A 121,896-nucleotide genomic window follows, 5' to 3' on the forward strand; every position below is an offset into this window, starting at 1 on the left:
AGATTCTCATTACGGCTGTCCAGTAAATTTTTATATACGGAGTCAATCTATTCTAAAAGCACAATGCTAAGAATACGGATGAATTCTGCGCATGTGCGTGAACTCGACTATTAAAATTTCGAATAAATATAGAATTTTTTTGAAATTAAATTCTATTTTTGACGTATATGACTTGGAATAATTCATATTAACTGTAGGAATAATAAAAAATAACTGACAAAAAAATTTAAGAAAAAAAATTAGAAATATATAAAAACATTTGTCGGCTTCGAGCATCGAACTGAAGACCAGCAAAACTAAGTGCCACACTCTACCGATCTAGCCACCAAGTCTCGTAACCCGAGCGCTTCTGAAAGGTCTAAGATTCTCATTACGGCTGTCCAGTAAATTTTTATATACGGAGTCAATCTATTCTAAAAGCACAATGCTAAGAATACGGATGAATTCTGCGCATGTGCGTGAACTCGACTATTAAAATTTCGAATAAATATAGAATTGTTTTGAAATTAAATTCTATTTTTGACGTATATGACTTGGAATAATTCATTTTATCTGTACGAATGATAAAAAAAACTGACTAAAATTAATTTTTTAAAAAAAGAAAAATATATAAAAACATTTGTCGGCCTCGAACTGAAGAACTGCAAAACTAAGTGCCACACTCTGCCGATCTAGCCACTAAGTCTCGTAACCCGAGCGCTTCTGAAAGGTCTAAGATTCTCATTACGGCTGTCCAGTAAATTTTTATATACGGAGTCAATCTATTCTAAAAGCACAATGCTAAGAATACGGATGAATTCTGCGCATGTGCGTGAACTCGACTATTAAAATTTCGAATAAATATAGAATTTTTTTGAAATTAAATTCTATTTTTGACGTATATGACTTGGAATAATTCATTTTAACTGTAGGAATGTTAAAAAAACTGACTAAAATAAATTTTTTAAAAAATGAAAAATATATAAAAACATTTGTCGGCCTCGAACTGAAGACCTGCAAAACTAAGTGCCACACTCTGCCGATCTAGCCACCAAGTCTCGTAACCCGTGCGCTTCTGAAATGTCTAAGATTCTCATTACGGCTGTACAGTAAATTTTTATATACGGAGTCAATCTATTCTAAAAGCACAATGTTAAGAATACGGATGAATTCTGCGCATGTGCGTGAACTCGACTATTAAAATTTCGAATAAATATAGAATTTTTTTGAAATTAAATTCTATTTTTGACGTATATGACTTCGAATAATTCATTTTAACTGTAGGAATGATAAAAAAACTGACTAAAATAAATTTTAAAAAAAATGAAAAATATATAAAAACATTTGTCGGCCTCGAACTGAAGACCTGCAAAACTAAGTACCACACTCTGCCGATCTAGCCACCAAGACTCGTAACCCGAGCGCTTCTGAAAGGTCTAAGATTCTCATTACGGCTGTCCAGTAAATTTTTATATACGGAGTCAATCTATTCTAAAAGCACAATGCTAAGAATACGGATGAATTCTGCGCATGTGCGTGCACTCGACTATTAAAATTTCGAATAAATATAGAATTTTTTTGAAATTAAATTCTATTTTTGACGTATATGACTTCGAATAATTCATTTTAACTGTAGGAATGATAAAAAAAACTGACTAAAATAAATTTTTTAAAAAATGAAAAATATATAAAAACATTTCTCGGCCTCGAACTGAAGACCTGCAAAACTAAGTGCCACACTCTGCCGATCTAGCCACCAAGTCTCGTAACCCGAGCGCTTCTGAAAGGTCTAAGATTCTCATTACGGCTGTCCCGTAAATTTTTATATACGGAGTCAATCTATTCTAAAAGCCCAATGCTAAGAATACGGATGAATTCTGCGCATGTGCTTGAACTCGACTATTAAAATTTCGAATAAATATAGAATTTTTTTGAAATTAAATTCTATTTTTGACGTATATAACTTCGAATAATTCATTTTAACTGTAGGAATGATAAAAAAAACTGACTAAAATAAATTTTTTAAAAAATGAAAAATATATAAAAACATTTGTCGGCCTCGAACTGAAGACCTGCAAAACTAAGTGCCACACTCTGCCGATCTAGCCACCAAGTCTCGTAACCCGAGCGCTTCTGAAAGGTCTAAGATTCTCATTATGGCTGTCCAGTAAATTTTTATATACAGAGTCAATCTATTCTAAAAGCACAATGCTAAGAATACGGATGAATTCTGCGCATGTGCGTGAACTCGACTATTAAAATTTCGAATAAATATAGAATTTTTTTGAAATTAAATTCTATTTTTGACGTATATGACTTGGAATAATTCATATTAACTGTAGGAATAATAAAAAATAACTGACAAAAAAATTTAAGAAAAAAAATTAGAAATATATAAAAACATTTGTCGGCTTCGAGCATCGAACTGAAGACCAGCAAAACTAAGTGCCACACTCTGCCGATCTAGCCACTAAGTCTCGTAACCCGAGCGCTTCTGAAAGGTCTAAGATTCTCATTACGCCTGTCCAGTAAATTTTTATATACGGAGTCAATCTATTCTAAAAGCACAATGCTAAGAATACGGATGAATTCTGCGCATGTGCGTGAACTTGACTATTAAAATTTCGAATAAATATAGAATTTTTTTGAAATTAAATTCTATTTTTGACGTATATGACTTGGAATAATTCATTTTAACTGTAGGAATGATAAAAAAAACTGACTAAAATTAATTTTTTAAAAAATGAAAAATATATAAAAAAATTTGTCGGCCTCGAACTAAAGACCTGCAAAACTAAGTGCCACACTCTGCCGATCTAGCCACCAAGTCTCGTACCCCGAGCGCTTCTAAAAGGTCTAAGATTCTCATTATGGCTGTACAGTAAATTTTTATATACGGAGTCAATCTATTCTAAAAGCACAATGCTAAGAATACGGATGAATTCTGCGCATGTGCGTGAACTCGACTATTAAAATTTCGAATAAATATAGAATTTTTTTGAAATGAAATTCTATTTTTGACGTATATGACTTGGAATAATTCATTTTAACTGTAGGAATGATAAAAAAAACTGACTAAAATAAATTTTTTAAAAAATGAAAAATATATAAAAACATTTGTCGGCCTCGAACTGAAGACCTGCAAAACTAAGTGCCACACTCTGCCGATCTAGCCACCAAGTCTCGTAACCCGAGCGCTTCTGAAAGGTCTAAGATTCTCATTACGGCTGTCCAGTAAATTTTTATATACGGAGTCAATCTATTCTAAAAGCACAATGCTAAGAATACGGATGAATTCTGCGCATGTGCTTGAACTCGACTATTAAAATTTCGAATAAATATAGAATTCTTTTGAAATTAAATTCTATTTTTGACGTATATGACTTGGAATAATTCATATTAACTGCAGGAATAATAAAAAATAACTGACAAAAAAATTTAAGAAAAAAAATTAGAAATATATAAAAACATTTGTCGGCTTCGAGCATCGAACTGAAGACCAGCAAAACTAAGTGCCACACTCTACCGATCTAGCCACCAAGTCTCGTAACCCGAGCGCTTCTGAAAGGTCTAAGATTCTCATTACGGCTGTCCAGTAAATTTTTATATACGGAGTCAATCTATTCTAAAAGCACAATGCTAAGAATACGGATGAATTCTGCGCATGTGCGTGAACTCGACTATTAAAATTTCGAATAAATATAGAATTTTTTTGAAATTAAATTCTATTTTTGACGTATATGACTTGGAATAATTCATTTTAACTGTAGGAATGATAAAAAAAACTGACTAAAATTAATTTTTTAAAAAATGAAAAATATATAAAAAAATTTGTCGGCCTCGAACTGAAGACCTGCAAAACTAAGTGCCACACTCTGCCGATCTAGCCACCAAGTCTCGTAACCCGAGCGCTTCTAAAAGGTCTAAGATTCTCATTATGGCTGTACAGTAAATTTTTATATACGGAGTCAATCTATTCTAAAAGCACAATGCTAAGAATACGGATGAATTCTGCGCATGTGCGTGAACTCGACTATTAAAATTTCGAATAAATATAGAATTTTTTTGAAATTAAATTCTATTTTTGACGTATATGACTTCGAATAATTCATTTTAACTGTAGGATAGATAAAAAAACTGACTAAAATAAATTTTTTAAAAAATGAAAAATATATAAAAACATTTGTTGGCCTCGAACTGAAGACCTGCAAAACTAAGTGCCACACTCTGCCGATCTAGCCACCAAGTCGAGCGCTTCTGAAAGGTCTAAGATTCTCATTACGGCTGTCCAGTAAATTTTTATATACGGAGTCAATTTATTCTAAAAGCACAATGCTAAGAATACGGATGAATTCTGCGCATGTGCGTGAACTCGACTATTAAAATTTCGAATAAATATAGAATTTTTTTGAAATTAAATTCTATTTTTGACGTATATGACTTGGAATAATTCATTTTAACTGTAGGAATGATAAAAAAAACTGACTAAAATAAATTTTTTAAAAAATGAAAAATATATAAAAGCATTTGTCGGCCTCGAACTGAAGACCTGCAAAACTAAGTGCCACACTCTGCCGATCTAGCCACCAAGTCTCGTAACCCGGACGCTTCTGAAAGGTCTAAGATTCTCATTACGGCTGTCCAGTAAATTTTTATATACGGAGTCAATCTATTCTAAAAGCACAATGCTAAGAATACGGATGAATTCTGCGCATGTGCTTGAACTCGACTATTAAAATTTCGAATAAATATAGAATTCTTTTCAAATTAAATTCTATTTTTGACGTATATGACTTCGAATAATTCATTTTAACTGTAGGAATGATAAAAAAAACTGACTAAAATAAATTTTTTAAAAAATGAAAAATATATAAAAACATTTGTCGGCCTCGAACTGAAGACCTGCAAAACTAAGTGCCACACTCTGAAGATCTAGCCACCAAATCTCGTTACCCGAGCGCTTCTGAAAGGTCTAAGATTCTCATTACGGCTGTCCAGTAAATTTTTATATACGGTGTCAATCTATTCTAAAAGCACAATGCTAAGAATACGGATGAATTCTGCGCATGTGCGTGAACTCGACTATTAAAATTTCGAATAAATATAGAATTTTTTTGAAATTAAATTCTATTTTTGACGTATATGACTTGGAATAATTCATATTAACTGTAGGAATAATAAAAAAAACTGACAAAAAAATTTAACAAAAAAAATTAGAAATATATAAAAACATTTGTCGGCTTGGAGCATCGAACTGAAGACCAGCAAAACTAAGTGCCACACTCTGCCGATCAAGCCACCAAGTCTCGTAACCCGAGCGCTTCTGAAAGGTCTACGATTCTCATTACGGCGGTCCAGTAAATTTTTATATACGGAGTCAATCTATTCTAAAAGCACAATGCTAAGAATACAGATGAATTCTGCGCATGTGCGTGAACTCGACTATTAAAATTTCGAATAAATATAGAATTTTTTTTGAAATTAAATTCTATTTTTGACGTATATGACTTGGAATAATTCATTTTAACTGTAGGAATGATAAAAAAAACTGACTAAAATTAATTTGTTAAAAAATGAAAAACATATAAAAACATTTGTCGGCCTCGAACTGAAGACCTGCAAAACTAAGTGCCACACTCTGCCGATCTAGCCACCAAGTCTCGTTACCCGAGCGCTTCTGAAAGGTCTAAGATTCTCATTACGGCTGTCCAGTAAATTTTTATATACGGAGTCAATCTATTCTAAAAGCACAATGCTAAGAATACGGATGAATTCTGCGCATGTGCGTGAACTCGACTATTAAAATTTCGAATAAATATAGAATTTTTTTGAAATTAAATTCTATTTTTGACGTATATGACTTGGAATAATTCATATTAACTGTAGGAATAATAAAAAAAACTGACAAAAAAAATTTAACAAAAAAAAATTAGAAATATATAAAAACATTTGTCGGCTTGGAGCATCGAACTGAAGACCAGCAAAACTAAGTGCCACACTCTGCCGATCAAGCCACCAAGTCTCGTAACCCGAGCGCTTCTGAAAGGTCTACGATTCTCATTACGGCTGTCCATTAAATTTTTATATACGGAGTCAATCTATTCTAAAAGCACAATGCTAAGAATACAGATGAATTCTGCGCATGTGCGTGAACTCGAATATTAAAATTTCGAATAAATATAGAATTTTTTGAAATTAAATTCTATTTTTGACGTATATGACTTGGAATAATTCATTTTAACTGTAGGAATGATAAAAAAAACTGGCTAAAATTAATTTTTTAAAAAAATGAAAAATATATAAAAACATTTGTCGGCCTCGAACTGAAGACCTGCAAAACTAAGTGCCACACTCTGCCGATCTAGCCACCAAGTTTCGTAACCCGAGCGCTTCTGAAAGGTCTAAGATTCTCATTACGGCTGTACAGTAAATTTTTATATACGGAGTCAATCTATTCTAAAAGCACAATGCTAAGAATACGGATGAATTCTGCGCATGTGCGTGAACTCGACTATTAAAATTTCGAATAAATATAGAATTTTTTTGAAATTAAATTCTATTTTTGACGTATATGACTTGGAATAATTCATTTTAACTGTAGGAATGATAAAAAAAACTGACTAAAATTAATTTTTTTAAAAATAAAAAATATATAAAAAAATTTGTCGGCCTCGAACTGAAGACCTGCAAAACTAAGTGCCCCATTCTGCCGATCTAGCCACCAAGTCTCGTAACCCGAGCGCTTCTGAAAGGTCTAAGATTCTCATTACGGCTGTACAGTAAATTTTTATATACGGAGTCAATCTATTCTAAAAGCACAATGCTAAGAATACGGATGAATTCTGCGCATGTGCGTGAACTAGACTATTAAAATTTCGAATAAATATAGAATTTTTTTGAAATTAAATTCTATTTTTGACGTATATGACTTCGAATAATTCATTTTAACTGTAGGAATGATAAAAAAAAACTGACTAAAATAAATTTTTTTAAAAATGAAAAATATATAAAAACATTTGTCGGCCTCGAACTGAAGACCTGCAAAACTAAGTGCCACACTCTGCCGATCTAGCCATCAAGTCTCGTTACCCGACCGCTTCTGAAAGGTCTAAGATTCTCATTACGGCTGTCCAGTAAATTTTTATATACGGAGTCAATCTATTCTAAAAGCACAATGCTAAGAATACGGATGAATTCTGCGCATGTGCGTGAACTCGACTATTAAAATTTCGAATAAATATAGAATTTTTTTGAAATTAACTTCTATTTTTGACGTATATGACTTCGAATAATTCATTTTAACTGTAGGAATGATAAAAAAAACTGACTAAAATAAATTTTTTAAAAAATGAAAAATATATAAAAACATTTGTCGGCCTCGAACTGAAGACCTGCAAAACTAAGTGCCACACTCTGCCGATCTAGCCACCAAGTTTCGTAACCCGAGCGCTTCTGAAAGGTCTAAGATTCTCATTACGGCTGTACAGTAAATTTTTATATACGGAGTCAATCTATTCTAAAAGCACAATGCTAAGAATACGGATGAATTCTGCGCATGTGCGTGAACTCGACTATTAAAATTTCGAATAAATATAGAATTTTTTTGAAATTAAATTCTATTTTTGACGTATATGACTTGGAATAATTCATATTAACTGTAGGAATAATAAAAAAAAACTGACAAAAAAAATTTAACAAAACAAAATTAGAAATATATAAAAACATTTGTCGGCTTGGAGCATCGAACTGAAGACCAGCAAAACTAAGTGCCACACTCTGCCGATCAAGCCACCAAGTCTCGTAACCCGAGCGCTTCTGAAAGGTCTAAGATTCTAATTACGGCTGTCCAGTAAATTTTTATATACGGAGTCAATCTATTCTAAAAGCACAATGCTAAGAATACAGATGAATTCTGCGCATGTGCGTGAACTCGAATATTAAAATTTCGAATAAATATAGAATTTTTTTGAAATTAAATTCTATTTTTGACGTATATGACTTGGAATAATTCATTTTAACTGTAGGAATGATAAAAAAAAGTGACTAAAATTAATTTTTTAAAAAATGAAAAATATATAAAAAAATTTGTCGGCCTCGAACTGAAGACCTGCAAAACTAAGTGCCACATTCTGCCGATCTAGCCACCAAGTCTCGTAACCCGAGCGCTTCTGAAAGGTCTAAGATTCTCATTACGGCTGTACAGTAAATTTTTATATACGGAGTCATTCTATTCTAAAAGCACAATGCTAAGAATACGGATGAATTCTGCGCATGTGCGTGAACTAGACTATTAAAATTTCGAATAAATATAGAATTTTTTTGAAATTAAATTCTATTTTTGACGTATATGACTTCGAATAATTCATTTTAACTGTAGGAATAATAAAAAAAACTGACTAAAATAAATTTTTTTAAAAATGAAAAATATATAAAAACATTTGTCGGCCTCGAACTGAAGACCTGCAAAACTAAGTGCCACACTCTGCCGATCTAGCCACCAAGTCTCGTTACAAGAGCGCTTCTGAAAGGTCTAAGATTCTCATTACGGCTGTCCAGTAAATTTTTATATACGGAGTCAATCTATTCTAAAAGCACAATGCTAAGAATACGGATGAATTCTGCGCATGTGCGTGAACTCGACTATTAAAATTTCGAATAAATATAGAATTTTTTTGAAATTAAATTCTATTTTTGACGTATATGACTTGGAATAATTCATATTAACTGTAGGAATAAAAAAAATAACTGACAAAAAAAAATTTAAGAAAAAAAATTAGAAATATATAAAAACATTTGTCGGTTTCGAGCATCGAACTGAAGACCAGCAAAAGTAAGTGCCACACTCTACCGATCTAGCCACCAAGTCTCGTAACCCGAGCGCTTCTGAAAGGTCTAAGATTCTCATTACGGCCTTCCGGTAAATTTTTATATACGGAGTCAATCTATTCTAAAAGCACAATGCTAAGAATACGGATGAATTCTGCGCATGTGCGTGAACTCGACTATTAAAATTTCGAATAAATATAGAATTTTTTTGAAATTAAATTCTATTTTTGACGTATATGACTTGGAATAATTCATATTAACTGTAGGAATAATAAAAAAAAACTGACAAAAAAAATTTAACAAAAAAAAATTAGAAATATATAAAAACATTTGTCGGCTTGGAGCATCGAACTGAAGACCAGCAAAACTAAGTGCCACACTCTGCCGATCAAGCCACCAAGTCTCGTAACCCGAGCGCTTCTGAAAGGTCTAAGATTCTAATTACGGCTGTCCAGTAAATTTTTATATACGGAGTCAATCTATTCTAAAAGCACAATGCTAAGAATACAGATGAATTCTGCGCATGTGCGTGAACTCGAATATTAAAATTTCGAATAAATATAGAATTTTTTTGAAATTAAATTCTATTTTTGACGTATATGACTTGGAATAATTCATTTTAACTGTAGGAATGATAAAAAAAAGTGACTAAAATTAATTTTTTAAAAAATGAAAAATATATAAAAAAATTTGTCGGCCTCGAACTGAAGACCTGCAAAACTAAGTGCCACATTCTGCCGATCTAGCCACCAAGTCTCGTAACCCGAGCGCTTCTGAAAGGTCTAAGATTCTCATTACGGCTGTACAGTAAATTTTTATATACGGAGTCATTCTATTCTAAAAGCACAATGCTAAGAATACGGATGAATTCTGCGCATGTGCGTGAACTAGACTATTAAAATTTCGAATAAATATAGAATTTTTTTGAAATTAAATTCTATTTTTGACGTATATGACTTCGAATAATTCATTTTAACTGTAGGAATAATAAAAAAAACTGACTAAAATAAATTTTTTTAAAAATGAAAAATATATAAAAACATTTGTCGGCCTCGAACTGAAGACCTGCAAAACTAAGTGCCACACTCTGCCGATCTAGCCACCAAGTCTCGTTACCCGAGCGCTTCTGAAAGGTCTAAGATTCTCATTACGGCTGTCCAGTAAATTTTTATATACGGAGTCAATCTATTCTAAAAGCACAATGCTAAGAATACGGATGAATTCTGCGCATGTGCGTGAACTCGACTATTAAAATTTCGAATAAATATAGAATTTTTTTGAAATTAAATTCTATTTTTGACGTATATGACTTGGAATAATTCATATTAACTGTAGGAATAAAAAAAAATAACTGACAAAAAAAAATTTAAGAAAAAAAATTAGAAATATATAAAAACATTTGTCGGTTTCGAGCATCGAACTGAAGACCAGCAAAAGTAAGTGCCACACTCTACCGATCTAGCCACCAAGTCTCGTAACCCGAGCGCTTCTGAAAGGTCTAAGATTCTCATTACGGCCTTCCAGTAAATTTTTATATACGGAGTCAATCTATTCTAAAAGCACAATGCTAAGAATACGGATGAATTCTGCGCATGTGCGTGAACTCGACTATTAAAATTTCGAATAAATATAGAATTTTTTTGAAATTAAATTCTATTTTTGACGTATATGACTTGGAATAATTCATATTAACTGTAGGAATAATAAAAAAAACTGACAAAAAAAATTTAACAAAAAAAAATTAGAAATATATAAAAACATTTGTCGGCTTGGAGCATCGAACTGAAGACCAGCAAAACTAAGTGCCACACTCTGCCGATCAAGCCACCAAGTCTCGTAACCCGAGCGCTTCTGAAAGGTCTAAGATTCTAATTACGGCTGTCCAGTAAATTTTTATATACGGAGTCAATCTATTCTAAAAGCACAATGCTAAGAATACAGATGAATTCTGCGCATGTGCGTGAACTCGAATATTAAAATTTCGAATAAATATAGAATTTTTTTGAAATTAAATTCTATTTTTGACGTATATGACTTGGAATAATTCATTTTAACTGTAGGAATGATAAAAAAAAGTGACTAAAATTAATTTTTTAAAAAATGAAAAATATATAAAAAAATTTGTCGGCCTCGAACTGAAGACCTGCAAAACTAAGTGCAACATTCTGCCGATCTAGCCACCAAGTCTCGTAACCCGAGCGCTTCTGAAAGGTCTAAGATTCTCATTACGGCTGTACAGTAAATTTTTATATACGGAGTCAATCTATTCTAAAAGCACAATGCTAAGAATACGGATGAATTCTGCGCATGTGCGTGAACTCGACTATTAAAATTTCGAATAAATATAGAATTTTTTTGAAATTAAATTCTATTTTTGACGTATATGACTTCGAATAATTCATTTTAACTGTAGGAATAATAAAAAAAACTGACTAAAATAAATTTTTTAAAAAATGAAAAATATATAAAAAACATTTGTCGGCCTCGAACTGAAGACCTGCAAAACTAAGTGCCACACTCTGCCGATCTAGCCACCAATTCTCGTAACCCGAGCGCTTCTGAAAGGTCTAAGACTCTCATTAGAGCTGTCCAGTAAATTTTTATATACGGAGTCAATCTATTCTAAAAGCACAATGCTAAGAATACGGATGAATTCTGCGCATGTGCGTGAACTCGACTATTAAAATTTCGAATAAATATAGAATTTTTTTGAAATTAAATTCTATTTTTGACTTATATGACTTGGAATAATTCATATTAACTGTAGGAATAATAAAAAAAAACTGACAAAAAAATTTAACAAAAAAAAATTAGAAATATATAAAAACATTTGTCGGCTTGGAGCATCGAACTGAAGACCAGCAAAACTAAGTGCCACACTCTGCCGATCAAGCCACCAAGTCTCGTAGCCCGTGCGCTTCTGAAAGGTCTACGATTCTCATTACGGCTGTCCAGTAAATTTTTATATACGGAGTCAATCTATTCTAAAAGCACAATGCTAAGAATACGGATGAATTCTGCGCATGTGCGTGAACTCGACTATTAGAATTTCGAATAAATATAGAATTTTTTTTGAAATTAAATTCTATTTTTGACGTATATGACTTGGAATAATTCATTTTAACTGTAGGAATGATAAAAAAAACTGACTAAAATTAATTTGTTAAAAAATGAAAAATATATAAAAACATTTGTCGGCCTCGAACTGAAGACCTGCAAAACTAAGTGCCACACTCTGCCGATCCAGCCACCAAGTCTCGTTAGCCGAGCGCTTCTGAAAGGTCTAAGATTCTCATTACGGCTGTCCAGTAAATTTTTATATACGGAGTCAATCTATTCTAAAAGCACAATGCTAAGAATACGGATGAATTCTGCGCATGTGCGTGAACTCGACTATTAAAATTTCGAATAAATATAGAATTTTTTTGAAATTAAATTCTATTTTTGACGTATATGACTTGGAATAATTCATATTAACTGTAGGAATAAAAAAAATAACTGACAAAAAAAAATTTAAGAAAAAAAATTAGAAATATATAAAAACATTTGTCGGTTTCGAGCATCGAACTGAAGACCAGCAAAAGTAAGTGCCACACTCTACCGATCTAGCCACCAAGTCTCGTAACCCGAGCGCTTCTGAAAGGTCTAAGATTCTCATTACGGCCTTCCGGTAAATTTTTATATACGGAGTCAATCTATTCTAAAAGCACAATGCTAAGAATACGGATGAATTCTGCGCATGTGCGTGAACTCGACTATTAAAATTTCGAATAAATATAGAATTTTTTTGAAATTAAATTCTATTTTTGACGTATATGACTTGGAATAATTCATATTAACTGTAGGAATAATAAAAAAAAACTGACAAAAAAAATTTAACAAAAAAAAATTAGAAATATATAAAAACATTTGTCGGCTTGGAGCATCGAACTGAAGACCAGCAAAACTAAGTGCCACACTCTGCCGATCAAGCCACCAAGTCTCGTAACCCGAGCGCTTCTGAAAGGTCTAAGATTCTAATTACGGCTGTCCAGTAAATTTTTATATACGGAGTCAATCTATTCTAAAAGCACAATGCTAAGAATACAGATGAATTCTGCGCATGTGCGTGAACTCGAATATTAAAATTTCGAATAAATATAGAATTTTTTTGAAATTAAATTCTATTTTTGACGTATATGACTTGGAATAATTCATTTTAACTGTAGGAATGATAAAAAAAAGTGACTAAAATTAATTTTTTAAAAAATGAAAAATATATAAAAAAATTTGTCGGCCTCGAACTGAAGACCTGCAAAACTAAGTGCCACATTCTGCCGATCTAGCCACCAAGTCTCGTAACCCGAGCGCTTCTGAAAGGTCTAAGATTCTCATTACGGCTGTACAGTAAATTTTTATATACGGAGTCATTCTATTCTAAAAGCACAATGCTAAGAATACGGATGAATTCTGCGCATGTGCGTGAACTAGACTATTAAAATTTCGAATAAATATAGAATTTTTTTGAAATTAAATTCTATTTTTGACGTATATGACTTCGAATAATTCATTTTAACTGTAGGAATAATAAAAAAAACTGACTAAAATAAATTTTTTTAAAAATGAAAAATATATAAAAACATTTGTCGGCCTCGAACTGAAGACCTGCAAAACTAAGTGCCACACTCTGCCGATCTAGCCACCAAGTCTCGTTACCCGAGCGCTTCTGAAAGGTCTAAGATTCTCATTACGGCTGTCCAGTAAATTTTTATATACGGAGTCAATCTATTCTAAAAGCACAATGCTAAGAATACGGATGAATTCTGCGCATGTGCGTGAACTCGACTATTAAAATTTCGAATAAATATAGAATTTTTTTGAAATTAAATTCTATTTTTGACGTATATGACTTGGAATAATTCATATTAACTGTAGGAATAAAAAAAAATAACTGACAAAAAAAAATTTAAGAAAAAAAATTAGAAATATATAAAAACATTTGTCGGTTTCGAGCATCGAACTGAAGACCAGCAAAAGTAAGTGCCACACTCTACCGATCTAGCCACCAAGTCTCGTAACCCGAGCGCTTCTGAAAGGTCTAAGATTCTCATTACGGCCTTCCAGTAAATTTTTATATACGGAGTCAATCTATTCTAAAAGCACAATGCTAAGAATACGGATGAATTCTGCGCATGTGCGTGAACTCGACTATTAAAATTTCGAATAAATATAGAATTTTTTTGAAATTAAATTCTATTTTTGACGTATATGACTTGGAATAATTCATATTAACTGTAGGAATAATAAAAAAAACTGACAAAAAAAATTTAACAAAAAAAAATTAGAAATATATAAAAACATTTGTCGGCTTGGAGCATCGAACTGAAGACCAGCAAAACTAAGTGCCACACTCTGCCGATCAAGCCACCAAGTCTCGTAACCCGAGCGCTTCTGAAAGGTCTAAGATTCTAATTACGGCTGTCCAGTAAATTTTTATATACGGAGTCAATCTATTCTAAAAGCACAATGCTAAGAATACAGATGAATTCTGCGCATGTGCGTGAACTCGAATATTAAAATTTCGAATAAATATAGAATTTTTTTGAAATTAAATTCTATTTTTGACGTATATGACTTGGAATAATTCATTTTAACTGTAGGAATGATAAAAAAAAGTGACTAAAATTAATTTTTTAAAAAATGAAAAATATATAAAAAAATTTGTCGGCCTCGAACTGAAGACCTGCAAAACTAAGTGCAACATTCTGCCGATCTAGCCACCAAGTCTCGTAACCCGAGCGCTTCTGAAAGGTCTAAGATTCTCATTACGGCTGTACAGTAAATTTTTATATACGGAGTCAATCTATTCTAAAAGCACAATGCTAAGAATACGGATGAATTCTGCGCATGTGCGTGAACTCGACTATTAAAATTTCGAATAAATATAGAATTTTTTTGAAATTAAATTCTATTTTTGACGTATATGACTTCGAATAATTCATTTTAACTGTAGGAATAATAAAAAAAACTGACTAAAATAAATTTTTTAAAAAATGAAAAATATATAAAAAACATTTGTCGGCCTCGAACTGAAGACCTGCAAAACTAAGTGCCACACTCTGCCGATCTAGCCACCAATTCTCGTAACCCGAGCGCTTCTGAAAGGTCTAAGACTCTCATTAGAGCTGTCCAGTAAATTTTTATATACGGAGTCAATCTATTCTAAAAGCACAATGCTAAGAATACGGATGAATTCTGCGCATGTGCGTGAACTCGACTATTAAAATTTCGAATAAATATAGAATTTTTTTGAAATTAAATTCTATTTTTGACTTATATGACTTGGAATAATTCATATTAACTGTAGGAATAATAAAAAAAAACTGACAAAAAAATTTAACAAAAAAAAATTAGAAATATATAAAAACATTTGTCGGCTTGGAGCATCGAACTGAAGACCAGCAAAACTAAGTGCCACACTCTGCCGATCAAGCCACCAAGTCTCGTAGCCCGTGCGCTTCTGAAAGGTCTACGATTCTCATTACGGCTGTCCAGTAAATTTTTATATACGGAGTCAATCTATTCTAAAAGCACAATGCTAAGAATACGGATGAATTCTGCGCATGTGCGTGAACTCGACTATTAGAATTTCGAATAAATATAGAATTTTTTTTGAAATTAAATTCTATTTTTGACGTATATGACTTGGAATAATTCATTTTAACTGTAGGAATGATAAAAAAAACTGACTAAAATTAATTTGTTAAAAAATGAAAAATATATAAAAACATTTGTCGGCCTCGAACTGAAGACCTGCAAAACTAAGTGCCACACTCTGCCGATCCAGCCACCAAGTCTCGTTAGCCGAGCGCTTCTGAAAGGTCTAAGATTCTCATTACGGCTGTCCAGTAAATTTTTATATACGGAGTCAATCTATTCTAAAAGCACAATGCTAAGAATACGGATGAATTCTGCGCATGTGCGTGAACTCGACTATTAAAATTTCGAATAAATATAGAATTTTTTTGAAATTAAATTCTATTTTTGACGTATATGACTTGGAATAATTCATATTAACTGTAGGAATAAAAAAAATAACTGACAAAAAAAAATTTAAGAAAAAAAATTAGAAATATATAAAAACATTTGTCGGTTTCGAGCATCGAACTGAAGACCAGCAAAACTAAGTGCCACACTCTGCCGATCAAGCCACCAAGTCTCGTAACCCGAGCGCTTCTGAAAGGTCTAAGATTCTAATTACGGCTGTCCAGTAAATTTTTATATACGGAGTCAATCTATTCTAAAAGCACAATGCTAAGAATACAGATGAATTCTGCGCATGTGCGTGAACTCGAATATTAAAATTTCGAATAAATATAGAATTTTTTGAAATTAAATTCTATTTTTGACGTATATGACTTGGAATAATTCATTTTAACTGTAGGAATGATAAAAAAAAGTGACTAAAATTAATTTTTTAAAAAATGAAAAATATATAAAAAAATTTGTCGGCCTCGAACTGAAGACCTGCAAAACTAAGTGCAACATTCTGCCGATCTAGCCACCAAGTCTCGTAACCCGAGCGCTTCTGAAAGGTCTAAGATTCTCATTACGGCTGTACAGTAAATTTTTATATACGGAGTCAATCTATTCTAAAAGCACAATGCTAAGAATACGGATGAATTCTGCGCATGTGCGTGAACTCGACTATTAAAATTTCGAATAAATATAGAATTTTTTTGAAATTAAATTCTATTTTTGACGTATATGACTTCGAATAATTCATTTTAACTGTAGGAATGATAAAAGAAACTGACTAAAATAAATTTTTTAAAAAATGAAAAATATATAAAAACATTTGTCGGCCTCGAACTGAAGACCTGCAAAACTAAGTGCCACACTCTGCCGATCTAGCCACCAATTCTCGTAACCCGAGCGCTTCTGAAAGGTCTAAGACTCTCATTAGAGCTGTCCAGTAAATTTTTATATACGGAGTCAATCTATTCTAAAAGCACAATGCTAAGAATACGGATGAATTCTGCGCATGTGCGTGAACTCGACTATTAAAATTTCGAATAAATATAGAATTTTTTTGAAATTAAATTCTATTTTTGACTTATATGACTTGGAATAATTCATATTAACTGTAGGAATAATAAAAAAAAACTGACAAAAAATTTAACAAAAAAAAATTAGAAATATATAAAAACATTTGTCGGCTTGGAGCATCGAACTGAAGACCAGCAAAACTAAGTGCCACACTCTGCCGATCAAGCCACCAAGTCTCGTAGCCCGTGCGCTTCTGAAAGGTCTACGATTCTCATTACGGCTGTCCAGTAAATTTTTATATACGGAGTCAATCTATTCTAAAAGCACAATGCTAAGAATACGGATGAATTCTGCGCATGTGCGTGAACTCGACTATTAAAATTTCGAATAAATATAGAATTTTTTTTGAAATTAAATTCTATTTTTGACGTATATGACTTGGAATAATTCATTTTAACTGTAGGAATGATAAAAAAAACTGACTAAAATTAATTTGTTAAAAAATGAAAAATATATAAAAACATTTGTCGGCCTCGAACTGAAGACCTGCAAAACTAAGTGCCACACTCTGCCGATCCAGCCACCAAGTCTCGTTAGCCGAGCGCTTCTGAAAGGTCTAAGATTCTCATTACGGCTGTCCAGTAAATTTTTATATACGGAGTCAATCTATTCTAAAAGCACAATGCTAAGAATACGGATGAATTCTGCGCATGTGCGTGAACTCGACTATTAAAATTTCGAATAAATATAGAATTTTTTTGAAATTAAATTCTATTTTTGACGTATATGACTTGGAATAATTCATTTTAACTGTAGGAATGATAAAAAAAACTGACTAAAATTAATTTTTTAAAAAATGAAAAATATATAAAAAAATTTGTCGGCCTCGAACTGAAGACCTGCAAAACTAAGTGCCACATTCTGCCGATCTAGCCACCAAGTCTCGTAACCCGAGCGCTTCTGAAAGGTCTAAGATTCTCATTACGGCTGTACAGTAAATTTTTATATACGGAGTCAATCTATTCTAAAAGCACAATGCTAAGAATACGGATGAATTCTGCGCATGTGCGTGAACTAGACTATTAAAATTTCGAATAAATATAGAATTTTTTAGAAATTAAATTCTATTTTTGACGTATATGACTTCGAATAATTCATTTTAACTGTAGGAATGATAAAAAAAACTGACTAAAATAAAATTTTTTAAAAATGAAAAATATATAAAAACATTTGTCGGCCTCGAACTGAAGACCTGCAAAACTAAGTGCCACACTCTGCCGATCTAGCCACCAAGTCTCGTTACCCGAGCGCTTCTGAAAGGTCTAAGATTCTCATTACGGCTGTCCAGTAAATTTTTATATACGGAGTCAATCTATTCTAAAAGCACAATGCTAAGAATACGGATGAATTCTGCGCATGTGCGTGAACTCGACTATTAAAATTTCGAATAAATATAGAATTTTTTTGAAATTAAATTCTATTTTTGACGTATATGACTTGGAATAATTCATATTAACTGTAGGAATAATAAAAAATAACTGACAAAAAAAATTTAAGAAAAAAAATTAGAAATATATAAAAACATTTGTCGGCTTCGAGCATCGAACTGAAGACCAGCAAAACTAAGTTCCACACTCTACCTATCTAGCCACCAAGTCTCGTAACCCGAGCTCTTCTGAAAGGTCTAAGATTCTCATTACGGCTTTCCAGTAAATTTTTATATACGGAGTCAATCTATTCTAAAAGCACAATGCTAAGAATACGGATGAATTCTGCGCATGTGCGTGAACTCGACTATTAAAATTTCGAATAAATATAGAATTTTTTTGAAATTAAATTCTATTTTTGACGTATATGACTTGGAATAATTCATATTAACTGTAGGAATAAAAAAAATAACTGACAAAAAAAAATTTAAGAAAAAAAATTAGAAATATATAAAAACATTTGTCGGTTTCGAGCATCGAACTGAAGACCAGCAAAACTAAGTGCCACACTCTGCCGATCAAGCCACCAAGTCTCGTAACCCGAGCGCTTCTGAAAGGTCTAAGATTCTCATTACGGCTGTACAGTAAATTTTTATATACGGAGTCAATCTATTCTAAAAGCACAATGCTAAGAATACAGATGAATTCTGCGCATGTGCGTGAACTCGAATATTAAAATTTCGAATAAATATAGAATTTTTTGAAATTAAATTCTATTTTTGACGTATATGACATGGAATAATTCATTTTAACTGTAGGAATGATAAAAAAAACTGGCTAAAATTAATTTTTTAAAAAAATGAAAAATACATAAAAACATTTGTCGGCCTCGAACTGAAGACCTGCAAAACTAAGTGCCACACTCTGCCGATCTAGCCACCAAGTTTCGTAACCCGAGCGCTTCTGAAAGGTCTAAGATTCTCATTACGGCTGTACAGTAAATTTTTATATACGGAGTCAATCTATTCTAAAAGCACAATGCTAAGAATACGGATGAATTCTGCGCATGTGCGTGAACTCGACTATTACAATTTCGAATAAATATAGAATTTTTTTGAAATTAAATTCTATTTTTGACGTATATGACTTGGAATAATTCATTTTAACTGTAGGAATGATAAAAAAAACTGACTAAAATTAATTTTTTAAAAAATGAAAAATATATAAAAAAATTTGTCGGCCTCGAACTGAAGACCTGCAAAACTAAGTGCCACATTCTGCCGATCTAGCCACCAAGTCTCGTAACCCGAGCGCTTCTGAAAGGTCTAAGATTCTCATTACGGCTGTACAGTAAATTTTTATATACGGAGTCAATCTATTCTAAAAGCACAATGCTAAGAATACGGATGAATTCTGCGCATGTGCGTGAACTAGACTATTAAAATTTCGAATAAATATAGAATTTTTTTGAAATTAAATTCTATTTTTGACGTATATGACTTCGAATAATTCATTTTAACTGTAGGAATGATAAAAAAAACTCACTAAAATAAATTTTTTTAAAAATGAAAAATATATAAAAACATTTGTCGGCCTCGAACTGAAGACCTGCAAAACTAAGTGCCACACTCTGCCGATCTAGCCACCAAGTCTCGTTACCCGAGCGCTTCTGAAAGGTCTAAGATTCTCATTACGGCTGTCCAGTAAATTTTTATATACGGAGTCAATCTATTCTAAAAGCACAATGCTAAGAATACGGATGAATTCTGCGCATGTGCGTGAACTCGACTATTAAAATTTCGAATAAATATAGAATTTTTTTGAAATTAAATTCTATTTTTGACGTATATGACTTGGAATAATTCATATTAACTGTAGGAATAATAAAAAATAACTGACAAAAAAAAATTTAAGAAAAAAAAATTAGAAATTTATAAAAACATTTGTCGGCTTCGAGCATCGAACTGAAGACCAGCAAAACTAAGTGCCACACTCTACCTATCTAGCCACCAAGTCTCGTAACCCGAGCGCTTCTGAAAGGTCTAAGATTCTCATTACGGCTTTCCAGTAAATTTTTATATACGGAGTCAATCTATTCTAAAAGCACAATGCTAAGAATACGGATGAATTCTGCGCATGTGCGTGAACTCGACTATTAAAATTTCGAATAAATATAGAATTTTTTTGAAATTAAATTCTATTTTTGACGTATATGACTTGGAATAATTCATATTAACTGTAGGAATAAAAAAAATAACTGACAAAAAAAATTTAAGAAAAAAAATTAGAAATATATAAAAACATTTGTCGGTTTCGAGCATCGAACTGAAGACCAGCAAAACTAAGTGCCACACTCTGCCGATCAAGCCACCAAGTCTCGTAACCCGAGCGCTTCTGAAAGGTCTAAGATTCTAATTACGGCTGTCCAGTAAATTTTTATATACGGAGTCAATCTATTCTAAAAGCACAATGCTAAGAATACAGATGAATTCTGCGCATGTGCGTGAACTCGAATATTAAAATTTCGAATAAATATAGAATTTTTTGAAATTAAATTCTATTTTTGACGTATATGACATGGAATAATTCATTTTAACTGTAGGAATGATAAAAAAAACTGGCTAAAATTAATTTTTTAAAAAAATGAAAAATACATAAAAACATTTGTCGGACTCGAACTGAAGACCTGCAAAACTAAGTGCCACACTCTGCCGATCTAGCCACCAAGTTTCGTAACCCGAGCGCTTCTGAAAGGTCTAAGATTCTCATTACGGCTGTACAGTAAATTTTTATATACGGAGTCAATCTATTCTAAAAGCACAATGCTAAGAATACGGATGAATTCTGCGCATGTGCGTGAACTCGACTATTAAAATTTCGAATAAATATAGAATTTTTTTGAAATTAAATTCTATTTTTGACGTATATGACTTGGAATAATTCATTTTAACTGTAGGAATGATAAAAAAAACTGACTAAAATTAATTTTTTAAAAAATGAAAAATATATAAAAAAATTTGTCGGCCTCGAACTGAAGACCTGCAAAACTAAGTGCCACATTCTGCCGATCTAGCCACCAAGTCTCGTAACCCGAGCGCTTCTGAAAGGTCTAAGATTCTCATTACGGCTGTACAGTAAATTTTTATATACGGAGTCAATCTATTCTAAAAGCACAATGCTAAGAATACGGATGAATTCTGCGCATGTGCGTGAACTAGACTATTAAAATTTCGAATAAATATAGAATTTTTTTGAAATTAAATTCTATTTTTGACGTATATGACTTCGAATAATTCATTTTAACTGTAGGAATGATAAAAAAAACTGACTAAAATAAATTTTTTTAAAAATGAAAAATATATAAAAACATTTGTCGGCCTCGAACTGAAGACCTGCAAAACTAAGTGCCACACTCTGCCGATCTAGCCACCAAGTCTCGTTACCCGAGCGCTTCTGAAAGGTCTAAGATTCTCATTACGGCTGTCCAGTAAATTTTTATATACGGAGTCAATCTATTCTAAAAGCACAATGCTAAGAATACGGATGAATTCTGCGCATGTGCGTGAACTCGACTATTAAAATTTCGAATAAATATAGAATTTTTTTGAAATTAAATTCTATTTTTGACGTATATGACTTGGAATAATTCATATTAACTGTAGGAATAATAAAAAATAACTGACAAAAAAAAATTTAAGAAAAAAAATTAGAAATATATAAAAACATTTGTCGGCTTCGAGCATCGAACTGAAGACCAGCAAAACTAAGTGCCACACTCTACCTATCTAGCCACCAAGTCTCGTAACCCGAGCTCTTCTGAAAGGTCTAAGATTCTCATTACGGCTTTCCAGTAAATTTTTATATACGGAGTCAATCTATTCTAAAAGCACAATGCTAAGAATACGGATGAATTCTGCGCATGTGCGTGAACTCGACTATTAAAATTTCGAATAAATATAGAATTTTTTTGAAATTAAATTCTATTTTTGACGTATATGACTTGGAATAATTCATATTAACTGTAGGAATAAAAAAAATAACTGACAAAAAAAAATTTAAGAAAAAAAATTAGAAATATATAAAAACATTTGTCGGTTTCGAGCATCGAACTGAAGACCAGCAAAACTAAGTGCCACACTCTGCCGATCAAGCCACCAAGTCTCGTAACCCGAGCGCTTCTGAAAGGTCTAAGATTCTAATTACGGCTGTCCAGTAAATTTTTATATACGGAGTCAATCTATTCTAAAAGCACAATGCTAAGAATACAGATGAATTCTGCGCATGTGCGTGAACTCGAATATTAAAATTTCGAATAAATATAGAATTTTTTGAAATTAAATTCTATTTTTGACGTATATGACATGGAATAATTCATTTTAACTGTAGGAATGATAAAAAAAACTGGCTAAAATTAATTTTTTAAAAAAATGAAAAATACATAAAAAAATTTGTCGGCCTCGAACTGAAGACCTGCAAAACTAAGTGCCACATTCTGCCGATCTAGCCACCAAGTTTCGTAACCCGAGCGCTTCTGAAAGGTCTAAGATTCTCATTACGGCTGTACAGTAAATTTTTATATACGGAGTCAATCTATTCTAAAAGCACAATGCTAAGAATACGGATGAATTCTGCGCATGTGCGTGAACTAGACTATTAAAATTTCGAATAAATATAGAATTTTTTTGAAATTAAATTCTATTTTTGACGTATATGACTTCGAATAATTCATTTTAACTGTAGGAATGATAAAAAAAACTGACTAAAATAAATTTTTTTAAAAATGAAAAATATATAAAAACATTTGTCGGCCTCGAACTGAAGACCTGCAAAACTAAGTGCCACACTCTGCCGATCTAGCCACCAAGTCTCGTTACCCGAGCGCTTCTGAAAGGTCTAAGATTCTCATTACGGCTGTCCAGTAAATTTTTATATACGGAGTCAATCTATTCTAAAAGCACAATGCTAAGAATACGGATGAATTCTGCGCATGTGCGTGAACTCGACTATTAAAATTTCGAATAAATATAGAATTTTTTTGAAATTAAATTCTATTTTTGACGTATATGACTTCGAATAATTCATTTTAACTGTAGGAATGATAAAAAAAACTGACTAAAATAAATTTTTTTAAAAATGAAAAATATATAAAAACATTTGTCGGCCTCGAACTGAAGACCTGCAAAACTAAGTGCCACACTCTGCCGATCTAGCCACCAAGTCTCGTTACCCGAGCGCTTCTGAAAGGTCTAAGATTCTCATTACGGCTGTCCAGTAAATTTTTATATACGGAGTCAATCTATTCTAAAAGCACAATGCTAAGAATACGGATGAATTCTGCGCATGTGCGTGAACTCGACTATTAAAATTTCGAATAAATATAGAATTTTTTTGAAATTAAATTCTATTTTTGACGTATATGACTTGGAATAATTCATATTAACTGTAGGAATAATAAAAAATAACTGACAAAAAAAAATTTAAGAAAAAAAATTAGAAATATATAAAAACATTTGTCGGCTTCGAGCATCGAACTGAAGACCAGCAAAACTAAGTGCCACACTCTACCTATCTAGCCACCAAGTCTCGTAACCCGAGCTCTTCTGAAAGGTCTAAGATTCTCATTACGGCTTTCCAGTAAATTTTTATATACGGAGTCAATCTATTCTAAAAGCACAATGCTAGGAATACGGATGAATTCTGCGCATGTGCGTGAACTCGACTATTAAAATTTCGAATAAATATAGAATTTTTTTGAAATTAAATTCTATTTTTGACGTATATGACTTGGAATAATTCATATTAACTGTAGGAATAAAAAAAATAACTGACAAAAAAAAATTTAAGAAAAAAAATTAGAAATATATAAAAACATTTGTCGGTTTCGAGCATCGAACTGAAGACCAGCAAAACTAAGTGCCACACTCTGCCGATCAAGCCACCAAGTCTCGTAACCCGAGCGCTTCTGAAAGGTCTAAGATTCTAATTACGGCTGTCCAGTAAATTTTTATATACGGAGTCAATCTATTCTAAAAGCACAATGCTAAGAATACAGATGAATTCTGCGCATGTGCGTGAACTCGAATATTAAAATTTCGAATAAATATAGAATTTTTTGAAATTAAATTCTATTTTTGACGTATATGACATGGAATAATTCATTTTAACTGTAGGAATGATAAAAAAAACTGGCTAAAATTAATTTTTTAAAAAAATGAAAAATACATAAAAACATTTGTCGGCCTCGAACTGAAGACCTGCAAAACTAAGTGCCACACTCTGCCGATCTAGCCACCAAGTTTCGTAACCCGAGCGCTTCTGAAAGGTCTAAGATTCTCATTACGGCTGTCCAGTAAATTTTTATATACGGAGTCAATCTATTCTAAAAGCACAATGCTAAGAATACGGATGAATTCTGCGCATGTGCGTGAACTCGACTATTAAAATTTCGAATAAATATAGAATTTTTTTGAAATTAAATTCTATTTTTGACGTATATGACTTGGAATAATTCATTTTAACTGTAGGAATGATAAAAAAAACTGACTAAAATTAATTTTGTAAAAAATGAAAAATATATAAAAAAATTTGTCGGCCTCGAACTGAAGACCTGCAAAACTAAGTGCCACATTCTGCCAATCTAGCCACCAAGTCTCGTAACCCGAGCGCTTCTGAAAGGTCTAAGATTCTCATTACGGCTGTACAGTAAATTTTTATATACGGAGTCAATCTATTCTAAAAGCACAATGCTAAGAATACGGATGAATTCTGCGCATGTGCGTGAACTAGACTATTAAAATTTCGAATAAATATAGAATTTTTTTGAAATTAAATTCTATTTTTGACGTATATGACTTCGAATAATTCATTTTAACTGTAGGAATGATAAAAAAAACTGACTAAAATAAATTTTTTTAAAAATGAAAAATATATAAAAACATTTGTCGGCCTCAAACTGAAGACCTGCAAAACTAAGTGCCACACTCTGCCGATCTAGCCACCAAGTCTCGTTACCCGAGCGCTTCTGAAAGGTCTAAGATTCTCATTACGGCTGTCCAGTAAATTTTTATATACGGAGTCAATCTATTCTAAAAGCACAATGCTAAGAATACGGATGAATTCTGCGCATGTGCTTGAACTCGACTATTAAAATTTCGAATAAATATAGAATTTTTTTGAAATTAAATTCTATTTTTGACGTATATGACTTGGAATAATTCATATTAACTGTAGGAATAATAAAAAATAACTGACAAAAAAAAATTTAAGAAAAAAAATTAGAAATATATAAAAACATTTGTCGGCTTCGAGCATCGAACTGAAGACCAGCAAAACTAAGTGCCACACTCTACCTATCTAGCCACCAAGTCTCGTAACCCGAGCGCTTCTGAAAGGTCTAAGATTCTCATTACGGCTTTCCAGTAAATTTTTATATACGGAGTCAATCTATTCTAAAAGCACAATGCTAAGAATACGGATGAATTCTGCGCATGTGCGTGAACTCGACTATTAAAATTTCGAATAAATATAGAATTTTTTTGAAATTAAATTCTATTTTTGACGTATATGACTTGGAATAATTCATATTAACTGTAGGAATAATAAAAAAAAACTGACAAAAAAAATTTAACAAAAAAAAAAAATTAGAAATATATAAAAACTTTTGTCGGCTTGGAGCATCGAACTGAAGACCAGCAAAACTAAGTGCCACACTCTGCCGATCAAGCCACCAAGTCTCGTAACCCGAGCGCTTCTGAAAGGTCTAAGATTCTAATTACGGCTGTCCAGTAAATTTTTATATACGGAGTCAATCTATTCTAAAAGCACAATGCTAAGAATACAGATGAATTCTGCGCATGTGCGTGAACTCGAATATTAAAATTTCGAATAAATATAGAATTTTTTTGAAATTAAATTCTATTTTTGACGTATATGACTTGGAATAATTCATTTTAACTGTAGGAATGATAAAAAAAAGTGACTAAAATTAATTTTTAAAAAAATGAAAAATATATAAAAAAATTTGTCGGCCTCGAACTGAAGACCTGCAAAACTAAGTGCCACATTCTGCCGATCTAGCCACCAAGTCTCGTAACCCGAGCGCTTCTGAAAGGTCTAAGATTCTCATTACGGCTGTACAGTAAATTTTTATATACGGAGTCAATCTATTCTAAAAGCACAATGCTAAGAATACGGATGAATTCTGCGCATGTGCGTGAACTAGACTATTAAAATTTCGAATAAATATAGAATTTTTTTGAAATTAAATTCTATTTTTGACGTATATGACTTCGAATAATTCATTTTAACTATAGGAATGATAAAAAAAAACTGACTAAAATAAATTTTTTAAAAAATGAAAAATATATAAAAACATTTGTCGGCCTCGAACTGAAGACCTGCAAAACTAAGTGCCACACTCTGCCGATCTAGCCACCAAGTCTCGTAACCCGAGCGCTTCTGAAAGGTCTAAGATTCTCATTAGAGCTGTCCAGTAAATTTTTATATACGGAGTCAATCTATTCTAAAAGCACAATGCTAAGAATACGGATGAATTCTGCGCATGTGCGTGAACTCGACTATTAAAATTTCGAATAAATATAGAATTTTTTTGAAATTAAATTCTATTTTTGACTTATATGACTTGGAATAATTCATATTAACTGTAGGAATAATAAAAAAAAAACTGACAAAAAAAATTTAAGAAAAAAAAATTAGAAATATATAAAAACATTTGTCGGCTTGGAGCATCGAACTGAAGACCAGCAAAACTAAGTGCCACACTCTGCCGATCAAGCCACCAAGTCTCGTAGCCCGAGCGCTTCTGAAAGGTCTACGATTCTGATTACGGCTGTCCAGTAAATTTTTATATACGGAGTCAATCTATTCTAAAAGCACAATGCTAAGAATACAGATGAATTCTGCGCATGTGCGTGAACTCGACTATTAAAATTTCGAATAAATATAGAATTTTTTTTGAAATTAAATTCTATTTTTGACGTATATGACTTGGAATAATTCATTTTAACTGTAGGAATGATAAAAAAAACTGACTAAAATTAATTTGTTAAAAAATGAAAAATATATAAAAACATTTGTCGGCCTCGAACTGAAGACCTGCAAAACTAAGTGCCACACTCTGTCGATCTAGCCACCAAGTCTCGTTAGCCGAGCGCTTCTGAAAGGTCTAAGATTCTCATTACGGCTGTCCAGTAAATTTTTATATACGGAGTCAATCTATTCTAAAAGCACAATGCTAAGAATACGGATGAATTCTGCGCATGTGCGTGAACTCGACTATTAAAATTTCGAATAAATATAGAATTTTTTTGAAATTAAATTCTATTTTTGACGTATATGACTTGGAATAATTCATATTAACTGTAGGAATAAAAAAAATAACTGACAAAAAAAAATTTAAGAAAAAAAATTAGAAATATATAAAAACATTTGTCGGTTTCGAGCATCGATCTGAAGACCAGCAAAACTAAGTGCCATGCTCTACCGATCAAGCCACCAAGTCTCGTAACCCGAGCGCTTCTGAAAGGTCTAAGATTCTAATTACGGCTGTCTAGTAAATTTTTATATACGGAGTCAATCTATTCTAAAAGCACAATGCTAAGAATACAGATGAATTCTGCGCATGTGCGTGAACTCGAATATTAAAATTTCGAATAAATATAGAATTTTTTGAAATTAAATTCTATTTTTGACGTATATGACATGGAATAATTCATTTTAACTGTAGGAATGATAAAAAAAACTGGCTAAAATTAATTTTTTAAAAAAATGAAAAATACATAAAAACATTTGTCGGCCTCGAACTGAAGACCTGCAAAACTAAGTGCCACACTCTGCCGATCTAGCCACCAAGTTTCGTAACCCGAGCGCTTCTGAAAGGTCTAAGATTCTCATTACGGCTGTACAGTAAATTTTTATATACGGAGTCAATCTATTCTAAAAGCACAATGCTAAGAATACGGATGAATTCTGCGCATGTGCGTGAACTCGAATATTAAAATTTCGAATAAATATAGAATTTTTTTGAAATTAAATTCTATTTTTGACGTATATGACTTGGAATAATTCATTTTAACTGTAGGAATGATAAAAAAAACTGACTAAAATTAATTTTTTAAAAAATGAAAAATATATAAAAAAATTTGTCGGCCTCGAACTGAAGACCTGCAAAACTAAGTGCCACATTCTGCCGATCTAGCCACCAAGTCTCGTAACCCGAGCGCTTCTGAAAGGTCTAAGATTCTCATTACGGCTGTACAGTAAATTTTTATATACGGAGTCAATCTATTCTAAAAGCACAATGCTTAGAATACGGATGAATTCTGCGCATGTGCGTGAACTAGACTATTAAAATTTCGAATAAATATAGAATTTTTTTGAAATTAAATTCTATTTTTGACGTATATGACTTCGAATAATTCATTTTAACTGTAGGAATGATAAAAAAAACTGACTAAAATAAATTTTTTTAAAAATGAAAAATATATAAAAACAGTAGTCGGCCTCGAACTGAAGACCTGCAAAACTAAGTGCCACACTCTGCCGATCTAGCCACCAAGTCTCGTTACCCGAGCGCTTCTGAAAGGTCTAAGATTCTCATTACGGCTGTCCAGTAAATTTTTATATACGGAGTCAATCTATTCTAAAAGCACAATGCTAAGAATACGGATGAATTCTGCGCATGTGCGTGAACTCGACTATTAAAATTTCGAATAAATATAGAATTTTTTTGAAATAAAATTCTATTTTTGACGTATATGACTTGGAATAATTCATATTAACTGTAGGAATAATAAAAAATAACTGACAAAAAAAAATTTAAGAAAAAAAAATTAGAAATATATAAAAACATTTGTCGGCTTCGAGCATCGAACTGAAGACCAGCAAAACTAAGTGCCACACTCTACCTATCTAGCCACCAAGTCTCGTAACCCGAGCGCTTCTGAAAGGTCTAAGATTCTCATTACGGCTTTCCAGTAAATTTTTATATACGGAGTCAATCTATTCTAAAAGCACAATGCTAAGAATACGGATGAATTCTGCGCATGTGCGTGAACTCGACTATTAAAATTTCGAATAAATATAGAATTTTTTTGAAATTAAATTCTATTTTTGACGTATATGACTTGGAATAATTCCTATTAACTGTAGGAATAATAAAAAAAAAACTGACAAAAAAAATTTAACAAAAAAAAATTAGAAATATATAAAAACATTTGTCGGCTTGGAGCATCGAACTGAAGACCAGCAAAACTAAGTGCCACACTCTGCCGATCAAGCCACCAAGCCTCGTAACCCGAGCGCTTCTGAAAGGTCTAAGATTCTCATTACGGCTGTACAGTAAATTTTTATATACGGAGTCAATCTATTCTAAAAGCACAATGCTAAGAATACAGATGAATTCTGCGCATGTGCGTGAACTCGAATATTAAAATTTCGAATAAATATAGAATTTTTTTGAAATTAAATTCTATTTTTGACGTATATGACTTGGAATAATTCATTTTAACTGTAGGAATGATAAAAAAAACTGACTAAAATTAATTTTTTAAAAAAATGAAAAATATATAAATACATTTGTCGGCCTCGAACTGAAGACCTGCAAAACTAAGTGCCACACTCTGCCGATCTAGCCACCAAGTCTCGTAACCCGAGCGCTTCTGAAAGGTCTAAGATTCTCATTACGGCTGTCCAGTAAATTTTTATATACGGAGTCAATCTATTCTAAAAGCAAAATGCTAAGAATACGGATGAATTCTGCGCATGTGCTTGAACTCGACTATTAAAATTTCGAATAAATATAGAATTTTTTTGAAATTAAATTCTATTTTTGACGTATATGACTTGGAATAATTCATTTTAACTGTAGGAATGATAAAAAAAACTGACTAAAATTAATTTTTAAAAAAAATGAAAAATATATAAATACATTTGTCGGCCTCGAACTGAAGACCTGCAAAACTAAGTGCCACACTCTGCCGATCTAGCCACCAAGTCTCGTAACCCGAGCGCTTCTGAAAGGTCTAAGATTCTCATTACGGCTGTCCAGTAAATTTTTATATACGGAGTCAATCTATTCTAAAAGCAAAATGCTAAGAATACGGATGAATTCTGCGCATGTGCTTGAACTCGACTATTAAAATTTCGAATAAATATAGAATTTTTTTGAAATTAAATTCTATTTTTGACGTATATGACTTGGAATAATTCATATTAACTGTAGGAATAATAAAAAATAACTGACAAAAAAAATTTAAGAAAAAAAATTAGAAATATATAAAAACATTTGTCGGCTTCGAGCATCGAACTGAAGACCAGCAAAACTAAGTGCCACACTCTACCTATCTAGCCACCAAGTCTCGTAACCCGAGCGCTTCTGAAAGGTCTAAGATTCTCATTACGGCTTTCCAGTAAATTTTTATATACGGAGTCAATCTATTCTAAAAGCACAATGCTAAGAATACGGATGAATTCTGCGCATGTGCGTGAACTCGACTATTCAAATTTCGAATAAATATAGAATTTTTTTGAAATTAAATTCTATTTTTGACGTATATGACTTGGAATAATTCATTTTAACTGTAGGAATGATAAAAAAAACTGACTAAAATTAATTTTTTAAAAAATGAAAAATATATAAAAACATTTGTCGGCCTCGAACTGAAGACCTGCAAAACTAAGTGCCACACTCTGCCGATCTAGCCACCAAGTCTCTTAACCCGAGCGCTTCTGAAAGGTCTAAGATTCTCATTACGGCTGTCCAGTAAATTTTTATATACGGAGTCAATCTATTCTAAAAGCACAATGCTAAGAATACGGATGAATTCTGCGCATGCGCGTGAACTCGACTATTAAAATTTCGAATAAATATAGAATTTTTTTGAAATTAAATTCTATTTTTGACGTATATGACTTGGAATAATTCATATTAACTGTAGGAATAATAAAAAAAAAACTGACAAAAAAAATTTAACAAAAAAAAATTAGAAATATATAAAAACATTTGTCGGCTTGGAGCATCGAACTGAAGACCAGCAAAACTAAGTGCCACACTCTGCCGATCACGCCACCAAGTCTCGTAACCCGAGCGCTTCTGAAAGGTCTAAGATTCTCATTACGGCTGTCTAGTAAATTTTTATATACGGAGTCAATCTACTCTAAAAGCACAATGCTAAGAATACATATGAATTCTGCGCATGTGCGTGAACTCGAATATTAAAATTTCGAATAAATATAGAATTTTTTTGAAATTAAATTCTATTTTTGACGTATATGACTTCGAATAATTCATTTTAACTGTAGGAATAATAAAAAAAACTGACTAAAATTAATTTTTAAAAAAAATGAAAAATATATAAATACATTTGTCGGCCTCGAACTGAAGACCTGCAAAACTAAGTGCCACACTCTGCCGATCTAGCCACCAAGTCTCGTAACCCGAGCACTTCTGAAAGGTCTAAGATTCTCATTACGGCTGTCCAGTAAATTTTTATATACGGAGTCAATCTATTCTAAAAGCACAATGCTAAGAATACAGATGAATTCTGCGCATGTGCGTGAACTCGACTATTAAAATTTCGAATAAATATAGAATTTTTTTGAAATTAAATTCTATTTTTGACGTATATGACTTGGAATAATTCATTTTAACTGTAGGAATGATAAAAAAAACTGACTAAAATTAATTTTTTAAAAAATGAAAAATATATAAAAACATTTGTCGGCCTCGAACTGAAGACCTGCAAAACTAAGTGCCACATTCTGCCGATCTAGCCACCAAGTCTCGTAACCCGAGCGCTTCTGAAAGGTCTAAGATTCTCATTACGGCTGTACAGTAAATTTTTATATACGGAGTCAATCTATTCTAAAAGCACAATGCTAAGAATACGGATGAATTCTGCGCATGTGCGTGAACTAGAGTATTAAAATTTCGAATAAATATAGAATTTTTTTGAAATTAAATTCTATTTTTGACGTATATGACTTCGAATAATTCATTTTAACTGTAGGAATGATAAAAAAAACTGACTAAAATAAATTTTTTTAAAAATGAAAAATATATAAAAACATTTGTCGGCCTCGAACTGAAGACCTGCAAAACTAAGTGCCACACTCTGCCGATCTAGCCACCAAGTCTCGTAACCCGAGCGCTTCTGAAAGGTCTAAGATTCTCATTACGGCTGTCCAGTAAATTTTTATATACGGAGTCAATCTATTCTAAAAGCAAAATGCTAAGAATACGGATGAATTCTGCGCATGTGCTTGAACTCGACTATTAAAATTTCGAATAAATATAGAATTTTTTTGAAATTAAATTCTATTTTTGACGTATATGACTTGGAATAATTCATTTTAACTGTAGGAATGATAAAAAAAACTGACTAAAATTAATTTTTAAAAAAATGAAAAATATATAAAAACATTTGTCGGCCTCGAACTGAAGACCTGCAAAACTAAGTGCCACACTCTGCCGATCTAGCCACCAAGTCTCTTAACCCGAGCGCTTCTGAAAGGTCTAAGATTCTAATTACGGCTGTCCAGTAAATTTTTATATACGGAGTCAATCTATTCTAAAAGCACAATGCTAAGAATACGGATGAATTCTGCGCATGCGCGTGAACTCGACTATTAAAATTTCGAATAAATATAGAATTTTTTTGAAATTAAATTCTATTTTTGACGTATATGACTTGGAATAATTCATATTAACTGTAGGAATAATAAAAAAAAAACTGACAAAAAAAATTTAACAAAAAAAAATTAGAAATATATAAAAACATTTGTCGGCTTGGAGCATCGAACTGAAGACCAGCAAAACTAAGTGCCACACTCTGCCGATCAAGCCACCAAGTCTCGTAACCCGAGCGCTTCTGAAAGGTCTAAGATTCTCATTACGGCTGTCCAGTAAATTTTTATATACGGAGTCAATCTATTCTAAAAGCACAATGCTAAGAATACAGATGAATTCTGCGCATGTGCGTGAACTCGACTATTAAAATTTCGAATAAATATAGAATTTTTTTGAAATTAAATTCTATTTTTGACGTATATGACTTGGAATAATTCATTTTAACTGTAGGAATGATAAAAAAAACTGACTAAAATTAATTTTTTAAAAAATGAAAAATATATAAAAACATTTGTCGGCCTCGAACTGAAGACCTGCAAAACTAAGTGCCACATTCTGCCGATCTAGCCACCAAGTCTCGTAACCCGAGCGCTTCTGAAAGGTCTAAGATTCTCATTACGGCTGTACAGTAAATTTTTATATACGGAGTCAATCTATTCTAAAAGCACAATGCTAAGAATACGGATGAATTCTGCGCATGTGCTGCAAAACTAAGTGCCACACTCTGCCGATCTAGCCACCAAGTCTCGTAACCCGAGCGCTTCTGAAAGGTCTAAGATTCTCATTACGGCTGTCCAGTAAATTTTTATATACGGAGTCAATCTGGTCTAAAAGCACAATGCTAAGAATACGGATGAATTCTGCGCATGTGCGTGAACTCGACTATTAAAATTTCGAATAAATATAGAATTTTTTTGAAATTAAATTCTATTTTTGACGTATATGACTTCGAATAATTCATTTTAACTGTAGGAATGATAAAAAAAACTGACTAAAATAAATTTTTTTAAAAATGAAAAATATATAAAAACATTTGTCGGCCTCGAACTGAAGACCTGCAAAACTAAGTGCCACACTCTGCCGATCTAGCCACCAAGTCTCGTAACCTGAGCGCTTCTGAAAGGTCTAAGATTCTCATTACGACTGTCCAGTAAATTTTTATATACGGAGTCAATTTATTCTAAAAGCACAATGCTAAGAATACGGATGAATTCTGCGCATGTGCGTGAACTCGACTATTAAAATTTAGAATAAATATAGAATTTTTTTTGAAATTAAATTCTATTTTTGACGTATATGACTTGGAATAATTCATTTTAACTGTAGGAATGATAAAAAAACTGACTAAAATAAATTTTTTAAAAAATGAAAAATATATAAAAACATTTGTCGGCCTCGAACTGAAGACCTGCAAAACTAAGTGCCACACTCTGCCGATCTAGCCACCAAGTCTCGTAACCCGAGCGCTTCTGAAAGGTCTAAGATTCTCATTACGGCTGCCCAGTAAATTTTTATATACGGAGTCAATCTATTCTAAAAGCACAATGCTAAGAATACGGATGAATTCTGCGCATGTGCGTGAACTCGACTATTAAAATTTCAAATAAATATAGAATTTTTTTGAAATTAAATTCTATTTTTGACGTATATGACTTGGAATAATTCATATTAACTGTAGGAATAATAAAAAAAAACTGACAAAAAAAATTTAAGAAAAAAAATTAGAAATATATAAAAATATTTGTCGGCTTCGAGCATCGAACTGAAGACCAGCAAAAGCAAGTGCCACACTCTGCCGATCTAGCCACCAAGTCTCGTAACCCGAGCGCTTCTGAAAATTCTAAGATTCTCATTACGGCTGTCCAGTAAATTTTTATAGACGGAGTCAATCTATTCTAAAAGCACAATGCTAAGAATACGGATGAATTCTGCGCATGTGCGTGAACTCGACTATTAAAATTTAGAATAAATATAGAATTTTTTTTGAAATTAAATTCTATTTTTGACGTATATGACTTGGAATAATTCATTTTAACTGTAGGAATGATAAAAAAACTGACTAAAATAAATTTTTTAAAAAATGAAAAATATATAAAAACATTTGTCGGCCTCGAACTGAAGACCTGCAAAACTAAGTGCCACACTCTGCCGATCTAGCCACCAAGTCTCGTAACCCGAGCGCTTCTGAAAGGTCTAAGATTCTCATTACGGCTGTCCAGTAAATTTTTATATACGGAGTCAATCTATTCTAAAAGCACAATGCTAAGAATACGGATGAATTCTGCGCATGTGCGTGAACTCGACTATTAAAATTTCAAATAAATATAGAATTTTTTTGAAATTAAATTCTATTTTTGACGTATATGACTTGGAATAATTCATATTAACTGTAGGAATAATAAAAAAAAACTGACAAAAAAAATTTAAGAAAAAAAAATTAGAAATATATAAAAATATTTGTCGGCTTCGAGCATCGAACTGAAGACCAGCAAAAGTAAGTGCCACACTCTGCCGATCTAGCCACCAAGTCTCGTAACCCGAGCGCTTCTGAAAATTCTAAGATTCTCATTACGGCTGTCCAGTAAATTTTTATAGACGGAGTCAATCAATTCTAAAAGCACAATGCTAAGAATACGGATGAATTCTGCGCATGTGCGTGAACTCGACTATTAAAATTTCGAATAAATATAGAATTTTTTTGAAATTAAATTCTATTTTTGACGTATATGACTTCGAATAATTCATTTTAACTGTAGGAATGATAAAAAAAACTGACTAAAATAAATTTTTTTAAAAATGAAAAATATATAAAAACATTTGTCGGCCTCGAACTGAAGACCTGCAAAACTAAGTGCCACACTCTGCCGATCTAGCCACCAAGTCTCGTAACCTGAGCGCTTCTGAAAGGTCTAAGATTCTCATTACGACTGTCCAGTAAATTTTTATATACGGAGTCAATTTATTCTAAAAGCACAATGCTAAGAATACGGATGAATTCTGCGCATGTGCGTGAACTCGACTATTAAAATTTAGAATAAATATAGAATTTTTTTTGAAATTAAATTCTATTTTTGACGTATATGACTTGGAATAATTCATTTTAACTGTAGGAATGATAAAAAAACTGACTAAAATAAATTTTTTAAAAAATGAAAAATATATAAAAACATTTGTCGGCCTCGAACTGAAGACCTGCAAAACTAAGTGCCACACTCTGCCGATCTAGCCACCAAGTCTCGTAACCCGAGCGCTTCTGAAAGGTCTAAGATTCTCATTACGGCTGCCCAGTAAATTTTTATATACGGAGTCAATCTATTCTAAAAGCACAATGCTAAGAATACGGATGAATTCTGCGCATGTGCGTGAACTCGACTATTAAAATTTCAAATAAATATAGAATTTTTTTGAAATTAAATTCTATTTTTGACGTATATGACTTGGAATAATTCATATTAACTGTAGGAATAATAAAAAAAAACTGACAAAAAAAATTTAAGAAAAAAAATTAGAAATATATAAAAATATTTGTCGGCTTCGAGCATCGAACTGAAGACCAGCAAAAGTAAGTGCCACACTCTGCCGATCTAGCCACCAAGTCTCGTAACCCGAGCGCTTCTGAAAATTCTAAGATTCTCATTACGGCTGTCCAGTAAATTTTTATAGACGGAGTCAATCTATTCTAAAAGCACAATGCTAAGAATACGGATGAATTCTGCGCATGTGCGTGAACTCGACTATTAAAATTTAGAATAAATATAGAATTTTTTTTGAAATTAAATTCTATTTTTGACGTATATGACTTGGAATAATTCATTTTAACTGTAGGAATGATAAAAAAACTGACTAAAATAAATTTTTTAAAAAATGAAAAATATATAAAAACATTTGTCGGCCTCGAACTGAAGACCTGCAAAACTAAGTGCCACACTCTGCCGATCTAGCCACCAAGTCTCGTAACCCGAGCGCTTCTGAAAGGTCTAAGATTCTCATTACGGCTGTCCAGTAAATTTTTATATACGGAGTCAATCTATTCTAAAAGCACAATGCTAAGAATACGGATGAATTCTGCGCATGTGCGTGAACTCGACTATTAAAATTTCAAATAAATATAGAATTTTTTTGAAATTAAATTCTGTTTTTGACGTATATGACTTGGAATAATTCATATTAACTGTAGGAATAATAAAAAAAAACTGACAAAAAAAATTTAAGAAAAAAAAATTAGAAATATATAAAAATATTTGTCGGCTTCGAGCATCGAACTGAAGACCAGCAAAAGTAAGTGCCACACTCTGCCGATCTAGCCACCAAGTCTCGTAACCCGAGCGCTTCTGAAAATTCTAAGATTCTCATTACGGCTGTCCAGTAAATTTTTATAGACGGAGTCAATCAATTCTAAAAGCACAATGCTAAGAATACGGATGAATTCTGCGCATGTGCGTGAACTCGACTATTAAAATTTCGAATAAATATAGAATTTTTTTGAAATTAAATTCTATTTTTGACGTATATGACTTCGAATAATTCATTTTAACTGTAGGAATAATAAAAAAAAACTGACTAAAAAATTTTTTTAAAAAATGAAAAATTAATAAAAACATTTGTCGGCCTCGAACTGAAGACCTGCAAAACTAAGTGCCACACTCTGCCGATCTAGCCACCAAGTCTCGTAACCCAAGCGCTTCTGAAAGGTCTAAGATTCTCATTACGGCTGTCCAGTAAATTTTTATATACGGAGTCAATCTGGTCTAAAAGCACAATGCTAAGAATACGGATGAATTCTGCGCATGTGCGTGAACTCGACTATTAAAATTTCGAATAAATATAGAATTTTTTTGAAATTAAATTCTATTTTTGACGTATATGACTTCGAATAATTCATTTTAACTGTAGGAATGATAAAAAAAACTGACTAAAATTAATTTTTTAAAAAATGAAAAATATATAAAAACATTTGTCGTCCTCGAACTGAAGACCTGCAAAACTAAGTGCCACACTCTGCCGATCTAGCCACCAAGTCTCGTAACCCGAGCGCTTCTGAAAGGTCTAAGATTCTCATTACGGCTGTCCAGTAAATTTTTATATACGGAGTCAATCTGGTCTAAAAGCACAATGCTAAGAATACGGATGAATTCTGCGCATGTGCGTGAACTCGACTATTAAAATTTCGAATAAATATAGAATTTTTTTGAAATTAAATTCTATTTTTGACGTATATGACTTCGAATAATTCATTTTAACTGTAGGAATGATAAAAAAAACTGACTAAAATTAATTTTTTAAAAAATGAAAAATATATAAAAACATTTGTCGTCCTCGAACTGAAGACCTGCAAAACTAAGTGCCACACTCTGCCGATCTAGCCACCAAGTCTCGTAACCCGAGCGCTTCTAAAAGGTCTAAGATTCTCATTACGGCTGTCCAGTAAATTTTTATAGACGGAGTCAATCTATTCTAAAAGCACAATGCTAAGAATACGGATGAATTCTGCGCATGTGCGTGAACTCGACTATTAAAATTTCGAATAAATATAGAATTTTTTTGAAATTAAATTCTATTTTTGACGTATATGACTTCGAATAATTCATTTTAACTGTAGGAATGATAAAAAAAACTGACTAAAATTAATTTTTTAAAAAATGAAAAATATATAAAAACATTTGTCGTCCTCGAACTGAAGACCTGCAAAACTAAGTGCCACACTCTGCCGATCTAGCCACCAAGTCTCGTAACCCGAGCGCTTCTAAAAGGTCTAAGATTCTCACTACGGCTGTCCAGTAAATTTTTATATACGGAGTCAATCTATTCTAAAAGCACAATGCTAAGAATGCGGATGAATTCTGCGCATGTGCGTGAACTCGACTATTAAAATTTCGAATAAATATAGAATTTTTTTGAAATTAAATTCTATTTTTGACGTATATGACTTCGAATAATTCATTTTAACTGTAGGAATGATAAAAAAAACTGACTAAAATAAATTTTTTAAAAAATGAAAAATATATAAAAACATTTGTCGGCCTCGAACTGAAGACCTGCAAAACTAAGTGCCACACTCTGCCGATCTAGCCACCAAGTCTCGTAACCCGAGCGCTTCTGAAAGGTCTAAGATTCTCATTACGGCTTTCCAGTAAATTTTTATATACGGAGTCAATCTATTCTAAAAGCACAATGCTAAGAATACGGATGAATTCTGCGCATGTGCGTGAACTCGACTATTAAAATTTCAAATAAATATAGAATTTTTTTGAAATTAAATTCTATTTTTGACGTATATGACTTGGAATAATTCATATTAACTGTAGGAATAATAAAAAAAAACTGACAAAAAAAATTTAAGAAAAAAAATTAGAAATATATAAAAATATTTGTCGGCTTCGAGCATCGAACTGAAGACCAGCAAAAGTAAGTGCCACACTCTGCCGATCTAGCCACCAAGTCTCGTAACCCGAGCGCTTCTGAAAATTCTAAGATTCTCATTACGGCTGTCCAGTAAATTTTTATAGACGGAGTCAATCAATTCTAAAAGCACAATGCTAAGAATACGGATGAATTCTGCGCATGTGCGTGAACTCGACTATTAAAATTTCGAATAAATATAGAATTTTTTTGAAATTAAATTCTATTTTTGACGTATATGACTTCGAATAATTCATTTTAACTGTAGGAATAATAAAAAAAAACTGACTAAAAAATTTTTTTAAAAAATGAAAAATTAATAAAAACATTTGTCGGCCTCGAACTGAAGACCTGCAAAACTAAGTGCCACACTCTGCCGATCTAGCCACCAAGTCTCGTAACCCGAGCGCTTCTGAAAATTCTAAGATTCTCATTACGGCTGTCCAGTAAATTTTTATAGACGGAGTCAATCAATTCTAAAAGCACAATGCTAAGAATACGGATGAATTCTGCGCATGTGCGTGAACTCGACTATTAAAATTTCGAATAAATATAGAATTTTTTTGAAATTAAATTCTATTTTTGACGTATATGACTTCGAATAATTCATTTTAACTGTAGGAATGATAAAAAAAAACTGACTAAAAAATTTTTTTTAAAAATGAAAAATTAATAAAAACATTTGTCGGCCTCGAACTGAAGACCTGCAAAACTAAGTGCCACACTCTGCCGATCTAGCCACCAAGTCTCGTAACCCGAGCGCTTCTGAAAGGTCTAAGATTCTCATTACGGCTGTCCAGTAAATTTTTATATACGGAGTCAATCTGGTCTAAAAGCACAATGCTAAGAATACGGATGAATTCTGCGCATGTGCGTGAACTCGACTATTAAAATTTCGAATAAATATAGAATTTTTTTGAAATTAAATTCTATTTTTGACGTATATGACTTCGAATAATTCATTTTAACTGTAGGAATGATAAAAAAAACTGACTAAAATAATTTTTTTAAAAAATGAAAAATATATAAAAACATTTGTCGGCCTCGACCTGAAGACCTGCAAAACTAAGTGCCACACTCTGCCGATCTAGCCACCAAGTCTTGTAACCCGAGCGCTTCTGAAAGGTCTAAGATTCTCATTACGGCTGTCTAGTAAATTTTTATATACGGAGTCAATCTATTCTAAAAGCACAATGCTAAGAATACGGATGAATTCTGCGCATGTGCGTGAACTCGACTATTAAAATTTCGAATAAATATAGAATTTTTTTGAAATTAAATTCTATTTTTGACGTATATGACTTCGAATAATTCATTTTAACTGTAGGAATGATAAAAAAAACTGACTAAAATTAATTTTTTAAAAAATGAAAAATATATAAAAACATTTGTCGTCCTCGAACTGAAGACCTGCAAAACTAAGTGCCACACTCTGCCGATCTAGCCACCAAGTCTCGTAACCCGAGCACTTCTGAAAGGTCTAAGATTCTCATTACGGCTGTCCAGTAAATTTTTATATACGGAGTCAATCTATTCTAAAAGCACAATGCTAAGAATGCGGATGAATTCTGCGCATGTGCGTGAACTCGACTATTAAAATTTCGAATAAATATAGAATTTTTTTGAAATTAAATTCTATTTTTGACGTATATGACTTCGAATAATTCATTTTAACTGTAGGAATGATAAAAAAAACTGACTAAAATAAATTTTTTAAAAAATGAAAAATATATAAAAACATTTGTCGGCCTCGAACTGAAGACCTCCAAAACTCAGTGCCACACTCTGCCGATCAAGCCACCAAGTCTCGTAACCCGAGCGCTTCTGAAAGGTCTAAGATTCTCATTACGGCTGTCCAGTAAATTTTTATATACGGAGTCAATCTAGTCTAAAAGCACAATGCTAAGAATACGGATGAATTCTGCGCATGTGCGTGAACTCGACTATTAAAATTTCGAATAAATATAGAATTTTTTTGAAATTAAATTCTATTTTTGACGTATATGACTTCGAATAATTCATTTTAACTGTAGGAATGATAAAAAAAACTGACTAAAATAAATTTTTTAAAAAATGAAAAATATATAAAAACATTTGTCGGCCTGGAACTGAAGACCTGCAAAACTAAGTGCCACACTCTGCCGATCTAGCCACCAAGTCTCGTAACCCGAGCGCTTCTGAAAGGTCTAAGGTTCTCATTACGGCTGTTCAGTAAATTTTTATATACGGAGTCAATCTATTCTAAAAGCACAATGTTAAGAATACGAATGAATTCTGCGCATGTGCGTGAACTCGACTATTAAAATTTCGAATAAATATCGAATTTTTTTGAAATTAAATTCTATTTTTGACGTATATGACTTGGAATAATTCATTTTAACTGTAGGAATAATAAAAAAAACTGACTAAAATAAATTTTATAAAAAATGAAAAATATATAAAAACATTTGTCGGCCTCGACCTGAAGACCTGCAAAACTAAGTGCCACACTCTGCCGATCTAGCCACCAAGTCTCGTAACCCGAGCGCTTCTGAAAGGTCTAAGATTCTCATTACGGCTGTTCAGTAAATTTTTATATACGGAGTCAATCTATTCTAAAAGCACAATGCTAAGAATACGGATGAATTCTGCGCACGTGCGTGAACTCGACTATTAAAATTTCGAATAAATATAGAATTTTTTTGAAATTAAATTCTATTTTTGACGTATATGACTTCGAATAATTCATTTTAACTGTAGGAATGATAAAAAAAACTGACTAAAATTAATTTTTTAAAAAATGAAAAATATATAAAAACATTTGTCGGCCTCGAACTGAAGACCTGCAAAACTAATTGCCACACTCTGCCGATCTAGCCACCAAGTCTCGTAACCCGAGCGCTTCTGAAAGGTCTAAGGTTCTCATTACGGCTGTCCAGTAAATTTTTATATACGGAGTCAATCTATTCTAAAAGCACAATGCTAAGAATACGGATGAATTCTGCGCATGTGCGTGAACTCGATTATTAAAATTTCGAATAAATATAGAATTTTTTTGAAATTAAATTCTATTTTTGAAGTATATGACTTGGAATAATTCATTTTAACTGTAGGAATGACAAAAAAAATCTCACTTAAATAAATTTTTTAAAAAATGAAAAATATATAAGAACAATTGTTGGCTTCCAGCCTTGAACTGAAGACCTGCAAAACTAAGTGCCACACTCTGCCGATTCAGCCACCAATTCTCGTAATGGGATCGCTTCTGAAAGGTCTAAGATTCTCATTACGGCTGTCCAGTAAAATTTTATATACGGTGTCAATCTGGTCTAAAAACACAATGCTAAGAATACGGATGAATTCTGCGCATGTGCGTGAACTCGACTATTAAAATTTCGAATAAATATAGAATTTTTTTGAAAGTAAATTCTATTTTTGAAATATATGACTTGGAATAATTCAGTTTAACTGTAGGAATGACAAAAAAAAAACTGACAAAAATAAATTTTTTTAAAAAAATAAAAAATATATAAAAACATTTGTCGGCTTAGAGCCTCGAACTGAAGACCTGCAAAACTAAGTGCCACACTCTGCCGATCCAGCCATTAAGTATCGTAACACGAGCGCTTCTGAAAGGTCTAAGATTCTCATTACGTTTCCAGTAAAATTTTATATACGGTGTCAATCTTTTCTAAAAGCACAATGCTAAGAATACGGATAAATTCTGCGCATGTGCGTAAACTAGACTAATAATATTTCTAATAAATATAGAAATTTTTTGAAATTATATTCTATTTTTGACGTATATGAATTGGAATAATTCATATTAACTGTAGGAATAATAAAAAAAAACTGACAAAAATAAATTTAACAAAAAAATGAAAAATATATAAAACATTTGTCGGCTTCGAGCCTCGAACTGAAGACTAGCAAAACTAAGTGCCACACTCTGCCGATCCAGCCACCAAGTCTCGTAAGCCGAGCGCTTCTGAAAGGTCTAAGATTCTCATTACGACTGTCCAGTAAATTTATATATACGGTGTTAATCTGGTCTAAAAGCACAATGCTAAGAATACGGATGAATTCTGCGCATGTGAGTGAACTCGACTATTAATATTTCGAATAAATATAGAAATTTTTTGAAATTAAATTCTATTTTTGACGTATATGACTTGGAATAATTCATATTAACTGTAGGAATTATAAAAAAAACTGACAAAAATAAATTTAACAAAAAAATGAAAACATTTGTTTGCTTCGAGCCTCGAACTGAAGACCAGCAAAACTAAGTGCCACACTCTGACGATCCAGCTACGAATCCTCTTAGCCCGCGCGCTTCTGAAAGGGCTAAGATTCTCATTACGGCTGTCCATTAAAATTTTATATACGGTGTCAATCTGGTCTAAAAGCACAATGCTAAGAATACGGATGAATTCTGCGCATGTGCGTGAACTCGACTATTAATATTTCGAATAAATATAGACATTTTTTGTGATTAAATTCTATTTTTGACGTATATGACTTGGAATAATTCATTATAACTGTAGGGATGACGTAAAAAACTGAAAAAAAATTTTTTTTTTTTTTAAATAGAAAATACATAAAAACATTTGACTCCTTCGAGCCTCCAACTGAAGACCTGCAAAACTAAATGCCACACTCTGCCGATCCAGCCAGCAAGTCCCAAAGCCAGTGCGCTTCTGAAAGGTCTAAGATTCTCATTACGGCTGTCTAGTAAAATTTTATATACGGTGTCAATCTGGTCTAAAAGCACAATGCTAAGATTACGGATGAATTCTGCGCATGTGCGTGAACTCGACTATTAATATTTTCCTACATCATCAAAGTCTTTGAAGAATTCCATACAATCTATATTATTTTCAATACATATCTGAGAAGTTTCACTCAAGCATTAAACAAAAAATAACAGAAAGAAATTACGAAATTTGTAACAGATTGCTATATTAAAAGTTTACAAAAATGGAATACATACATCGTCATCACATTCATTCATCGGCATTTCCTCATTTTCAAACAACACCTGATAATAAAATTTGTATTAAATACAGAAGTAAATAGATTTCAAAAATAACAAAGTATTTTCTCTGACTATTTAGAAAACACCTTTATTCCAAGCCTCGGAGTAGGAGAAAAACAGCTCAACTCTGCCGTCTACCTACCGAAATCCCCACTTTCTTTCCTATTTTTTTGATAAATCGTCCCCCTGAGGCCGTTGTTTTGGATATTTTGATGTCGATCAATATCAATATCATAGCTCGTTGTCCTGCCGATATTTTCCGATACCTACGCTCGTTGTCCTGTCTCTTTTAATGTTGTTATAACCCGAAATACCCACTTGTTTTGCTATTTTTTCAATAAATTGTCCCCTCTGCGCCCGTTGTTCTGGATATTTTTATGTCGATAAATATCGATATCCTAGCTCGGTGTCCTGCCGATATTATCCGATACCCGCTCTCATTGGCCTGGCTCTTTTGCTGTTGTTACAAACCGAAATCCCCACTCGTTGTCCAGGATTTTTGATAAATCGCCCCGCACGCTCGTTTATTTCGATATTTTGATTTCGATAAATATCATTATCCTGGCTGGTTCACCTGCCGATATTATCCGATATTCGGGGTAGTTGTTCTGGCTTTTTTGTTGTTATTATAAACCGAAATCCCAACGTGGTTCCCTGGGTTTTTTATAAATCATCCCCTGCGTCCGTTGTTCTGGATATTTTGATGTCGATAAATATCGATATCCTGGCTCGTTGTCCTGCCAATATTATCCGATACCCGCTCTCGCTGTCCTGGCTCTTTTGTTGTTGTTATAACCCGAAATCCCCACTTGGTTTCTTGGTTTTTTTGATAAAACGCCACCTTGCGCCCGTTGTTCTGTATATTTTGATGTCGATAAATATCGATATCCTGGCTCATTGTCCTGACGATATTATCTGATACCCACGCTGGTTTTCCTGGCTCTTTTGTTGTTGTTATAATCCGAAATCTCCACTTGGTTTCCTATTTTTTCGATAAATTTCCCCTCTGCGCCCGTTGTTCTGTATATTTTAATGTCGATAAATATCGATATCCTGGCTCGTTGTCCTGCCGATATTATCGGATACCCGCACTCTTTGTCCTGGCCCTTTTATCGCTGTTATAACCCGATATCCCCGCTCGTTGTCCTGGATTTAATCCAAGCAATCGAAAAATTTGAAAAAAGCTTAAACGTGTTTTAATATTTTAAAGAATATGTGATGGATGATGCATTTAAAGGAATAAAAACTGATACATTTTCTTTGAAAAGCCAGAAATCAATTAAAAAATTCTTAAATTCAAACAAGAAAATTTAAATTGATAAAATGTCATTTATTTTAATCTAGCTGTCTTTGGCGAGTATAAATGATCTCTAAAATTTTCAACTAAATATTTCATGTAACGTGGACTCTTAATAAATTTTTCTGCAAAATATTTTTAAGCTCCTGATTTTGATAGTTATATAATTTAGTCATATTATTATGTAAGCCTTAAACAGTTCTCTCCATTGTACAACTTATCTCTCTCTTTAATTTTCTGTCTGTGCCCATAAAATTTCATCTTTAAATTAGAGTGGAAATGTTAAACTGCAATTAATATAAAAACATTTTTCACTTAACCTAACTACGTCTTTTTTTAACATGAAAATTGAAAGCAAAGTCGTTTGGCATTGAAGTTGTATGTGCACTGCAGAATAATTTTCGTAATTTATATAATATCTTAAAGAATTATTCAACAAAAATTTCTCAAAATTCAAAGAAAAAATGTTTTTATTGTAAAATTCTGTTTTTAGTTTTAATTTCAAAATATTAAAATGATGTAAATAAAAATATTTTATTTTATTTCAGTCAATAAATGCACTTATGAAAAAATTATGAATTTAAAATTTTACACAGTCCTTTTATCTTAAGGGGTCATATTCTGCGAAATACTCTTGACACTTCAACTTTTAAATAAATAAATAAACGTTTCTATCTTCTGCAATCAAATCTGAAAGAAATTTATAAAATTTTTATATATAAATTTTAGAACAATCAGCATTTTCATAATCATTGGCCAATCACTGTCGAAAGATTGGCAAAAGATAAGCGTATCTTCTTTGAGACGGTCTATGAAGTGGTTTAAAATAGCAAGTTTTTATAAAAGAGTGATATTCAAATTTCATAAATTAGTTTTACTGATTCCTTCTGATATATAGAAATAATGGTAGTGAATTGTATATTTATGTGCCAATAGAGCTTTAATTATAGCAACTGATATGAAAGTATCTAAAGAATCGGCTAAGGAGTTAAAATCGAGATGCAAATTGACAGTTAAATCCTTATAACATTTTTTGTTATTTGAATAAAATTTTGAGAAAAAGGACGAAGATAAAACGCACACCTAAGAGGTTTTGCTTAAATTTTATAAATATATATCTAGCTTTTATTTTAATGCTGTAATTATTAACAGACGGGGACGGGGACTTTAATAAGAACCAAAAAGAAGAAAGATTGTCTAAGTATTTAAGAAAGTCAAGGGCAAAATTATCTTGCTGGGTTTGTTTAATTAAAATCTCCAATGATAAAAATATTGATCTGAGTATGTGCATACCAAAGTATGGAAATAGCTATTTTATGTATTTCATTCTATGTAGATTTATACCGTATTATCCTGCGATGCTTCTTTGTTATCTTATTATCCAAGATTTCAAAGTTTTCATCGAATGAATATTTCATTTAACAAAAATAATTATTGGGGCTGATATTTGTGTTGAGTTATTAAGAATATATTAGTTATATATTACGTGTATTTTCATAAATAAAGAACCCTAAAATATTTTTTGAAAAATTTTTAATTGAAAGTTTTGAAATATATATTTTTTTATTTCAGATACCTTGAGGGATTTTAGTGAAATAGTAAAAGCATATAGACATTTAGTATGATTTAGAAAATTAATTACAATTGCAGAATATTTGGAAAAGTCTATTTTATGCCGATGCTGTAGTTCAACTCTTATTTGAAAATTCTGGAATATGTGAAAATATAGTTGTGTCAATTCACAATTAAACTCTTGCCTACTCAATTATACAAAACGCACTCGGAAATTGTTGAAAAGAAATTGAAATTGATTTGTTGAAAAGAAATAGTAATTTCTTTGAAAAGGAGATTTTTTGGGTGGTGTCAGGCATGCTGTTCCTAAAGTTTCAATCTTTAGAAAATTGAGAATTCGATTGAAATTCCTAAATTCAGTAAATGACAAATTCTGGATTTTTTCTGAAATTCAATTACAATTATGCTGACTGGAATACTTTCTAAAAGATGGGGGAAACTATTGAAGAACATTTCGCGATCTGACTTCTAATACTGGCATTGAGCTGTTAGTTGTTTTTAAATGCATTTCAGAAAAAAAAAAAAAAAAAAAAAAACTATTCAAAATTTTTTGAACCGATCACTTTTTGTACAATGCTATAATATATAGAGAGAAATATGAGATATTTTTTCATGCTTTGGCGTATATAAAATTACCTATGACAAAATGGATAACAATTTATTTTTTTATTATATTTTTTTGACAAACGTTGCTTTTTTCCCTCAGAGCAGTAATTTTAGTTTCTAATTATTAGTAAAATAGAGGATTTGAACCTAAACTAAAAGCTAATTTGAAATAACAGAAAGGTATGAGTATCCTGGAAATCATTTTAGCTTTGTCACGAACAATATACGTTTCTTGCATTCATTCGGAAAATAATAGGCAAAATTTTATACATGTTTTATGATGCGATAAAGCCTAGTATAATTACATGAAGTTGCTTAAAATCTAAAAACAAAAGATTTAATATTGCAGCGATAAAATTAATGAACTATTCGCAAAGAAAGCATTGTTTCTGAAAGTTCCTTTCTAATTTCTTACGACACTACAGAATGAATTTTGTAGTATTTTCTCACAAAACTTGCTTAAGTTTATATAGATTAGAAAAAGAGAAAAATTGAGATAATTTTACTTCTAAATGTAAAGAATAAATATCATAATGACGAAAAGTCATGAAATTTTCAGTATATTGCAAGCAAAATTATTACATTCGAATTCGTAATTGCCTCATCATAAAATTGTTTATACAAAAAGTAAAAGTCATTTTACATTTCTGAATCCGAAATATCTTAGCATTCCAACTTTTAATATTGCATCTTTTAGCAAGTAACTCATAAAATGCACCTTCTAGTTCCGTTTTTATTTACGATAGCCTTCCGAAAATCAATAAATAAATCACATGGTAAAAAACTAAAACTGGTCTTTTTAGTAGGAAAAGTAAGATATTTTCAGATTGGAATTTACTTTTGATATGATCTAGTATCAAATCCTCTGTCTTATCCAAAAAGATAATACAATAAAAATAGACAAAAATGGAATTTCAGTAAAATATTTAAGAATAAAAATTATTTTCAGACATTTTTCTTGAATAGAATGAAGATGGGATCGAATGAAATCGGGAAAAATATTTTCTTCTGAATTTTGTATAAACAATAATATTATTCGAAGGCAACTTTCGAAAGAAAAATTCAGAACTGCGAACTCATGGCTATAAAACACCGAGTATTTAGCATTAATGTAACTTTATAAATGCATGCTGTATTTAGTAAAAATACGATAAATATTTTAAAAAATTTAAGAAAGAAATATCTAATGAAATTGTGAAAAATTCCACAAAGAAATCAACACAATTTTAACAAACAGTTTTGAACTGCTAGCAATTTTTTTTAAATTCCTCTGTAACGTCAAAAAATTGGTCTAGTCGCAAAAGAAGTATATTATGTACCACTGCTTCTTTTTGAAGGAATGAACAATGATTTCTGATTAGGTTATTTAGTTTTAATCTCGAGCTGTTAAATTTGATAAGTGTCTCTAAATGAAAACACTCAGAATTAAAATTTCGTCTCAAATACAACGTGTATTTGCTAAAAGCAAAATTCTCCAGTATATAAAATGAGGAAATGTTTATATGATTACGAATTTTGAATAGTCTTTAGTCCTTCTCATAATAAAACTTAAATAAAGCTCTGAAATAATCGTATTTTCTATTAATTTTAGCTTTTAGTTAAATTTATAGAGAAAAAAAACTTTAGTCAATCGGAGTTTCTTTTTGTTAAATTTTAATTAAACAGTTTTTGTTCAATTTTTTTTTTTTTTTTTTTTTGCATTTTAAATTTTAATTAGACAAAATCTTGATTTTGGCACATACTTTAAATTGTCGTATTACAAATAATAGCTATTTCCATAAATTAAAACTGAATCATTTAAAATGTCATGGATAATCTCTGTAAACTGTTCATGGAATGTGAAAGCATTTTAAGTGCCTGATTTATTTTTATACGGTTTCATTTAATTTAACTTGCTTCATGCTTCTGAAAGACAGAGCATTGTATTTATTCTTTTATCCGCTTCCTTATGTGCTAGATAAATAAAATTTCGCGAGCTTTTGTTTTGACAATAAAAATATGCTATGTTTGCAATTTCAGAACTTAATTATCTGTTAAAATTTAATATTTTAATCAATTGTGTTCCTCTGAGACTCGCATTTCTAGTGTCTGGATTGAGAAAAATTGATATTGTTAATTATTGAAAAAAAATAATAAAAAAATTTAACAGAAAATAATTTTTTAAAAAAAAAGCCGTGAATAGAAGAGAGTTTTCAAATTTTTATTTTCACAAAACTAAATTTGTCGACTGAATCGAAGTGACTTCACTCTGGAAGGTCTTATCCATTTCCAACTTAGCCGGGGAATCATTATTTAGAAGAAGCTGCAGACAATGCAAAAAGAAAAGACTTACTTTTTCTCTCATTGTCCATTGTTAAACTTGAATAAGTAGGTTTCATTATTTCATTTTATTCCATATGAAATAGTAACTTAAATTTCAGATGTAAATAATGAAATAACTACATCAAATGCATTATCAAACAAAGCTACTGATATTGTCCATGTGTCAAAATTAAGAACCTATTACCTAACAGAAAAATTAAAATTTAGTCATGAAAAATAATTAAAAAAAAACTTATTTCCCATGTTTCTTCCACATAACCCCAATTTAGGTTGGCTCATTGTCTCCGCTCGTAAGAATAAGTATTTTTTTTCCCTACGTGATGATGATGATGATGAAGCTGTGATAGGCGCCATTACAACATAAAGTCAAATACGGCAGTATTATTGAGATGTGAGTATAGGGTCAGCCTCACAATAAATTTCTATCTTTTTCTATTTTTATCCCGGATATTTTGTTCTCATCTTTGGAAACAAATATTCCTGCATGAGAATAGAAAGAGAATAAGAATAAATTCCCCTTCTTGATATCCTAATTTTAGATCATTAAGTTTCACCCACTATTAGAAATTGGTGGACAAAGTTGGACTATTCACCACTAATTGGCTAACTAGTGTGTTAAAGTTTTTTTTTCTTTCAAAATTACACATTTTTATGCCATTTGTTTGAATATTAATGTTTATAATAAGAGTATTTGAATCTCGTATTTATTATTTTCAGATTCAAGTGTTACTACAATCAGATCCATGTTAATATTTCATTATTATATAATTTCAATTTACTTTCCATTATTTTACACCGAATTTGATAAATCTGGTGAGCCTTCTACTATTAAAGGACACTGTGTGCAAGCATTCTTTAGAGACATTCCTCACCAGATAGAGGCAATCTTACAAACTGAGAGACAATAGACTGAGTTTCTGCAAAAAATCATTTTATTATTCCACATTTTAATATTATTATTTTTGGTGTTGTTGAATATTTACCTAATATTTTTACAGATATCATTTTATTATTTTTTTTTTGTATTTTATATAATCTTGTTCAAAAGGATTTCTGTATTAATGTAAAGATAAGGGAAACTTAGGTATCACTTTCAATATGCCTTTAAATTTTCATTTATTACTTGAACACCACTATAAGGTATGGCTGTGTGTCGAAAGGCCCCGACACACTTCCACGTCTTGCGGTGAGGGGAAACTGTAATGATATCTTAAAATTTAACTTAAACTTAATTAATTTCCTAATTTTTAGCTCAATGTAGGCCATATTAACTTCATTCTAAAATGTTCTCTTATTTCCTGATCCCATTCCATTTTTTCTATTTAATTAATGTAACAGAAGCTTTGTAAAATTGATAAATAGACTAAAGACCGACACGTTCCCACACTCCAAATGAAAGGATAAAATAATGCTGATAAAAAATTACACTGAAAGATCCCTGTGTTTCCCTTGCTTGTGATTGACATGTGTTAGAAATCCCTATTAAAATCTCACAGTACATATTCACAGGGAAAGAATTTTCATGAGCTTTCCCTAATTTTCGCTCTGCGTTGTGTGTGCGCTCGTCGCTTCTACTTGTACATAATGCGTGACTCTGCGGGATGAAACAAAACGACGTTAAAAAATCGAAAGTCTCTTGTCTTTTCACTGTCTTCGAAACTGCCTTCTGATTCAAAAATCATATTATATATATATATATACACACACAGTTATGTGAGTTTTTTTTCCTAAAGATCTTGTTGAGTGGAAAAGAAAAACTTCCTAATTGACCAAATTTGTCTAGAGGACTGGAGTAAAAATTTAAAAAGTGTAACTTTTTGAAAATTAATGGCAAATTTTTTTTATTTAATTTCATAATTTTGAAGCAGAATCGTGGCTGAAGACCGAGAGACTTTCCAATTTTTAAAGTTCGCTTTTATTGCATCCCTTGAGGCATAATTTATGTACAAGAAGCGCGGAAAAAACACATCCGCCCACAGCGCGGCACAAGAAACATATAAAACAGGACGAAAATATTTCCCCCCGTTCAGCAACGGATTGGAAGCCGGCATCCTGGCATAGGGGTAGCGCGTCTTCCTCTTGATCTGGGCGTCCTGGGTTCTAGTCCCGGTTTCGGCATGGTTGTTCTTCCGTTGTTCTATGTGTGAGATGTGGGAATGTGCCCTCCTGTAAAAAGGAGTTGTGCAAGCGAATGAGTGATGCGTGAGTAGCAAAGTCGTACTCTTGGCACTAGTTGGAGCTACTAAACAAACAAGAGACGCTCCCCCACCGGCTTAAATCGCTGTCTTCGCAACAGCGGGCTTGTCCATGGCAAGTGCCATAACAAACAACAACAACGGATTGTAAAACCCTCCGCGTTTTTGAGCATGCGTTAGGATGGGTTTAATTCTTCAAAATTGTGGTGAAAGGAAACATGAAAGGAGGAGATGTTTACATTTACTAGTATGTAATAGGAAAAATCCAAGGTCAAAGGGAATACCGGAAATTTTTTTTAATATATATCTTGAAATCTAATTATATCTTTCATGTGTTTTCATTTTATAAACGAATCAATGAAAGTATCCAGAAAATTACTTTTTATTTAATAAAACTTTTTTCGTTGCATATTAAGTTAATATACCTCATCCTCATTTATTACATGTGCTGTAGATTTATTCATTGTATTTTTTACTGTGAGTTAAGTTGGATTATATAATTGTGACTACAATGGATGAAAATATACATAGCATTTATGTTTATGAGTGTTTAATTTTCTATAAGGAAAATATTTATGTCTGATTGTATAATAAGCAATTTTTCAAACTGATACATTCATCTAAGTAAAATTCAGTATTTATTTCTTATGGCAGTGTTTAAGCTATTAGTTTTACAATATTTAAATATTTTTATCAAATTATGCAGCTTATATTGACATTTTTACTAACTAAAATAGTGCATTATTGATATAAATAAAGTTGCATTCCAGATAGAAATAACGGTTTTTTTTTTGTTTTTCATATGCAAATCTTTAAATAGTTGTCCAAAAACATTTTAATATGCAGCAGGGCACTGAAGAGCTCATTATAAATCACACTAATTTTATTAATATACTTATTTGACTGGTGTAATCTGCCCTGATATCATCTTGTTTTGCTAAAATTTTTTAAATAATTTAGTTAAAAACATGATATTTTTATTAAAATATTGGGTTCCATATAATCTAAATTACAATGAAAAAAAATAATTTCATTACTATTCTTTGTAATCAGATCATGATTACTTATTGCTCCTAGGAATATGATGACTGAAACTATTATCTGGCTCAGAATTTTTAATTATAGAGATATGTTTTGAACTTTAGTATTAAATATCACAATATGAGATATTTAATACTCATGATGAAATAGGGTATATGCATTTGTTATACATTATTTTTTTTTCTACTTCTTTTTAAAGCTAAAAGGGTGGTAAATTCAGCAGAGCTCAGTTATTGCAATATGAATGCGTTGTCATTATTATTCACCAAAGATACTTATTTTTAAAGCTTCTCTATAATGTTATCTAACAGTGATTAGAAATCAAAAAATAAATTTTCACATTTATAGGTAACATTTTTTAAAGATAAATTCTTATTTGTGCTAATCTATATGAAATAAAATATTTATTGGTCAAAGAAAATGGTATAGGTAAACATATAGGAAAATAAATTTGATAGTTTTAAATTAATAGCATGGAATTTTCTTAAATTAAAATAAGTCCTTAATGTAACAACTACTTTGTTTTGTAGCATTATTTTAAAATCATTCCCATTGTTGTTGAAGTGCTCAAAATAAATTTTTAAAATATTCTAATTAATTTGTTGGATGAACTAAGAAAATTGCTGTGTTTTAATAACTGCATTATGTAACAAATTGCAGTGAAGAAATCTTGAGTATGAATAGGTACAAACATTATTGTTTGATAATTCTATGAAAAACAGTATATATTTTTTTAAGTAGTTGAAGTTCAGTGTTAACATATCAAAAATAATCTTACCTTATTTTGATTTGAAATACCAAAGATTAAAAAGAGAATTCTACATTTTTGATAATAGTTGAACTGATGCAATTAAAATACATTTAATGTTCTAGACAGTTTCAAATATCAAAATTAGTTCCTGGATGATGAATGAAGAAATTTTTTTTTATTTTTGATTAGTTCAAATTATCAGTTTTAATATAAAAGTATATAGTGATAAATGTATGCAATGATATATGTGTATCTTGCTTTAGTTACATTCATATATTATATTGGATAAGTTAAGTTTCATAATTTGAAATAAATATAAAATTTCTTTTTTAAATAATGTTGCATTACTGCAGATTACGAACTATTTATTTGTATTAATTCTTGATGTTTAAAATCCATAAATCAAGTATTTATTTCCAGTAAATATATTATCAATTTTTTAAAAGTATACACTACCCCAATGATTATTATTTTATTCTTAATCAAATTTTCAAAACTAATATATCCTTAAATTAACAATTAAACTCCAAACATTTTGTTATTTTAGAAAAATCTTTGATTATTCATTGTACTTTAACAGTTTCCAGTTTATTGTTTTAAATGCATATATTCTGGTAAATATATATTATCAAGTTCATTATTCTGATAATTATTTTAATATGTTTAATAAGCTAAGTTTATTATAATGAGTCTGTTTCAGAAATAGATTACCATATGATCTTTGTAATTATATTTATTTGGAAAATACTATCCAAATTTTGTACTATTTATTTGGAAAACTATCCAAAATACATATATGAGCTAATAAGCAAATCAATATTATTTCTGAAGTTTTAACCACAAAACAATATTCAAACTAGCATCTGAAAACTGAAAGTCAAAAAGTCTGCATATTTATCCTTATTGACCATTCAAATAATCTTATTGTGCCATTGAATTTTAAACATAAACTACATAGTGAAATGGACTAACATAGAACTTTTCCTCTGTCTTAAACATCGAAAATTAGTTTTTCTTCACATATTTGTCTAGGAGACATAGGAAGTTGTTCAAAAAAGATGTTCCATAAATTGAACTAAATGAGTGATGATGATGTTGTGTCTGCATTACAGTGGAAAAGGGGTTGCAGTAGCTCCTGAAGGTAAAGACCCCTGAGTACCCGAGGGCAGAAGCTCATATGAAGATGCCACTTACACAACCCTTTTTTATGGGGTGGGGGGCTCTTTCACACACCTCACAGATAGAATACAAGGGGGAAAATCACCATGTCCGAACTAGTGACACCAAGATCATGGGGAAGACATGCTACTTTTAGGACAGGACGCCAGCATCTAAATGAGTTTATGCATTATTTCATTTGATAACTTTACTATTGGTTCTAAACTGTATATTATTTCTTCAACTTAACATAAACAAAGTTAAAAATTATTTGCAAATGACACTGCTACAAATAAGGAAAATTTCTATTATCTTGCCATCTCATTTAAATTCAAGAATATTTTATTTTGAATCCTGATAGCAATTTCTTTAATAATTTGAAAAAAACTTTAATTAAAAACATTAGAAACAATACATAATATATAAATATTTTTATATACATATATGAAATTTATGTTTCATCTTAAAATAAGAATTAAACACTCACTTACTCTTTATAAATTCCTTTTATTTTGTTTTTTGCAAAAGTAACAAGATTTTACTTTTTTACTCTGCAAAAAATATTTACATCTATCGTTTATGTATCTACTATATATCCCCGGTAATATGAACTAATTTATCTGTATAAATTCAACTTTTTACAGATAGATGTATTGATTTATGGAGTTACTTATTACATATTCAGAAATATTTTCCTTTGATAACTTCAAATCTTCTTAAATATAAATAATAAGCATATTTTCCCAACTGAAGCAACAATTAAAAATTCTAGTTAATTCCCATAATAAAGATATTTAATATATGAAAATATAGTGTGTAAACTTAGAAATAGAGAAAAATGCTTTTCCGAAATATCTATGTAGCACCAAAGTATGAAATAAAAAATCCCTGCAATTTTATATGAATTTGTAATAAAAAGTACATAATAAAGCTGATACAAAAATTGTTTTCCCATAAAATGACCTATATTATCTGTTTAAACACTAATCACCAAGATGCACAATGATGTAACATGAATATTTAATTTAAAGAACTTATTCATGTTATAAAAATTATAATTAGAGGTAGCCATCTCTAAAATCTAAATCATTTTAAAATCTTTCTCTAATATGAATTACTATTTGAGATATAGAAAATCTTTGGATTTAAATGTAAGGGTTTTATGATGAATCTCTTTTCTCGTATAGTCAACTCAGGTACATGGATTTAAGATAACAGATTTCGATGGTTTGTAATTATTGATCACTCTGGATAGAAAAATAAGTTCTTCCAACTCTTGCCAATTGCTCGAAGAGTATTTCCTTCATTCCTTAGTCTTAAGACGATTTTCCTTTCTTTCGGAGTAATCTCTTTTCCTTTAGAATCCATTTTAAGTTCAAACACAATAGGTAGCAAAAAAAAAAAAAAAAAAATGCAGCCGATATTTTATATTATACAAGTTCACGGAGGGTAAAAAATGAAGACAAGATAACAAATATCCTTTTAATTTGTGTTTGTATGCAAACTTTTAGTGTAATTTTAAATTATTATTATTACTACTTTAAAACAATGTATATTTCTGAAATTGTTACTGATATTTTATGATTGTCCAAGATGTAAGTTAAATCAACATTAAATTAATATTGTCACTATAATATACGTTTATTCTCTCTAGAATGTTTACTGTGCATTTGTATGCAAACTTTTCTGACAAGTGTATATAACTTCTAAATTTATTACAGCTACATATATGATTCGGAAAGATCAAACTTCACCTTGGTGATAGATAATTAAATTAATTTTAAATAAAATCTAACAGTAAAATTTTGTAGAACTGCACAAAACTTTCAAACATTTTTATAGATCAATCTTACTTTTAAACAAATCATATTATGATTGACAATATACTGAAAATAAAATTCTGGAGCTCTGAAAGCAAGAATGTATAATTGATTACTTAGATAAAAGCCAAACATAATTCTTATTTTCATCACAGTACTTTTTAATGAGCAAAAAAGATCAATTTCAGTTTAAATCCTGGAAAGTAGTGACGTTGGATCTCTCTATTATTCTAAACAATTCTTGTTCAACGTAAATTTTCCATCTCGAGATCATCACAAATCGGCAAAAGCGTCTGAAAAACAGAAGATCAAAATTTGATAATTCGAAGCCGGATGATTTAAAAGTGGAGCAAAATAGGTAAAATTTAACAACCGGTTTGGTCTGGTGCATACTGATTTGACAGCTGAACAGCGAATAATGACGTCAGCTGATCTTTAACTATGGTTGGTGAATACGGCTAGCATCTCTTGTTTGAATTTAAAAATAAACATTATTTATTTTGTTTTCATTCCAGTGTTATAAGTGGCTGTTGAAAATAGTTTTTTTGTGTGTTGGTCTGATTTTAATAACATTAGGTATTAAAATATTTTTTGTATTAATGTAAATACGCCCACCTACCAGATTTTAATTTTGTAAGTGAAAGAACAGCTGAAATTTCTGGCAATAAAACATGCGGGGATTTTCCCTAAAATAGTTTCGATATTTTTTTTCTATCACTCGCGTTTGCTTTCTGTGAAAAATCCAGGCAACACATTGAATGTGAGTTAACTGCTTTGTGAAATATACATCAGAGCAGATTAAATTTGTTGTGGTTGAATTTAAAGTGTTTGCAGGAACTCTTAGATTTTTTTTTTTTTATTATGTACTACTGAGCTTGCTAATTTTGTAATCTTATCATATAGATAAGTGTATAAGATTTTCATACCTTTATTTTCTCTCCTGGATTTGAACGTATTTCACTCTAAAAGAAAGCTGTTGCATGATTAATTTATCATTTATACCGATATTTTTTAAAAGTTGTTTTCAAAAATTATTTTTAAAATCATAAGTAAGTTTTAAAGAAATACATTTTTAAACAATAAATTATGCTATCAATTTGACTGCTACAGAATAAGATTTTAGTTGGAAACTACTGTCTGTGGATTTAATAATATAGTAAAAAATAAATTCATGGTGATATAAGTATTTCTTATAGACTGAAGATTAATTCTGTCCAATATTTTACTGATAATAATATTTTCATTAAATTGACAGTATTTTTATATTTAACAATTTCTTTCGCAATTCGAAATATAAGATTGCATCTCATAACGGAGAGAAACTATCAGATTATAAAATATGGATAATTCAACTGCATCCCAACATATAGAAACTAGCATGGAATATATGAAATTTTGTACATATGTGATTGATAAAGAAATGAAGAGATTTAATTTAGATTTTACTGTATATCAATCATTTGTTACTCAGCTACCTGGTAGTCTTGATGTAAATTTTGATATTGCATATAATAGATGTGCTTTCATGTATAAATATACTTTATGTAATATGTATTTTTTTAAAGATTGCATAAATAAATTTCTCTTGCAATGCACAGAATTTAAAAATTTAGTTTCAAAATGGACAGTTGATTCAAATAGTAAATTATGTGCCATGAGTTGTGGTCCAGGTTTGGATTATTTGTCATTCATGCTTGCTTTGTCTGAACATGTCAGTCCCTCAACATTTAAAAATATAACAATTCTATCAAAACATGGTGCTTGGAGAAACACTGTTGGGATAGTTGCAGATGCTTTAGAGGAAGGAGCTCTTTCTAAATATGGAATTGGAAAGCTGTTGAATTTTAAAAACATTGAAGTGATTCAATCAAATTTACTTATATCTATTCCGGTGAAAGGTTTTGAAGCTCTTCAACATTCAAGTGTCATTTTGATGACTAAAACCTTAAATTTAGCAGCACCAGGATCAAATGAAGAAGAACTTATTAAAACTAAACTTCTGGTAAGTAAATTAACATATAAATATTTTAATTAATCTCTATGCAAATGAACCAACTTTTTCCATTTTTTTAATTTCAAAACCAGATATTTCATATATATATATATATTGTTATAATTTTAGTTAAAATATTCTTAATGTTTTGCACATTTGATTGAAACACTAAGGAGTTCAGTTTAATATTCTTTAAAAGTTAATTTTCTAATTATAAAGCCATTAAGTGAACATTTAGAGAGACAAAGTGTATTATTTATTGAACTAAAGTAATTTATTAAAGTGGTTTGATTTCTGTTGATTCCTCAAATTCAGGGTTTTAATATCAAGTTTAATTAAAATATCTCATTGTCATGAAGCACTTTATCAATGTGATTTATCCTAAATTTTAATTTCTGTATTTTTTTACTTGAAAATAGTAATTTTCATTTCAATTTATTAAGGTACCTGCCAAATAAAGCTACAGTTTTAATATGATTTATGTTTGCTGAATTTCCTTCCTTTTTTTCAAATTTTAAATGCATGACAGGCCTGTATGTTGACTTATCATCTATATTCAGGTTATATCAGTTCTACTTTTCAGATTTTACTGAGTCAAATTTTTAAGTTTATTTCTTCTAAAACAGAATGTAAAGGGGAAAAAAAATTCTTCTAAAGAGAATGAAAAAATGTACAATTCCTGACTAAATTTATAAAAATGAATAGGTTTTCAGAATGGAACATTAATGCAGATTTTAATGTATTTAATATTGATAAAAATATTTAATCTATATTTCAATTACTATACTAATTAAAAGTAAAGTGACAATTATAGTAAAATAATTTGTTGGGCATTTTTTCAAACTATCATGTATCTGTAAATCATTCAGTTCGTTTTGATTAATGTTAATAATGTTTAAAAAATGAATAATAAGTGATATTTTAAAATACATATACTTGTTAATGTAATGCATACAGCAGATGTTAAATTCAGTACATAGATTAATATAAAAGTAATATAAGTAAAATTTATTAATGTAATTTCATGATATAATCAAATAAAAAAAATTGTAGAAGAATTTATAGAAAATCCTTTATATAAAAATACACTGTACTTTCCTTTTGTAAAATAGTTATTAAAATTTTGAAATCAAGCTTATATTTTTCATCTTGTATTTTTTTTCTTAATCAAGCTTTTTTTTGTAGTCATGTGAATCTTAAGCAGAAAAGGAATTCAAACTATTACTCACCAATAATTCTGTTATTTTAAATAGAAACTACTGTTGAAAATTTATTGATAGATTCTAACCAATCTGTACAAAGTATTTATTTATTTATTTTTTAATCATTTATATAGAAGTAAAATAAATTTTTTCTTACAGGAACTAATTTCTTCATTGAAACCTGAAGCGACTATTTTTTGCATTGATACAAAACCTAGTTTGGTGTTATTCTTAGAAGTTTTGTCACGATTTCATGGAAAATTTTTGTACAAGCCTGATCATTTGTCTTTTAGAGTTCCTATTACATTCTCAGAAGATTATAAAGAAAAACATGGTTGCTTTCCTGTTGTATGTGCTAGAGGTGCATTTTTTGTATGGCAGAAATTGTCAACTGTTGAACCTCATTCAAATATCGCTATTTCTCCTATAAATATCCTAACTGATGTAAAAGAAATCTCTCAGAATTCATTAGAAAATACAACTAAAGAGGATGATGAGGTTTTAAACATCACAAAAACACTAAGGGATTTAATACTTCCAAGCAATAAAAATTTCCAGCATAATTCATTAGGCAATGTTATGAACGATTCACATGTAAATGATAACACAGGTGAATTGATATCTATAACATCTAGTCCTTTTAATACTCCTAAAAAATTAGAAATCAATAAATCTTCTTCTGTTCAAACTCTTCTTGACAGCCCATCACTTCAAGAAGTAACTTCTCAAGTAAATTTTGCTGAAAAGAACTGTTCTGCCAGTTCTCTAAAAAAATCAAACAGCATTGACAACAGTTTTTTCCAGAGCTCTTCTAAAAATATATCATTTCTTGAAGAAAGTGATTTGTTACAGAATTATCCATTATATAATCAAACAAAGGAAGAAACCTATCCAACAATTCTTCCCCATCAAATTCCTGCTAAAAGTAAAGTCAATGAAAGCAAAAGTAATACTGTTCCAAAAAGTAATCAAAGTTTAAAGTCTACTTTAGAATCGAAGGCAACTCAAACAGAATTACACCAATTTACAACTAATTCAAGTCATATTAAGGACCTTACTGAAAGAGTAAAAAGACTTGTTTCTTCATTAGAAAATGAAATGCAGAAAAGTATTTCTGATGGTCAAATGGACTATAATATACATGATGCACCTAAAATGAATGCAAATTATACATCCTGCTCCACAAATCATACTAATAAATCTGATGTGAATGTCACACCTCAATGCTGTAATGGTTATCAGACTGAAAGAGAACATTTAATAAATTTTTGCAATTGTGCTCAAATGCATCATGATCACTGTTGTGCAGTTAGACACATTCATAGATGCGAAATGCATTGTTGTAAATCATGTATTCACAAATGTCACATAAATCCTTACAGGTGTTGTGAAAATAATACTGCTTCTACTAGTACACGTTTAGCACAGCCTCAAATTGTTATACCTTTGCAAAATGTGAATAATGATGTATTATTGCAAATTATTTTAGCTGCTAAATCTGGCTCAGAAATTCAGTAATACTTTTAATGCTGTTATTTATAACTTTGAACAAGTCATTCATTTCAGCTGTGCTAATTTTATTCATCGTTTTTTTTTTTTTCCTTTAGGATTATACTGTTTTTCAGCTATTAATTTTTTTTTTTAATATTTGCTTTATGTACATTTAATAAAAAAGTTTTGATAAAAGTTTAAAATAATCTTATAAATTTGAAATTTTTAAAGTTGCAAGTTTCACTTTAATCTATAGTTTTCTCTTTAATAAAGGACACTATTGATGCTATGGCATTTTTGGTAATGAATATATATATATATTCAAAATTAGGGGCATATATTTATAAGTTATATTGATAAATATCACAGACATTTTCAATATTTTTGATTATTTTATTTGTTACCATGGCTTTCTAAATTTTCTTGCTTATCTGTACTATTTTTACTAAAAATTCTGAAAATTTTTAGGTGGATTTTTATGGGTAAAATTATAATTATCAGATGTATATTATACATGAACATTCTTTATTTTTCATGCTGGAATTATTGAAATATTTATCAGAATCACCAACTGTACTTTTTCAAATATTATGTGATATTTTTCAGATATTCTATAAAGCACACCAATATTTTATGTATTCATAATCAATAAGCATGCTGAAGATTTCCCAAATTTTTCAATATTGCAGCCTGAATTTTAGAAAAACAAATGCTGTAATGATCAGTTTTATCCTAAACACATAGAATTTTTTTAGAGATAAACAGGACGTTTCTTTCAGAAAAAATTTTTATAAGCCAAAAAATAGCTTTAATGAAATATATATATATATAATTTATATATATATATAATTAAATGTAATTTTAGAAAAATATTTGTGTAGTTTGATGAAAATTTGTGGTTTATATTTGTAATAATGGATTTTGAAAGATTCACAGGCATTCATGATCTTCTCTGGGCTTGTAATTTGATAACTCCTACATAAGCCAAATTAAACATTTGGAATTAGTATGAAATTGTTTTTTCTAATACTGTTATATAATTTGAAGTAAGTGTATACTTTGCATGTGTTTGATGATCCCTGTCAAGAAATGGCATAATGAAGTGTCAAACTTTTAAAAGTATGTAATTAAAAAATTTTGATTACAGAAATTGTAGCTATTTGATGTAAATTTATGTAGCTAAAAGAGTACAAATCGAAAATAAAATTTTCCACTTTTAATCAGAATTTTGATAATTAAATTTAGTCATTAAACTTTTGATGAAAAAATAGTATTTCTCTCTTATAAAGATTATTATTTATTATTTTCAAAATGGTAACATTTGTAGATAAAGAAATAGAAATATGATAAAATATTTAGGGTTTGCTCAGAAGTCATTGTAATTTTACATGGAATTTTGAACTAACATTTGACCTTTCAGTATAGAATTTTTGTTGAAATATTGTATAAGTTGTAAGAAATGATTATAAACTGGAAATCAGTTCCCAAATAGAATATGATTGTATAGTTCTTAATTATGTATAGTTAAAGTAAAGGTTTTTAAGATTTGTATTTTTGATATCACAACTGTACTGTTAATTAGAATTATTTTAAAATATTTAATTAATACTTTCATATTCTGTAACATAATTTATTATAAAATTTTGAAAGATTAATTATTTTATAATGAGTGATAATTCATTATTTTGCTAGAAATGTTTTATATATACATATTTCTGTAATACATGTCTTACATTTCTGAAATATTATGCTCTTAATAAATTATTTTTTTATATCTTAACTATTACTTTTTTATATTTGTGCATATAATTTCAGTTCTCATTACAGATTTATGACATTTTAAACTAAAGCAATTATAAGGTAAATATATTTTTGTAACTAAGTAAATCATTCATATACAGGAGAAAAAGGATTGTTTTGTGGTTTATATCTAATTAAGGAAAAGAAAAATACATTGATATCCAAATTTACTGCTAGTCCACAGTAAATATAAATATGCTACTGCTTCTAGTAATTACAGGATTATTTGGCCGGCGTCCTGGCATAGGGGTAGCGCGTCTTCCCCGTGATCTGGGCGTCCAGGGTTCGAGTCCCGGTTTGGGCATGGTTGTTCTTCTGTTGTTCTATCTGTGAGATGTGTGAATGTGCCCTCCTGTAAAAAGGGGTTGTGCAAGCGAATGAGTGATGCGTGAGTAGCAAAGTCGTACTCTTGGCCCTAGTTGGCGCTGCTATAAAAAATAAGAGACGTTCCCCTCAGGCTTAAATCGCTGTCTTCGTAACAGCGGGCTTGTCGGTGGCAAGTGCCATAAGAAACAAACAGGATTATTTAAAATTTTTCTTAAAAAAATTTTGATTAAAAGGATTTTTTAAAGTGATAATAAAAAGCCATAGTCTCTTACTTATCCTGGTAAGTATTCAAAATAAAACTTTCATACATGTATTTTTAAAAAAATAGATAGTAAAAATGTTGCAACATTTAAAAAAATTTTAAATCTTCATTCCAATGTATTTTTTTATATACCATTACATTATAACTAAAGAAATTTTTATTATATCTATATAATACTTTGCATGTTGGGATTATAATAAGAAAACTGAGTCTTTGAAACATTTTATTATTTTTCTTATAAATATACATGTAATTAAATACATTTAATGTATAAAAATATAAATTTTTACCATCTTTGTTTAGTACAAATATAGAATGTTATAATTCTTTTATATACATGATTAAAATACATTCAATATATAAAAGAAAGTTCATCTCTCTCTTTTAATCATTAATTATTGAATTACGAGAATTTATACCTTCTAAAATTATCAAATTCATAAAGAAAAGTGAAAGAATAATAAGATACATCTTATAGCTACATTTATATATATATTATAGTATAAAAGGTTTAGACCAATAAACTTGTTTCTGAAAAAGAAATTTCATTGAGCACTATACCAGATAAAGTAATCCTTGTCTTTTAAAATTTAATTATAATTAGCAATATTGTTATCAGTTGAATACAGGTAGATGCATAATTTCTGAACATTTTCATTACTTTTGTTGACAAGGCTATTTCTATGAATTCTAAAACATTTTAATATTTATTTCTACAATAATAATAATAAAAGAAAGTCATGTAAATAATCAATTCTTTATTTTTCTATATTTGAATATTAACAATAGCATAGTACTTTTTAAAGTATTTCCATACAATATTCTCTATTTATTTAAAATTATTCTTATAGCATGTCACATTCTAATCAGAAATTAGCATGTTAGGACAATCCCATATTTTAAAACTATCATGAATACATCTGTGAAAAATTAATAAATAGAAGTAAGTACAAGAATTTTAACTTTCTTCTTTCTTTGGAAGCAAATTTGATGCAATTTTATTTGCAGATGAAGTATTTTGAGATATTATTGATAATATTTGAACTAAGGATTCATTGGATAAGTTTTGTATTGGTATAACAATACAAGGACCTTTTTGAGGTAAATCTCTGTGCAAATTACTAACTATATTCATAGAACAGTTGCAGTTACTAACATTGGTATCAATGTAACACATCTCAGAATGACAACAAGTTACACCATTCTTAATAAATTGACATGGTTTTACAGAACATCTACACTGAGTTTCATGCATGTTTTGATGGTGATGTTGATCACAGGATTGTTTTCTCTTAACAGAAAAAACTTTTGATGATTCCTGAGAAGTTATATATCCTTCTAACTTTGCAATTAAATTCTCAAAAGTTTTCATAAAGTAATGTATATTATTACCATTATTTTCTTCATTCTGAAGACCATTTCCACAGGGTGGTGATACATATTTTTTTCTCATTACTGAATCAAAGGTATTCAGTGATTTTGTAGATGTATTTGTGTCAGAAAAATTTATTTGTTCAATGAAATCAATTGAATTCTTGGAAACAAAAGGCTTGTCTTTCTTTTCTATAATTTGACTAGAGATACTGCCTGAAGAAAATTGAGATGAACTTGCAGTACTATCAATTGGACTGATATTTCTATTACTTGAGAATTCTCCTTTCAAATTAGACATGCCTAGAGTTGGAGAATTAACGTCTAATTTATCACTTTTACTCTGAATCAATTTAGTGGACAAATGCAAACTAGTCAAATTATTTTCTGTTTCATTTTGAAAATTTGGTTCATGTGATTTTTGCCATACAGCAAATAAAGATCTACCTGAACATAAAGGTTTAACTCCAACTATTTGAATAATTTTCTCATTATAGGGCATATTTTCTAAAGTTACTTCAACTGGTCCAAATAAAAAGGAACCGTAATTGTCCAGTTCATGGAAATAAGCAGATTTTTCTTTACTGCTGATGAAAAATACTAAAGTCCCAGGTTTCAGCACTTGAATAACCCTCTAATAAGAAAAGCTTTTGTTATTAAAAATATTTAGGTTTAAAAGTTTTAGAATATTAATTAGACAATTAAAAGCATAATAACAAAGAGTATCAACTTATAAGTTCATATGGAAAATAAATAAAAATGTTACCCATTTGAATGTAAATAGAATAATTTTATTTTCATCCAAAGAATATTTCCAAGAGGTTCTAATTCAGGCTTATTTTTATATGAAATAAATAGATTTCACAATAAAAAAATTCTTTATACAGCTTTTTTTTTTGTCTATATTAGGAATTTATAATTATTTAATCTTCAATTATTTAAAAGGTACAAGATATATGAAAGCTGTTGGGGGAAATTCAAAATAATAGAGAACAGAAATAGAACATAGCTAAGTATTATTTTAAACTGATATATGCTAATATTAACTGAAATTTAATTGTCATATTTACTTATAGTTACATTCAGCAGTGATAATCTATTTCATTTTACCAGAACTTATAAAGGTTCATGACTGCATGTTATACAAATTATTATTATTACTTTTGTACAGGCATGAATACATAAACTGAAGAATTTTCTATTCGTAGAATTTTTTTCTTATAATAAATTATAGTTTTAATAAAACTTTTTTAAAAATATATCTATTTTCAAAATTTTTAATCTTTGATTAAAAAACAACTTTTCAAATTTTAATTGACGTTTAGATGTTGGATCCAGCTTCCTTTTTTATTTAAATTGGTAACATTATCTTCAGCAATGATTAATACAAAGAAACTCTGAAAATTTGAATTAAGAGCAAATTGAATAGAATCAATATATCTTACAAGCATTAAACATTCAAATAAACATTAAATTCGACAAAAATGGGTTTAGAAAATTATTTTCACAAGATATCACATCAAAAAAATTTATCTTAATTATATAAAAAAAAAACCCAAACTATAATCAATTATGTATTAGTTTGGAAAACTTAATTTATCAATACTAGATAATGCTGATAGATTTTTATCAAAATAATTTTAAATTTATGTTTAAATTAAAATATATATAATTTAAAAAAAAATTTACACATAAAAAGTAACTGACTGTTTCCCTCCCCTAATTTTTAAATTACTCAACCAACTCAAATTTTAGCATTAAATTGACAAAAATCTGACAGTATTATTTTGTATTGATAAATGAAATTACCTAATACATACAGCTTTTATTTTAACGTTATTTTTTTATAAAAAATTGATTATATAAGACATTTTCTATTCATATAAATATTTATATGAATAGAAATAATAAACATAGATACAAGAACACAATTATTACAGCTATTTAGGTAGGTAAGAGAAGAAACATTGTTACAGCTAATTTTACATTTAAAAAAAATATCTCCTTGACAATTTCAGCTTTTACATCTAATAAAAGTTTCTTTTTTTTCCCCCTAGTCTTCTTTGAATGCTCTTGCCCTTTGTTACAAGTGAAAAAACCTTTGTTTCATTAGCCTTTCATGACAGTTCTTTAATTTCTAGTGTATAGTATATGTGGGTTGCTGAGCATATTCAAGGGAAAGTCAGTAGCATTAATTTTCTTTGGGGGATAACTTACAACAGCTGTGTACGATATTTTCCACTTTGTGTTCAGCAACAAATTTTTGCATCAGGTTTCTTTATCGAAACTGCATTCCAAACACGTGCTAACTATGAACTGCTTCTTTTGTTCTAAAAAATGGGTTTACAAAGTGGATGGGTAAGAATTTATTGATGGAATGCAAGTGGCTAGTATTTCTCTAAAGCTTTAAAAGAGGACAAAATCCATCAAAATACTATAAGAGATCAGATTTTAAAGCTGTTAATGGGGAAAATCTTTCTATTACTATCATAGATAATACAAGCCTTCTAAGGCCATCAAAGTAAATGAGAAGTAACAAGTAGCAACCAAATTCACAGAAGAGAGTTGGAAAATATTGCAAACACCTTTAAGAAGGTGTAAAAATACATTTTGTGCCTTATATTCCTTAATGTTATTGGAAAGTATGTTAGAATCTTAATTCTTCAATTGAATTTCTAATTAAAATTGTTTAAAATCCATCCTTAGTGAGCCTTTAACGCCCAAAAAGTAATTGCCTACTAAATTTCATATCCCTTATTTCAGTGATGTTTTGTATTAGTCAGGCAACTCTTTATATGCCGGCATCCTGACATAGGGGTAGTGCGTCTTTCCCATGATCTTGGCGTCCTGGTTTGGGCCTGGTTGTTCTTTATCTGTTCTATCTGTGAGTTGGTTGGTTTGTTGTATTTTATTGGCGCAAGAGCGTTCTATCTGTGAGATGTGCCCTCCTGTAACAAGGGGGCTGTGCAAGCGAATGTGATACATGAGTAGCAAAATCATATTCTTGGCCCTAGTTGACACTACTAAAAACAAAAGACACTCTCTCTTTTAAAATCGCTGCTCAATTCGAAATCAGCAGGGTTGTCCATGGCAAGTGCCATCAGAAAAAACTGTGGCGATCCTGCTTCCATCAAAATGACTGTATTTGAAAAACTATTTTCCTAACTGCGCACCGGAAGTACGAAGCAGTTATCTACGATCAAGCGTGCAAGCTGTGCGAATTAAAAAGATCAATTTCCGGTCTTACAAAAATCTGTTGTCTGTCGATGTGTTAGCGTTAAAAATTAAAAGATGTTTATTTTTATATAAAAAAAGTCGTCGCTCATTCTTTATGTGTGGATGTAACTTAACTATCCCAATTTGCAACCTTCTCCACTAAAACATCCCACATTTGGTGACTCGAAAAGTGAAAGGATAACTTTCCCAGTTTTCTTTATGCATTAAATGGCGCCATAGCGCATTTCTTCCTAATGGCGGTAAGCGTATCGTTGAATATTGTTTCTATTTTCACAGCCTAAATAATTTCCATCGGAACTTCTGTTATATAATTTGGATTAGCATTTTCATATTATTTACTCTGATTATCAGTATATTATTTGTATTTTCGTATTTCAAAGCAGTTTTGTGAAATTGTATTTATAACGTGCCTTTGATTTCTTGAATAAAACATGCCAGGAGATACTCCAAATTCCGCCAACAACGACGCAACAGTTTCTCGTGTTGGCGTCAAACTTCCGCCTTTCTGGAAAGCTAACCCTGCATTATGGTTTGTTCAACTTGAGGCGCAATTCGCCTTGGCGGGAATTACTGCTGACGATACAAAATTTAATCATGTTATTTCTGCCGTTGATTCTGATATTTTGAATTGTGTAAGCGATATAATATTGAAACCTCCTGATACTGATAAATATCCAACATTAAAAAAACGTTTAATTGAGTTGCATTCTGAAAGTGAAGCTTCGAAAATACGTACGCTGCTACAAGGCCTAGAACTTGGCGACCAACGACCATCTCAGTTATTAGCTCGTATGAAAACATTGGCGGGCGATACTGTTGGCGAGCCACTCTTAAAATCTCTTTGGCTCGGAAGACTGCCAAACAGCACACAAACTATTTTAACTGCTTTGAATGAAGATTTAGCTGGTTTAGCATCAGTTGCAGATAAAATAAATGATTTGGCTGGCCATTCAAACATTAATTCCGTTACTCCTCAATCTTCGAATAATCAAATAGCCCAACTTGAAAAACAAGTCGCCCATTTGACGACTTTAGTTGGCGAGCTTACTACAACAATGCGCCAATCACGCTCTCAAAGCAGAAATAGAAATCGACCTTTTAAAAATAATCGTAGTTGCTCTCGTGATCGCTTAAAAAAATATAAAGAACCTGCTGATGGCATTTGCTTTTATCATACAAATTTTGGCACAAAAGCAAAAAAATGTAGTTTGCCTTGCTCTTTCAAGAATTCGGGAAACTAAATCGGCGGTCGTCCACTGGCCTTGGCCACGATCGCAAAATTAATAGAATTATGCTGGCCGATAAAGTTAGTAAATGGAAATTTTTAGTGGATACAGGCGCAGACGTATCTGTTTTACCACACAATTATGCTCCTAAAGCTGATTCCTCTAATGAATTACTCCTCTTAGCTGCTAATGGCACAAAAATAGCTACTTTTGGTAAAAAACGCCTTACGCTAGACTTAAATTTACGGCGAAATTTTACTTGGTCTTTCATAATTGCAAATGTGAACCAACCAATTATAGGTGTTGATTTTTTAAAACACTATAATCTTTTGGTTGATGTTAAAAGTGGTTGTTTGATTGATGGCATAACTAAATTAACCACTCAAGGCAAATATACAAACACAGATTCATTAACTTCTGGTATATCCATTTTGCTTGGTGATTCAGAATTCTATGACATTTTATCGCAATTCCAAGACCTCACTAATCCATCTCAACCAACAAAAAGCAAAGTATCAACTAAAATACATCACTTTATTGAAACAACTGGTCAACCAGTATTTTCGAGACCTCGTCGCTTATCTCCCGAGTTGCTAAAAATTGCACGTCAGGAATTTGAATTTTTAATGTCTCAAGGTATTATCCGTTCTTCTAGTAGCCCATGGGCAAGTCCTCTACACATGGTGAAAAAGTCTAATGGAGAATGGAGACCGTGTGGCGACTACCGTCGTTTAAATTCAATTACCGTTCCTGATAGATACCCAGTTCCTCATATTCAAGATTGCACTCAAATGTTTTTCAATAAAACCATTTTCTCCACCCTGGATTTGATCCGAGCTTATCATCAAATTCCTATTAACCCAGCGGACATTCCAAAAACAGCAATCACAACCCCATTTGGTCTTTTTGAATATGTTTATATGCCCTTTGGTTTAAGAAACGCGGGACAAACCTTTCAACGTTATATACATCAAGTTTTGTCAAATTTAGATTTCTGCATTCCTTATTTTGATGACATACTGATTGCATCAAATAATGTAGAACAGCACAAACAACATTTAAAAACAGTATTTGAACGATTATCTCAGCACGGATTGAAACTAAACCCTTCAAAATGCGTCCTTGGGAAGCAATCGGTAAAGTTTCTAGGTTGTCTAATTACATCTGAAGGCGTGAAACCTTTACCGGAAAAAGTTCAAGCCATTTCTGATTTTCCCAAACCTCAAAATATATCTGAGCTAAAGCGTTTCTTGGCCATGCTCAATTTTTACCGTCGATTTTTGCCTCATGCCGCTCAGACTCAAGCTAGCCTAGACGAACTTTTAAAAAACTCTAAAAAGAATGATAAGCGACTTGTTCCTTGGACTGACCTCACTACAGAAGCTTTCGAAAAATGCAAATCTGATATTGCAAATGCAGCTACTTTGAACTTCCATTCACCTAACCAGCAATTATCTATCATGGTTGATGCTTCAGACTCAGCCATCGGATCTGTCCTCCATACAACTACGTCTAATGATCAACAACCTCTAGCATTTTATTCCCGAAAACTTACGCCCTCAGAACGTAAATACAGTACGTATGATAGGGAACTTTTGGCGATATATGCAACTATCAAACATTTTCGACACTTGTTGGAAGGTCAAAATTTCATAATATTTACAGATCATCGACCTCTTACTTTTGCTTTCACCAAAAAATCTGACTCTTCTTCTCCAAGACAACTAAGATACCTTGATTTCATTGCACAATTCAGCACCGACATCAGGCACGTATCGGGCTCAAAAAACGTTGTGGCTGATACCTTATCTCGTATTAATGAAATACAGTTACCAAAAATAGACTTTTCTGCCATGGCGGAAGCACAAGCATCTGATGAAGAACTCCAGACTATTTTGGCAAAGAATGAACTGTCACTTTGTTTAAAACCTCTCTCAACCGACCCCAATTCATCTAAACTTTACTGTGATGTCAAGCAAAACAAAATTAGACCTTACGTCCCAGAAATTTTCCGAAAGAAAGTTTTTCTATCTTTGCACAATATTTCCCACCCAGGTATCCGTGCCACTAAACATTTGATTTCAGAGAGATTCTTTTGGCCGTCCATGCAAAAGGACATTTCAAATTTCACCCGTTCATGTCTAGATTGCCAAAAATCTAAAATAGCTAGACACACCAATAGTCCTCTTAAATCTTTTCAATTACCTGCAGCCAGATTCGATCATGTTCATCTAGATCTCGTAGGACCTCTTCCACCTTCAAACAATTGCGGATACCTACTTACCTGCATAGATCGTTTCACACGATGGCCTGAGGCAATTCCCATTCCTGATATTTCTGCTGAAACTGTTGCGCGTGCATTCATAACTCATTGGATCTCACGCTTCGGTTTGCCTTCAATAATCACGACAGATCAAGGACGACAATTCCAAAGCAACTTGTTTTCTTTGCTCAGCAAACTCTTGGGTGTCCAAAAGATCCGAACGACCCCATACCACCCAAAAAGCAATGGAATAGTCGAGCGATTCCATCGATCTCTTAAACAAAGCCTCCGATGTCATGCATCTACGAAATGGACCGAATCAATTCCTTTGGTTTTGCTCGGACTCCGAACCGCATTAAAAGAAGATCTACAGTGCACATCGGCCGAACTAGTTTATGGCTCAACCCTTAAACTACCATCAGAATTTTTTGAATCCCCTTCAATTAACGTCGAGCCTCATGAGTTCCTAATAAATTTACGGACCTTGATGGATCAACTTAAACCTGTTGCTACTGCACCTCATGACACCAAGAAAGTATTCGTTCATCCAGCTCTGGACACTTGCTCACATGTGTTCGTGCGCCACGATGCTGTTAAAAAACCTTTACAAGCGCCATACGATGGACCATACCTCGTACTCAAACGAACTGATAAAATGTTCACAATTGAAAAGAACGGCAAACAGTCCACGATCAACATTGATCGCTTAAAGCCTGCGTTCTTCGAGAACTCTCACCAGTCCTCTGCACCAGCAATATCACCACCAGTTGCAGTTCCGACTTCACCAAAACCAGTACCTGAACTGTCTCCATCGAGTCCTGTGTCACCTACAAATTCTACTCCAGTACTTTATGTGACCAGATCTGGCCGACGAGTTCGCTTCAACACTCGTTACCTCTAACTTCAGTGCCTGCTGCACTACTAGAGGGGGGAGTACTGTGGCGATCCTGCTTCCATCAAAATGACTGTATTTGAAAAACTATTTTCCTAACTGCGCACCGGAAGTACGAAGCAGTTATCTACGATCAAGCGTGCAAGCTGTGCGAATTAAAAAGATCAATTTCCGGTCTTACAAAAATCTGTTGTCTGTCGATGTGTTAGCGTTAAAAATTAAAAGATGTTTATTTTTATATAAAAAAAGTCGTCGCTCATTCTTTATGTGTGGATGTAACTTAACTATCCCAATTTGCAACCTTCTCCACTAAAACATCCCACAAAACAACAAAAAATTTATATACTGAGAAAGAAAAATTTCATTGGGAAACCCAAAAAATTGTGCAAAAGTCACAAAAAAAGAGTGAGAGAAAACAATTTTATGGTATATTTGAATCATAAAGGTTCCTTAAAACTTTTTTATAAATTTCTTTTAAATTTTAAATATCAGACCTAGCACAATTAAAAAAAAACATTAATATTTGACAAAATTGGTTCATCAAATGATAATTTTTAAAGGAATGAGGGCATTTCAAAGAATACACAGCAAAAGAAATTATTGAAAATATACGTTTTCAAATTAAAATTTCATCTCGCTGAATTTTACACAGTCGACTAAAGTAATTACAATCACAATAATCGTGTCAGTAAAATCCCTTTCTTAGTCGTTCAAAAGATTCCTCAAAACAACATATTAACGAGAATGATGATTGAATGTGTAATGAGACTTCACAATAATCAGAATAAAATATCAAATATCTTTCATGTATACTTTTAGAATAACTTCTGTCTTTGATGTATCTATTTCTTTTACACACCATACGGTGTTTTTATTTTTTGTCAACTGGAGTTAATCTGCATAGTTCTTAAGAACACATAAAGAGTTGAACATAAAGTTACCAAGCATAACTAAAATAAATTATTCACTATTTAGAACACTAAATGTAAAAGAAGTTCAAACCTTTTTAAAGATGCAACCAGTTCGGCATAATTCGTTCCTTTGGAATAACCACAATATTCACCAGTCTCATTGTTAAAAAAAAGAAGGAATGAAAAAAAAAGTTCATTAAGCATTTTCTTAACATGGGTTGAAACTCCTGCCTACCATCACTGAATGCTTCCCTTTCATCAGTTTTCTTTTTTGATATATCAAATAAACAAAGATTTATGACTATTTTAATTGTCATTGTCTGCGGGGGAAAAAAAAAGAAAAGGAATATCTTTGCATTTCATGAGAAAATCAAGCACTTTTAAGGTGCTTAAAAATAATTTCCAATTTTAAGCACTTTTTAAGGACTTTCATGACGCTATGCATCCTGTACTATTAATATAGCTAATTAGCCCATAAACTAATTAGATTTTTTTAAAAACATTGATTACTTCCAAACAGTTTCTGACAAGATAAACATGAATCTTTTACTAATAATATATATAGCTCTTTATTTTTTTAAAATTTATAAAAATGCTTATTTTACATATAAGTCATTACTTTCAATATTTATATATCAATATCTGTAAATTTTAAGTTTTAGATAGTACATCAATTTAATAACTACTTTCCAGTTAATGATGAATAGATTCTTAAAAGTACAAGCCACAATTCGTAGTCAAGCCCATAGGGATCAATACTGATTCCCTATGGGCTTGTGTTGAACATATTACAGAAAAAAAAGTAATAAAGAAAATTTCTGTTAAATGTGTTGAACATGCAACAGAAATTTTCTTTATTAATTTTATATTGTGTTTTTAAAGCCTAAGTATGACCAGTGTGTGTATATATATGTGTGTGTGTAACATTATTTTGTTTGAAGCAGCAGGTTTAACAAGCAGTGAAGAGACTTTGTATTGCTAATTTCGTTTTATTCTCTTACGGGAGACAGGCATGATTTATTTACAAGAAGGCGCAGTGCGGCACAAAAGCAGAAGTAAGGAAGAAACAAATGATCACTAGTCTTATATAATATGGGATTTCCAGCCACGTGCCAATTCAATATACATGGTGACCTTTGACAAAGGCACCGAAGGGATCACTTTCATTTGATACATAGAAGTAATTGCACAAATTTCTGCACAGCTTCAGTTGAATTAAAAGTGGAACGAGATGAGAAAATAAGAGAATATTTTACTATGGGCTAAATTAAGATAAAGTTTTGGAAATTAATTTGATTTAAATTGAGAGTTTAAAATATCATTATGTATATATATACACGTAACCATATTTTTTAAAGTGTGGCTGAAAACAGTGAGACACTTTGAATTTTTAACTTTGTTTTATTTCCATCCTGGGAGGCATGATTTATGGACAAGCAGTGCGGACAGGGCACATCCGCTCACAGCATGATACAAGTGCAGATTAGTGTAAAAAGAGAAAGAAATTAATTATCCCTAGTCTTATATACCATGACATTTTGATAGTGATATCTTACAAGTGTCGACCACAGGCAAGGGAACCATAGGGATCTTTTAGGATTCAGCAATGTTTATCCCTTCACTCAAAGCATGGGAAATGCTGATGAATGCATTTTTACAAAGCTTGTGTTGAATTAATTAAATAGAAAAAGTGAAATGGGATCAGAAAATAAGAGAAAATTTTAGAATGACTTTAATATAGGCCAAATTAAACTGAATAGCTAGGAAATTAATTAAGTTTAAATTAGATTTTAAAATATCATTATATATATATATTTAGAATTAGCAATTAAATCAGCCATTTGATATCACTTATATAAAACATTAAAAATGAAAATCAATGCAAAAAGTCAAATAAAAAATGATATAACTTAAAAGAGCTTTTAATATGATTCTTTTTAGGTTCGAATTGGGCTTACCTTCAATGTATTGTGAATAACTTTCTCAGGAATTATTGAAGATGAAAAAGAATTACACATTAATAAGATATCTGCAGCTTTCAAATAGCCTTGTGCCTTTTTAGACAAATCTTTCAAAAAATCACATTCAATCAGTTTACAAGTTGAAGTGTCTGGTACACTGATAATGGAGGAACTTAGCATTTCAGTAACTAAATTACGCCATGATCCATACCTACTAATAATTTTAAAAGTTGTTGGATTTATTAACGGTTTATTAATTAAGTGAAGGGAGTACAAAAGTCCAATTATATCAGTTCCTGGTCCAGTACTCATCGAACAAATAGTAAGATTCTTTATAGAACGAAAATTATCAATTATGTTGAAAGAATCTGGTGCTTTCGTAAAGAATTCCTTAAAACATTGATGGAAAAAAGAAATATTGTAGCTTCCAAATTTATATAAATAAGAAATTCGATTAATAGGCTTGTTAAAATTTTCGTCGATGTCATTTCTCACATTGCATGTATTTTTATCAAAAAATACACAACATTTCTTCGATTCATCGAGAAGAGTCATCCAGCAAAAATTAAATATATCCATTATAATTTGCTATTTTTTTGTGTTTAAACTGAGTTTCTAATAGAAAAAATTGGGAAAGTGAATAAATAAAACTGTACTTATTCTGTGAATAAACAAGATGATGTGCTAAAGGGAATTTCCCGTTAAGCGCGTTACGCGTTTTACAATCAAAATAAAAAGTAAATTCTACTTCTACGAAGCATGTTTCGATTTGACAATCAGTTCACTTCAAGTCCAGTACAAAACGTCTATATCAGAAGCTCAGAATTTGTGCATGCTAACGTTGATTGGATGCCTCATATGACATCACCAGAATCTTAACAACCATAGAAGGTTGTCAAACTCTCTGTATAGTTTTTTTTTTATTTTTGAAAGCTATTTTAGAAGTGTATGAGATTGTTTTTATTTAGTGTAGTAAAGATATTGAATATCAAAAAATAGTTTATGAATCAATCATATAATAAGAAAATATCAATGTGTATATTTTGTTAATCTGTGACATTTTATTTTTGGCAACACTAGCTTGAGGAATTCATTGTTTATTTATGTTTTCAATCTCGCCGGCAGAAAAGGGAAAGCATTCTGTCGTATAACCCTCACCTCATCTTTCAAACAAGCTAAAGGAGAAACATTTATCATTAGAAAAAATAAATTAAAGTATCTTTTCAATAAAAAAAGCTTACATAAAAATGGTTAAAAGTTCTCTTTACAAAAACATTAAAGAAGTTTTAGAAACTGCGAATGTATGCAATCGATGTATTTTGAGATTCTTTGGAGTAAAAGAATATACAAGCTATATTTCTAAAACAGATGTCGAAAAAGTAAACTTAACTTTCATATTTTTTATTGCGTATGAAAAATCAATAACAAATGTATAAATTGTATAACGAAAATCATTAAAAATTACTTTTGTATTTTTTAAAATTATTAATATTAAACTTTTATTACAATTTATTTTTATTATTTAATAACTATTTAAAATATTTAATTCATTAAAATATGAAATTATCTTGTCAAAAAATAAAATCTCAAGTTTTCAATGGTTTTATATTGTATAATATATAGTTATGATAATTTTGATAAAAATGCAAAATATTTTGTGCCCATAATATGCGTAATCATAGTACATGTAAGCATAATTGGAATTAATATTTTTTTTGATAATACAATTTTTTTTCTTAAAATCTAGGGGAAAATGCAACGATTAAATTAACTATTAGTCAATTACTGATTATAGAGTCTAATGTTTTAATATAAAATGGCGTTAAGAGATTTTTTTTTTTTTTTGAATTTGTAGTAGGAATAAAATTTTACACTCTTGTTGAATAGGCAAATAGATCTGGTCTTTGAATTTGGAAATTTTCTTAAACAGAATTTTGTTTTTAAAGTATTAAAAGAAATTAATAGAGCATATGTATATTTTTAGAAATATTCTCTTCATAGTGAAATAACCAAATGTGATGTTTTCTACTCTTTTTAAATAACATAAAATTAAACTTGAATTGTAGGTTACTACTACTATTAACTTCCTGTCTTTAGAATAGAAATTACTTAAGTTATTTAGCCCAAATGACTTAAATAATTATCTTATTATTTGTACAATTTTGCTGTTATAAAATTTTGGGGTCAAAGTTAATTTGGTTCTTATTTATTTATGACATAATTATTATCAATCCTGATATACAGTATACTGTAATACATTTAGTAACTGATATATTGCATCGCATATTTTTGCTCAGATACCAATTATTTATTATGAACTTTTGTATATTTTTAATAATAATATATTAGATGATTAGAATTAAGAACTCAGCATCATTTTATCGGCAAATATATTGCATTTTTGTCAAATAGTTGTATATTATTGTGAAATAGTTGTATATTATTAAATTTATTGCCAGACATTTAAAAAATGTATTATATCATGATCCAATTAATGCATTATATTATGAAATAAATTTTAAAAAATATCTATTAAATGATTTAGAAAAAATTAAATTTGTAAAAATTTAATTCAATGATTAATATGATTTTCTTGAATTATTTTTACTTACTAGATTTTACTTGTATTGGTTTGAAATAAAAGAAAATATTTAAACAAAATTTGTTATATGAATTTTAAAAGGTGCTGTGTAAGGTCTCGACTTCAGAAATGAAGAATACCAGTTTTCAAACCTTATTCTATTAAAAATTTACTGTATATGTCAGCATCGCATATGTTAAACTTAACATTAGATATCCTTCCACTTATGTGGCCTAGAAATTTGGAAGGCAGCACACTCTGATGTCACCCTTATTGTCTGCTCTTGAAACGAAATCACAAGATCTATAAAAAAAATATTCCTCATTGTGCTTCAAAACTGAATACTGATATAATTAAACTGTATAAATTTAAAAATGATAAGTATAATTTTATTTAAAAAAATTATCATTGAATGATTTTAAAATTATTAATATCAAAATGACATTTGCATGTTCTATTATTCCAGTCAATTGAACAACTTGTCAACTTAGAAAATGAAGTTTTGAACCAAAAAGAATCTGACCAAGATAATTCTTCAGATGATTATCCACAGTCCAAACGTTTCTTACCTAATCCTTGTGCTGCTTGTCTTGGAATTCTGCAAGGAACATGTGATGAGATGGTGACAAAGGTAAGCTCATTTTTCCCTCTTCAAATAAATAATGTATTACTACTACATTTTTAAAATTATATTTGCTTTTTTTCCCCATTTAACAAAATGAATTGAAAATTATTTTATGAGATTAATTATGAATATTAATCTCATAAAATTCAATCAAATATACTTTATATTCCAATATTCTTTTTATTTAAGAGAATTTAAATACTTATCAACTTTAAAAAATCAAGTCAGTTAAAATGTGCAATCTGTTCTGATTCATCATCTATAAATTAAGACAGTTATCTTGTGATTTATATTTTTGAAAAATTAATTAAAAATGTCTTAACTTTTTAATTTCAGCTTGCTGATGTTGTTACAAAAAGTGAGCATAAATTCAAGGATTTTGTTCTTCAGGTGTCTCTTCCTGTTGTTGTGGACTTAAGAGATGTAATTTTTTTTGCATTTAATTTTATCTAAACTTTTATAAATAATGAATGAATTTAAAATGAAATGCATTTGAATAATTTTTATTATCTTCTACCTTTTGGCATAAATTTAACATCTTAAAATTTAATTTTTGGTGAATTGAATCCTTGTTACCTGAGTTTTCAATTCAATTTCTTCTTTACTTGAAATCTTTTCAGAAAATCAGCAATTGTTTCTGTTAGGACATTCCATCAATTAACTAATGCTTTTGAAAATATTGCATTTCTCATTTTACTGTTCTTAACATATGATTGTAATAAATAATAGGAATTATATAAATGTGCATATTTATGAAAAATAAGTAATTGATCTTTTGATTTGCAAAACTTATTTACTATCCCTATTCCCCTTCCCCCCATTATTTTTTGCATAGTTATTGTTATTAAAAAATAACATGATTTTCACAAAGCATCTTGGAAAAAAAATGTTCTCATTTTTTAAAAAAAATTTATTTAAATATTTGTTGTTTGTAATCTTTAAATGCAAATTAAAATTTTAATTTAAAAGGAATATTTCTTAGAATTTAGACTGTTTGAAACCAATTTAATTTTTTGCATTTCATATTAAAATACATTATTGACATTTGTCTTTTTTCTTTGTTAATTGAAAATTATTTCTGAAAACAATTGTCATTATTATCTCATAATATGATTTCTTTTAATTTTTCCAGAGACTTTTTCTGTTTTACTTGAGACAGAAATTAGGGTATGTATTTATGTTTAATTAAATATTTCTGCAAAATTATAATGTGTTCAGCTATATATATATATATATATATATATATATATATATATATATATATATATATCTTCATGACATATTATTGTTATATGATAAAATTATTAAATTTAAGATAAAAATGTATGCAAAATACTTTATAGAATTTTTTTAAAGGCTTTTGCATTTGCAACTTCTAAAAATTCATCTGAATCCTTTTAAAATGAAAATAAATCAACATACTTATTAGAAAAATAATAATTGGATTTTTTTTAATTATATAGAATTTCATGGATATATTTTACATATTTATATTGTTTGGGGAAGTACTTAATATTGCATCTTCTATTTCAGAATTAATAGTACTTATTTTACTTCAGTTTTTAAAACCAATTTTCTGATTTTTGCTCTTAAAAGATATATAATAATAATAATAATAATATATATATATATATATATATATATATATATATATATATATATATATATATATATATATATATATATATATATATATTGTGAATTCTCATCAATTAATGTGAAGGTCTTTTTTTTTTTTTTTTTTTTTTTTTTTTCCAAATAGCTTGGGTTTTAATTCTGACAGAACTTTATTATTTTTGTAAAGCTTTGACAATTTAAAACTGGAAAGAACAAAGGACTTATTAGATATGAAAGTTTGAAAAGTTTGATGATGGTTCAGGTGCCATTTTTGTTACTTGATAATATTCTGGATTTATGAAAGATCTTCATATATCTTTCAACTATTAGAAAGCTGAATCACTTTCATTGATTCTGATTTTACAAGTTATATCGATTTTTTTCTCTCCTCATTTTGCTGTTGGATCTTTTTATTGATTGGGTTGCTTTCATTGCATAAACTAGATGAGGTAAGGAATACTAAGTGTATTTTGAATTATATTTGGTGGAATCTGCAAATGAAATGTTTGAAGTCCTATCTAGTTTAGCACTCAGTGCTCTTTAATATTCTTTTATGTTTTATTCTTCTTCTAACACTCAAGATTTCTGATAAGACATCATCAATCTAGACAGCCTTATTATTTTTAAACTATACAAAATGGCATTGCAAATTTAATAAACCTTAGTCGAGAACAGGATGACATGGAATAGAATTCTGAGAAAGGCAGCGAACCCATCCAAGGATGTTGTGCCAGTAAAAAGAAAGAAGGGGGTGGGTGGGTGGAGAATAAATATTCAGTAAACTTGAAATGGAAATATAGAGTTTTGGGAAGCTGCACCTCTTATTCAAATGAGATATGAGTGTCGCAGAGAAAGGAAAAACCTGTCTTTTTTATTAAGTTTTATGCTGACTTTATTTTCTTTGCATCACCAATGAGAATATTTAATCAATTTAAACAATTTCATATGAAGAAACTCTTCATTCACTAACTTAAATGATTAATGTATCTTTTGATGTAATTTATAAACTGAAATTATTAATAAATCATTTCTAAGATAGATAATCACTTTCCAATTGACTTTTTTTATGTTAATCTTTTTATCTTTATCTAATTTTATCAAAATTGAATATCTAGTGTTAGTTATATGTCAGAATATGATGTTTTGGTAAAATACCTCAATATTTTCAAAATTTGCTAAGCTTTGAGCAAAAATCAAATTAGTTCAATATTTCATATGACGAATTATAGACTAATGCTCTTATAGTACTCTCTTTGTATATATCCTCCTGTGCCAATAGAAATTTTTTTAAATGTTTTTAAAAGTAAGAATAGTCAAGTCCAGAAAAAGTATTAATTTTTATATAAACATTTTATTTTTATTAATATAAATTTATTGATGCTAGTCTTTTCGTGTTTCTGATAAGCAATTTTCCATTAAAATGAACTTGGTTTGAGATATAATATATGTGTGGAATATCTCAGTCTGTTTTGTGTTCAAATCCATATTTACATCTAAGTTTGATGAAATTTGATACATATATTATTCGAAACAAAAGAAATAGCATTGACATTTTTTCAGGGTTCAAAAATTAATTAAAATATTAATGTATTGAAAATGAAGCAAGTTTTTTTTTAAAAAAATTCTATATGTTCTGGAAATATTTGAAAATTTATTTTAATGCTATCGTAAAATTAAAAAAAAAAAAAGTTTTCTTTTAGGTGCAACAGTTTAACTGCCACATAATTTTTTTCTTAATTTTGATAAATATATATTATTTGAAACATTACTTTTAAATTGACTTCATTGTTTTGTTAAATATTTGCACCACATTATCATTTTATATTATTTTTTGATAATTAACACAAAAGTAAATTTTCACTTACTCACAGTTTTATCTTATATAATAAACATGTTACTGAACTTCAGAGGATTAAATATAGTGACTTTTATTTGTTTGATTTTTGTTAAATAAATACTTTCTACTAGCTTTAGATTGATTTTTTTATTAGATCATAACAGATTTTTTTATTAGATAATAACAGATTTTTTTTTATTAGATAATAACAGATTTTTTTATTAAATAATGATACTTAAACAGATTTTAGATTTTATTTTTGCAATTATTATGATTTGGATTTTTTCTTTAAATTATTTTAATTAAAAGGAGGGCTGGGTATGAACTTTTTGCAAAATTTGTTATTTAAAAAATTCTTCTAGCATTAGCTATTTTTAAACATTTTTCTTGGTTTTTAATTTGGAAATTTAATTTCTTTTTTACAAGTTATTAAATTTTGTTTTTAAAAGTATAATACTATTCTTTCATCTAATATGCATAATAGCACATTTATATTGCTTTTTTTTGCCTATAAATTTGAGCATTCACTGCAGATAACTCAAAACATTTAATATTAAACTGCTTTATTTTGAAAACTTTCATAAAAAATTTGTAAAAAAACACATGTAAAATGCACAAATTTCAATTTCCATTAAATCAATAAACTTTGTTTTATGAAACAATGAAGGTGAAATTTTACATAATTATTCATACTTTTACAATTTTTTAGAACCAGAAAGACCAATATTCTGGATGAACCAAATAATCAATTATATTCTAGGCCATTAAAGAGAGTTACTTTTTTTTTTTTTTTTTTTTTTTAGAAAATAAGAATAATTATGTTTTTATGTAACAGTTCCATTTTCAGTCTCCCACATTTGTTTTGGTACTGAGCAGTGCCAGATATCCTGTTATTACTAAGATTTCTTAAAGAAAATAAGTTGTACTGCCTTTAATATTTTTTAAATGGATTGATAATATGAAATGAAGTAATAATAACAAAGAGTAATGCTATTAGTTTCAAGAGGATGAGGGCATTTGATTGTAGTTAAAATATTCAGTTAGTTAATCATTATAGGAAATTAATAAATAATAATTCATGCAAATAAATTTCATTTTTTGTCAACTGAATTTTTTCTTCTTCTTATTTTCAGGGAATCTGTTTGTGCTGATGAAAACATTCCATCTGTTAAGGATATATGCAAATGGGTTATTGGTTCACAATATGGCAAACTTACCAATACTGGGTTTACTCCTAGTAGTGATTTTCAAATATTAATTTCTTCAACATATCCTAATACTGTAAAAGAATGTTTTGTTTTGTAGGTATATTTCATTGTATCTTCCTGTCTTATTTTGAATTCATTTTATTTTCTTTATTCATTTGATATTTTGGAAGGAGGAGTACTGTAAGTTTACATATTTTTATTTAATTGTTTGCTAAAGCACTTTGATTTTTGAGTTATTTGAAAAGTAATTAAGCTTTGCCACACTAATTAAAAAAGTTATGTGACTGTAGATCCCAAAACCTTTTCAAATATTATTTTATTGATTAATTATATTTTATTCTTTTTGATTGTAAAGTTAGCAGCTCATTTATTGATATATTTTGATACTCTTTGAATTTTGTCTTGGTATGAAATAAACAGGAATAGTGTGCATTTATATCAAAATTATTTTATTTTTTAAAATAAAGTTATTATGGATAATCTAATTTTAAATTGTTTGAGGATAATTAAAATGCTGATTTCTTTTAATATAAATTATGAGCATATTTTGGGTCTGAGTAATAGTAATTTAAAAAAATACATTGCATATTGTAAAACTGAAAAAAATATATTTAATTTTCCTTTGATATTCTGTGAATAGAAATAAAAATTTCAGTTAAATACTAATTTAATTAAAATTTCAGTTATCTGATTCTCCACTTATCCCAGTTGATTTTGGGAACAGAGAGAGTTTCCCTATCCCATCAGAATTGGAAAAGTAATAGTGAAAACATGATCAATGATCTTGATGTACCTTTTCTCAATCAATAACTCTTATTTTTATCAGTTAAAATAAGATGCACATATATTATGTTATTCTTATATAATTTTAATGCAAAAATACATATGCAATGAACAAAAATAATTTACTGTGTGATAACTTTTTTTAAAAATCCTTTATTTGCTTACTCTTTTTCATTTACAATATTTATAGTTTTATGTAACTTTTGTTGGCTTGAATCAGTGTCATGTTTTCTATGCCTCATTTCTTTTTTATTTAATGTCTTAATCCATTTATTTGAATTTCCATATCTACTATATTTCAATCGTGTAAAAACATTTGTTATTTACCTTTTATAATTCATTGTGTTCTATCATCCTTCATTATTAATGTTTGTCTATTAAAGAATCTATATTTTTCTTCACATTAAACTTTTTAATGATTTGAATTGTTTAATTTGATGTATATATTTATATTCAGATTCAAAAATTGTGCAGAAGCATTTCCAAATTCAAGGAAATCAAAAGTATGAATTTTAAATTACTTTTATTTAAATAAAATTTATATTTTTATATTGATGCATTTTTTTCTGTAGTTCTGATTGTTATTCATATGTTTATTTGCATATTGTATTGTCTATTGAATACTCATCAAAATGTGTTTAAATTTAAAAAAAAAAAAAAACTAAATTTCAAGATTTTTACACTTTTGAAAAATTTCTAATTTGTTTTCCATTGTATTTGTTAAATATCAGAGTAGAAATATAGATGTCAATGTTCATAATTTTAATTCAAATTTTTTAAATATCCATTGTAATTTCAAACATTTTTATTCAAGGAATATTTGTGTGAATTTTGTTATTTTTATGCAAATCAAGAAAACATGTCACATTATACATAATTGCTTATATCTGTATTTGCGTTTTAATGCTCTTCAGCTGATAATTTTTAAGTGTTGATGCATGAACATTTAAGAGTATAAGGAATATTTTTCTTTGTTATCTCTAACATCTGTTAGAAATACATTTGTGTTAGATTACTGATTTGAAAATTTCAACAGAGAATTTTTTAAAGATGAGATGTAAATAGTAAAATTGTTTTTAATTAACCATAATTTACAATGATCATAAGTTTTTGAATTAAATTCAGTATTTATTTTTTGATAAACTATTATTTTAAATTATTTCAATTTTTAAATAGTAGTTTTATTTATATTCCAGTAATGTTATGTTCATATAATTATTTATTTGAAATAAAATTCTTGGCTAAATTAATATATTGCACTTTTAGCTGAATGTAATTATCCATGCTAATATTAAAAAATAATTTACATTTAATACTTTTTATTATATGCCTTTTATAATTAGCAATAACCATTCATATATATATATATATAAATCCCAAAATACAGGGTCTTCCAGAATTATCTTTACAACTTCAAAAATTCATAACTTTGAAAATAAACAAGATATTTATATTCTGTCTTTTGCATGTATTACTGCAACTAATAAAGTTTTTTTTTAGTACACTTCAACATATGCACCATTGATGGCCCTAAGCACTTCCAGTCTGTAGTCAATTTCAAGCCAAGTATGCTGTAACATGTCGCCTGTGATTGTACTAAAAGCTTGTGTAATGCGGCGTTCAAGTCATCAATGTCATTAACCGGTGTCCGGTAAACAATGTCCTTTAAATAACCCCACAAGAAGAAGTCTAGGGGTGTTATGTCCGGGGACCTTGGTGGCCATGGAATTGGGCCACCCCGTCCAATCCATCGTATGGGAAAAATTTCGTTGAGGTGTTCCTGAACTGTTGTCAACCAGTGTGGTGGTGCACCATCCTGTTGGAAGTAAACAATCGGCTGTAATTCTTCCAACTAAGGAAGAGCAAAGTTTTGAAGCATATCCAGGTACACACAGCCAGTAACTGTGGTTTCTATGAAGAAGAAAAACCAATGATTTTGTTGTGCATAAGCCCACACCACACATTAACCTTTCGGCTGTCTCGTTGAAGCTCGACTACTGCATGTGGGGTTTCAGAACCCCAAATTCTTACGTTGTGGCGGTTTATTGTACCAGACACATGGAATGTGGCCTCATCACTGAAACACACCTTTTTCAAGAAATTTTCATCATGCTGAATACGTTGTAACATGTCTACGGAAAATTCCACATGTTTTGGTCGATCTGTTGGTAACAGTGCGTGCAGCAACTGTACCTTATAGGCATACAGACGCAACTGTTTATGAAGAACCCTGTGGATTGTGGTTGTAGGCATTTGGAGTTGCCTTGAAGCCTGACGAATTGAAGTTTTCGGATTGTGCTGGAATGTTTGCCGTATTCGCTCCACATTTTCTGGACTTGTGCTGGGTCGTCCGGCTCCACTTTTATGCAATACTGATCCGGTGCTCATGAAGCTTGTGTGCCATGCACGGATGGAGGGTCTCTTTGGAATTTTGTCCTGAAGTTCCGTTGAACCTGTGTATCTGATTTTGTCTCTATGAACTATGACACGCATTGAGCTTTCTGTTGTGGTGTCCACATCTTCACTTATAACTGTTCAGCCTATTGAAAAAAAAAAAAAAACCTTTATTAGTTGCAGTAATGCATGCAAAAGACAGAATATAAATATCTTGTTTATTTTCGAAGTTCTGAATTTTTGAAGTTGTAAAGATAATTCTGGAACACCCTGTATTCTCTGCAAGTTTTGCTTCTATATTATATACTTTTATTGAAACTAATATATTGTATTTTATTCAACTAGGTTACTGCAGAAGGCATTTATACCAAGACAGCAGTGCTTAATGCAATGGAAGCTCTGTCTACGAAAATTGAAAAGTAAACTATTATTTAAATGTTTATAATATGAATTTAATTTACAGTAATAAGTTAAGATGATTAATTATTATTTGTATGAGTAATAAAGATTTTGATATTAACAAAATTTTAGATAAATGAAAAACATATTCTTTAATTTTGAATTTCTTATATGAAAAAATTAACAATTTATATTTCTAGAATTAATATTTAAAATATGCACTTTTAAATTAATATTTTTAATTAAAAATCTATTTCATTTAAAAGTACTGATAGAATTAATGCATTAAACAGCTTTTCTGTCCTTAATATTTAATCCCAAAGCTTCAAGTTTCTATTTATGTATATATTTTGTTAACATTCTTTTATGTCTCAAAAAAAAAAAAAAAAAAAAAGAAGATTGCAATAAATATATTACAAGTCAAAAAGTATTTTTAAATCATATTCAAAGATTGTTTCTAAGAATTGACAGTGATAAAAACAATTGGTCACTTAGTTATATAAAATGTGTTTATATATTTATTACTTAAATAATTAAATATATTTATTACTTAAAATATATTTATAATATATTTATTACTTAAAAAAATTAGAACTACAGTTTATTCAAATATTATAGGTTATACACTTTGCCTCCATCACCTCCAGATAAATGCTGCACTTTTCATGAAATAAAATGTACACATTCACCTCTTTATCTTGGTGGGCGCTATAATAAGTACTCCCGAGAATTAAGTCAAACTCCTTGGCTTGTAGATGGTGAACGCAAAATGGAATCCTCTGTTAATGAGCTTATTACTGATGTTGTTAAAAGAAGAATTTTGGCAGACAGTAAGATAATACAAAATTTTTGAATAAGTTTTTTACTATTTTAAATTTAATTCTGAGCTTTTAAAATTCAGGAACAGTTCAATTTTCTTTATATATTAGCATGTCTGTATTTATAAAGTGTGCAGAAAATAATTAATTTCTTTAACCAGTATTAATTGAAATGCTTACTGAACCCAAAAAATATTTTTGTTTATTAGAATTTTTTTTACATTGTATTTACTTTTCCAAATGATAAGAATCTATTTAAATTATGTTATTTTGATGTACAATTTGGATTTAATTATATTTTAAATTTTTATTATTAATTATTATTTTAATATTAATAAATTTTTATTTTAATTATATAAGCCCAAACATTTTTGTGATATTATGATTCTTTTATAGAGTAATGTTTAGCCAACTTAATATAAATTGACATTATATAAAAGTGCCTATATACTGCAAATGGCACTTGTATTTTTCATATAGTGTATGTAATAAATATCAGTATTGAAATGTGATTTAAGTTTTTAAGCAATATTATAATATTAAATATTTGAATGTTATAAATTTTATTAGCAACTTAAAGTTTAATTTTTTAAATTTTATTTTAGTAGAGAAAGGCAATGCAATGTAGTTTATTTATTTATTTTTTTATTATTGTAATCAGTTTTTTTTTTAGAATGTTAATAAAATTGTTTCAAAATTTTGAAAATGATGCCAAAATTTAATATGCTGTATATGCATAAATTGTTTTTCATGCTATTTCTTAATCTAGAGATTGTATTTTCTGCCTCTGGAAGAGAGGATGTAGATGTAAAGATGTTGGGTGATGGTGAGTTTTGTTCTGAAGATATTTATTTGTTAGGAAACTTAATTAACTATATTTACATCATTTAAGTTTCAAGCAGATAAATTTTACATATTCTATCAAAGATTAATTTATTTTTGTCTATTTGAATACAAATTCACTTTTATGCATTTAAAATTTTTTGCAAACTAAAAAATTATTCATTGCTAAATTTCTTGAAAATTTTTCTTATAATTGGAGGAAATTGCTAAAATGCTTGTTTCTTTAAGAGTGATAATAATCTACTTAAAATTATTTCTACCTAAGTGTTTGAATGTTTTATTCACATCAAAAACATTGAATTTAAAATTGTTTTTAATTTTTTGCAAAAGCAGATTTAAAATAAACAGAAGTTTTATTTTTTAAAAATGACTTCAGAAAGAAGTAGATATATGTATAGGTATATAAATGATTAGAAATTAGTGCAGTTGTCTTGTCACAAGAAAAAAAAATGAATAGTAAATTCATTTAAAAAATAACTTTTTAGTGAAATATTAAAATATACATTACCATTTACAATTTTAATATAAATATTAAATTTTGAAAATACTTATTGCTATAAAATACTTATGCTTATGCATTCAATTATATATAAACAATTTAGATATAATTGTTCCTTTTTAGTTAGGACAGATTTTTAATAATTAAGAGTATAATAATCAGAAAAAGAACACACTTGTAAGTAAAGGCTATCTTATCTTATAGGCAGACCATTTGTTCTAGAATTGCTAAACCCTAGACGTTTGGAATGGACAACTGAAGAAATGAAAGCTATTGAAGAAGTATTTGATAGTTTTGATTTTCTTTTTTTATGCTTCTATATGTTTTATGTCTTAAATATCAGAATTTTTATTACAATATATTATCACGTAATGATTGCATATCATTTCAAATTCTGACAAATTAACATATTTTAATGTTGCAGTAGAATTTAATTCAATTAGATACTACAGTTTTTCTGTAATTTCTGGTCAATCCTTATAGAAGGAACTAGTTTTAAAAAAGAAAATGTATTCAACAATTACAATTTACTTTAACCTGTAAGTTTTTAACCTTAATTAAAAGATGACCATAATAAACATTACTACATTCAAGCACAACTAATGTTATAAGATAAAAACTAGTAATATGTTTTAAATATTTTATTTCACAGTGATATTGTATAATATGTTCTGCTTAAGCAATTAAAATATTACTTATATTTTTAATATAAATTAAAATAGAAAGAACAATAACTATCAGTTCAAATTTTACTGTGAATTTAATTTTTAGGATTTAAAATTATAGTTAAAAAACTTCTTAAATATATCTGTCCATACAGGAACATTCAATCTCAGTTTCTTTTAAACTGAAAGTGATTAAATCTCCCTTCTTATATTATATATTTATGTATTTTTCACAGCTGGATATGATGTGAAAAATTGATTTATCGAGGTGTGCATTAAAAAAAAACCATTTTTTTTAATAATGAGTAATTGATTCATTAAAAATACATTTTTGTGCAAGTAAAGCCAGTATTAAATTCTTTTTTTTAATAAAAAATTATTGAAATTCATGATTGACTGAATTGAAAAATATTGTTATAAAACAGCCACAGATTAAAAAATTATTTTCCTGCGATATAAATTTTCTCTGGGGGGGGACGCACACATATACACCTGTGTGATGATAAGTAATGAAATGGACCAAAATTATTCATTTAAAAAAAGATTTATCCATGAAGATGCTGGAATCTTCATTCACCAAATCTTCATTCTATTATTTGAAAAATAATTGTAATAAAAGTTGCTGTAATCCCCAATTAGAATATATTAATTTTAATTTAAAATCTGTTTTAAATATAAATAATTTAATATTAAATATGTTAATTATAAATTCATCAATTATGTTAAAAATGAGTAGTTATTAATTTTATTAATCTCTGAGATGAGAGAAAAAATGAGTAGTTATTAATTTTATTAATCTCTTATCTATATGACAAAATTTGGTTTGATTATGGATTATTATTATGAGAAAAATATTTAAGAATTTATTTAACTTGATGTTTAGATGAGTCTAATGAAATATTTTGACATTAAATTAGAGCATGTAAGTGACTTATTTACATCTACAAAATTCAAATGTTATTTTGACAGTCTAGCATTTACATTTTAAAATATTTTAAAGAACATCATTTCTGCTTTACTGAATTCAACGATTTTTGGATTACAGTACTTTTTCTTTTCAGGAAATCAATAAAAGTTCAGACTTAATAGCAGTAAAAAATTTGCAAGTTATTTCAAAGTAAGGTTTGTTTGTTTTTGTTACATAGTTCTTGCTAGGATTGAAATTAAATTCATTATCAACTTTTTAACAGAAAATTCCAAACAGATATCACATTAAAAAATATAATTATCATTTGTGATGACATTGAATTTAGTGGAATATAAACTTCCATTTTATCTAAAAATATTCAACAAAGCAACATAGTGAAGACAAATTTATTTTTAAAAAGTTTATAACTGGGGAAACAGTTTTTTCATCTCAGTAGCATTTCATTAAAGAAACATAAGTGTTTTCCAATAACTTTGCTAAAAAATGCATTTTTCTGCAAACATCTATGAAAATATTATTTTGAATGAATATGTGCAATTCGTTGCAGAATTTTGGGAAGAATTTAAAATTATTTCAGGAAATGCCAGATTGAAATTTTAAAAGATAATGAGAATAATGAATTTAAATTCATTAGTTCATTCAATCTATCCCTATAAAGGAAAATATTTGTGTGCAAGTGCTCTACGAAAAAGACCATTAGACCTACAGCTATCACATATTGAGATGCGCATTTATGCTTTGTGCATTTCACATCACTTCAAAATTTTATTAATTAATGCAAAACTTTGATGTTTTTTTTCGTTATAACTTCCAAATTGCGCATAAGCTCTAGAGTAAATTTGATTTTTATGATATTTTATTATGTCATTAAAAGATTCATAAACGCCAAATTATACAAGATTTCTAGTTTGAATTATTCACAATATTATATGAATCAACTGGCTGATAATTTTATAAAATAATTACCAGTTTTCTTTTTTGCTGTTGTTATTGCTCTATGTTATTATGATTTGCAATTATGTTTCATTAAAATAAATATCCTGCACTAGAACAATTTATTAAAAAGGTTTACAGAGTAAAAAAAAAACAGTGTTGAAAAGCATCTTAAATATAATATATAAATTGTAATAAAATATAATTATAAATATAATATTGATTCAAAGATGAGAAATATAAATTAATTATCTAATTACTGAAAAGGAAAGAAGAAGAAAATCAATCTGTTTAGCTGTTGAGTAATAATTATGTAGTACAGCAAAATACCATTTAATATTTTGTGACATTGAATATTGCTAATTATACTACGTAAGTAATTCTTAAAATATATGATATATCCTTTTATCATTTCAATATAAAATCAATATCAATTCAATATAAAATGTTCAGAGGTTTATTTATTATCTAATTAATCAACTTTTTTTAAATACATGATAACCAATAAGTAATTGTTTTTAATAGATTAGATTAAATAGAGAAGCAAGCCATTTTTTTTTCATGGCATCTAAATCAAATTTAAAAATAAATAGCTACTACTGTGGCTGTAACACAAATGGTAAAAATAAATGGTTTATTAATGAGAGTTGAAGGTTATTAAACATGTTTTAAAACACTAATTATTTTTATATAAATGTATGCCACAGTAGTATAATGTATACTACTGTGGCTGTAACACAAATGGTAAAAATAAATGGTTTATTAATGAGAGTTGAAGGTTATTAAACATGTTTTAAAACACTAATTATTTTTATATAAATGTATTTCATTAGGTCAGATACTTTACTTTTAAAAGAGGGTGAAGAACTAAAGCGAAAGAATTATTCTGCTCTTTGTCTTGTTGAGAAAGTTTTGTCACCTGAAGATGTCAAAAAATTAGAGAGCTTAAAAGATTTGAAATTAAATCAAAAGACGCCAATTCGTGTTTTGCACAGGTAAGTCTGGTATTACTTTTGCAAAAATATTTAATCTATGTTTTTAATACAGTATAGCAATGGACTAATTCTTTTATTCTTAAAGGCGCACTCTAGCAACTCGAGAAAAACTGTTACACAGCATACAAGCAAAGATAATCAGTGAACACATTTTGCAATTAAAGCTTGAAACTCAAGCAGGAACGTATCCTTCCAATTCTTTTTAAAAAGAGCAAATACTTTATTTGTTTGCAATAGATAATTTAAGTTGTTGCTTTATTTTTGAAATTCTATGCTTTTTTTGTAGAGCAAATTTTTTCTTAATGCACGTTATTTTCTGAATATTTAGATTATATATATTGTTGCCATAAAGGCTAGATTATCAATTTTGAATAGCTTAATATATGAGTATATTCATATCATTAACTTATGAAAGGTACCAAAAAGTTTTTTCGAATTAATACTACTTTATTATTTTATGGAAAGTTTACCTACTCTTTGGTTCAGTGTGACTTATTGCATATTATGTCTATAAAATAATTCATGATTTAAATTGGTATTGCTAGTATCTAAACAGTAAAAACTTCCATAATGAATATTATATTATATATACAGGGTGTAGCCAAATTTGACAAATTCATAGGCGTGATAGTAGGCATCAAGAGGATAAAGAATCACCATACAACATAGGGTCCCAAACGACGTTTAGTAGGGGAAAATCGCAAAAATGTAGGGAGTTCGTGAAATGTTGGAAACTGTAAAAAATTAATAAAAAACTAACAAATGATGATTTAAATATAAATTTTTTGGAAGTGAAAAAAATACATTCTTAAAAGTTTTTTTTCTTCATGTAGGTAACATGTCTATTTGATGGTCTAAGGGGTCGTAAATTACTGAAAACGAAAAAGTAATTTAGAACCCTTATTTGCAAAAATGTAAGGAATTTTAGACTCCTCAATTTGTTATAATCGTTGAGTTTTTAAGATATTTAAGAAAAACTAAAATTAGCACCAGAAAACATCGCTGCAACATCAGTATGATGTCTGCAGAGAGTGTTGTCAAATTCAAAATATAAATTTCAGAACGGAGATAATAGGCATTAAAGAGATAAAAAATTACCAGAAAACCTATAGTCGCAAATAACGTTTATTTAGTGAAAATCTCAAACCGGGTGGAGTTTGTGCACTGGATTGTTGTCACACAGGAAGATGCACACTTTTCTGTTAGAGCTTTATTCTCAGATGAAGCTTGCTTTACGAGAGAAGGCGTTTTCAACACGCACATTTGGTCATTCAAAAATCCCCACATCACTATCTCGTCGAACATACAACACAAGTTTGATATCAAAATTTGGGCAGGGTCATCTATTGAGATCGTATCTTCTGCTCGAACGCCTGAGTGGCACAAAGTGCCTTGTTTTCTTGCAGCATGTTCCTCCGAATGTGCTGCAGGGAAGACCCGTAATTGTACGCCAGAACATTTGGTTAATGAATCATGGAACACCAGCACATTTTCGTTTGTGAATGAAGTTTAATGACCATCAATTCTGCAATGTTCATTAATGAATACTTATTCTCTGCTTTTACTTTTCTCGAACGCCTGAAAAATTTACATACGAGAAGGCTTCATCTCAATTACCTTGTACCTAATCCTCGCCAGGCTTATTATCCTTTCCACGTCTGTATTGCAGATTTTCACTAAATAAATATTATTTCCAATCTTATGTTTACTGGTAATTTTTCATCTTCTTAATGTCTATTATCTCTGCTCTGAATTTATCTTTCGAATTTGACAACACAAACTGCAGACATCGTACTGATGTTGCAGCGATGTTTTCTGGTGCCCATTTTAGTTTTTCTTGAACATCTTTAAAACTCCTCAGTTTTTACACTACACGCTTATATCAAACTGAAGAGTCTAAAATTCCCTACATTTTCAAGCTTTGATGTTTCTTTAAAAGTTCTAAACTACTTTTTCGTTTTTAGTAATTTATGACTCCCTAAATCATCAAATAGGCATGTTACCTACATGAAAAAAACTTTTAAGAATGTGCTTTCACTTCAAAAAAATTCATAGTTAAAACATCACTTTTTAAAATTAATTTTGTACAGTTCACGAACTTCCTACATTTTTGCGATTTTCTCCTACTGAACGTCGTTTGGGACCCAATGTTGTATTCTCTTGATGCCTACTATCACCCCTATGAATTTGTCGGTCGAATTCGGCAACACCCTGTATATTCATTTTGGATTTAGAATATGATTTTGTGTCAGTTGAAATATTTATTATTGCATGTCCTCAACCTGAAAAAGATATGTGAAAGAATTTGTACATGGTGATTTTGGACGAACATGTCCAAGCTTAGGTACATTACTCAACACTAATGCAGATATATTAGAACTTGATGTGGAGGTAAGTAATTTTGTTCTGATTGCTTTATAAAAGTGACATTAGAGCTTGATGTCATAAATACTTGCAATATTCTTCTAACTTATTATATTTATGTAATTCTTTAATCCAATGTCTAAATTTTCCTACGATATTTAGTAAAATACTCTTTTAACACACTGTCATTTTAAACAAAAATGTTTTGCATTTCTGCAGCTAAAATAATCAATTTATGAAGCTTGATATATCAGTATTTCAGGCCATTTCAATGGTGAGAGGAGAGAGATTTGTTAACCAATTCACATCACTGTCGATTATGAAATACAAAATTTCTTAACTCGTCTTGTTTTTGATGAAAAAGTGTATTTGTTTAAAATGACAAGAATGTTTTACTGAAGATTACATAAAAATTAGACTTTAAATATTTATTCTCCAGTAGACTTATTAACTTTAAAGCATTTTTCTAATTGCTTAGAAATTAAATACTCGTACAGAATGTATTATATAATAATGTTTTTTTTTGTTCTTTTTGCAGAATATTCATCTTGAATGGCCTCCCAAACCTACATTATAATCATCAATAAAAAAAAAATATTTAGTAATAAATGAAATTTTATAATCAGCATGCTTTTATTGACAAATGGTTTACACAACTGAGAAAGATGTATTAACGAGCTTACAAATCACATTAATTAACCAAATTGTCACTGAAAAAAGACAATTTTTCTTCAGAATTTGGAAGACCTTTTATGCCATCACAAAGTAGTTGTAAGTAAATTACTTTCAAATGTTTATCTTTACATTTATCTTCGACAGTTCTTTTAACATTCAAAAGAAATGGTAGAAGACTAGTGTAGATTTCATCTGCATTATTCAAGGTTAGGTGACACACATCCAGAAAAACATTCAAATACAAATGTAAATCAACTTCTTCACTCAAAATTTTCTGAAAGCAAAATGTAAAGTTTAAGATTACTTATTTTATTAAATGCAAAACTTATTGCTGATGAATATGCAGTTAATTTATAGTATTATTTTATGAGAAATTTTTTTTTTGAAAAATTATCATAGAAGTATATTAATTGAAATTAAATTTATTATCACTAACTTGTAAAGTAGTAATGAGCAACTTTTAAAAATACAGTTGTAATTATATTCATCACATGAATATTAATGACTTTTATTTTGGCCGGCTCCTAAAAAAAGCTTACACATTTCTACCTGAAAGCTAATTAAAAAATATAATATTTGAGTAAAAACAATCATTTGATTATCATGTGGTCAAATTTTTATTATTATGTACTTTTTAAAGCATATTAGATATCTTTATATTATATTTATTAATTGAAATCATATTCCCCTGCTTTATTAAAGTTCAACTTGCTACAGATAGGCATTAAGGCTTTATGGCACAACAGCTAGATATAACTTATTAGAAATTAGAGCTATGCTGTACAAACAAATTGGAAGATTAGTAAGAATGAGAAAAATTTCATTTATTTATTCAGAGACTGGTCTGTAATGAAAAATTAATCCAGCATAATTCAGGAGAAATGGTATGAATCCATGGCTAGTCTTAAAAAGGAGTTAGAAGTAAATTAATGATAGATTTGTAATACAATATGCTGATTATCATTATTGTATTTGCAAGGTTAATTTCCCCTAAGCAAGTAGAAAGGGAATTTTGTAATCAAAAATCATATTTGATGTCATTTTTATTTCTTGTAAATATATCAAAAATATTTGTTATCACTTTTTAATTTTATTAACATTTAATGATTTTTGATTTCACAAGATGCAAATAACTGTATGAAAATATGAAAGTATACTTACTTGCATTGTATTTGTGAAGCAATTTGACATGTAATACAGATCAAAAACACCCTTCTCAAGAGAAAAATAGTATGAATCCATCAAACAACGAATTACAGCGTACAACTGAGGATCACCTGAAAAATAAAAGTAAATGCATTTTTTTGTTTAATAAAAATATTAATTGATGAATGGTACTTTGAGTAATTTTTGAACATTAATTGCAAATTATTTATTTTTATAAATAAACCGAAACATTTGAGTATTCATGAATTTTTATTGCTCATCATGGTAATAAATACGTTTTCAAAGGGATGTGCTTTATGCAACATATTTAATCCTCTCTGGATTTGATTTTATAATGCTTTCAATAAATGATGTACATTTTTTTCATCAAAGTAAACATCACAATGTTATAATTTAGAAGGGAATATCACTGAATAATTAATACATACTTTTTGGTAATAGCCAGGGCATTGTACATGAAACATCTAGATTTGAATATTTAACATATTCTCTAATTAAACGTGCTGATTCAAACCATTCCTCTTTTGTCAAGTGAGGCAAGACCTTAAACAAAAATGCAGATAAATAAGCATATAATATTTGTTTCTAGTAAGATTCTAACAAATAATGAATATGCTGGAATTGAACATGTTACTTACAGAAATTAAAATGGAAATTAAATCTTCATAAGTTATCTTCTTTTCCAAAATGGTTTCTTGAAACAGATTACTAACTTTGTTATTGCAGCACCATAACCATAGAGAATCATTTAACTTGGATTCTACACCCTTCAATTCTACAAATAATATGAATAAAATAATTTATAACAATAAGAAAAGAAGAAAGAGGGAGAAAAAATCATGGATAAGAGATTTAATATTAAATTGATTTTGCCATTCATTGTTGTTGAGAGCTAATAATTGTAGAAATAAATGTAAATTATTTATATTTAAAAAAAAACATACTCTCAATTATTTTACTTTTTTTTTATTAAAAGAATAAATAAATAAATATTTGGTTGATTAATACTAAAACACAAAATCATAAATTTTATATGCTAAGAAATAAAGTTTTGAACAAGTGATATATATCACAGGATATCTGCTAATGAAGGTAAAAATTCAACTGATTATATTTCTGGTTTGAATTAAGAATATGCCAAGGTCCAAGATTTCAACTTTGAGTTTTGACATGTGTTATTCTTTGATTGTAGAACAATATTTAGCAATGAAGTAAGTACTTTCCTGAAAAGTAGACTAGGACTGTTTTCAAAAATCAGGAGCAGAATCCAAGACTATTAATATATGTTACATTGACATCTAAAATACTGAACATGCAAAAGATTATGTTTAAAAATCTTAAAAGAAAATTGTAAAAATCTGGGAACAAAACTCAACTTCCATTTAACTCTACTAGTAAGATTTTTAGATTTAGCTTAAATCTAAAACTAGGAGTATACATGCTTCTTACATTTGTAAAGGATTATTACTTAGTAAATTGATATATCCAAATGTGTAAATAAAAATTGAAATTATTATTTTAATGATGGACAAATCTGATATTCAGACAACACGTTATAAATGAAGTTTAAAAAATATGATAAACATATTTTATTAAAAAATGGCAGGAACTTTAAACACTTTGGAGAGGAATATTATTTATAATGAAACCTGCTTACAACTATATTTTCTTTAGGCCCAGTAGAATTTCTGCAGTATTCCCAGAATTACTATTTCTTCTCAATGTATTTTGAGCCTATCTACAATGATAAATATTTTTGAGATGTACCTGTCTACAACAATTTTATTTATTTAAAAAAGCTGATACCCCCCCCCCTCTTGGAAAATGACAACCCAAGATCCAGAATGTGATATAGCAGGGAAATTGGGGAGAGAAAGTAGAAGCCAGAATCTGTTGTAGCAGAGAGAATAAGATTTCTAGCAATTGAAATGTTTCCAGGTTTGGCTCTATCTCTGGATAGACACTGCCAATTTTCTTCCTTTATAATTAGCATTTCAGCCTGACCACTTGTTTCTTGACATTCTTTTTAACGTGTTGACATCTTAAATCCACAATGGCATGAATAAAAAAATTGGTATTTAAAGAAAAGCTACAGTAAATTCAGAAATTTATCAACGAATAAAGCGAAGTCAATGCTGTTGAAAAGTACAGAATTTCTCAGCTGATTGTGTTTCTTTTCTTCAGAAAAATAACTACTATGACATTGACAATGCTGCAGAGAAAAAAAATTAATATGATAACAAATTAAAAGTACTATAAATAATGATATTTAGAAAGTTATACTATGATAAAAATCTCCAATTACTGGACCAATGATTTCTGAGAAAGCAAAAAAATTTGCTATGCCAAATTCATTGTTTTAAGTTAATTTGTCTTATGGCAGGCAACAATGAAATGGCTTTCCTCTTTTCAACCCCCTTTTATTGTTAGTAAAAAGTTTAGCTACAACATTTAAATTGAAGAATATTTAAAATTTGAAAGATATAATTTGATATCAGTAAACATGTACAATATGGCTCAAATATAATAAAATTAGTACATGCACAGACAAATAAACAATGCTTAAATTGTCAATAACCATATTTCTTTCTAAATCCAAATAATATTATAAATAGGTTTTACTATACGCATATATAAATTCAAACAGACTAAATTTCATTAATTAAAAGATAAAACTGTTTAGTTAAACATATTTTCACTGAGAAAAAATAAAATAGCCATTTAGTGTATAATAAGATTAAAATAGTAAATTATAAAATGAACATAGAATTGTTGATTATGGCAATTCAACATAATGAAACTATATATGAATTTTAATTATTTATACAAAGAAATAATATTACCTTGGTATGATGTCACTCCAAGTAATTTTCTGTTATATACAAGAACACATGGGGAATAAGAGAAGGATGCGTCATCATGGCAGATAGTTTTCAGTGTATCTAAAATAATACGATGTTGAAATCATTATATGGCAAAATTGTTTCATAGGTAAATAAGCTTAATTTCTTTGTTTGTAAAAAATGCAAATCCTAATATTTAATTAATCAAGCATTTTCAGATTAAAATGCTTTTCAAATTTCTCTAGAAACGCAGTATTAATTTTCTTGAATTTTGACTATAGTGAAGAATAGGCATGTGTGCGTATTTTCAGCAAAGATTTGGTCAGAATGGTCAGAATAAGGATTCAGCCATTTAAGGGATCAACCAGAAACTGATGTAGAAAGAAAGGCTTTAGATATTCTTGCTTTAAAGAAAGTTGATAATGATTTGCAACTTTAATCAAGGGTTGTTTGTCATATGCAATATTTAAAAGCATTTTTGTAAAATAAGCATGTAGAAAAAAGAAGATTTATTGAAAAATTCCAAATTTTTTTTGTATAAAACCAGTTTTCAGTCAATATGAAATTCACAAAATATGTAACAATATATAATCATTATATTTAAAGTAGATATAGAAATAATGAAAAATAAATAAAAATAAATGCTAAGTTAGGCATATAAAGCATTTGATTTAAAATGCAGAAAGGTATTGGTATTGCAGTGGCCTGAATATCAGTTGTTCCTAAAGAGAGGTTAAATTATGAAGGATTTTTTGTAAAATGATATTGCTTAGACTTGAATATTTAAATAGATTTATTGGAGAGCATAAAAGGTGAAGAAGGTTCTTAAACAGTTATAAATCAAATAGCTAATTTAAAATGCAGTAAATTAGATACCATGAATAACAAATTCTACTATTTATTCAAAAATTAGAATTTTAACATTATGTACCTTGATATAATCTATATAATTAAAAACTCAAGAAACTTTTGAACAATGGGAAAGAGTAAGATTTATACTGCTATTTATATTTTTCTGTGGCCCAAAGTACATTTTCAGCTATTTCACCTTCAGTGAATATATGTGATAATTTTCCAATATATAAATTTCCTTTTTATAAACCCCAGATGCATATAATGAAATAATTAAATTAAAAGGAATCTTAGGGGCATTTTTTTCACAAATTAAAAAAAAAAGCAAAATTAATTATTTTGATTAGAAATTCATTTTGCAATTTTTATGACTGATTCAAGAAACCAAATATCTAATGCTTCATACCTGTTATTACTTCACTGCTTTCCAAAATTGAAAGTGTAGTTACTGCTAGTTCTTTTATTTTTCCATCACCAAATTGAATGCATTTAGAAACAACATTATTTAGGCAATTGATAAGGAGTAAAAGTACCCCAGTCTTGATTTTCAATGCATTTTTAGGAACCAAGATGTTTGCAGATACCTGAAAAAAATAATTAGTAAAATTAAGCAGGAAAATTGAAATAAATACAAAAATTATTCCAAAAAATGAAATAACTTTTAAAAACAATATAAAATATTTTGTAGCTTAAAATCAAAAGCATCAGTATAAGAGGAAATAGTTACTTAAAAAGGACTTTAACTTTCAGATGTTCTAAATTTTCATGCCGCCAAATATGATAATTTAAATTAAATCAGAATATGATTCATGACTGTCTTATTATTTGAGCAATAATTTTTTTAAAGACAAATTGGGTAGAGGTTTAAAAAAAATTTGTATGGCTTTTATTCGAGGCATTGATACCACCAACTTTGAAATTATCAATCTAAATACAAAATAATATAAACATGTTAAGTTTTTTCAGTATTTTTCCTTACATGTAAAAAGCCAAATACAATACACAATTTGTATACTTTTATAATTCACTCAGTAGAAAAATGTTTCGGATAAACAAAGATATAAGTAATGTTATTCATCAAATTATAAATTTAAACTGTAATAATTACGAAGTATACATTTTGCATAGTATAAAAAATAAAATATATATTTTGAATGCCTCTAAAGATAATATTTAATTTAATAATTAGTTTTTTTTTTTTTTTTTGCTTATTATGAATTACAAATGAAGAAAATAGTGGAGGATAAGATGCTTTTTTACAGTTAAAATGTATTATTTTAAAACAATACACAATCTTATTTTACACAAGAAAGAAGGTAACAAGAGTTGAAATTAATGATATTTAGTAAAGAGACTTTAATTTAACTAAATTTCTGAGACTAGAAAAGAAAAAGCAGTGATTTGGTGATTTTAGAAAAAGTACCTATTTTATTCAGAAAACTATTTATGAGATCAAAATTTCATTAAATTTCTTTATGAAAAGAGAAAGAGTGACTTCATCAAAATGAATATTCCTAGCTCTTAATAATTAGGAACACAAATTTATAATTTAAGAAATAAAATTCTTTTCAAAAGTATATATATTGCAGAAAAATCTATCAGGTGAATATATAATAAAAAGTCCAATATGCTTAGTATGAAAAAAATGACATTATACTACATAAAACACAGAAGAAGCATATACAAAACAGTGTTTTCATAAATTAACAAGACACAAACAGCAAATCATCATCAAACAATTGCAAGATCATGAAGTATGTAGACTGAACTTGCAGGAGATGAACATTCCAAACACAAGAATTCACTCTATTTGAGCTCTGCTTTTCAAACTTTTATAGCCTGAATGATAGTTCAAAGAGAGTTCTATATTCTGTTCCAATCTATCTTGGCAGAATATGTTCTACACATGGTTATTATACATTTGTTCATATTAATCACCCCCCCCCCCAAAAAAAATGTTTGCAGCGTCATGAATAAAACTTTTTTCAATTTGATATGAGTAATTAATTTTTTTCCCCTTTTGCCTTTTATTGCAGAATATTCATTGTTAAATTTGAATTTGAGGCCTCATAGCTACTTTTAATTTTTATCTTGTCCTACTCAACTTGGAGAAAAGCTGTGATTTACCCATGTCTTATCAAGGTAATAAATTGATGTACTTCTTCAAATCAGTAATTTTTATCAAATAATTTATCCTCCACAAAATAATATTATGTTTTTAATTAAACATTTTCATTTTTCAAAAGAAAATCAAAAGTTTTTTAATAACCTGTATTTTTTAATAATCTTATTCGATTAATATTTTTCAAAAAGATGCCTTTATCATCATTTAAAACTTTATCTACTCTTGGTATCTAATACCTATGGGAAAAAAAATGCATGATTTTTTTTAAAAATACAATATAATGTAATATCATCATCTTTTCAGTGTTTATCTACTGAACTAGGTCACTTCTTTCCAGATGTACTTAAAGAACATTCTTTTTTTTTTTTTTTCAAATGTAAAAAGAGTGCTTTTTGTGAAATGATGTGGAACTTTATTAACAATTTGGTTAGTAGAATTTTTCTTCTTGAAGTCAAGAATAAACATTTAATATGTTTCTGAGTGCTGCACTTTTTATTAGTTTTTCACATCTTGAAGTTTTAAAAAGTGTAGCTGGTCTATTCTTACCGATTATTTCAATGACCAAAGCATTACTTTTTAAAGAACAACTTTGAGATTTGAAAATGTACTTTTCATTCTTAATTATTTTCTACTTATAATTATTACTTAAAATAATCTCTGTTAATGAAAGTGATAAACTACTTTGAAATTTTTAGCTAATTATTATTGCCTTTACTAAACAATTCTTAAATGCAAAGTTTCATCAGAATTAATACTAAAAATTCATACAATGCTAATGTATTACAATGGATTGACTTTCACAATTTAATAAAAATAAGCATAGTTTATAATTAAGCTTTGAAGGAAATTAATTAGAAAAGCTATTTAACAGTCATTTGTAAAGTTGTACCAAATTTCTAAATTATCTAGAGTATGTTTTGTAACTAATTTTCTCTTACATATTTATATATAAAAAAAAAATCAAGTCAAATTTTGAAAAAAAAAAAAAAAAAAAAATGTTTGTTTGCACATTATTGGCTAACATAATCTATCGAATGACATGATACTTTTGGTGATTAATTGTTTGTTGTAATAAACATGACATCCTTGATGATTAATTAATGGAATGCAATTAATATACAAAATATCTTGAAATGTTACAAAGTCTGTTTAATGATCAAAAAAATATTCCAATATTAAAGTTTACAGCTTTAATTCCCAGATCTTTTGTAACAATGAATCCTCATGAAATTAAATGTGAGAAAAAGTATTCAATAACCCCCTATATAATAAAATAAAATATTTACTTTTGGAATATTGTCCATCTAAATATCTTACTCTAAACACCTTTAACAATTTTACTATCTATTTAAATTATTAGTCAGCTAACAGTAATCTTCTCAACGTAAGATAAGTTAGCATTTTGTAATTTTAAATAGAAATTTCTATACTTCTTTTTGTCATTGAAAATATTTTTTCAATATGCAATTTAAAAAAATTAAAACTCTAGTGTTCAAAATTTCGTAATATTAATATTGAATTAGAAAAAATTGTTGCTTTCTATACATTTGAATTTTTAAATATTTGAAATGAATAAAATAAATAAATAAGCACAAACTAGTTAGCAGATGCTGGATAAAAGCAATTTACTTTGAGACATTCCAATGTAAAAGAGATGTTCCTTTCAGCTGCAATAGCTGGTATAATAATTTCTTGAAGAAACATTTCAAAATCCACAATAGGTGTTTCGGCATGAATCTAGGGAGAAGAAAATATTATTATTTATAATATAATAAATCTTCAACTATTTTTCAGAAATTCATTTCATTAAAGTTTAAGTGATGCATTAACAAACAAGGTGTATTTTATTTTTCTCTCTTTCAAATGTACACAACTGAAATGAGCATGCAATGGATTAAAATTTGCAAAAATAATTTATTTTTTAACTATTAAAAGTAATAACTTTTAAGAGAATAAAATAGTGAACTTATCATCTCATTATAAAATATAGGGATATTTATTTAATTGCAAAGATCATTAATTAAAGGCTCTTATTTTTTAAGTTATTGCAAAAACTTATTTCCCCCCCCCCCTTAAATCATATACTTATTTTTAAAATGCTTGTCTACAGATTTAATAAAGCAGATAATTTATTCAATAAGTTGGTCTTAAAATTCATTTTTAAAATTGTAAAGTTTCATTTAAAAAAAAAACGCTTGCAATTTGTTTTTAAATAAAATACAAATATATTGAGAGAGTCAATATTTTCAAATAAGAGCTAATAATTTGAATTTACAAATCTGTGTAATAAGATATCTATAATATTTATTAATTACTGAATAATTAAACAATTGAATAATGATATTTATTAAATATCTTTCAAACAGTGTAAGTTTTAGTTGCATCAATTGAAAAGAAAGAGATAAATATATATGTAAAGCATTCTTTGCAGAAAGAAGTAGGCATGAAATTCTTTAACAATATCTTCTAATTTTCATGAGGTATGAAAATAATTCAATTTCTTTCATTACCAAGACTTCATAGCCAGTGTCATGCACATACCTACATAATTTTGTTTTTGTCATACTGGTTCATAGAAAAACTAAATTTTTATACAATCACTAAAATAACATATCTAAATACTACTTTAAATGTAAATACACAACTGGGAAAGAAATTCTAAAAACTATGAAAGATTTAAGTAAGGATTGCATATTTTTTCAAGGTTATATTGATAATGGCAGAGATATAAATAAATATTGTTACAAACCTATAATATTGCTACCCGGCACGAATAGAGTCATCTTAAGAAAGACCGTTGTACGATCGGTCCTGTACGTGCTGAGATCAATAAACTTAGAGCTTGGCGAGCATTTGGCGGCCTGGCGATAAATTTGGCGACTAAATGGATAATACCGGAAAGTTCGAGAACTTTCACGATCCATCTAGTAAGACCCGAGATACATCCAGAGATGCCCTGATTGGTCAGAAGATTCTAGCCCCGCCTCCCGGAGCTATAAAAGACAGACCTCTGAAGCTGGAGAAGAAGTACCAGGAAAAGACCCAACTGATCCCTGCAGTTATAGACCCATATCCCTACTCTCTTCTGTCAGCAAAATTGCTGAACAGATAATTCTCAATAGATTAAATAATTACCTAGAAGAACATAATATACTAACACCTGAACAATTTGGATTTCGCCGTAACCTATCTACAACCCACCAATTAATTAGAGCAGTAGAATTCATTGAGGAAGGTTTTGAAAATAAACAAAAAACTGCAGCGGTTTTCCTTGACATTCAGAAAGCTTTTGACAGAGTTTGGCAAGATGGTCTTATATACAAGCTAATTAATTACAACATACCCCCACACCTTATCAAAATTATAATTTCTTACCTCAGTTACAGATCCTTTAAAATCAAGATAAACAATGAATCGGAAGTAAAACCTATTCTTGCAGGTGTACCTCAAGGATCTAAACTAGGGCCAATTTTATTTTCCTTGTTTATTAATGATATCCCCAAGCAATTTAACACTATGTTGTGCATGTACGCTGATGACACTGCAATACTAGCTAGAAACAAAAATCAAAATTTCATTACCATAGCTTTAAACCGACATATTAAATCTCTTGAGGACTGGTTCGTCGAATGGAAAATTGAAATAAATGCTAGTAAAACTGAAGCTATAGTTTTTAATAAAAATAACTGTAAAAAGAATTTCTCCCCAGTTAAAATTAAAAATCAAACTGTCCTGTGGTCTAAGGAATGCAAATATTTAGGTGTTATTCTAGATAGTAAATTAACTTGGAAACCCCACTTTATTTACACAGCTAAAAAGTTTCGAGACCTAACTCGTAAATTTTATCCCTTAATTTCTCGAAACTCCAAAATGAGTAGACAAAATAAAATGCTTATTTACTCTGCCTACTTGCGTCCAGTATTAACTTATGCCTGCCCTGTGTGGGGATATGCTGCCAAGACTAATCTTAGACTTATTGAACGCCAGCAAAATAACTTAATTAGAAATTTCTGCAATATGAAATACTACATGCCCAATACAAATATGTACTTATGCCTAGACTATCCCCCTCTTAAAAAATTCATTAAAAATCTAGCCACTAACTTCTTTAAAAACATGGATAAGAATGAAAATGAAGCAATAGCTAAAATCCCTAAATATAAACCATCTATAAACTCTAGAAGACCCCGTAATATACTACTTTAATTTATCTCAGCCCCTTAGTTTTTCTTCCTAACTTTTATTTTTTTAAACTCAAATTATACTGTATCTCAATAGCCAATTCTAGCTCACAAGCAGTAAAAACTTACTAAGCCCAACGGCAGCGTACCCCCCCCACCCTAATATCAGACAATCACAATGAGTCCTGACACTCGTCATCTCCAAATTTCGTCGAAGACGGCCACGGCAAAGTATAGACAGCAAAGCACTGTGAAGTCTCTCCTTACCGGGGATAAGCCCCTGCCGGGGCTAGGCGCCCCGTCAACCCAACCATCAAGCTGGAGAAGAAGTCATGTGTATCGTCAGAGGAAGTGTGTGTATCGGCGGAAGTTGTGTGTGAGAGAGTCGGAGTCGCCGACATGTAGAGGTCTTGGAGGATTAGACAGCAAGAAAGCTGCTGAACTATAGCAATTAAATGTGCTGCGTCATTACAATTGATTAGCGGTATTTGTTGTAGAAGAAAAAATTTTGTAACAATATGATCTGAAATTTTTATTAAGAAATAATAGAAATATTTTAATTGCTTGACAACAAATAAAATGAGTATTTTACTTTTTTTATTAATAAGTACTAAATTGTATGCTAAAAATGGAAGCATAGCAATAATGCATGTACAATTCTTAATGTAAAGTTTCTAAGTGGAACCTCAAGCCCAAACACTGATGCATCCAAAGATTGGGCTGCAAAATGTTACTTTGGGGGAAAAAAAACCCCTATTTTGCATTAATATTTAAATGGTAGTAATTATTGAAAGATTAATGAAAATAAATGACAAAATTCTAAATGAACTCAAAACAATTAAATAATTTAACATCATAATACACAATCTTACCTCCATTAATGATTCTATCAGATGTATCATGTTCTGCATCTCTTTCACAACTACTTCATCTTTTATAAAATAAGGTTTCAACTCTTCTACAAGGGTATTTGAATATAAACAAGCTATTGGTATTTGTTTCAATATCTATGACAGAATAAAACAATTAGTTTCAGAAAAGAAAATAATAATTAAAAAAATATTTTCTTTTGAGTAAGGTAACTTAAATCTATTTCATCGAGAAGGAGGGAATCCATGTTGAAATACTTTAAATAATAAAAAAGAAAATACAAAATTATAATAATTTTAAAAATGCAGTACATGCAAAACATCATATGCATGTTTGCTAAACGGAGCACAGACTTTTATCAAATAAGTATTATAAGAAAATGATTAATGAACTTTTAGTGCTCAAAAAGTATTTTAAAAAAAATCTGGCTGCATGTCATGCAGTGAATATTGCAACTAGATAATTGCATGCATAATTGTGTGACTTCATATCAAAAATCCAGAAAATTAGCATTAAGTATAAACTGACAATTTCGAACAATTTAATTAGGAATAGTTAATTTTTTTTTTGAAGTATTTAATAATTTTCCAAAAAATTTTGATTGTTGGATATTTGTTGAAATTTCTTGGCCTCAAAACTTAATATACATTTTTGTTTACAGAAAATAAATATTTTATGGCCAGCCCCGCATACAAACCTTTCATTCATCATAATACTACCTAAATAATTAAACTTTAAAAAAATGGGTCCATGAAAGAAAATAAAACTGATTTATTTAGTTTTTACATGACTATGTAATTTTTTTAAAAAAATTTTCTTTTAGTTTGTATACTTTAACTTTACAGTTCATAGCAATTGTATTTTCAATTCTTGTTGAATATATCAACTGAATAATTATTTAATGGTTTTGATTTCCTGGTCTAACAACTTCTCATCGATTAAAATTATATAACAAATTCTCTATCAATTTCATAAAAGCAATGAAAGTTAAAGCTTTACAATGTAGAACAGGATTCAAACTGTTAAATTCAAAGAAGATATATCTTTAGAGGTAATTTTTTTTCAACAGAGAATGCATTTATTTAATTTTCTTAACTCACTGATCTTGCCAAGAACACTAATAAACTTAATATATCTATTCAATATAAACATATTTATCCTAGTAAATTTAATAAAAGTTAAACTATCAGGTGGATAATTCACAAAATTCTAAACATAAACCTTCAAAATTAATTTAAATGTTATAATGATATATTTGAACCAGAAAGATTTATGCTAAGGTCTTGTCACTATATTTGTGAAATGTTCACCAACATGGTTAATGAAAAGGAAATAATGTTTCTACAAAGAAAATTCAATTTTTGTTCTTCAGGATTGCAAATAAAACTGATTAAATTGCCTGAATTGTCACTTCAGAAATTATGGGGCTACTGGAGATGTATTATACTTTTGATCAAGTGGCAAGACCAACATCTCACAACACATCATTCTTCAGATTTCTAACAATTTTAAGAGGTTTAACCTCAAAAATCCACAAATATAGATGGTATTGGGAGTATCTCAGCAGAAATTGGACCTATAATCAGAATTTTTCTGCTTTAAAAAAAAAAATCAAGGTCTGTCATTAGATCTTTGCGGTTCCTTTACTTGCAGAAAGAAATAATTAGAAGAAAATTAATTTATTAAACAGATATTTAATTTTTTTAGATTAAACTTCTCTTTTGTAGCAATTTTAGAGCATTTTTGTATTTAAGCTATTTTGTATTACAAAATATTTGAGCTTTGACCATATGAAGACTCCAAAATTAACAATTCCACCAGACACCTACTCTATTTCAGCAAGTGGGTGTAATATTTTGACAGATATTATAAGAATTAGGTTCACTACTATGGTGAAAAAATCTATAACCCCTGATATTGGCATTTAGTCAAACAGCACATAATTATGGTCTTACAATTCAAAAATATTATTAAATAAAAGTAGTTTTTTATATTAAAATGCATTAATAAATTAAACATCTGCTTAAATAAACTATGCAGCTATATGAATAAACTTACGTCTACCACAGTAATTTCCTTCGAACCTTGTAATAATGCTTGCTCAATCAACCTTTTTATAACATCTCTGGGAGATTGTATAAATAAAGGCAGAAGACATTTTTCAGCCTATAAAAGTAAAATAACAGACCATATAATAACACGTTACACAAATATGAGGATATTTCGAGAAAAGGGAGAAAAATACTAACTTCATCATTAGACAACATTTTGCGTGTGAAGCAGTCAAGTTGATCATTAAAATCATTTAACTGAAAATGATCATTCACACCATAATGATTGAGAATATGTCCCAAAGCATCATTGTAGATTTTCCCAGGTAATCCAGAAAGAGTTTTGAAAAACAACTGCAATAATGATAAAAGAGTGTAAATACATGATTAATGAAATCAGACAAAAATAATTTAAATATTTAAACAGAAAACTAAAACTTTAGCTTACATTTAGCAGTCTCATCTTTGCATCTTTAGACTGAGCAGTAGTAACAGTATCAGCTAAAACTGGATATATTTCCAAAGAATCTAATTTTTCAATTACGCCTTCTAAAATTTTGAGAACACTGAAAAAATAAATAATAATAATAATAAAAAGAATCAGAATACATCTAACATTTGAGATGAACCTAATAAACAGCATACTTTAATTTTTGATTTTGGTGAAAGAAATGTATTAGTTGGCCTTAGAAAATTTTTTTTACAAGTTGCAGTTAAAAAAAAATTGAGAGAATAAGAATTCTAACTTTAAATTAATTTAATGCACTGAATATTTATTGTGGGATATAAGAATATCTAACTTACTCATCTAACTCTCTTATTTCTGGATGAAGTAAAAGAATGACAGCAGCTCCTGAAAAATAGCATTAAAAATTCAGCTATGCAAAATGAGCAATGAGATGAAAATTTGAGCCCTGATAATAAACTTGATAAACATAAACAAAATTATAGGATTAAAAAAATACAATAATTACATATATTGTTCCTCCAATATGACATTTCAGATATCAAATTTATATATATTCTATAAAAGTATAACTGCTTGAACTATTTCAATTATATTGAATATGCACACTAACACATTTAAAATTATGTAATGCATAATGTATACCTTCATTAAAATTTAAGATTTAATTTTTTAAAAATAATTATCACTGAATAAAACAAAGAAAAAAAAGTAAGTTAAAAAAATTAAATTGAAAGGATAAAATACACAGCCTCATTTAAAGTTAATAATTCAGTTTAACAATAAAGTTGAAATGAATATCAAAATTGACATTATTAATTTTCAGTAAAAAAAAAAAAAAAAAAAAAGAATGAAATGAAATTTAGGTTTTTCAGCTAAACAAGCAACTTAATATTTTGGAGAACTCTTCAGTAAATGCATTCAAAATTTTCTTATTAAAAATTAGATGAAATTTGAATTATCAATACTTATTTAGGCTAAATAAGAATTTAAAGAGTTTCACTTACTTGTAGCACAAGGGTAATGTAAGGTAATGATTATCTTCAAAGAAAGAACATAATGGCTGTCATCTTTTTCAAAATTAGTTTTAAAGAAAGGGCTAAGATTTCTAAAACTTTCTTTCCTATCACTTTGTGGAAAACATTCTTTTAATGAAATGTAAGGAGTGTTAATTTCTTCTGATGTTAATTTTAAAATATCATCCCAGTAGTTGCACAAAAGAAATATCAAATAATTGCCACTTATCTCCCAAGAAGTCAAAGTATAATAATGACTGAGTGGAATCTGTTCATCTTTTCGCTGAAGAATGGCTTTAATTACATCTAAAGACTCCTTGTTTAAACAACAAGTTTCAATAAGATTATTTAAGCGAAAAAGTTCTTTTATAACATCCTTTTCACAAGTTTTAACTTTTGAAAGCAGTCTAAATACAGTTTTATATGCATGAAGAATGATTTTGATAAAATCAAAACTACTAAGACTTGAAATTAAAGCAGCATCTAAAAGATTTAGAAGATTATTGAATGAATGAAGTATCTGACTATTTGCAAAACTATCCTTATCCATTTTAGAGGTACTACCAGGGGCTCCAGTTTCTACATTAGAGGAAACAAATGGAAATGCAAAAGTATAACTATCTTGAGAAGAGCTTAATGAAGAATCTTCAATAATAAAAAATTTCCAAATAATTGCTTGTAATACAGTATGCCATGAGTAATATTTCAAGTGTTCCTCTTCATTCCATTCAACATAAAGTATCTTGTTTAAAACAGTGGCTAGAATATTAGGCTGAAGCTCTTTAGAACACTATAAAAGAAAGAACACAGTTCTTATAATCAAATGCAATAAAATTATGTTCTAAATGCACCTTTTTATTATACAAATTCAGCATGGTTTAATTAAAATGCGACTTTTTTTAAGACAAGGAATGCTGACACTTCAATTAGAACAATATATTACTGAAATAAAATACATAACTCTACAACAGGGAAATAAGATTAATATTAATGAAAGTTTACAAATAAAAATGCATAAAGAATTTTATACAACAGAGACAAAATACATGCTTAATATCAGAAAAAGAAATATTAGTATTACATACAATAGAATTAAATCACTATATGCGGCAACGACACACAAATCTAGAAAGTTTTGATGCTTACAACCAACATATCGTAAATACCATCAACATCTAATCAGAGACAGACTGAATAGATGTGTATATACTGTTTGCAGAAGTTATGCATCTCTCTTTCTATAAGACATTGAATTTCATACTTTTCCCATATATAAAAAAAATATGAGCTGTCAGGAGACAAATTGACACTAGATATGGGAAGTGTAGGCCTATTAAGGCAATAAATTACTATGTAAGATTAATACAGCATATTCAGGATTGAGCTTATTCTTAAGATTTGTTACATAATTAAGAATACAAATTTGTGCTTTCATACATTTTTTACCTTTCACAATAAAATGATCCCAAATACATCATTATGTATAAAAACAAGAATTGTATATTTACAGTGATTAAAATGTAACATACATTCTTTAAGATTGCTGCTCTTCAACACATTCACATCTGGTGAAGCACTGTGTGATATCGCAAACAATTCAGAGACATTTACAGAAGTCAAAACCTATTGCATTTTCTAAACAAATTTCAATGACTGAGGAGTTCTGTAATAGGTATGAAATATTTTTATGCAAGCTGAAATAAGTGCAAATCCCTTTTGAATTCATTTTAGCTCTTACTTTTTTCCTTATTAAAGCAATATTATAAAATATTTATTTGGTTAATAATTAAAAGTAAAGATTAAACTTGCCACCAAATCATTTAAATGAAATGTAAACATAAATAAATTAATTTTAAAAATAAAAGAACAGAGTAAGAATTATCTTTATTTCTTTAAAAATATTATACAAAATAGCTAAAAAAACATTTTATAAAGTTAAAAAAAAATAAAGAAAGAAACATACAAACCTCAATAAAGTATTCACTCCATTTACAACGGAAATTCAGTTTCATGTAAAATTTCCAACTCAGAGTTGGAAAAGTATGAACAATGCTTTCATAGTATTTATTTGCTTCTGCACAGTTTATACCATTAGATCTAAAAATATAAGGAGAAAAAAAAAAAATTCTTATATTTTGCAAAATTTAATAACAATTTTGTGCATACAAAAATTATCTTATTATTATTTTTTTTTTCCTTTCACAAAAGATAAGAATGTAATTATATTTCATTTGCAACTTAAATATAAATAAATTAAAAATAAAATAATTTCATATAAATATAATAAGGCCTATTTTATAAAATTACAATAAATTTATCAATAACAATGTAAGCAGAAGGGAGATTAATTTGAAAAAGATATAGTTATACAAGTAATTGGAAATAAAAAGGATAAAGGAAGACACAGCGAAAATGTACAATGTAAATAGAATTAGAATCTCTGAGCAGCCACTACTCCATTCTGAGAAAATTTGGCTGCTTTGAAGGGTATTCTTTACAATTCAAGATAATAGCTATAAGACATAATATAAACAAGTCTGACACATTTAAAATGATGTTCAAGATTTATCTAAAGAGAAAATAGTTCTTTATTTATTATTTTTTGCATTTTACTGAAAAACAATATAATTTTACTCTTTTAAGGTTTTACGCTTTTCAAAAGCAACTATTTTTTCAAGTTAAACCGCTTAAAAAAATAAATCCCTAACTGATTTATTTGTTATTGAGTCGGAATTTCCAATGACTTCATCTATTTTCTTCAAAGTCACTGGTGTTGAAAGTTAAGCTGGATTACAATTATCAATCATATCAGAAAATTCCTCGCCAAAGACAGAGTCAGTGCAAGTAAGGCACAATAAATTAATTTGTAAAAAAACTTAAACACACAGCATACTATTTAGTTAATTTAAATCAATCTTGCATTAATTTTAGATTTGATTAAAGGTATGTAAAAACGCTCATCTTCGACAGATTCGTCAATCAAAAGGCGTTCCTCCCAAACAGAATTTGCATCAAAGCACCCCACTGCTACTTCATGCTGGAAGGATTTGGTATCATATTCTATTCCAGCAAGTTTTGAGAGCTCTGCTAATTGATCTTCGCCATCGGTTTGTCGAATAAATCTAACTGTCTCTCAATTTCTCTGCTACTGATACCACAGCTAACGAAGCATTTAGAGATCACTTCTTAACTTATTTTTTTCCAGAAGGTTTTAATCCACTTAAGAATATCTTCAACAGAAGTTTTCTTTGAAAGTTTACTAGCACTTTAGCATCCATCTATATATGCAATGATATGTCACAGAGCATTTGTCTATATTCCATCTTGAAACATTTGATCCAATGGCTGATGTTTTGATGTTGTGTTTGGCGGTTGAAATAACTGTTTAACATTTGTGACCCGAGCTCCATGTGCATGATGCGCTGCATTATCCAACTTAAGAACTTTTCTGGCTTGATTCCTAATTATTTTTGTAGAAGTTTACCAACCATTCTTCAAAAGTGTATGATTTCATCCACGTTCTTTTTTTTTTTTTTTTTTTGTTCACATATCATGACACACCAAGATGGTTTAAATTTTTTCCTTTAAAACACCTGCAACATTGACACCTCCAAATGACCAGGGACTTTTTTTTCCCTCTCTCCAGCTGCACTTACACAAAAACTAATGGTAAGCCGCTCCTTCTAAATTTTTCCACTTTTGGCTTCTTTGGATTTTTGAATCATACTTTCACTGTACAAAGGGGAAAAAAAAAGTGTCATTTAGTCCATGTTGAATATACCTTGTAATAATACTCAGCCAAAAGAAATGGAGACATTTCAATCAATCTTCACATGAATTGAGGTCAACATTGGCTGCTTCGCCACACGGTGATCAAAAAGTGATGTTATTCCTTGTATGAAATCTGTTCTTGCCATCCTTTGCTGGCAGAGAAATTTTTAATTCCCATGTCATACGCAAATTCTTTTGATTTGTGTTGAAACATGGGCCCACTGACAAAAATTTTCTTCATATGAACAGATTTAAATCATTCTAAAGCAGCCTCATTTATGTTGAATTATTTTTGTGTTTTATCTATTTGACACCACAAAATTTGAAGTCACCATATTCTTTCAAAATCTAATCCTTTTCTTCAATGATTTGCATTCTTTCACAGTTAAATAATTCAGCTAACTTTCTCGTCAATTTTCTATTTTCATATTGATGCAGAACTTGAACGCATTGCTTGAGTTTTAGAAAAACACACTTTGACATCCTTGCAGCTTAGATCACTGACTAACTGATGAAAGAAGCGTGAAAGACGTCTTTGTTCCAAAAACGTCATTTATCAGAATCCACTAATAACCAATAGGAAGCAAGAAATACAAATGGCCCTTCTTAACCTGACCTTGAACCTTTTAGCTCATAATTAGAAAAAGGAAGTGATTACATTCCTAAAAAATGAGATGGGTGCACCATCATGGTGGCCGTTGCTTGGAGTTATTTTAACATTACGTCTATGGGCCAAAAAATCCATGCCACGAAAAATTGGCAATTAAGAAGAGTGGTGCTAAAAGTATATGATAAAATAGCTCACAGTATATAATAAAACAGCAGTTCCTAACTTTCACTAACAGCAGTTTTACATTGAGTTTTTATTTTTTTAAACCTTGATTTCATATTTCGGGGGTATTCTTACATTATAACGGCTGACTTTAATTTTTTTCAATATTTGTTAGTATAAAAGAAATTAAACATCAGAATTTGAATTTAAAAAAAGTAATAATTAATGCTTACAATATAACGATAAAAAACAAATTATTTTCAGGGTTTTTTAATATAAAAATCCTTTAATACAGTCATAAAAAAAGGTTGCAGAATTTACAAATGTTACCTTAAGACAGTGAAGAATATAGCAGCATGGCATCGTCTTTGAAGATGCAACTGCTTATCCAATGTTTCCTCTGTTGAATTTGTTCTGACTCCTCGCGTTAAAGAATTGATTGTTGACGAAATAATAGTAACAGCGTCATCTTCATTTTCTAAATCAAACTCTCTCTTCTTGTACGATTCCTGTAGAGTCAGAAAACAACATACAGCTAAAATTTTTAATGCATTATAAACAGTATACCAACAAGTGATTAAAAAAATAGAATAACATATAAGCTAATAAAGCATGCAACCTTACCTCAGACTGTATGCTCTTCACAGCAGATAATAAGCTATTAAGAAGCAAGCCTGTATCTTGTTCATTTCCAAACATTTCAAAAATTTTCTATTAAAAGATTTTATTTCATTAAATGACTGGAAAAAAAAGAAAAGAAAGGAGCATTAATTATATCAAGTGTTACAATGTTTTGAAGTTGAAATTAAAAACTATGCATGATGAACAGGTAAAATAGAAATAAATTATACTTTTCCAGATTATTTTCTCTTGGAGGGAAAAAAATAAAGATTATATCCCCACTCTCAATTTCAACTTAGCAATCTAATAATTCATGTAGGTACAAAAAGAAGGATGATCATCACAATATTACAGATTTTGAGCAGTTTCAATCATTAATGAATTTCTTTTTAAATAAAAGAACTAAAAATGAAAATAAAATATTTGATATTCCATAAAATTTAAATCTGAAGTTATAATGAACAGGTTAAACATAATGTACAGAACTCATTTTTTAAATAATTTGAAAATGATTTAAATATAGTATTTGAAATTTACTTTATCATATTTTTGTTGATTTAATAGGAAACCAAAAAATTAAAGTAAAAACAAAAACAATCATTCAAAATATTTCTTAAAATATTGGTAGTAATAGTTGTATAAAATTGCACTACTTTTCTATACAGGCATTTTATATAAAAGAATTGCCAGCAGATTACTTTATAGTTGAATTAAATTCTAAGCAAGTATTTTATTTCAAACCTTGAAAAAAAAAATGAATTCACCATTTTAAATTTTGGTATTATTGTTCCATTGCATTTGATGATTATCCACAATTTAGGAAATATTCCCTGAAATTTCAAACAAATAACAAAATAATAATAATACTTTAATTTGAAGCACCAGGAAAAAAATAAAGTTAATGCTCGTTTGAAAAATTTTTTAAGAGTAATTTTTTTTTTATTTTGATATCATTTTTACACCAATCATAAAGAATAAGTTTTGTACAGAGAATTCAGAATAAATGTAAAATTTTTTTAATATTTCAACCATCAATACAAACAAATATAGAAAAAAGAAAATGAAAAACAGACACATATATATCAGAAAAATACAACTTGTTTTTTCCATTTGATAAAAACTTATATTTCAAAATTTGTTCGCAACAAAATAATATTTACTTTAATTTTTTTTTTATTGAAAATGAAACTTTATTAAGATGTTTAAAGATAAAAACAAATAAAAATATGTATTATTTTAAGAGTCAACAAAAACCATAAACAAATAAACCCTGTGTACAATTAACATTTGTATCATTAACATGTGCACTGATGAATTTCCTAGTGAAATTGCATCAACATGCATATAGATAAGAAGAGTTTAAATTGCACAGCATTTACAACAAATGACATAAAAAGTAAAACTGAAAAGCTATACCATCAAAACAGAAGTGGAAAAAATTCTCCATGCAAATTAAATTTCAAGTGTTAAAAAAAGGTTAATTAATTTCCTGTTAAAAGATGTTTGATATTAAAAGATTATTGAAGAAGTATTGAAGTATAGTACAAAAGAACATATAGGCCAATAAATAAATTTACAACCAACTTTGCTTTCACTTAATTAGCATGTCAATCTGATCACATTGTTTTTTCTTCTTTGTTGCTCTTTTGTTCACTGTCAACAAATTCAATTAATTAGTCCAAAATGAACTTAATATTTTTTATACATGAAGATACAGAGTTGTAGCATTATAACCATCTGATCTGAATGTTAATCATAATAAGAGTGTGAATAAAATAGTTTCACTGACGGCATTTGAAAATACGAACTTATGATGTGATCATGAAGAATGTTTTGCTATCAATTTCAAGAAATAAGTTAATAATAAAGGTTAGATAACGAAAATTTCACCAAAAATATCACTTTTTAAATAAAAATAGTAAATAAATTCGACAATTTACTCATATATTTCAAAAAGTTTTAGTGCTTTTCTAATCAAAAAGGACATCAAAATGTGTTTTTTCAAAGAACAATGAATATTTCAAAATAAGAATAAAAAATACTTTACCAATATTTGCAATGTTTTAAATGGTTGAGTTGCTTGATATTATTTAAGTAATAAAAGTATGCAGAATGAAAAAAAATCTTAACTAATTTAAACAACAAACACAAAGTACCGCCATTCGAGTAATACGATGCTATTCATTCTTCTATTCTCTGAATCGATTCAAAGAAAACCTTTAGTTCGAATTTCAGACAGCCGGTTTCTTCCTTATGCCCCCACCCCATAGGAATCGGTTCACATACACAAAGAGAACTGCTTACGATTTTGTTTCTGTATATTATCTTCATGAGAAAAAATAATAGATAAATATTATGATATTATTTCATGGTATAATTAAATATTTTTTCCTATAATTTTAATCTTATCTCTGCACTTTCCCAGATGAAGTAGAAATGCAACGCAAACCAAGGGAAATAGATTTTAATAATGTGGAATTATTTATTAATATTTGTTTAAACAAGAACTTTAAAATATAGTTATCCATTTCAATATTTATAATGCTAATATTTAAATTAAATAATTTTAAAGTTATTGATTGTCATCATCATCTAACTCATGAACTAAATAATTTCATGTATAGTCTATAGATGGCGCTATAATACGTTATCCATATTACGATATTTCACAAGCGCGAACATTTAAAGAATAAGGTGATTATAATTGACGCTACTTTTTTAAAAGTCTGTAAATGTAGATTCGCTACTCAGAATGGCCTGGTATTTCATTTACGTATACGTGAAACAATGGATATTTGTATTGAGAAAGAAAAATAAATTACTCAACTGTTGCTCGTGATAGATAACGTCCCTGATTAAATGTGGTATAAGATGCCTATTAAAAGACGTGACGTGTTGTGGCTCTTGGTTCAGAGCTCCTTCAACTCAACAAAGTGATGCTATAGTGAAAAGCCGGTTTTTAATCGTCCTAGGCCAAAAAACGTAGAAAAAGCAAAAGAGAAATCAGTTTTTAATCATCCTCAGGCCGAATCATAAAAGAAGCATAAACTCATAAAACCATAAAAAAAAGTGAGAGACGAGCTGCTTAAAAAATGTTCACGATCCTTCCATGACAGAGTCTTGATTACCTTTTAGATGCAGAGTAACAAGAATTACATGATCACTGCCTTTCTATTCAAAGTGCGGTGTACATGTCACGTCTTTTAATTAACATTTTAAAAACACGTTTAAAAAAATCCAACCATTTTTCGTACAGCGCCATCTATTGATCAACTTATGACTAGTTTTCTTTCTTTCACTAAATAAACTTCTACTCCTTCACTATATTCAGATAAAATATTAAATCTTTTTGAGTAGTGTTTTTTATTGTGTGAGAACATGATATTGTTTTGGTTTGGGTTTTTTTAAGTTTCAAAATGCACAGGCAGAAAAGTGGCGATTTATCACTTTTGAGGCATTTATCACTTTTGGCAATTTATCGCCAACAACAAATTGCAACTTGGAGCGAATGTCCTCCGTGTACCCGTGTTTTTCTGTCTGGCCAATAAAGGGCAGGATCGTAAGAAGTTATCGCTCAATAAAGCACAGAAAAGAAAATGGGAATGAACGCAAAACCGCGAAGCACGGTATCAAAAGTTATGTATGTAATGTATTTATATGTTTTTTTAATTTTTCTAGAGTTTAAAAGAATTTTGGTGCTTGAATGATTTTGAAATTAAAAAAAAAAAAACCCATCGCCTTTTCAAAAGTGGACGATTGCGCAATGCAATAGTCTTGTGATCATTAAACCGGATTTAAAAAAAATAAATCTGGCCTCAAGATAAAGTTTTAGAGCTTGAACAATTTAAAAATAATTATATTAAAAAAAAACAACAACTCATTGATTTCTAAATATCGACGGGTGCATAATCTGCTATTTACGTGATTATTTAAAACCGGTCGGTTTAAACTAGTTTTTCAGGGGGAAAAAAAATTCTGGCCTCTAGAAAAGCATTTTAGAACTCGATTGATTTTGAAATGATCAAAAGCCATCGCTTTTTTAAATGTTGGTAATTGCAAAATATGAGTCATGTGAGAACATGATGTTTTTCTATCTGATTGGGTTAAAAAAAATAATGTTCTCACATGATAACTTGAAATTTGCGATGGTAGATTTCAATTTTTTTTGTTTATTTTATCTATTTTTTACAGTCTTTTACAAGTGTAACTTTAACCATAATCAGCATGTATATTCTGAAATTGAATTAAGCATTGATTCAGCAATTTAGTATGCAGAGATCAAGTTTATATTTCCAGTACTTTTATTGTTTGCAGAACTTCTGCATTATTTTAGTTAGAAAAACAATCTAACTAACTTTTCATTATTTCATGATAGTAAAAATGTTTTATAAACAAAAATTATTTCTTAGGATGAATCCAGATCACAGAAGGAAAATGTTGACGCTTCATTATTATTTTAAAATTTCATCTCTTCCATCACATCCCTTTTTTAACTACAAACAAAGTCGTTTCATACATATCTTGCAAAATGCTAGGCCAACAATAACTCCTTCATTTTTCTCAAGAGCTACAAACATTCTCAATAGCTTAGATATTACTAATATTCATGTTATGCCGATTTTAAAACATCATCTCATCCCATGGAAATCTTATGGTATAACGTATCTAAATCCATTCAAAACTTTTGACAAATCTAATACGACTCCTACAGCTTACCAACAACTTTTTGCGCACCACAGGGAAGAATATATGAATTTGTTCCTATTTTTACAGACGGTTCAAAATGCTCTTCTAATACTTCATTTGCATGTGTTTTTATCAATTCCAATCTCTCGTCCCAACTTCACCCATCATGCTCCGTCTTTACTGCCTAGGCCACTGCTATTCTTCATGTTTTATCTCTACTTTCTAATAGTTCTCCTGATAATTATATCATATATTCAGATTCCTTAAGTGTCCTTGAGTCACTGACATTG

The 121,896-nt window shown here is 29.2% G+C and overlaps 4 protein-coding genes across 9 annotated transcripts; 2 read left to right on the top strand and 2 right to left on the bottom strand.

Moving 5' to 3' along the window:
* The first annotated feature begins 57,441 nt into the window (after window positions 1-57,441).
* Window positions 57,442-63,329, top strand: LOC129981741 (uncharacterized). Its single transcript, XM_056092711.1, has 2 exons — window positions 57,442-59,087; window positions 60,440-63,329. The coding sequence occupies exons 1-2, from the start codon at window positions 58,425-58,427 to the stop codon at window positions 61,796-61,798; spliced, it is 2,022 nt and encodes a 673-aa protein (XP_055948686.1). The 5' UTR covers window positions 57,442-58,424; the 3' UTR covers window positions 61,799-63,329.
* Window positions 63,330-64,583: 1,254 nt separating this feature from the next.
* LOC129981582 (uncharacterized) lies at window positions 64,584-76,775 on the bottom strand. Its single transcript, XM_056092482.1, has 2 exons — window positions 76,019-76,775; window positions 64,584-66,165 (listed from the first exon to the last, which is right to left on the bottom strand). The coding sequence occupies exons 1-2, from the start codon at window positions 76,598-76,600 to the stop codon at window positions 65,119-65,121; spliced, it is 1,629 nt and encodes a 542-aa protein (XP_055948457.1). The 5' UTR covers window positions 76,601-76,775; the 3' UTR covers window positions 64,584-65,118.
* Window positions 76,776-77,123: 348 nt separating this feature from the next.
* On the top strand, window positions 77,124-96,188 carry LOC129981254 (tRNA pseudouridine synthase Pus10-like). Its single transcript, XM_056092021.1, has 15 exons — window positions 77,124-77,400; window positions 79,069-79,233; window positions 79,564-79,650; window positions 80,360-80,394; window positions 83,815-83,982; window positions 85,130-85,175; window positions 87,412-87,485; window positions 88,084-88,295; window positions 89,053-89,109; window positions 89,830-89,906; window positions 91,352-91,407; window positions 92,985-93,146; window positions 93,232-93,330; window positions 95,438-95,537; window positions 96,049-96,188. The coding sequence occupies exons 1-15, from the start codon at window positions 77,269-77,271 to the stop codon at window positions 96,085-96,087; spliced, it is 1,509 nt and encodes a 502-aa protein (XP_055947996.1). The 5' UTR covers window positions 77,124-77,268; the 3' UTR covers window positions 96,088-96,188.
* Window positions 96,125-119,202, bottom strand: LOC129981252 (uncharacterized). 6 transcript variants are annotated; one of them, XM_056092017.1, is made up of 17 exons: window positions 118,968-119,202; window positions 116,924-117,010; window positions 116,630-116,808; window positions 113,724-113,853; window positions 111,748-112,546; window positions 111,079-111,127; window positions 110,723-110,840; window positions 110,473-110,628; window positions 110,282-110,389; window positions 108,226-108,360; window positions 104,802-104,909; window positions 101,454-101,631; window positions 100,196-100,294; window positions 97,991-98,127; window positions 97,781-97,895; window positions 97,347-97,462; window positions 96,125-96,459 (listed from the first exon to the last, which is right to left on the bottom strand). In XM_056092017.1, exons 2-17 carry the CDS (start codon window positions 116,996-116,998, stop codon window positions 96,202-96,204), a joined length of 2,760 nt encoding a protein of 919 aa, XP_055947992.1. In that variant the 5' UTR covers window positions 116,999-117,010; window positions 118,968-119,202; the 3' UTR covers window positions 96,125-96,201. The 6 variants fall into 6 exon arrangements, with proteins under 6 accessions (XP_055947992.1, XP_055947991.1, XP_055947990.1 ...); XM_056092016.1 differs by having other exon boundaries at window positions 116,924-117,039; XM_056092015.1 differs by having other exon boundaries at window positions 119,077-119,192.
* Between the last annotated feature and the right edge of the window lie 2,694 nt (window positions 119,203-121,896).

The sequence above is a fragment of the Argiope bruennichi genome, chromosome 8, assembly GCF_947563725.1.
Source record: "Argiope bruennichi chromosome 8, qqArgBrue1.1, whole genome shotgun sequence".
Taxonomy (NCBI): domain Eukaryota; kingdom Metazoa; phylum Arthropoda; class Arachnida; order Araneae; family Araneidae; genus Argiope; species Argiope bruennichi.

Coding starts and splice junctions, on each gene's coding strand:
- LOC129981741 (XM_056092711.1), top strand. CDS start 58,425: ATGGATAATTCAACTGCATCCCAACATATAGAAACTAGCATGGAATAT. Junction 59,088..60,439: donor TTATTAAAACTAAACTTCTG/GTAAGTAAATTA, acceptor TTTTTCTTACAG/GAACTAATTTCTTCATTGAA.
- LOC129981582 (XM_056092482.1), bottom strand. CDS start 76,600: ATGGATATATTTAATTTTTGCTGGATGACTCTTCTCGATGAATCGAAG. Junction 66,166..76,018: donor TTATTCACAATACATTGAAG/GTAAGCCCAATT, acceptor TTTTCTTATTAG/AGGGTTATTCAAGTGCTGAA.
- LOC129981254 (XM_056092021.1), top strand. CDS start 77,269: ATGGTTAAAAGTTCTCTTTACAAAAACATTAAAGAAGTTTTAGAAACT. Junction 80,395..83,814: donor TACTTGAGACAGAAATTAGG/GTATGTATTTAT, acceptor TCTTATTTTCAG/GGAATCTGTTTGTGCTGATG. Junction 89,907..91,351: donor AAATGAAAGCTATTGAAGAA/GTATTTGATAGT, acceptor TTTTCTTTTCAG/GAAATCAATAAAAGTTCAGA.
- LOC129981252 (XM_056092015.1), bottom strand. Junction 110,841..111,078: donor GAAATAAGAGAGTTAGATGA/GTAAGTTAGATA, acceptor TTATTTTTTCAG/TGTTCTCAAAATTTTAGAAG. Junction 98,128..100,195: donor TGGAGTGACATCATACCAAG/GTAATATTATTT, acceptor TATTATTTGTAG/AATTGAAGGGTGTAGAATCC.